The sequence below is a fragment of the Lissotriton vulgaris genome, chromosome 12 (genome assembly GCF_964263255.1).
Source record: "Lissotriton vulgaris chromosome 12, aLisVul1.2, whole genome shotgun sequence".
Lineage (NCBI taxonomy): Eukaryota > Metazoa > Chordata > Amphibia > Caudata > Salamandridae > Lissotriton > Lissotriton vulgaris.
This window is the reverse complement of record NC_141700.1, coordinates 91,580,725-91,724,903: the sequence shown is the minus strand read 5'-3', so window position 1 is coordinate 91,724,903 and position 144,179 is coordinate 91,580,725. Positions and strand designations below refer to the sequence as shown.

Here is a 144,179-nt window from a genome sequence, read left to right as displayed (position 1 = left end):
AGGGACTACATTACCCAGCAGGCGCTGGGACTCATCTGAGTAGCCCATTTGAGGGTGTGTATTTAAATAAAGTCTGGTGGTAAAGCAACTGTTTTGAGTCAAGCCTATGATTAAGGGATACATTCCCGAAATGCGTCAGGCTGCTGAAGTGCTCGTTCCTACCTGTGCATGATTTCTTGTCTCACGAGTGCGCCCTTGCTGCAGAAGCAACGGTTCCCCTTGATATATATATATAATATATATATATATACATATATATACATATATATATACATACACACACACACACATACACACACACACATACATATATGTTGAGAGACAGATAAAAATATTACAGATTAAGCAAAAGAAACTCAGTAATTATGGTTAGGTCTGAGTTTCTGTAGGAGGCTGGCTTAGTATATGGTGCTCACTTACGCAACCACAATTAGCTGTGCTTCACATTTGCCGGACAATGAAACAACAACCAAAGCCACAATCAATGTTTACAGGATCTGTCTGACAACTGAAGACCATGGTGATTGTGATTGGCAGACCATGGACGCATATAAAGAACTTTACTGCATACAGCGGAAGTCTGTGCTTGTGAAATGTCCACCACGGACAGCAACAGTCCATGCTTGCTTGTGCAGCCGGCCCTATACTTGCACTATCTCATGTTGCCTCCATCTCTGCCTAGTCCTATAAGGGGGTACAGTATTGGCAAGTATCAGTTATCTGCATATGCCAGGTGGATTTACCGGTAAAGGGTTCTGGCTGTAGAAGGCCAGATTCCACATTCTCTGGCATGCCCCTCAACACTTTGAGTCGCCAAGGAGGGGAATTTCAAGTGGTTTTAGAAAGTGAACCCAATTAAATCAATGGGGTTGACCTATCTTGTAAGAACTGTAAAGATTTTCAGTCATCACATCCACGTCTTAGGGTGGCATTTTCTTTTTGGAGGGTACAGATGAGTCCAAAGAGGGTGCCACCCTCCATATGAGAATGAGCTAAAGTTATTGTACTGCAATCACATTTGAATATCGCTTCAAAGCCGGTGACGGCTGATGCATAATAAAAGTGGTAGGGCAAGTGGAGGGTGTGCGGTGGTGGGTGAGCATTTGGAGGAGCGCGTCAGAGGAATACAAAAATAAAAAGAGAACTTACCTCATGCTACTTCTGCCACCTCTCGCCTCGGAGCTCCTTGGCTTCCTGGTCCCGGCAGACACTGGGACAGCGGCAGGCTCCCGGTGCAATCATGTTCTGAGCTCAGAGCTTGGATTGGTCTGAGCGGGCTGGTTTGACGCTCCGCTAAGGCACAGGGAGTCTGTGCTGTTTCTCCAACCCCGCTGTACAATACATCCGGGTTGGAGAAACCTAAATGAACATGTCTACTTGGCCGGCCCCAGACAGCCGACCAAACAGACATGCACAGTTAGTGGTGCACATCACTCCGCCTCCCTCACATGGCCCGGCCCCACCCATCCCCACACGCTGGCTCAGCCAGCAGCTGAAAAATAAAACGATATTGTTTGATTTTTCAGCTGCTGGCTGAGCCAGTGGGGCGACATTCCTGAGGCATAGTGGAGGAGTCGCTCCATTGTCCGGTGCAGAGGTGCATTATGGGATAGGTAGCATCTACACCGTGAAAGATTGCTAGGTTGGAATAGTGGCTGGTGCACTGGCTGGGGGTCTATATTTACTTGTTGGTCTTGTCCACAAACATAACCATATTTTGCTACTGCCATAATTTTGTGCACCAATCTATCAAAAAGGCCTTGAGGATAGAGGTTCCTGATAATGTCAGAGCGGAGGCCGCTAGTACTTTTTAGAGGGTATATATTTTCCCAAATTGAGGCCCTTGTTTGAAAAGCGACACTTTCAAGTAGGCCTCTCCTCGCAGCACACAAAAAGAAACGGTAGCAAAGGCAGGCTTTATATTCCAGAAGTAGCCGAGCAGACGCCCCCCTCCTCCCCTCCTCGAAGACAAACAGAAGGCTTTGTGCATCCGGCCTGATTCATCCGGCAGAAGTTCTCTCAGCTCTTCTGAATTTAAAATGCGTTAGTGTCACTGGAGAGATTTACGCGATGACCTCATCCCGGAGACGTCCGCGCGCGCCGATTCCAGTCACTGCGGCCGGTGCCTTCACTGGGGAAGAATGCAGCGTTTCTGCTGCATGCAAGGGTCACGACAGCCGAGGAAACCTTTTGTCTGAATAGGTTTTCTAAGCTCACAAAAATATTCGCCATCTTGGCACATTGTCAACCATCGTGTACAGCAATTGGACGTAGATGCATTTTCGTTCCATAAATGCCATCATTTTAGAACAATAACAAAAAAATCCATAGAATGTATTTTCCCCATTGACTTCTATTGAGGCTGAGGCAATTTCAGGTGGGAGCAGGGGTGTAGCTGCTAAGGAGACGGGGGTGTTTGGGGTGTTATATCCCCCCCCTCCCAATAAATGTATATCCAGGTAAATAGTTGGGGACAGGTGCTTTCCGTCGGGTATGGTGAGGTATCTCTCGGATTTCACCAAGAATTTGTACATACAGACAAAAACACACACACTCCCTCTGTTTTAAAATTCCTCCAAAATGTTGGTTATTTTACAAAATATTGTATTTTCTTTCACTTAGTGCCACTACCAATCCACATTCCTTTCCCTTTCCACTGCCCTTAAGGTCCCTCTCATCCACCCTGCTTATCGTATAATGTCGTTTAACCCTTTGTATGCTGATGACGGAACCGCTCCCTCATCAGCTGCGGTGGCGCTGTTCTTCAGAAAAATACGACTCAGGTGGTTCTTTAAGGACTCCACTAGGCAACCACAAATTGAGGTATCCGGTCTCAGGAACAAATCCTCCTTCTGTCCTCCCAGTAACAATATGGCGAGGAACATCATCACCTTCGAACAAAAGGTTCTATCTTCACTCAACGTGTTGGAGAAGAAGAGACGATTTATACCAGCAAATCTCTCAAAAGATCAAAGACAAGCCATTGATTCACTAAAAAAACAGCAGGAAGCGGTCATCAGACCGGCGGACAAAGGAGGGGCAGTGGTTCTGTGGTCCAAAGACTTGTACAAAGCCGAAGGAAGGAGTCATGTGTACAATGCCAACTGGTACCGCCGCATCACACAGGATCCCACAGCCGAGATCACTCATGAAATCTCCCGGATGGCGAAAGAAGCTCGAGAAAATGGGATAATCGGTCCCAAAGAAGCAGAATTTCTAGTTAAGCGCTTCCCCCGCACCCCACACCTGTACTTTCTTCCCAAAGTACATAAAGATCCAAATGTACCACCAGGACGTCCAATAGTGTTGGGATGCGACTCAGTATTAGAGCCGATTTCAAAATTTGTGGATGTGTTTTTGAAGGAATTTACCACCGAAGTCCCATCCTTTCTCCGGGACACCATGGATTTTCTAAATAAGGTAGAAGGAGTGGAATTCGACCCAAGTACCCAGCTACTAGTGACAATGGACGTCTCGTCCCTTTACACTCAAATACCACAGCAGGATGGAGTAGATGTCATTGAAATATATCTCGATTCCAGACCTCGCCCCCACAGAGTGCCGACTGAGTTGATCGTTAACTTTGCATCCCTTGCCCTCAAGAAGAATTTCTTTGTATTTGAAGATGAAATGTACTTGCAAATCAAGGGATCTGCTATGGGGTGTCCATTTGCCCCGGAGATGGCTATACTCTACATGGCCCAATATGAGGAGAAATTTGTATATAATAACAACCCAAGAGCCCATATTGGGCAGTGGTTAAGATATATAGATGACGTGTGGTGTATCTGGAATGGTACACCACAGTCTCTAGAAGACTTCCATAGGTGGCTGAATAACCGCAGTCCTGATATTAAATTCAGCCTTGCGTATGATTGCAGAACGATGCCATTTCTAGATGTGGAGATCAAATATACACCTGAAGGTCTAAAGTCCACACTCTTCCAGAAAAAAACCGACAAGAACAATTCCTTGCACTATGCAAGTTTCCACCCCAAAAGTTTAAAGAACAATCTCCCCTATGGGCAATATCTTAGGGTGAGACGGAACTGTTCCAGAACGGAAGATTTCATCACCCATGGAGAAGCACTAACCAACAAACTGAAGGCGAGAGGCTATCCAGCCAAACTCTTGAAGCACTCCATGCAGAGGGCAAGATGGACACCCCGGGAACATCTCTTGCAGAAGCGAGAAAAATCACAAGTTGAAAGGATGGTATGTGTGTCCACCTTCGGACCCCACACTACCCCGGTACAGAAAATCATCCGGAGTAACTGGCACCTGGTCGAAGAAATTCTACCTGACATTGGCAAGCCTTTGTTCGCACTCAAAAAGAACCGAAGTATTGGTCAGCAGATCTCGTCCACTCGGGGGAAAACCAGAAGAGAAGTACAGGGCACTCTTTTCAATATGGGCCCAGTTAAAGGACATCACAAGTGTGGTACATGTTCTGTGTGTAATTTGACGACCGAAGGTACCCTCTTTACAGATGGCAAAAAACACTGGCGACATGATGACTTTACAAATTGTAAGACAAAATATGCAGTATATGCCATCACGTGCCCGTGTGGACAGGTCTATATAGGCAAAACCACCCAAGAAGTGCGCCAACGCATCATCCAGCATAGATCCAGGATCAACAACAAAGTCTTGACTGCACCTTTGGTGTCCCATTTTCTGAGGAAGGAACATTCAGCCAATGACATTAAATGGACCATCCTTGCAAGTATTAAGAATATCCCAGGGGCAGGTGGGGACCCGGACATGCGTTTGGCGCAAAAAGAGGCCTACCTCATTCTAAGATTCAATACTGCCATGTCTGGACTGAACGATCTAAATGAATTCAGTAATTTATAAACAGTTTGTCCGTGGCGACTTTCTGCTTTCGCTTGCTGCAGCTCATGTGTCCGCAGTGCACACCACCTAACACTGCGAGGGAACAAGCTCCCTATGGTGTACACATTTTCAGTAAAAGACCCCTTCTGCACTCTATTCTCGCATTCTCATTGTGAAACAGAACTACATATCCCAGGATACAACAGGATTTGGCCGAAGGTAAATATATGCGGACACGCCCCCAAGGCCCCGAGTTGTTTCTCAGAATCGTCTGGGTGCCGGCTGCTACGCTTCAGTTCATCCCCAGAGAAGTAAGTTTCATGTTTAGCCTTGCTTGCAAGCGAGCGAGCGTACAACGATAATTTTCTAAAACGCTCGTTCTGTATATTTTTCTAGCTGTCTGAGCAGCGCGGCAGTCGCCGCTTTTCTCACTCGCGTAGCAAAGACCAACAAACAGAAAAACGAAGGTAGGATCCCACACGCCTTACAAATTTCACATCTAACGCAAAAATGTGTAGGGCGGTATTGAGAAGTCTCCTTACTTCTTTTAGGTGGTCTAACTTAAATACAGTATAATTCAGGCGCGCCGGCACCCCCATCAATTACGAGTGTTTCCAACATCGAGGTATGTGCCTTTTCTTTTTTTTAAAATCCAACAGTGCAGTCGAGCGGTTCTGTAATAGACTGATTGTAATTGGGGTTTCTTTACCATCTACCTTACAGGGAGTGACCTAACCCCCCGGAAAACAGGTACCTTCATATTGTTAGAGTGGTTGTGAATCAGTGAGGAGTGGATGTCAGATAGCTTACCATTGACACCCCCCCTTTTTTTAATTAATTCACAGTGACAACGACCCCCCAGTCCATGTCCTGAGGAGAACCCGTTAACCGTCACTGGGTTCGAAACGCGTCGACGTCAAGCACCACCAAGATACCAAATAACTAGGGCGTAATAGGAATACATTTCACACACTTCTACACTGCTGTTTAGTCTTTGTGTGTCTCCTATTTACAGCACCGTATAACATATTGTCTGTGTATCTTGAGGTGGTTGAATCAAGTAGGCTAGTATTTTACCTGTTAGTCCACTTGTACTATTTTCATTCAGGATTGGTGCCCCAATGATAGATTTAGTTGAGGCATTGTACAGTTGTCCAAACTTAATGTTTATCACAATCGTTTATGTGCTGTATATTTGATTTGATTTGTTGTTTTTTGATGTATTCAATGTATTTGTGAATCTTTGCAAATGTTGTGGTGTATCTTTTGATGCTAAAAATTTCTTGCTCATAATCTTTTATAAAATACAAAAAGTGAATCAACAAGAATCGTTGTCCAGCCTAGCAATTGTTTATACTAGGTTGTGCATTATTTCACGAAAACGTTAACTGCCCGGCTCTTTTTTCTTTTTTGTTTATTGTGCTGATGATGGAGCGGTTCCGTCATGGCCCTGCCGCCGCGCCTGCGCGGCGCTGAATTCGCTCCTGCGCGGCGCGTTCTATTGAGCGGGCCGGGCCATGACGGAACTGCTCCGTCATGAGTACAGCTCAACCGCGGCTGATGACGGAGCGGTTCCGTCACCAGCATGCGGCTGCCGCCCCGCCCCCTTAGCACTGCGGCGGAATAGCCGTCGCAGTGAAGGGGTTAACATTATATGCCAGAGACATTGTTGGAAAATCTGAAGCTCACCCCCCTCCCCCACCCAATCTTACTGACCAAGCTAAGCCCCTGGGTGGGTGACAGCTACATAAAGCCATTTTTGCTTCAAAAATCAGGAGTCTCCTGCCTGAATCAGATCTATCGGCATGTATGTTGTACATGCTTTTTTTGTAACACGTAGGCTCGTGATAGATTCCCACTTTGTTCTGCTGATGACTATGTTGTTGGCAGTTTATGGCTTAAGCAGTGTGCCAGTGTTGGGCATCGAACAGTATATGTGCTTCATTTCTGCCAGTGATTGCTGGTAGGGAACGCCACATCTATGCCATCAGACTCGATTCAGGTGAGAAACTCCAGATTTTCGAAGCTAAAAATTACATTATTTTAGCTGCCACTCTCCAAAATTTGCATCTGCTTCAATATTCGTCAATGGGGAAAATTAAGACCCCAGATTTTTTGTGTGAAAATCTCCATCTTTCCAGTTGCAAAACATTGGCATGAGTGGCAACAGCACTCAATTTTGGGGTCTTGATTTACTTATCATCCTCTGACTTTGATGTAGAGCAACAGAGAGGAGGATGGAAATGAGGGAAAGAAAAAAAGTGGAAAAAAGGGAATCAACTGCAATAAAAAATGCAGGGTTTAAAAAAATATGAAAGAGTGAGGTAAAGAGGTAGACACTGCAGGTGACAGAAGAACCAGGCGTGAGGTGGCATCAAGACTAGGCAGCCTTGGCATTCAGCAGCCCTGGCACTTGGCATCTGTTGCAACATGCTCTTAAGAAAATCTTTGGACCTCTGCACTTATTTTGATAGAGATGGACAAGCCATGAAATTCATATGGAGAGCTGAGCCAAAACCAGGCTAGTGGTCTGGCTGGCCTCTAGGGCATACATGCAGCTCTGTGGGGGATATTTCAGGACATTATAGCCTGCAAAGCAACAATCACTCTAGCTGGAGACTCCCAGTATTTTTAACCTAAAAATTGCAAGCACCGATGAGATGCTAATTATTTGTGCTAATTTAAAACACAGAAATTGACATGAATTCTAAGGAGCGTATCTTTTTCTAAGGAGGGTATCTTTTTTTTTTAGGGTTTGAGGTGTGGTGCAGCGGCCAGGACGGCTGAGTATGGAACATGGAGGCTCACAGTTCGATCCCCGGGGGCAGGTTAGCCCAGCACCTTGTGACTCTGGGCAATAGCTCGCTTAATCTTCCCGACGGCCCCCAGTGCCGGGACACCTCTCCGGAGGTAGCTGTGCGCTTTACAAATGCTGGTATTTCATATTTCAAAGAAGCATTGGTTTGAGGGGGAGTACTTTTCAATAGCAGTAATCTCAGAATGCAGGCTGGTCAGAGCACTCTGTCCAGTGTCAGAGCATCAGAACTGAAGAGGCACACACCTTTGAATATAGAAGGAAGGCGGAGCAGTGGGTGAAGAAGAGAGGCTGCGGAGATGGGCACATGGAGGCCCTCCCCTTCCGAGGGTTAGAGGGCTGGTATTACAAACAGGCCTCATCTTTCCTGTTTGTGCCAGGGTGCACCTTTAAATTGGTGTATCAATCACAAACGGACAGTTCACAGTATTTTGATGAATACGCTGCACTCAGGCCAGCGAGAACTCACGCTGCCCTGGGGGGCAGCACATTCTAGTCAAATACAGAGCGGCTACTTTAAAGCCGCTATATGTTTCTCTGTGCAGGCGGAAACCTTCTGCACGTTGAAAAGGGATTTGAGATCCCCTTGCAGGTGGGTGCAGAGAGTGACTGTATCCACCTGTAGAGGGATGTCTGAGGGGTCAATGGGACCCCATTTCACTCCTCAAGGATGCTGTCTATATGGGGCTCAATCACGGCGCCCCATCTTTTGGTGGCGCACTGTCAGTGCACCTCCTAAGGACATGTTTGCCTCCGCACCCACGTATAATGGCAGAGGCAAATTGATTCCCTCATTTGAATGGGGCCACGCCCCCATGAAAATGGTGGCACACCCTCTCACAATAGCCTTGGGCTACATGTGCGCCAACGCTATCAGTATATGGAAGGGGCCGCACAAGCGTCCGTGACCCCTTCTGTATTACCAAAGTGCCCCAGAGGCGCACACAGCGGATGCACACGCATGGGACATTTTCCATAATACAGCCCCAGGTCTCCATGTTCCCCATTCTACCTGTCGTTCTGTCTCTCCTCCCAATCTCCATCCCTCTCTTATCTTCTCCCTCACTACCCTTCATGCCCTCATCCCTATCCCTTCCCGTCTCTCTCTTCTTCTTTCTCTCTCCCCTCTGCTCTCTCCTCTTCTGTCTCTCACTCGTCCTAAGCTGCTTCCTCCCTTCTCTCCTGATATCCTTGTTTCTAACCCCTTGGTTTTCCTCTTCCCTTGCCCCTTTTGCTCTCATTTCTGCCTGATCCTCAACTACTCTTACCTCTCTGCCACTTTATCCCCCTCTCTTCTTTCACCCTCTCCTTTTCTTTCATTCCTTTCCTGGCCTCCATTTCTTCCTTATCGTCTATCCCTCCTCCCACCACCTCCAAAAAGTAAGCACTAAGCCAGGACCCAGAAAGGCTCTGTGTATGGAAAAATCTAAAAGGACACCCTCAAAACTACCTGCATTTGGCGCAGGGCACACTGGGTCCATTCCCACCTCTAGGCCCCGGTGCCACTGCACCGGCTGCACCACTGCTAGCCAAATGAGAGCCAATTGAGATGTGGGCCTGCTTTCTGCCTTTTTGTTTATGAAATGCTGGAATCGGAGCATGACGCCTGCTTGGCATAAACAGTATATGCATACTAGTCTTTTGTGCCTATTACATACTTTTAGCTACATTTCGTGCTTTTCCTACTATTTGGTTTCCTTGTAATCTCCCTGCAGAGAAAACAATTACACGAAATTCACGCAATAAAGATGGAAACTTTCTCCTAAATACAGGCACAGCCATTCAGAAGGTGAATCACACCCGGTAATGAATAATAGTATTAAACACAGACCAGATTAGGTTTTGGCACCTAAAAACTGGAAGTCCAGTTCACAAAGATTTTGCTATGAGTAGATGTGACTTACTCTCTTAATACTCCTGGCTTACTCCTGCGTTCTAGCTGGGATCCAAAGTGAGGCGGCATGGTGGGCAAAAAACAATGGATTTGGGATGCGGCCCAGAGCAATCGACAGTGGCTGAGATTAATTCAAGCATTCCAACCATCACTTTGTTTATTGATTCCCTGAGTGTGCGGTAATCCAGGAATAGATTGCGAGGCCCTTCATCTGGACTTTCAGTTGGCAGCGGTTGCTGGCGTGCCCAATGACCAGTCAGTACAGTAGTTGATGTGTATGTGCTTGTTTGTATTATGAGTGCTTTGAATGTGCCGATACTGTCAGGTAGTCAGTACCTTCAGTAGTTTAGTTTGAGAGCAAGTGTTTTTGCACTTCTCAGAAGAGGTACAACACTTTTAATTGGAATAGCGGCACTTCTCAGAAGCAAGTAAGTCCTCTGCTTTAGGGTGCCTGCACTTCCATTTCTTGCAATCCAGGCCCTGTATGTTGTTGATGGGCGCAATGCTGCTCGTGTAATAACCTCTAATATAATATATTCTGGACATAGTTTCAGTATTTTTTATTAATATCATCCATTTGCTCAAATCGCTTAGACCAGTGGTGGCTGGCACAGGTAAGAGCGGTGAGGCGGGGGTGATCGGCTGGGGGAAGTCAACAGACGACTGGATAGATAAAATTAAATAAAATAAGAAAAAAAGCTTACCTTGGGCTTACCTCACCGCTGAGTCGGTGAAGCGGCGAGCGCAAGTGGTCTTCTTTATTTTTTTATTTAATTTTGCCTATCCCGTCGTCTGTCAACTTCCCCCCTGCTCTCATCTGTGCCAGCCGCCACTAGCCTATACCCTGTCCTCACGGGCACAACGCAAAAGGACCCTTATCGCAAGAATATTCATAGGCCTTACGCTAAACTGGGGTACCCCTGAAGGGTGGGTGCCCCCACAACATTGCTGGGTCTGCAGGGACCTTTGTTACGCCCCTGTGTGACCTTGCATTTCAATTCCGTTATTCGTGTTTGCCTTGTCACTGGGAGAACCGTCTGAGAGCTTCAAATACATCGGGAGTCGCCCTATGGTAAAAATACGATGGAGATTTCAGCCCCTTGCATCAGTTGAGGCCACGTGGCCCAGTCCTGGCGCGCGCGCCATCAGGCATCCCTCTTCCTCTCTCTCTCTTAAAATAAAAGTCACAGGGCGCAAATGGCCATTTCTTTCTGCCGCATCACGGCTAAACATACTTTGTCACGCGTCCTTTCGGCGGATCCCTCGGATTCCGCCGCCCTCGCGCCCTCCACGCCCTCAGATCCGGTTTCGCGCGCTCCGGTCACGCGGCCGTCCGCGGATGGGACCAGGCCCGGCCGGCTGCTGGGGCTGCAAGTGGGGTCGCTATGGAAACCTCATCATCCGGGAATTCAGGCGGACACATGGCCTAAGCTGTCGACTTATGGTGCCTGTCTTCTCTGGTCAGCTGCTTGAAGCCCAAAGAAACAACTGCCCCAAGAGGAAGTCACTGCCCCACGTTCTCCAGATGAAAGAGCCTTTTAAAATTCATATGTGGGTTAGTGTTTCTGCCACACCCTGCTAAGCAGGGTTGAATTGTGAAGCAAAATATAGGCCTGGGCACCCTAAAAAAATTAAAAAATTAAAAAAGGGCCACATTTGCGGATTGCGCCTTTTCGCAATACATTGCTTCGGTGTTATTATAAAATGGGCGTGGGGGTCTATAAAAGAGGCATGTTTTCTTAACTTTGCTGAGATTAAAAAAAATACAAATATTGCCAGGACTCTTTGTTTACGGATTAGTTTCTAATGGTTACCTACGCCTGAATGTAAGGTCGGTCACCCCTGCTCAGCTGCCCACCCCAGTCCATGCTTAATCTCTATACATTCATGGACCAGCCCAGCCAGAGACTGGGAAGGACACCTCTGCCCCATTGGTAAAAGGGATGTAATAGAGGCTATCTGCCCCGGGAAAGGCCACTCGGTCCCCCACTGGGCCACCACCCGCATCTGAACAGCACAGACACAGCTTAAATCAGCCACCATGCTGCCCAGAAAAGCGGCCCACAGCTTCAACTCAGATACCCGCCATTGTCTGAGTGCCCACCTTACCAATCAGACCTTGCTGCTTAGACGCACTAAAAGAGCATACTAGAGGGTGGACACATTTTCCTATTAAAACTCTTAATTTGTGCTGGTGGTTGCAGGTGGCGGGCACCAACACAAATTTTTTGGGACTTGGACTCTTTTTTTCTTCATCAGACTATGGCCCAGAAACTAAACAGAAACATTGGGTGGAAAATATAGGAAAACAGCAAGAAAGGGAGAACATAAGGGTAAAAAATAAACCTTCAAGAGCGAGATAAAAAGGCAGGAAGTGTAAAATGGTGGACGAGAGAGGCCTGGGGTGGATTCACAAGTAGGTAGTCTTGATAGCTGGTCGCCTCGATTGGCATTTACAAGTGCTGCCAGCAAGTTCCTAAGAACACCTTTGGACCCATGCACTTATTTATTAATTAATTTATTTGACAAATTAAGCCCAGCTTTACCCTGAGTATGCTGCCCACAAGCTACTCTAAAATGAGGCTGAAACTTAGAGAAAGCAATAGCAAAGGTGGGCCGGTATAAAGCACCTGTCTAGGTACATGGTTTATTATTTACAAAATCTAGCTAAAGTTGTTTCCAGCCCAGGTCTCAAAATGGGACCTTGCGTAGATCATGGAGATAGACATGAACAGATACACCCACCCACAACAGACGTCAGTAGTTCCCAAATTCCTTATTGTACCCTCAAAGAGGAAAGTACGTAAGACTTAACCCATCTTCTTAAAGTTTCATCTCACAATACCGTACTGCTATGTATGTGACGCCCCGGACGAAGTTATGAAATACAAAGGACCCTGGCCCTCTTTTATGAAAAGTGATGCATCGCTGCGAGAAAACAGGGATGCCACTTTTCATTGCGCACTTCTTGCGACACCAATGATGTGTCCTATTTACAGTAAGACGCATCATGTCACAAGCAGTTACAGATACGTCAGTATTTCTGACGTATTTGTAGGTGCAAAATTGACGCATTGCTGGAGTGTGTCACAAAAGTGCCGCAACTCCAGCAATGGGTCATTACACATGGGCAAGTCCCATGTTAAATTTGCCTGTGTCAGTGTTACGTCTGCCATGAGGTAGGCATAAGATAGTGACGTATTTGTCTCCTAGATGTGGCGCAGTGAAATCTCATAGATTTCACTGCATCACGTCTACGACCGTTTATTGCATCTGAACGTCCCCCCCACATACATTATACCTGGTGCAGGTATAATTTGGCATAGGGGTTTACAAAGTGACGCCTCTACCTCCATTGTCGTCATTCACAAAGATGGAAAGCCTCGTGATCAATGTTCATCATATAGGCCGATCTCGCTTTTGAACGTCGAGCCCAAAATTTTGGCGAAACGTTTGGCGAATCGTTTGATTACGGTGATCAGTGATTTGATACACCCTGATCAGTCCGGGTTCATTCCTCATCGGAATACGGCTCTCAATCTTCGCCGCCTTCACGGTGTACTGGCAAGGGAGGGGTCACTTCGTGAGCCGGCCATCTTGGTCTCTTTGGATGCCTCGATGGCCTTCGACACGATAGAATGGCCGTATTTGTGGGCGGCCCTCTCAAAATTCGGTTTTGGTCCTAACTTTATTGGCTGGGTCAGACTTCTTTATGAACAACCACTGGCCCAAGTGGTGGTCAATGGTAGGGCCTCGGAGCCTTCCGTCCTAGGAAGAGGCACACGACAGGGCTGCCCGTTATCGCCGCTCCTCTTCGCTCTTGCTCTTGAGCCCCTTGCCGCGTGGCTTAGGTGGGAGCCATCGCTTAAAGGCATTAGTTGGTCCTCTGACTTTGAGGACCGTATATCTTTGTACGCCGATGATATTCTGTTATATCTTACTTCCCCTCGTAAGTCACTAGGAGTGTTGTTTGACGTGTTACGCTCCTTTGGGAGGAACTCGGGTTTGACCATCAATTGGGCTAAGTCTTGCATTTACCCGCTCACTGAAGAACTGCCCCTGTTGCCCCGTGTCTGTCCAATACCGGTATCGCGCGACGGCTTTAAATACTTGGGGATTTATATTTCCTTGGACTCGGCCGTACGGTATGAGAGGAATCTGCTCCCGCTACGCCGCCGGCTTTGGTCGGACGTTACAGCGTGGTGCGGTTTGCCGCTGTCCTCATTTGGGAGAGCGGCCCTATTTAAAATGATGTCCCTCCCTCAATTTCTGTACGCCCCCCAAAACACGATTGACTTGGTGCCTGCTAGTTATTTCCGGGAGATCAAGGGCCTCAAGAGGAAGCTGGTATGGGGCGGGCGACCTCGCATTGCACTGGCGAAATTGACTTTGCCCTGGTACGACGGTGGTATAGCATTGCCCGATATAAAACGGTACTACTGGGCATCGCAACTGAGTGCGGTCAACCACGCAATGTATGGTCCGGTTGCGAATCCGGCATTCGAGATGGATAAATGGCAGCTGCCGGGAGGAGACTATAATAGGGCGCTCTACTCTAGATCGGCGGGGAAAAATCTCACCGGTCCCACTGGGGTTGCGGTACGAGTGTGGGGCGCTGCGACTGCTGCCACGGGATGGACAGACAGGCTGACCAGAGCCACTCCGCTTTATGCGGCAGAGAGACTGGGCTGTCTTTGGACGACAAAGGGATTTGACAAATGGGATCTTATTGGCATTAGTAGGGTAGGTGACCTCTAGGTCAAGGATAGGATCAAACCCTTCGTGGAACTTCAGCAAGAGTATAAACTGGGCGATAGAGAGCACTTCCGGTATATGCAGGTTCGTCATGAACTTGAATCCGTCTTCCCGGCCGGTACTGCTATCCCAGAGTCCTCTCCCCTGGAAGACAGAGTGCTTGACGGGTATGTCCCTGATAGTACCATCTCCCTAATTTAAAAAAAGCTTATCAATGACCGCTCGGATCTTCTTGTACAGCTTTGTGGGGCCTGGACTGGTGACGGGCTGGAGCTGGATGACGAAGATTGGCAGGCCGCGATATCATCCCCTAAGGAAGTCGCGATTCCGGCGCGTCTCCGGCTGGTGCAATTGAAGATTTTACACTGCGTGTATGTCACGGGTCCACGCCTGATGCGTATGGGTTACTCTATGGATGGGTTGTGTAGGCGCGGCTGCGGTATGCTTGCTACTTTTCTTCATATTTTGTGGGAATGTCCGGACGTAGTGGTGTACTGGAGACGAGTGCATGAGGTTATGGAAGAGGTTACAGGTGTTTCGTTATTGCCTGAAGCCAGAAGGTGCCTGTTGAACGTGTGGGAGCCGAATGATTACAGAGTAGCACAGACTCAATGGGCCACCCTCGGCAACATGATAGCGAAAAAAGACATAGCCCAGCTGTGGGGGTCTCAAAGGGCACCTCTGGTTTCAACCTGGAAGGAAAACATGGATTGGTGCATGTTCAGAGAAAAAACTGTGTACATCGCCCGTGGAAGACCTGAGAAATGGGGGACGATATGGAGTCAATGGATCTCATATCGTGGAAAGATTTGCACCCCCCCCTGTTTGTAGAAACCAATGATATTCCTCTCTCCCCATGACCGGGCATTCCATACGTCTATATCCTATTCTACTTTACTTGCTTGTTCACTCCCGACCCCTTCCTTCCCTCCTCGTGTTTCCATATCCTTTTCTCACATCAGCCTTTAGCTGGGTCGCTCCCCCTGCTATTTGAGACAGCCACATACATTATAAATGTCACCTCGGACTTTTGTTGTTATGTTTGTTTTAAAAAAATATAAAATGTGAAACCTTTCATTTATCCTCCTATCATCATAAGAATATCGTATGGACATATTATATCGCTGCCGAACCCCGGGTTGTCCGCTGATGAGCTGTGTACTGTTTTTTATTTCGATATTTACTGCTACTGGCCAGCCCCTGTGGTTGTAGGTCTGTATTTGTACTACTTTTACGAAATAAAGGTTTAAAAAAAAAAAAATACAATGGGGTTGGAAATTTCCGAGATTTGACCACGCCTTTGCCAATCTTTGTCCACCTTCATATTGCTAAAGTATTCGTGAATCTTCTGCTCCTGCTACGTTAAAAGGACACACGCACAGTGCTTGCTGCACAGTACCAGTGTTAATGGGATAAAGATACACCCAAATTCACAATTACTGTAAAACATCTACATTGTAGATGTCCCTACTGGCTCCTGCAACCCCAACAGCATCCAGCTGCAACAACCCTACATCAGCTGAGGAAATGTGGACCAAACACAAGTCATGTGGAAACATACATTGTTTCCTAACAAAGAACACTAGGTACCACCTCATACATAGGAAATTGGAATATACATACAAATGCACGCACAGACACATAAACGCCATGGACATGGGCACATGCTAATGATTGTACCCAAAGAACTTCAGAGTTGTGGCACACTAACCTCTTAAACTGTCTCCCTCAAAGGTCATAACAACACCCTAATAAACAGTTACATCTGCATGGGCTACCAAAACCACATAACATCCCAGAGCTAGAATAATCTCAGGACAACTACACTCCGGACAAGACCAGAAATAGATGTTCAAAGCTGTCAAAGAAGAAAGAAGCATCTGCCAGACCCTGGTAGACGGCTAGGTTGGAATCCTATAACATTTAACAGCCCTGTAGATCTGCATGCCAATTGGTCACATACTTCAAGCAGCGGCGGCTCCTCCACTATGGCGGAGGAGAGTCAACACCCCCCACCAGCAGTCACAAAAATCAAAAAAGAAAACAGGTTAATTATCAATTTCTTTTTAACACGAACAAGTCTTCGGGATGGGGCCAGATGATGACTGGCCAGAGAAGGAGTGTTGGGCACTGCTGTCAATGCACATGTCGGGATGGTCGGCCATCTTAGGACGGCCAAACAGACATGCGCACTGTGATGTCTCCAACCCAAGCTGCATTGCTGAGTTGGAGAGAGCAGGCAAAGGCTCCCAGTCTCTCTGGGGGTGCAAATCGAGGGTGCCTGGGGCAACCCTGATGCTGCTCTCATGCATGAAAGCAGCATCAGGATTGACCGCAGGGGAGTCTGGGAGCCTGTGCAGTGCAGCTGAAGAGCACAGAGTCAGCGATGCAGCGAGCGGCAGGTAAGTGGTTTTATTTGTCTATTTTTTCATTGTCATTCTCTCCCTCTCTGCCTGCCACATTGCCCTGATACCAGCCACCACTGCATTAAAGAAACATTCAGGATATGATCCTTACCACGCATGTCTATCAAGTAGTGGAAATGGAAAAAACACTGCCACAACCCATCATGCCCTTGACTAGCAACTAAACATCAGGACAACAGCAAGACCCAAGCCATTGGCTGTACGGCACAACACATCAAACTCGGTTCAAATACTCCTTGTGGATGAAGACCAAGATGTGAGTAAAACAAGTTGCAAAAGATGTTTCCCAAGAGGTCAATGCACTCGAGAAGACCAAAAGAGGGTAGATACTACATCCATCAGCGCACACGTAAATGGTCATTCTTTTAGAAATATTAAAGGAAATTCAGGAAGACGCAAAATACCTGCTATCAGTAAGAAGCAATTCTTCCTGAGACCACATCAATAAACCACATCATGGATTGCTTTGCGGATCGTAATAGCAGACACCTGTGACAGTATCCCATTAACACACACATGACCAATGAAAGAAGTATGCTAAAAGTAGTGCACAAACTGGTGCAAGCCAGTCAGCACCAATTACGAAATGAGCAATGTTGAGATGATGGATGCATTACAGACAAGCACTAGCAAAACCAACAGCTCTGGCTTACATTTTGAGTTCTGCCTAAAATATTAAAGAAAAGCCTGCTGCAGTGAAAAACAAAACAAAAACATTGCTTTTGGTATTCAATTCGTATATGAGATAAAGAATATAATGTGTGATTATGCAGTCTACTGTTGAGATGTAAAATAGTCCCCCGCACATTGCAATGCAAGTACTCCATAAGAGGTTAAATGATACACCAAACAGCTAATAGCATGAGTTACAATATACTGGGTGAAGCCAAAGCCCAATCTTTGAATATTTTATGGTTTAAATGTATTTTATTATTTTGTTGGAACAAGATACACACATACACTCTGGTGGAAGGTTTGTTTAGTAGATAGTTTAAGAATCATATGTGAAGGTAATCTTTGGAACAAGGTTTGAAACATTTTGTCTATAGAATTCAGCACTTACTCCCAGTATGTACAAAGCTGAATAAAGTGGATCAAGGTGCCCTCACCATCACAGCGTCACCAATACTAGTTAATAATGTGTTTGCCGCACTCCTTATTTTCTCCAGGGTGATATACCAGTGTATAGCGGTTTTGATAAGAGTCTCATTGGCTGTAGAGGCCCTTGGTTTGTTGTTTGTTCTGGTAAATATTTCTCTCCATTCTTATTCAGGTAATGTTCTCCTTATCTCTTTTTCCAATGGACGGATAAGGAATTTATTAAGTTTTGCTATTAGTTTTCTGTCATTCTCTTTTTAGAGGAGACATCTTTGATCTGAGTTTAAGGTCTACAAACTTTAGTTTTATTTTGGGTTTTCAGTACTCAATGTCTTATCTAGGTTTATCTAATTGTTCAGCCTCAGGGATATTATACTAGCGATTTAACATCTGACAACGATGCTTTGACGCATCATATGGAGTACCAAGCACTACATAAATGCAAACCCTTCACTTTTCTATCCCTCCGCTATTCTTTGTCAATCCAAATAACAGACTCACATGTCCGCCTCTTAAATTAATGTCATTTTTCCATATACTAATTCACCACTAATCTTTTTGGGTTTCGGAATAGCATGGTACCCGCTGAAAGGCGCTTTGACACCTCCTCAGGGATTGTAAGCACTATATAAATGCAATTACAATTACATTTTACAATCTTATCTCTCTCTTCTCAACTAAGGGCCCCTTCTTCTTACATCATTTCTGTCTCCATATTTTCCATTTTTGGTTTTCTACTACTGAAGGGAGTCACGGTCACCAGAAAGGACATGACATCCTTTCCAATTGCAACTTAGTCCCATGCTCTCTGGGTAACTCTCGTTACTAGAGAAAAGTATATAAATCCCCATGCTGTTTTTCTCGTATTTTCCCGTCACTTGAAACGTACACAAGTTGAAAGAATAGATAAGTATTTGTGATAAATAATAAATTGGAAGAAGCAGAGTAATTAATTGTACTCTGACTCAAAATAAATGTGTTTTGATTAATCCCTTAAATACCGTTTCTCTTTTGATTCTACATCGTTGATGTTTTGTGCTCAGGTATTTGAGGGTTAGCTGGGCATGACCCCTGTTGTATATATATATATATATATATATATATACCTGTGTTTCCCAAGGAGTCATGGAGCCTGACCTACATAAGCTCTGCTATTAACTAATCCATTAAGTTCCAGAGGTTCCTGTTCAAGGATGCATCTACTCTATATAATCGTGCAGCTTGGTAGTATATCACTAAACTGGGGACCATCAACCTCCCTTCCCTGGTATCCTTTTTTTTGCATCTTGCATCTGGATAACCTGTGTCTCAACCCAGCCCAATACAATCGTTGAATTGTTTCTGTACTTTGTGTCCCACAGTATTTGACATTGGGAGCAGAAGAGTCTAACAAAGGTAAAGAAAGCACTTAAGCGTAGTCATTTCTATTGTCACAATTCTCCCGCATCAGGATAGCTCCACTATGTGCCACAGTTTCAATTTTCAAAGAATTTATATCCGTGAATAACAATTTTTTTGACAGTTTTGGTCCTGTGTGGGGCCATCTTGGTACTTAAGTAAGTGATTGCTGTATTGGACAATTTCAGTGTTTGCTTTTCTTTAGGTTTTTCCGGCTTGGCGGAATCCAGATGTTTAATATTTGTGATCTAACAAAATTTACTTTAAAGCCCGAGGCCCTTCCGTAGCAGTCTTGTTCCACCATAAGCGCTGGCATGGTGCCCGGTGGATTTGTCTTTGTTATCAAAATGTAATTCACTAACTTGTGAGTGTACTTTCCTAGTTTTACCCCTTGGAGGTTTTCATTACAACTGGTTCTTTCCACTCGGAAGCTTGTTTCCAGTCCAGGGAAGGCATGGCTTGGCAGTTCGGGCTGGACTGTTCCCATGAGGCACAGGGTCAGACTGATTTGCATATGGCCATGTCTGAACTGGGGTGGTGTGGAGTGCAAAAAAACGATGGATTAGGGCACAGATCTCTGTACTGGTGTGAATGTATGACATTGTTCTGCATTCTGTCCATCACCTGTGGTTTTTGCATTTGTCACCTCGAGTGGGATGGGTATGCTCAGACTTGAGTCCCATGCACTCCACACCACTGGATTCAAGCAAGCTGGGCTGAAGATGGCTGGAATGCCAGAAACCGGTCCTCGGAAGCTTGTTTCCGGTCCAGGGAAGGCATGGCTTGGCAGTTCAGGCTGGACTGTTCCCATGATGCACAGGGTCAGACTGATTTGCATACGGCCATGTCTGAACTGGGGTGGTGTGGAGTGCAAAAGATGGATTTATGCCCAGATCTCTGTACTGGGGTGAATGTATGACATTGTTCTGCAATCTGTCCATCATCTGTGGTTTTGTGCCTGTGCACGCGCTTCTTTGCATTCTGAACTCTATCTTGGATTTCACACACAGTCCATAGCGCTTCCTTCTACCTTTCACCAAGCACACACACACACCACCAGCCATCAGTGCACGCTTTCACTAGGCACACACACACACCACCAGCCGTTAGTGCACGCTTTCACCAGGCACACACACACACCACCAGCCATCAGTGCACGCTTTCACCAGGCATACACACCACCGGCCTTCAGTGCACACTTTCACCAGACACACACACACACCACCAGCCATCAGTGCACGCTTTCACCAGGCATACACACCACCGGCCGTCAGTGCACACTCTCACCAGGCACAGACACCATCAGTCATCAGTGCACGCTTTCACCGGGCACAAACACACCAGCCGTCAGTGCACGCTTCCACCAGGCACACACCAGCAAACGGCAGTGCACGCTTTCACCAGGCACACACCAGCCGTCAGTGCACGCTTTCACCAGGCACACACCACAAGCTATCAGTGCACGCTTTCACCAGAGACACACACTACCAGCCATCAGTGCACGCTTCCACCAGGCACACACACCACAAGCCGGACAGGCACACACACACCACCAGCCATCATTGCATGCTTTCAACCGGCACACACACACCACCAGCCATCATTGCACGCTTTCACCAGGCATACACTCCACCGGCTGTCAGTGCACACTTTCACCGAGCACAGACACCATCAGTCGTGGGTGCACGCTTCCACCAGGCACACACCACCAGCCGTCAGTGCACACTTTCACCAGGCACACACACATCGCCAGCCATCACTGCACGCTTTCACCAGGCATACACACCACCGGCCATCAGTGCACACTTTCACCAGGCACACACACACCACCAGCCATCAGTGCACGCTTATACCAGGCATACACACCACCGGCCATCAGTGCATGCTTTCACCAGGCACACACACACACCACCAGCCATCAGTGCACGCTTTCACCAGGCATACACACCACCGGCCGTCAGTGCACGCGTTCACCAGGCACACACACACACCACCCGCCATCAGTGCACGCTTTCACCAGGCATACACATCACTGGCCGTCAGTGCACACTCTCACCAGGCACAGACACCATCAGCCATCAATGCACGCTTTCACCAGGCATACACACCACCGGCCGTCAGTGCACGCTTTCACCAGGCACACACACACACCACCAGCCATCAGTGCACGCTTATGCCAGGCATACACACCACCGGCTGTCAGTGCACGCTTTCTCCAGGCACACACACACACACCACCAGCCATCAGTGCATGCTTTCACCAGGCATACACACCACTGGCTGTCAGTGCACACTCTCACCAGGCACAGACATCATCAGCCATCAGTGCACGCATTCACCAGGCATACACACCACCAGCCGTCAGTGCACAGTTTCACCAGGCACACACACACACCACCAGCCATCAGTGCACGCTTTCACCAGGCATACACACCACTGGCCGTCAGTGCACACATTCACCAGGCACACACACACACCACCAGCAATCAGTGCATACTTTCACCAGGCATACACACCACCGGCCATCAGTGAACACTCTCACCAGGCACAGACACCATCAGTCATCAGTGCACGTTTTCACCGGGCACAAACACCAGCAGCCATCAGGGCACGCTTTCACCAGGCACACACCACCAAACAGCAGTGCACGCTTTCACCAGGCACACACACCACCAGCCGTCAGTGCACGCTTTCACCAGGCACACACCACCAGCTGTCAGTGCACGCTTTCACCAGAAACACACACTACCAGCCATCGGTGCACGCTTCCACCAGGCAAACACACCACCGGCCATCAATGCACACTTTCACCGGGCACAGACACCATCAGTCATCAGTGCACGCTTCCACCAGGCACACACAACCAGCCGTCAGTGCACGCTTTCACAAGGCACACACACACACCACCAGCCATCAGTGCACGCTTTCACCAGGCATACATATCACCAGCCCTCAGTTCACGCTTTCACCAGGCACATGCACACACCACCAGGCATCAGTGCACGCTTTCACCAGGCATACACACCACCGGCCATCAGTGCACACTGCCACCAGGCACAGATACCATCAGCCATCAGTGCACGCTTTCACCAGGCACACACCACCAGCTGTCAGTGCACGCTTTCACTGGGCACACACACACACACACACACCGCCAGCCATCAGTGCACTCTTTCACCAGGCACACACCACCAGCCATCAGTGCACGCTTTCACCAGGCACACACACCACCAGCCATCAGTGCACGCTTCCACCAGGCACACACACCACCAGCCGCCCAGGCACACACACACCACCAGCCGTCAGTGCACGCTTTCACCAGGCACACACACCACCAGCCATCAGTGCACCATTTCTACAGGCACACACACCACCAGGCATCAGTGCACACATCAATTGTTAACGCATCCACAATTAACTATTGTAGCAATCACAGTATGGCACACTTTACTTTTAAACATATTCATCTAAAGCGCAGCATGCCACCATTCCCTCACACTCAGCACCCTCACACACTCTGCAATGGAACATACACTCCAAATACCACTCAGTGCCACATAATTACACTGCGCTCAATGCAACATACACTTCAAATACCACTCAGTGCCACATAATTTCACTCCACATAATTACACTGCACTCAATGCAACATACATTCCAAATACCACTCAGTGCCACATAATTACACGCCACATAATTACACTGCACTCAATGCAACATACATTCCAATACCACTCAGTGCCACATAGTTATATGCAACATAATTACACTGCACACAATGCAACATACACTCCAAATACTACTCAGTGCCCCATAATTACACACCACATAATTACACTCTACTGAATGCAACAGACACTCCACACAATGCCACTCAGTGCTACATAATTATATGCTGCATAATTACACTGCACACATGCAACATACACTCCAAACAATACCACTCAGTGCCACATAATTACACTCCACACAATTACACTCTACTGAATACAACATACACTCCCCACACAATACCACTCAGTGCCACATAATTATATGCTTCATAATTACACTGCACTCAATGCAACATACACTCCAAATAACACTCAGTGCCACATAGTTACACGCCACATAATTACACTGCACTCAATGCAACATACACTCCAAATACCACTCAGTACTACATAATTACATGCCACATAATTACACCCTACTGAATGCAACACACACGCCACACAATACCACTCAGTGCCACATAATTATATGCTACATAATCACACTGCACTCAATGCAACATACACTCCAAATTCCACTCAGTGCCACATAATTAAACACCATATAATTACACTCTACTGAATGCAACACACACTCCACACAATACCACTCAGTGCCACATAATTATAGGCTCCATAATTACACAGCACTCAATGCAAAATACACTCCAATTACCTCTCAGTGTCACATAGTTATATGCAACATAATTACACTGCACACAATGCAACATACACTCCAAATACCACTCAGTGCCACATAATTACACACCACATAATTACACTCTACTGAATACAACATACACTCCACACAATACCACTCAGTGCCACATAATTATATGCTACATAATTAGACTGCACTCAACGCAACATACACTCCAAATACCACTCAGTGCCACATAATTACAAGCCACATAATTACACTGCACTCAATGCAACATACACTCCAAATACCACTCAGTGTCACATAATTAAACTCCACATAATTACTCTGCACTCAATGCAACGTACATTCCAAATACCACTCAGAGCTACATAATTACACACCACATATTTACAGTGCACTCAATGCAACATACACTCCAAATACCACTCAGTGCCACATAATTACACGCCACATAATTACACTGCACTCAATGCAACAGACACTCCACACAATACCACTCAGTGCCACATAATTATATGATTCATAATTACACTGCGCTCAACGCAACATACACTCCAAATACCACTCAGTGCCACATAATTACAAGCCACATAATTACACTGCACTCAATGCAACATACACTCCAAATACCACTCAGTGTCACATAATTAAACTCCACATAATTACTCTGCACTCAATGCAACGTACATTCCAAATACCACTCAGAGCTACATAATTACACACCACATATTTACAGTGCACTCAATGCAACATACACTCCAAATACCACTCAGTGCCACATAATTACACGCCACATAATTACACTGCACTCAATGCAACAGACACTCCACACAATACCACTCAGTGCCACATAATTATATGATTCATAATTACACTGCGCTCAACGCAACATACACTCCAAATAACACTCAGTGCCTCATAGTTACGCGCCACATAATTACACTGCACTCAATGCAACATACACTCCAAATACCACTCAGTACCACATAATTACACGCCACATAATTACACTCTACTGAATGCAACACACACTCCACACAATACCACTCAGTGCCACATAATTATATGCTACATAATTACACTGCACTCAATGCAACATACACTCCTAATTCCACTCAGAGCCACATAATTAAACACCACATAATTACACTGTACTGAATGCAACACACACTCCACACAATACCACTCAGTGCCACATAATTATATGCTACATAATTACACAGCACTCAATGCAACATACACTCCAATTACCTCTCAGTGTCACATAGTTATATGCAACATAATTACACTGCACACAATGCAACATAATTACACACCACATATTTACAGTGCACTCAATGCAACATACACTCCAAATACCACTCAGTGCCACATAATTACACGCCACATAATTACACTGCACTCAATGCAACAGACACTCCACACAATACCACTCAGTGCCACATAATTATATGATTCATAATTACACTGCGCTCAACGCAACATACACTCCAAATAACACTCAGTGCCACATAGTTACACGCCACATAATTACACTGCACTCAATGCAACAGACACTCCAAATACCACTCAGTACTACATAATTACATGCCACATAATTACACCCTACTGAATGCAACACACACTCCACACAATACCACTCAGTGCCACATAATTATATGCTACATAATCACACTGCACTCAATGCAACATACAATCCAAATTCCACTCAGTGCCACATAATTAAACACCATATAATTACACCCTACTGAATGCAACACACACTCCACACAATACCACTCAGTGCCACATAATTATATGATTCATAATTACACTGCGCTCAACGCAACATACACTCCAAATACCACTCAGTGCCACATAATTACACTGCACTCAATGCAACATACACTCCAAATAACACTCAGTGCCACATAGTTACACGCCACATAATTACACTGCACTCAATGCAACAGACACTCCAAATACCACGCAGTACTACATAATTACATGCCACATAATTACACCCTACTGAATGCAACACACACTCCACACAATACCACTCAGTGCCACATAATTATATGCTACATAATCACACTGCACTCAATGCAACATACACTCCAAATTCCACTCAGTGCCACATAATTAAACACCATATAATTACACTCTACTGAATGCAACACACACTCCACACAATACCACTCAGTGCCACATAATTAAAGGCTACATAATTACACAGCACTCAATGCAACATACACTCCAATTACCTCTCAGTGTCACATAGTTATATGCAACATAATTACACTGCACACAATGCAACATACACTCCAAATACCACTCAGTGCCACATAATTACACACCACATAATTACACTCTACTGAATACAACATACACTCCACACAATACCACTCAGTGCCATATAATTATATGCTACATAATTACACTGCACTCAACGCAACATACACTCCAAATACCACTCAGTGCCACATAATTACACGCCACATAATTACACTGCACTCAATGCAACATACACTCCAAATACCACTCAGTACCACATAATTAAACTCCACATAATTACTCTGCACTCAATGCAACGTACATTCCAAATACCACTCAGAGCCACATAATTACACACCACATATTTACAGTGCGCTCAATGCAACATACACTCCAAATACCAGTCAGTGCCACATAATTACACGCCACATAATTACACTGCACTCAATGCAACAGACACTCCACACAATACCACTCAGTGCCACATAATTATATGATTCATAATTACACTGCGCTCAACGCAACATACACTCCAAATACCACTCAGTGCCACATAATTACACTGCACTCAATGCAAAATACACTCCAAATAACACTCAGTGCCACATAGTTACGCGCCACATAATTACACTGCACTCAATGCAACATACACTCCAAATACCACTGAGTACCACATAATTACACGCCACATAATTACACTCTACTGAATGCAACACAAACTCCACACAATACCACTCAGTGCCACATAATTATATGCTACATAATTACACTGCACTCAATGCAACATACACTCCAAATTCCACTCAGAGCCACATAATTAAACACCACATAATTACACTCTACTGAATGCAACACACACTCCACACAATACCACTCAGTGCCACATAATTATATGCTACATAATTACACAGCACTCAATGCAACATACACTCCAAATACCTCTCAGTACCACATAGTTATATGCAACATCATTACACTGCACACAATGCAACATACACTCCAAATACCACTCAGTGCCACATAATTACACACCACATATTTACACTCTACTGAATACAACATACACTCCACACAATACCACTCAGTGCCACATAATTATATGCTACATAATTACACTGCGCTCAATGCAACATACACTCCAAATACCACTCAGTGCCACATAATTACACGCCACATAATTACACTGCACTGAATGCAACATACACTTCAAATACCACTCAGTGCCACATAATTAAACTCCACATAATTACTCTGCACTCAATGCAACGTACATTCCAAATGCCACTCAGTGCCACATAATTACACGCCACATATTTACACTGCACTCAATGCAACATACTTTCCAAATGTTGTATATTGTTTTGAAACTCAGATTGCAGAAATTGTGTAGGCCTGGGTTCCAAGCTTTCAATAATGACTCGGTGAGGGTCTCTAGATTCCATTAATGATGAACTGATGGCCCTTAAAATCCATTAATGATTCAGAGATGGTCCCCAGAAGTGAGAAGGTTAAGAACTACTGCTCTAGATTACTGGACAAAACAAAACGTTCTCACTGATGCATGAAGGATAAAGACGAAGATGAAGTTCAGTGGCTGACACCTCTATCTGGACAATGTTTATGAAATGTACAACTACCTTCCAAGCAAGAAGAACATTGTGAGTTAAAGAGGAAATGAAAGGGTTCAAAACATGCTTTAAGTGTCATCCCTACGCCGTCTCCCTATTAAACACTGATTATATATGAGATAAAGTACTGCCTGATCTACATTATAAGGTTATTGCAAGTCACCGAGGAGTTCCAAGACGATATAGAGGAAAGATGCGGAAGGCTGACTTCCTTCATAAGGTTATGGAACTCCGAGGTCACTTGCAATATCCTTATCATTTACAACAGAGGTACTTTATTCTTTTTAATACATTGCCACACCATCACTGTAGGACTTGGCCTTTTTGGCTAAAGTTCCCTACCCTTTTTGCTTTCCCCCTTAGACCTTTTTCCTAACATAGAGATGCCAATTTAGAAGTTTTGGGTACAGTGCCACTGCTGATCAGTGCCAAAGTACAAGTGTTCTCTATGTAAAGTGTAATGGTAATTGATTGGCCATGATTGGTATGTTTGCCTTACTAGTAAAGTCCCTAGTGATGTGCACTGTATATGCCAGGGCTAATAATGCAAAGGCACGCGGAGAAGGGAACTCAGGCCTGCAGTGTAGGGCCTGCATGCAGTTTGCTAAGCTAGCATGTTGTTCTGACAAGTGCAACCACTTATCAGGCCTTACTTTCCCTTTTGCACACACATTGGGCACTCCTGTGGTAGATCCTGGGTAACCCCTGGGCAGGGTGCAGTGTAAGTAAAAGGCAGGACATATACTAAGGTGTGTGTTATGTCCTGACAGTGAAAAACACTCTATTTCGTTTTTCACTGCTGAAAAGTCATCCTGCCCATAGGACAGAATTGGGGAGGCTGGGTGTTGTGTTTTTTAGCCTAGTTTCCTATATGTTTAAAATGGAGAGGTGAAGTTTAGTATGTATGAACTCACAGTGTCATAACACATCTTTCTGTGAAAGTGGTTTTGTCACTGTGTGTTCAGAAACCACTCTTTTAGAAAGTGGCTGAGTTTTGAGCTTTAAACATTTCTGTGTGTCTCTGCTGAATGTGGATTGACTGTCTGGATCTGGGAAGTGAGAGGAGCTGGGAGAGGTCTTGACCCAGGGAGCAGTTGAGATGGCACCAGGCTGCCCTGCATCTGGAGAGTAGGGGGAGGAAAAGCCCGGGAGGTGAAAAGACCTGGGCTGGCGCTATAAACCAATTGACCCATCTCCTGCTGAGTGATTAAGGATCCAGACCCCCAGTATCAAAGGGAGAGAAGTGACACTGAGAGGGAGACACCCAGAACTGATTTAGGGAGGGCTCAGGGACCCCTGAGCACAACAAACTTCAAAGAGATTAAGGGTTATAACTATGAGAGCTGAAACCCCTGAGTGTTGGAATAAAACAGAAATGGATTGAGACTGAAAAGGCTTGGACCCATTTAGTGGTCAAGAGGAACCTCTGCTAAGGAAGGAAAGACCAACTCTAGCTTGATCTGGGGCTGGTCTGCAGTTTGCTGTTCTAACCAAGGAAGAGGCTGTTGGGACTGTGCTTAGAGGCTCTGGGTCCCCCCTGCTTTCCGAAGTCTGTGCTTGGTGCTGTGTCTTGACCCCTAAGGGCCCAAAGTGAGCTGGCTCCCTGTTTGGAAACACAGGAACATAAAAGTTTCTGGAGAAGCCCCAGGCAACGTGGGGTGCGCGGGCTTTTGCAGCTTGAGACCCTCAGAAGTTGTGCCTTGTGATCGTGGGCACGCAGGAGTAAGCTGAGTCTTGGACACGCATGGTGCGTGTCGAGGTGCAGCCAAGGCATTGGTGAAGAGCGCCTGGTCGTTGTGTGCACCGGGAGAAGAGGTGAGACTCGGAAGCGCAGGGTGCGTGTCGAGGTGCAAGCTGAGGCATTGGTGAAGAGCGCCTGGTCATCGTGTGCACCAGAGAAGAGTTGAGTCTCGGACGCGCAGAGTGCGTGTCGAGGTGCAAACAGAGGCGCTGGTGAGGGTTGCCTGGGTAGTGTGTGCGCCGAATTCAAAGTAAGTCTCCATAGCGCTGAGGATGGGTCTCGCTGTCCACTGAGCCCGCCGGATGGGGGGGCCAGGTCATTGGGCCCTCGGAGTGCAACAGCAGCGGCCCGGACCGGCAGCCCCGGAGGAGATGAGCTGCCGGCCCGAGCTCGCCGTGCCCATTGACGGAGTTCTGGATCAGGACCCAAGTCGCTGAAGGAGGAGAGCAGAGTGGGGTCGTGCCCCCCCTAGGTAATGTGGATCACCACCTGGGGGTGGGATGGGGTGATGGCCTGGAGGGACACTCTCTCGGCCTCTCGCTTCTGTCAGCTGTGCAAGCCTGTTGCTCCGGCTCGGATCTAGGCCTGTGATGGCCCAAGGAGGGGCAGTACTGGGGCCGGAGTGAGAAGCAGTACTTTTGTGTTATCATTTATTCATGTTGGGGGCAACTGTTAACGGAGCACCTAAACTGTCGTATTACACTTTGCATTATTGCTGCTAAAGAGCTATTGAACTGTCGTATGACGCCTGACCTTATTTGTGCCTGACAAACTACATACTTGGTGCGCTACGCATTGCGTTATTTTTCCCTTGCAGAGTACATGATTGTAACATGGCGCATTGCATTATTTCTTCATGGCACAGTACCTGATTATAACGTGGCGCAGTGCATTATTTCTTCATTGCACAGTACATGATTGTAGCTTGATGCATTGCTTTGTTTCTTCCTTACACAGGGCATGCTAGTAGTGATACGCATTGCATTATTCCTTCTATTGCAAAGTACATGACTGTGGCGCTACGTATGGCATTGTTTCTCTATTGCACAGTACAGGAGTTTATCGTTACGCATGGCAGTATTTCTTTTCTTTTGCAACATGTCTGATTCTAGCAATACGTCATGCCTAACCTTTTGGAAACGGTTAGAAGTAAGCTTAAATGTTGGTTAGAAGCGGTGGTTGGGATTAGTACCTACCAATCCACCGGAAGGAATACTACCCGTTATTATATGTTGGTTTTGTATCATGTGATTATATTGTAAATTTTCTTATATAAAGATTATACTCGTTTTATAAAAACTTGTGTGGAGTCTATTTGTGGTGACATCATTGGGTTGCTGTGAGTGTGGTTACAAAACTGTACACTTGTGCCTTGGAGATAAGCCTGGCTGCTCGTGCCAAGCTACTAAGGGGGTGAGCAGGGCTACCTCAGATGGTGTCCTTACTTAGCCTTACGTTGAAACGAGGGATCCAGATCTCATGCCAAGCTACTAAGGGGGTGAGCAGGGCTACCTCAGATGGTGTCCTTACTTAGCCTAACGTTGAAATGAGGGATCCGGATCTCGTGCCAAGCTACTAAGGGGGTGAGCAGGGCTACCTCAGATGGTGTCCTTACTTAGCCTAACGTTGAAATGAGGGATCCGGATCTCGTGCCAAGCTACTAAGGGGGTGAGCAGGGCTCCCTCAGATGGTGTCCTTACTTAGCATAACGTTGAAACGAGGTATCCGGATCTCGCACTTGGCAACAGCGTTCGGGGACAGGGACTCCTGCTTCCAGCATTTGGTGGCGGAGGTCAGGGATACAATCATATTTCCCACAAACAACTTAAATCCTTGGTGCCTAGCTTTTTCATATGTAAGAGAGAGCATGTTTGCAAACACAAAGTGTAAAAATAGAATTTCTAGTGCAAAATGAAACACATCAAAAAGTTGTTTGTTGTTGCAAAAAGACATTAGAAGCAGTTTCATGCAAGTCCGTTTTTTAAAGAAAGGCACAGTAGAAACATGCCAAAAGATTTTACGTTTTCTATAATTACCCAAGGAGGGCAAAAATAAACATGTTGCCATAAATATCTGCTTCCTGCTTGTCAATGTACAGTTAGAAAAAAAACAATGCTTCATCTTATTTCTTTAAACTGCTGCTTTAATTATGCTCTGTGACCTGGCCCGCCTTTCCCCTCAGCGTCTGGCAGCATGCATGATGACATCAGAACTTAAATGTAATAAGTAATTACAACTGCGTTCATAGCCGTTTCTTTATAATTGGCGAAAGGGTCCGTCACAAGTCACTGATTATGAAGAAATTAGAAACAGGTTTCATACAGGGATTGCAGAATTCCATGTATTATAAGATTATAATGAAATGAATTGGTAAACCTCAGTACCAGACAAGCTTTATAGAAATGACAATGGGCTGGAATAACCTCAGGCCTCTTCTGACAGTGCAGGAGGCCCGCCTACATAGCGAAGGCGAAGAAGTAAGGATGGTCGTCATCGCGGAAACCAGCTGGTAAGCCCACGACATGGCTCTGCATACAAGAGATGGTGAAAAAGATGGGGTTCCCACTGCAGTTGTGTCATTTCCCTAAGAATTTACACATCTCCCCATTGTCTCATGTGAGGGTAAACAGAGCGCTGTCAGGGGTGTATCCATCTGAGGTGCAGCCGGAGCATTAGCACTGGGGCACAGAGGTCAGTGGGGTCCTAGTGTACCCTGCACCAGTTGCACTTATTTTCGAGGTTGCCTTGTCAGCACCCAGGGACCTGGCTTTGTGTTTATATAGAGGATAGAGTTCTCCCAATTTATTTTAGGTCCAGAGGGGGGGGAGAAAGGAATAAGCTAAGCATAAGAAGTACCTCTAATGAGACCTATATTGCTTTATCACAAGGAGTTATCCAAAAACATTTTCATAAGGGAGGATGCTATAGACAGAGAAAAAGAACATAAGAACATAATCACAAGTAATAGCCTTTCAAAAGAGATTTTCTTAATTTCATAAAGTACAGTTGAAACAAAATGCCCCTAACAATTTCTTATATCCTACTATCATACATTCTCTCATGCATACCTTACATACCTCTCATTCACTATTTTTTATAAAAACACATAAACACGTAAACATAACTTAACATAGAAATAACCCAAAAGTATCTCTGGTAGCCCGCTATAGATGTAAGAGATAGGGGTCCCACCAGTTAGTCATTAGCCGATCTATACATTGTTCTCCAATCAGCAGAATATTGTCCAGGTCTTTAGAATGTACGGCCTACGTACGTTTCGGTGATGATAAATAGTTGAATCACCTTCTTCAGGGCCAAAAGCAAAGGGACTAACATATACTACTAACTTGTGATTATGTTCTTATGTGATAAAATAAATTGTATGTATGTATAAATATCTAAAATGAAAAAACAAAAAAGATAAAAGAAAGAAAATAAAATAATGTCTTTGAAATAACTAAAAGTCTTTTTCTCTGTCTATAGCATCCTCCCTTATGAAAATGTTTTTGGATAACTCCTTGTGATAAAGCAATATAGGTCTCATTAGAGGTACTTCTTATGCTTAGCCTGGCTTTGTGTTTACTCTTTGAGGAGGGATAGGGGTACAGAGGGAGATGAAGATGAAGTAAGAGGAAGAGGATAAAGAGGAGTGTGTGAAAGGGAGGAATGAGAAGGGGGTGGAGGTAAGCAAAGGCAGGTAGCATGGGTCCATAGAGGTCCATGAGTACGGGTGCTGATTTTATGGGTACATCATGTGCAGTGACGCCGTGGTCCAGGGATGAGATGACTCACTGCACCCAAATCATACATTTCGTTTAAACTCACCTGGGGGCCCATTATCCTTGCTTGCATTAAGGCCCACAACATCTAGGCTTGGTAACTGGCTGCTTTGAGGAGGTGGAGCAACAGGGATGCACGCTCTCGACGGTTCTATATGCAATGACTACATGTTCAATGTAATTTTAAAACGATTGATACTAGCGCTTAAGACATTGGGTTCCTGTTGCCTTTGGTGTGTGTATGTGTAGACACCATCTTAAGCAGGTACGAGAAAGAGGATTGCAAAATTCATGGAAATGTGGGATTGACCTGTTGTAACAGAAATTTTGCCCAAGCCTAGCTTTGAAATGGGAAGGCAAATTGTCACACTTGTTTCAGAACATATGAGACCATATTTTCGATTGACAAACAAAATAAACGTTTCAGAGGTGAGAACTGGGGCATATTACCAAGCCCGCGATAAATGCGTTAGCGTCTTTTTAAAGTCGGTAACGCATTTTTTTATCGCACTGTTCCAATACGTCTCTAACCTGAGTTAGAGAGGTATTTTTGACGTCATCTATCGCCCCGCGCTGGGGCGATAGATAACGCAAATGGGATGCAGGGTGGGCGTTCCCACGTCCAACCACATGTAATATGTGGTTGGAGGTGTTAACACCCTATTATCAAGGCAGGCGTTGGGAGAAGGAGACCTGCGATAAACTGGTTTATCGCAGGTGTCCCAACGCCTGCTTTGATCAGGCGTTAGGCATTGATAACATGGGGGTGTGGATCATAAAGCTGAATCCACCCCCCCATATTATCAAGGCACACATTAGCACGTGAAAACAACGCTTGTTTTCATGCGCTAATGTTCCCTATTGCCGACTATCGCCGGATTTAATTTCGCCTACTTGTTGCTCATTGATAATTACGCGCTATCACGGTGATTCAATCTGGCGATAGCCGGCGATATGGAAATGTGCAATATGCTTTTATTAACGCACATCTTGTTAATATGCCCCTCTATTCCTGCCCTAGATGTAGAGCAAATATTTCGATGACTTTAACCACCATGAGCACTAAGCTCATGCAGGCATACCAACTACCACGACATTAGGAAGGCAGCAATTTTGCTGGTCAGGGTGAATAGCTCATGTGAACAACTTTATGGATACGAATCGCTTGCTTGGAAGTAGTGTGAGGATTTAAAGATAATGATACTGATAGTTAATTCGTTTTTTAAAATGGCCACAATGGTTGCATTTTGGAAAGTACTATAAAAACTGTTGAGTATCCTAAAGAGGTGTAATTTCATGAAGGATTTCCTGAAGCTCCCGTCACTGACAACGCAGTGCAATTACAAAGGGAATAATGGCCATTTTGGAAAAGTATTAGGTAATGCACCATAACCCTGCATTGTATCACCCATAATGCAACAGGCAAGTTGAACGTTTAAACAATGTTATGCAGTATAGGGTAAAAAAAACTTTATCCAGATGGAAATCATGGGTGATCGTGTTGTAAAACAGATTCTGGGCTTATCATATCATGCCTCCATCAGTCAGTGGAGTAATTTATTGTCAACAGCAAAAAAGGTGGTGAAGAAGATCTGGCTTTGGTGGCTAAATACAATCGATTGGTGGGATGATATGGCCATGACATTGAAACGACTGAAGGTGTAGAGTGGTCATTGTTAGAGTTAGAAGTGGAACAATGCATATAGATTAAAAGCAAAACATGTGTCATTGTTTCCAATCAACTGTGTAATGTAATTGCTGCAAAACACACGAGGCCCGAAGAGGAAACTGGTCCTCCAATACCCTCTGCAAGGCTCTGTGGAAGCATTAGTGTCTGCTGTAAGTCATTCTGATATTCTTTTGGTTATGAGGGCCTTTTGTTAGACCTGGGTTTTAATGAGAGAAAAACACTGAAATGATAAAACATCTCGCCACACATTCATATACATACAACAGCACTGTCTCTCTTGTATGTGGTGTGAGTGGGAGATCCAAATCTGAGACGGTCCACAGCTCACATCCACTCTGCTCTCTTGAAATTTGCCAAGGGGTCCGTAGTCCACTTTGGGACCCAGTATGGCGAGCATGATTGCCAATACGTTTGGCTACTACAGTCATCTGATACACGACAACTGTAATGCCTGGAGCACACTACACAAAACATTCCTTAATGATTTGGAGGATCAGTTTTCGCTACTGACTATTGTAATGCTTGCATTTGTGATCAAATGTGGCTGCTGATCACAGCAGTGATTTTGTCCAGGGTGCAAATTCAGAGCTGGAAGTCACAGGTGTTACGGATTCACAGTGCAAACAAGGATTGGCAAAGCGAAAATGTTTGGTCATGGCAAGCAAGCAACAGTTTTTATACTTTATTTTGCAAGCATGTGAAACATCCAAAGCAACTGGCAAAAATTTATAAAGATAAAGGAGAGGCGAAAGGAAGTGCACTTCTTTCTATGGTGGCCTTGCACCTGTGATCAGGTTGAATGTGGTCACAGTGCAAAAGAGCCAATGAATGAAGTGGGCTAATCCTTGTGTCCCAGAATCCTCTGGGCACATTACACTCCGGGCGCCATTGAAGGAAACCGCTCCTCGCTGGGCTGGATCTTTATATATTCTTTTACTTATCTTAGTTACGAGTCATACATTGATACTTTCTTATGCCCTGACAGTGATATGACATAGTACGTTTTGGCTGGAGAGTGAGCATTGATTGGAAGTCTATAAAAGAAGACTGCTGAAGTTTTATATATGGATCTGCACATAACGCGGGTAATAAGAAAGTAAGTCACTAATTCTTACTGTGACAATATTTCTGCATTCTCGAAGGCCTGATAACCAATCCATATGTGTCTTGATTTAATCCACTTAGATTTTAATAACGTTTATGCTGCTCCCGGGGAAGAAGGAAAGCCTGCAGTTGACTAGATTAACTTCTGACATTAGGTGAGTTAGATCAATACGGGATTATAGTAAACATAATCCAAACCAGGAGCTATGAGGATCCAGTATGGGTGTTTCTTGGTTAGTTGTTTTGACCACTAATTAAAATATGTTTGCATGTGGTCCTAATTAGGTGCCAACCAGTCTTTGGTATTCCTCACAGCGATTTCCGAAATAGATTCCCCATCATAGCGAGGGGTTCATGAGTAAGCTTGCTCCTATATTGGCATCAAAGTAGGTTTGCAACCTGTAGCAAAGTTTGAGTTGGGTGGATCCTTGATTTTCCTGACCACTAACTAAATTATATATGTGGTTTTATACTAGGTGCGAATCAATCCATGGTATTTTCCAATTGTGAATTGGATCAATATAGCAATTTCCCCTGATAGTTTTTCCACCATTGGGAGTGGTTTAAACCCTTCCGTGCTCATGACGAGCTCAGCTCGTCATGAGTCACGGTGCCACTGTGCTCATGACGAGCTGAGCTCGTCATGACACGCGCTGCTCTCACACGCGGGCTAATTCCCCCACTGTGCTTAGCGTTCTATAGAAATGGGCGTGGTCATGACGAGCTCAGCTCGTTCTGAGCACAGCGCCACCGTGCTGCGTGACGAGCTGAGATCGTCACGAGCACCGCGGCGCTGCAAGCGCCCCCCCCCCCAGCACAGCGGGGGAATTAGCCCCGCAGGGAAGGGGTTATTAGTAAGTAAGCTTTTACCTATATAGGGGTATCAAAGTATGTTTACATTCGGTGGGTGAATGTCACTATGAGAGTGGGATTGGTTATTTTTTCTGAACAGTTTGCCATACAGGCGTGTGGGGTGCTGCTGGGACCAAGCTGACTGTTGTGTTGTTATCAAAAAATACAGATTTCCCCTTTTTTCTTTTTAAACTATGAAGTAGTTGGTTAAAGTTGTATATATGTTTTTTATAATATATTTTCGTTGTTTAATACATGTGTTTATGTTGTAGATGTTTTTATTCAACGAGAGTACCCTCACCTGTAGACTTGAGAAAGATGGTTCAACCAGATAAACCATCGAAACGCGTCAACGTCAGTTTACCATAAATTCATCAATCTTTTGTTACCCTAGATATTGATGGAATGCAGCATGTCAAGGTTCATTTGAACAATTTGTAAAGACGGTTATGGTTCTTTATGACAAAGCTTAATGTCTGTTTTACCTCTCGTGTTGTGTTTTTAATATTGTCTTATATTGTGTACGTTATTGTTGAATTCAAGACAAAAAAATCTTTTCTTGTTATATGTGTGAAATGATCTTTTAACTTTGTGAAATATTTTTTATAAATTGGACTTCTAGACGTAGGATCTGTAGATTTTTGTGCCAATTCATCGTGACAAATGATTTGAGCAGTGACCCTCATGGTTGGATGTGGGGCGATTGAGTTTTGTGTTTGGTGAAGTGTTTATGAGTAGCGCTTAATAAGTACACCCAGAGGACACCTCCTTGTGTTTTTCAATTATCATTATTCCAGAATTTTGGCTCAATTAAGCATTCTGTCACTGATCAAAGGGAGTGTCCAACTAAAAAAACTTGAAATCACATCTGGGATCCTAGTTCAACGAAACATGTCCACACTTGGTGTACAGACAATCGATATGAAGCCGGCTGGCTTTGAAACATGGACATTTTAGCAGAAGAGAAAATGATTAAAATGATCCCTGGGACCCGCTAAATTCAGGTCTTGCAATCCACTGTAGTTCTCAATACACCGTTGTTCATGTTTGCACCTACCTCTAAGGCCAAACTGGAAACCCAAACCAGCCCTGGCCAAAATATTCGAACCAGACCCACAATGCTGGAGGTGGTGCCTAGACTGGTACGTGTTGGCTTTCACCGGATCATGTCAGTCCATCCAGCTCTGAATGCCCTACATTTCAGCCTACCAGGAAAATGCTGGTGTGGCAGAATGGCACATTCAACCCTGCAAACCCCCCTTATATTGCTGCCCGTCACTTAGCCATCTTTTGCCTCTTTCTGCCCTTTGCTATCATGACCAACAATTTGCGCAAGCATCCGCTTAAAAAAAATAACAACGTACTTTCTTTGCATTTTACCCGAAGCTGTGACCGGTCTCGTGTGTTTAATCGCTCTATAATCCATCGCTACTCATTTATTTTGTTGTTGTTGCAGTTTTATATAGCGCAAACTCGACCTGAAGGTATCAGAGCGCTTTATATGAGCACCAGTTGCATTACAGACGGACACATTCATTTTAAGCACAGGGAGATTAAGTGATTTGCCCAGAATCGAAGGATGTTTGAGCCTCCCGCCTGACTTGAACCTGCTTTCCCAGCTTCAAAGTCAGCCACCCTAGCCGTTAAGCAACATCCTCATTCATGTTAGGTATATGATAACATTCATGTAAAATCTATTTAAGAACTTTAATGTTTCTTGGAAAATGTTGCATCTGTCAGTAATGCAAAAACAAAATGCCCAAGGCAGATCAAACACATTCTAAATGATCGGTAAATCTAAAAGTTGGATGCAAAAAAGGGAAAGCATTGGCAGACACAAGTATATATTAAGAATTATTACCTTTTTGAAAAAATAAAGGTGTTTTATAAAGGGAACTTCACTGGATTTTATTCAATAAAAGCTCTAGGTCACTGACTAACCTGGCTAGCAATTTTGGAAGAGTAGCTATCTGTGTTTGATCACCTGCGTGATGGTAGAGCATACACAGCTCATTATATGATATGTTGTGTAGCGGTATTTACCAGCATTCTATCAATTTAGAGTATCTCCTAAATTGATGAAGGACCATCAAAGTTAGCATTTGTAAGTATTTTATTATAAGTCATAGTAGTGAGGCTAAAAAAGAAAAGGGAGAGGGAGCAAAATAAGTCTGCCAACTGCTAGGAATGGTCTGACTCACCAGAAATGATCTGCGGACCATCTATGGAAAAGCATTGCTTTAAATTTATCACCTCAATCAATACTCATCCACATACATGAGTATTTAATTTTCAATTTTTTCACAAAGCCATTATTCCCATCAAAAGTGTTACTTTTTTTGTTTTAAATGGATGTTGATCACTTTCAAGACAGAAGAGTAAAAAAACAAAGAAATGTGAAGCACAAAATGTTGATTGATTTAATATTCTATAATCAAGGCACAGAATAAGCAGATCACTGTATATGCTCTGACTAGGTCTTTGTCAGTCATAAGGCCAGGAGAATGTAGCATTCCACAATATGGTGAAGATGTGGTTGGAATCAAAGAAATGTTTCTGCAAAATGAGCATTGCAAGAGTGCAGTTGTGTCCATAATTTGTCCACATAGGCGTGAGCCAACAGGATTTTCAGGATAATCACTGTCTATGCAGCCATTTACCATTTGGATGATTCATTCCATGTAAATACACCTGATGCTGATATCTTGAATATCTAACATTACTACAGGCCTTGTGGATAAAAACTGGATATCCTCATATAAACAGTAATCACCACAAATGCGCATGGGCCCATTAGTCTTTGGAATAAGCACTGTATGTCATTCTGGCAAACTTCCTGTTGCCACTATTACCAGTCCATGAACTAAAAATGACCAAACAGATTTATATCCATGATTAAGATGCAATAAATAAAATAAGTAGTTTCCAAATTTTGCAGCAAACCATTGGTTTCAATGAAGAAGTGTAGAGTTGTTCTCAAAGCAGGAAACGCCCAGGCAGCTTATAAATACTTCAGTGTTGATACATTAAACAGAGTTTGGTAGAACGTTCACTCTATTCTGTGAAAGAAGGTTGGTGAAGCAAGAAAATCAGTGTGCAACATTATATCATAGCTTTCTTCAAACAGAAAAATGAGCTACGAAAACATAATGTACAATTATGCTCAGATTTTGCATTTCTCGTACTGGAATTAAAAACAAAAATGCGTAAGTTATAAGAAAGACAAAAAACTCATGAAACTGACACAGGAATATTATAATCAATAGTGAAAGAATAAAAAAGATTTATCATTGTAAAATTGAAATAACATTTCCATAAAAAATAAATAAACATCAAATAAACATAACCCTGCAATATCACCATGATATTTCAATAAATCACAGGGATCTGAACTATTATTTTGAATTGATCTTTTAGTTTTGATCCAATAAAAGATGTTAGTCAAGACATTCAAATAAAAAATAGCAACTGCAGTACCGTCAAAATTATGGGTGTCTCTCTAGAAATTATAGTTTTTATGTGAAAGTAAGCGGCAAGCAAAAGAAATAAGATGGAGTTTGTTCCGTTGACGATAAAAACATATCACATAATGACAAATGATGTAGGGAGACCATTGACTGTTTAGGTCTCTGATTCAGAAGGTTTAATTTAGAGTGTATTAATCTGGAAAGGTTCAGACCCATCTTAAACGTCATTGAAACAATCAATCAGATTTCAAAAAATCTTCTAGATTTGGATCGTATTTAATATTTGGAATTATTTCTAAAGATGTCTATACCTATGATTCACATTTCTAATCCCCTAATGTTTTCTTTCCTCCTCCATTATGAATCTTTCTTTCTTTTCCAGAACCCAAAGTGGATCACCGTTTCACTGATGTTTTCTTTCTGGATCCTGTTTCTTTTTGATTGCTAGTGCAAATTCATTTTATGTCAAACAGGATAAGTGTGAATGTTTTTCATGAGCAAATACAGATTCCAAGTATTAGTTATTTTATCAGTTTACAAAATATCTCTCTTTCACTCAACAAAAAATGGACTCAATGTTCACATCTGTATAAGTTGATTGAATGAGGTGCAAATTTCTTGGTTAAAAATGAATGTTGAAAACTGATAAAAAAGATAGTTTTCTCTAGTATGTAAATATTTGGACTGTATTTCAGATTGTCATTACACTCAGTGAATGTTGGATTGATTATTCAAGGAATAATATTGTGTCCTTTATCTTACCCACATATCAAAATGCAGTATGATTGGATGAACGTTTTAATCGTCATCTGAAGACCATGCTTCAACATTATGTTTTAAACCTTTTACATCTGATATTTTTTCAAATGTGTCTTTTTGTTGCTGATCTGCTGCTATGTGAAGCTGTCCATCCTCAAAAGATAGCGTGTTGGAGATGGTTTGAAAAAAGTCATCCATGTCCTTCTCTTTAGCGGAATTGGCATTTCCATTTCGATCTTCTACAGGCGTTGGACCTTCCTCTGAGGACATCATGTGTTCCTCTTTCAGTCTTGCATTTTCTTTTTCATTTGATGGTCCAAGTAGTTGCTGAAAAAGACTCTGGCTCATAGCTGACTTGGAAAAGGAAATCTCCTTTTCATCAGATTCCTGTATTAACTTGTTCTGCTCTAATAAGTCACTGTCAGGTTGAATTTGTATGCCACTTTCAATGTTTTCTTCACTTTCTTGATTAATGAAGTCTACGTCTTGACAATCATCTATGCTCGAGTGGCCATTTTGCATTTCTCTCTTAATCTCCGGTAGGTCATTTATGTCGGTCACACTGAATAATCCGTTGGAATCATTACTGCTTTCTTCCAAGAAGGGAGATTTTTCCATGAAACGTAAGGGGTTCAACAAGAAGTGTTCAGGATTTATGGGAAACAACTCTTTCATTTGATCTCTCATGGGTTCATCACTTACAACATATGGTGAGCCAATGCTCTGCTCACTTGTTTCTGTGTGTGTCTCAGAAGACCAGTCTTCAGCTTGTGATGGATGTTCAACATGTTTAGGGAGGTCTGCAATGTCAGCAACATATTGTATTTCTTCTTGGGTGGATATCACTTGTTCTGGCTCCTTCATTGGCACAGAGTCTTCCCCGAATCCATATTCTAGTGAGTCTGTCAAGGCATGCACTGCTAGGCTCTCATTAGTTTCACAAGCAACTCTTTCTATTTCTGAGCCACAGCTACTAAGGACTTCATCCTCAGAACCGTATGCTGCTTTTGTCACATTTGGGGATTCTTCGTCAGAGGAAACAGAGTCGTCACTCTCTATATTTCTAATTTCTGGATTTTGGCTGAAACCAAGGGGTTGGTCATCTTCTAAACTTCTGATCTCCTCAGTGAAACACATAGAAATGTCCTTGGAATCTACAGTTGCAACACTACTAGCATTGCTAAGTCCAAGCTCGCTCCCAGTCACACCTTCTAAGACATATAAAGAATCTGAGGGGAGGATGGTATTTTCTTCAGAGTTTGGGATACATTCTGCATCCTCATAATCAAACCTTTGTTTGTATATGTCTCTCATTTCACTTGCTTCAATTACTTGTTCAATACGTTCATGTGATTCAAATTCACTTCCTTCAATAACTTGCTTGTCTTCTTCTTGTGATACATCCTCACTCTCGATAGTTATTTTTTGGGTGTTTTCAAGTGATCCTTGTTCACTTTTTTCAATTACTTTGTGGACATGTTCTTTTAGTTCATCTTCACTTCCTTCAATAACTTGCTGTTCATTTTCTTGTGACTCATCCTCGCTTTTGTTAGTTACTTGTTGGACATGTTCAAGTGATTCAAGTTCATTTTCTTCAATCAACTGTTCAACATGCTTATGTGATTCAAATTCCCTTCCTTCATTAAATTGTTGATCATGTTCACCCGAATCTTCCTTGCTCTCTTTAGTTATTTGTTGAATTGCGTCATTTAATACCTGTTCACTTCCTTCAATTACTTGCTCGATGTATACATGTGATTCATCCTCACTGTCTTTAAATACTTGATTGATATGTTCAGGTGGTCCATCTTCACTTTCTTTAATTACATGCTCAACATGGTCATAGGATTCAACTTTACTTTCTTCAATTACTTTTTTAATATGGTCATGTGGTTCAAATTCATTTTCATTAATTGCTTTGTTAATTTCTTCATCTAATTGAGCTTGAGTCACCTCTTTAATTACCTGTTCAACGTGTTCATGTGATTCCAAATCTACATTCTCAACCTGATGATCATCCTGTTCTGATGGTGTGAATTCATTTATTGGTGTTTGAGTTAAAGGTTCTGTATCCTCTCTGTCATCACTTTCAAACTTTTCTTGGTACTTTCTTGGTTCTACGCTTTCTACAATGGCAATTTCAGATGCTACAGCGATATCATCAAGACTTTCTTCTTCTTGCTTTGACATTGCAACTGAACTTGTTATCATTTCTAATCCAAACTCTTCAGTTTCTGTTTCACTACTTTTAAAAGTTTCCTGGTCTGTAGCTTCCATCTCATTGTCTATAACAGCATGACATCCTTCATTGACCTCTTTGGCATTCTCAAGTGATTCAATAACTACACCTTCAGCATTCCCCTTAGATGACTCCAATAATGTGTTCGCATTTAAAGATATTTCCGATGTAAGTTTTTCATGCTCTGTTTCTTCAGAGTAAAGGCTGTCTTGTACCTCTGTCAGATTAACTTTTTTAAGAGATTCACTTTCTTCACTTATGTCTTCATCTTCCTCATTTGGTTCAATAGCTACATTCTCAAAGTGTTTAACATCCTGGTTTGATATTGTACCTATATGTGATGGTGAGTCTCGTTCCATTTGTTCCTCGCATTCAAATTGTTGCTGATCCACTTTGTTCATATCTTGCGTTGTTAGGGTTTCACTTTTATCATATTCTTCAACTAAATGCTCAGGTAAATCATCAGCTAGGTCCTCAAAGTACTCCTCACTCTGCTTTGTTTCAGTGACAGCAAGTCCTGATTCAAGGACTTGTGTCTTTGCTTCACCATATCCAAACTTTTCTTGATGCATCTCCTCCATTTCGCTAACTAGGATAGCTTCACTTTCTTCCATTGCCTCTTTAGCATAAGTCAGTGATTCTGCAGCTACTTCTTCAAAGTGCTCCTCAACTTGCTTTAACATTGTGTCTGCTTTTGTAGGGGATTCGGTGTTATAAGTAGTTATTTCTGTAGGCTCACATTCATCCAATATTTCTTGGTCATTTTGAACTTGTGCTGAGAGAGCACTTTCCTGAAAATCATCTATCAACTCTTTGTCTTCTGAATCAATAACTTGTTGGTTGTAAATAGTCAACATACTTGCTTCTAGACTTTCTAAACTTTTCTCCAAAAGAATGTCCACCTTCTGTGTGTCATTTTCTGTTTCTATGGTTGTTTGGTTTAAGTTGGCCTCTTCTGACTGTGGCGTGCCTGTCAAGGAAAATGAAAGCTCGTTTTCAGATGGAACGCATTTGATGCTAGTTTCTTCATCATGGCAAGCATCTCCTTCTTTGTGAATGTGTGACAATACTTCTGGGAAATCCTGTACATCCAAATTCAGGATCCTCGTTTCATCAACTTGATTGGGAGCTGGTGTAGTTTCTGGTAACGGTTCCTCCAAACCATATAATTTGTCATTTTCTATTTTGTTTGTGTCTACGTTGCATGTTTCACTTTGGGACAAATCCTGTAAAAACACATTCTGTGAGTCAACTGAATTGTCTGAATATTGAGTATGCAAGTGATAAGCTTCTGGTTCACTGTTAAACCTTTCCAACATTTCCTGTTCTTCATCAGGCTCCTGCTGTTCAACACCATGGCCTCCAACCTCATGAGGATCAGGGTAGACTCTTGTCTCATCCTCAAAGACACTGTGATTTGAGATTTCTTCAGATTCAGTGGCAAATATATGTGCTTCTTCATTCTGCTCTTCACCTGTACCCAAAGATTGATCTGGTGCAACTTGGTCTTTGTTAAAGTCCATATCTTGCCCACTCAAATCCATTGCCTGGTCCACATTCAAGAAATCTGTTTTCTTTTCAACTTGAGGCAATGTTTCTAAAGATTCCTGTGTCTCTAAATCTAGCACTTCTGTATCTTCATCGTAGGTGGGCAGCGGTGTAGTGTCTTCTATGGTATCCTCCAACAGACATTCTTTGTTCTCCGCACCTAATTTGTATATATCACTTGTTTCACTATCAAATATTTTCTGTGATATCTCATGCTCTGTGTCAATATAATCTCCAGAAGATGTACATTCACTTTGTGTTTGATATACCCCAGGTGACTTCTCCCAGCTTTCTAACCTTATTTGTTCTTCTGCTGTCTCCAGGCCTTCACTACCTGAGGGAAGTTCTTCGATCTGCTCATCGAAAGGTTCAGCAATTGCGCCATCTCTGGTTTCGCTGTATGATGTTTCTTGACATAGTAGGTTTCTGTCTTCCAGTTCCAATTCATTTGTATCCAATAATTTATCTGATGCATCTTTTTGAACAAGAGCGTTTTCAAATTTCATGTCTTGGCTGAGTGGGCTCTGCTCATTTGGATTTTGAATCTTTAAGTCTGCTTCATCGTTTGTGGTAAGGTCAGGCAGATCCGAATCTAATCTGCTTTCCAAATCAGCAATACATTCTTTCATTTCAGTACTTGCAATAATGTCATCGCTCCCTGTTGGTCCTTCAGATATATCATCATTAAGAGTTTCTGTCATGAAATGCTCTGGTTCACTTTCAATCTTGCTGGTGAAGTTGCTTTCTTTCGGGTAGGACTCTCCTTGACTGATAAATTCGTCTTCTTGTTCCACCCCCATGGCTGGCAGGAAAGAGATACTTTCCTTGACTTCCAGATCCTCAAGACTGATATTATCCTGCTCAAAAGTACTTTTGATCACAACTTCAGTTTCTTTTTCTAAATCACTCACTCTTGCATTTAGGTTCTCTTCTTGCATAGCATTTTCAGTTGCTGTAAGGGTTTCGTGCTTCCACAAACCATGCTCACTGTCTCTGGTCACCTCCGCTTCAGTTCCACATTCACCCATGTCTGTGTTTTCAATTTGTGCAACATTTTCTTTCAAAGCTAAATTCTCATTAACTCTCACACTAAGAATCTCATACTCTGTAACCATGTCCATCCCTTCATCATTTTCTTGATCTTCAGTCAAGTCTTCTGTATCAGTTACCATGTCTTCCTCTCTTTCTCCATGCTCAAACATTAGCTGGTCTGCCACTTGCCCCTGGGTGTCACTAGGAATGATTTCTGTAAGTTCTGCATCTTCAGTAGATAGTGATTCAGTCTTAAAAAACATACTCTCCTGTACATCAGACACAACGTCGTAATCTTCTGTGTCCTCTGCGGCACTGGCAAGGTCTCGCAGGTTCTCCTCCTCAGTCATTTGTAAAATTCTTGTTTCTGTAGCCATGGTATCTGGTCCTACACTATCAAATTCTTCAGCTTTATGGGTTGGCTGATCAAAAAGGTTTTGCTGAATAGTCATGTTAATATCCTCACTATTTTCTTGGGTCGGTGATCGCAATAGTTCCTCCTCATGCATTTCTTCTTCCGCACAAGGGATTTTGACTGTACTTGGAATGTCAGAGGCTTGGATCTCTCCCCCTAATCTCAGTTCATCCAGATCATCCTCTGTACCTATAAAAAGAGTACTTGTGACATCAGTCTGCTTCACAGTGTCTTTATCATCAGTTACTTCTTCTAGATATAGTGCTTGCTCAGAGGACAGATAAATCGGGGCTTTGTTCTCTACCTCTTCACAAGGTTCAGATGTCTCCTCTTTTTCCTCTTCCTTTATTCGGGTATCCATGTGGGGAGGCCCATGACTATCAGATTCCAATGGATGAGAGTCAACAGAAGGGATGTCGAAAGTGGCACCCATGGCTTTTAGAAGACTGGGTTCAGTTTTATTCACGTATATTTTACCTGCATCAATATCTGCAACTTCAATTTTTTCTTCTGTCTCTTCTAATGTTTCTGTAAGTAACTCATGTGTGAAGTCTAGTTCTGAGATTGTAGGTTCTTCATTTTTGTGATGTTCCTCAGCAATTAAATCATTATCTGTTTGTTTCTTATGTAGTTCCTCTCTGACTATCTCCTCTGATTCTTTCTTATCAAGTATTTTCTCATTGTCCTGTTCCTTTCTCTTGATATCGGAATCGGAAACTTTATTGGTGTGTACGGAGATGTCAGACTTCAGTTCTTCAGAAGGACGGTCAATGGATTTAGATAAACCTGATGATATTGATTTTGACAAAGTTTCCACTTTGATGTCTTCAGAAGGCTTAATGTTTCTCAGTTTGGACTCTGTTGGAAGCTTTGCGGGACCAGCAGCATTGGTATATGAGAGGTTTTGAGACTGGACAAGGTTGCCTCTTGGAACCTCAACACTGATCGGATGTGGGCTTTTTGATAGTGTGGTCTTTTTCACATTTAAGAAACTGGACTTATTCTTCTGTAGGAATGCTTTATTTTCACTGTGTAGCACTGGTGAGCTGTACCGTGAATCCCTGGCGGTATATTTCCGGACATCAGGGGTCATTTCAAGGAATGGACTGCTACTATAATCCGATTTGGAATCTGAAAAACAAAATGTATAATGAAACAGTGTTTGTACTGAACTTCTAAATCACATTTCATTGTCACATGCTTCCCATTTTACTGAAAATCACAAAACAAACAACTGGAGACACTACAACAGTATCAGCTTGTCACTTTTGGCAAATTCAGAGCACTGTGAGGCAATGGCAAGTGTGGCATAGATTGCTGAAGCGAATATTGAGGAAACAAAAAAGCAGAGAGGAAGATATGAAAGTAAATATGAAGGCAGCTGGGACAGGGCAAAAGTGGAAATATGAAGAAAGAGAAACAGTGTGTGATGAAGAAGCACAAGGGGTAAATGGAAATTGAGGTTATGAGAATGGTTTGAGAAGGTCGCAGAAAGCTGAGGAATGCAAGGAAATGGAGAAGTTTGGGTAGCCGGAGAATGTAAGTAAGGAAGAAGTATAACATAAGAGTCAGCATGTGGGGAAAGAGAAGGAAATGTGGGGAAAGAGAAGGAAATGTGTTGAAAGTAGAATAACTATCTATATGTAAAGAAATATAAGGGAGCGGCCTCGGGTGGAAGATTCAAAATTATTTTAATGTCAAGAAAAGCAGAAATAATAGGAAATAAAGGATAAATGCAAGTACAATTTGGGAGAAGCAGTTAAGAGAATACACAGAATTTATGCTAATATTGTGGTGAGTGGGTGGAAAGGATTTGGTGCAGGGAGGGGAGTATGCATTAGGTGAACAGTTGTAAGTCAGAATATCTTAAACAGGAGAAAGGGAAGCACAAATTGGGAAAGGAAACTAAGGGACTATACAAATGTTATGCTAATGTAATAGGGAGAGTGGTTGGAGAACATACAGTGAACGAATTGAAGTACAAATTAAAGAACAGTTCAACGTTGGAATATCTTTATCAATATTGTTGACAGAAATATCACTCAATTTAGTGTAATTTTTCTCTAAGTAGCTACAATAGGGTGATATTTTTGGAAATTATACTAAGGCCATCATATTTTTGTTAGATTATGTTTTGGTTGTGATATTATGTATGGCCCCACACTTAGGAGTGTAAGATGAAAATAAAATGGGGCAAAATGTGTTAGACTAGGAGAGTAGGACATGGCATGGTGAGAATAGAAATAAAGAAGGCAAGTGAAACATAAGTTGGAATACACAGAATATGCAGAAAAGTTTACAGATAACAGAATCTTTCCTTAAAGCACCAGATACATTGCTGATGATAGTCTCCAATATAAATGAATATGTAGAAAAATGTTAAATACATTTCGAGGAAGCTTAACTTCCAAAGGGGTTTGCAGCCTTTTCATAAACTACTAGCGTAAACTACTGGCCTCCTTGAATGCACCACATCTTACTAGGAAGAGCAAAAGGGAGGATATTGAAACTCCCTTAAGTGAATATAAAATATTGTTTCACCATGAAACAAGACAATGGGCCTCATTATGATGTCGGTGAATCTGCATCCTCCGGGCCGGCGGAAGCCACCGCCGGCCCGGAGAATGCGGATTCACCGTCGCAGCCACAGGAAACACCCACTGCCAGATTAGGATGGCGGTGGGATGGTCGTGGGAACAGCGGTGGACGGCAGGTCCGTACGCCACAGATTCGCGGGTTGATGGGCGCTATTTGGTGGCCAAATTAGGATGTGTGTTGGAACATGCTTTTCCGCGGCGGCTTTTCCGCCGTGGAAAAGCATGTGGAACGTTGCTCCTGGGGGGCCCTTGCGGGCCCCCAGGGTGAAGGGGGGTGGGTGTGCACATGGGGGGTCCCTATGGTACCCCCCAGCATTTACATTCACAAAGCGGCAGGCACCGCGCGGTGCCTGCCGCTTTGTGCATGTAAATGTAAAACATGCATTTTTAACCTTGCAGTGGGTGCTGCTTCAAGCAGCACCCGCCGCAAGGTTAAAGATACAGGATGTGACCGCCAGGGTGGCGGTCACATCCTAATTGCACCGGAGGGACCGCCGCTGCCCCAGCGGACGGTCCCTCCACCTCAGGGATGACGGACGGACGCAAGTCCGTCCGCCATCCTAATAACCCCCTAAGTTTGTTGCTTGCCCTCAATGAATTATCTGTCTTTACAAGGTTGAAAACAACCGTGGTGGACATTCACCCATCAGCAGGAGTTTGTACTCTTAGTTCCAGAACTAAAACACATCTTCATTGGGTAGCAGGACCCAAAGACTGTGATAGTATTGACTGAGAAGGCAGTAAAGGGAGCACAAAGGTATGGCGCCTTCTTGATGGGTCTACATCACAGAGAATAAGGGCCCTCTTGGGTCTGTCATTAGCTTTCCTGAAGGACACTTGATAAATATAAGACAAATTTCCAGAAACATTCCTGTGAAAGTTTCAATGTCAAGTTCCTCTACTCATTCAAGAATCAGGAATCATTAGCAGTTGTTTTTCTCTATGAAGCCATAGGAGGTGAAAACAGTGAGCGCTATGAATATTATTCAATAGTATTACAAGGCTTGGTTACGCAAATAAACATTTTCCAAAAGATAGACTTGCATGATGTACTTTTAGAGACTGCAAAAATCAATTTCCTGATCAATCACATTTGTGTATTTGTGAAAGATCTCCAATGATGTGAGAACTTTTGAGGGCCTTCCAATGGACGGAAGTGTTCACCTCCGCGTAATGAGCGGAGTTCATGCGGGGTCCATAGGACAAGTGAATTGAAGACAAAAAGAAGACTGAATAAGTGAACAAACTGCTGAAGAAGCAGCCGTCTCAAGAAGAATAAGGACAGTTAAGTAGCGTAGTTTTAAAGCCTGGACTTTTTCTCAAGAGGATGTCAGAGCACAAAACCTGTTGTCGATCCCATCCATGGAGATAGAGCGACTTTAGAAGGCCCTCATTGATGCGAACTGCAGTGTCAGCAAATGAGCCGAAACATGTTGCGTGCACCATGAAGAACAAAGGATCCAAACACCCTTTTTTACTATAAAAATGTAAAGAAAAAAATGTAACGTTTAATCTGAAAAAAACAAGGCTGGCAAAACATGGGGCGTGGAAGTCGATGGTCGAGGTACATAGGAAAGGCGATACCACGCCTAGTCTCAGATGGCATCTAGCCTTTATTCAACATGTATTCGATATAGGAGGAGTGGTCCCAGTATCAGATTCCCTTTACGTGGTGCTCTCTATAGATTAATTTAAAAAGACTCGTACCCACTAGATTTGGATTTTCTTCAGCTAATGGCTATTGTGTAAGAGCATTAAATATGATTAATAGGAATATTATATTTGTTAAGGTTACTGCATCTGCACCATGAAAGGTTCAGAGTTGGTGGAGGCAGAAGGGCCTTATTGTAGGATGGATGAATGATTTGGAGAATTATGGCTTTCATATAGATATGAAATCAGGGGTAGGCCATTCAGCCCACCCAGGGGCATGCACGGCGAACAGATTTGGCTGAGACAGCTCAAAGTCCAGTCACTGGATGGAAACTGCACTAACATAGCGCCTGCTTGAGTGCTGATCTATTGTGAAATACTCCATTGACCAATTTCTGACTATACCATTTTTGTATGAACATTTTCACCAAATTGATGAAATACAAATGTTGGTGAACCTCTATGGTCACTTAGGTGTTAGAAACTGCTAGGAAATCCATCTGCATAGTGACTTCCAAAGATGTTTAAATTGTTACTTACAACTTTTGAGCCCACTGAAGACATGACTCCTTTTAGAAAGAGATTCCGGCTTATTCCATTTTATGTAAGGGACATCCATAAGACAGAAATAACGCAGTTCAGAGGTAGCGTTAACCTACTTTTTTGACTTAGTTATGCTTTCCTACGTTGATTTCTTCGACTGAAGAACGTTCTCCCATGATTTAATTAAGTATTTCGAAATGGTCTGTTTTTTGTGCACCTTCCAGTCGCAGTGGTAGAGGGGCGTGTAAGGTTCACATCCCAAAATGGAGCCAGCATTTTGCATGCATGTCAAGGTATGCGTTCACAGGGAGAGGGTTTAGAGAGCATGAGAAATACTTTAGCTCTGGAAAGCCACTGGGGCAAGCTTTCTTCTTTATCTTCCCCTGTTCCCTATATTTGCATACATGGGTGAGATCATACATTTTGAGATTGGTGTGTGTCTCAGTTAGTTTATCCTAGACCGAAATGCTCTCCAAAATGTCACGTCCAATAGTTCTCACAGGGAGCAACCGCCTTTGTTGAACCACCTGGAACAAAAACATCTTAATAATTCCCAATCTACCTAAGCCAGGTTTTCATAATTTCATTTTGTATATTACATAAGTGTCCCTGGTGCTTGCTGGGTAATGCACTGGCAGCTGAATCTTGAGGTCTATGTTTTATTCTACTTTCCACTATTGACCATTGTGCCTCAGTGTCCTTGATTTATCCTTAAATTGTACAACTGATCGTGCTATCAATGCACTAAACACTGGGATAAAACTCTACACAAATAATATTTTAGGTAATGTTTTTGGCAACAGCACTAAAATGGCTACACCTAGAATATGTCACATAAACCTCTTGCAAATTATTTGGGTGATTACAAGTGGTCCACACAGGTAGAACACCGCCGACCATTAATATTCCCCACTGCCCTGTAGGAATCTTTAAGCTTTCAGAGCAACCGTTCACATGCAACAGAATTCTCCATCTAAAATAACCTTTTGTGAGGGGTTTCCCCTCTTTTAAAAATATGTGTACTCGCACTATTTCTATTTTTTAGTTGCAAACTTGGAAAGAATCTGGAAATTACTAATTGACAACAAAATTCACAAATCAGAGAAAGAAATTCATCAGATACAGCCTCTTCATCAAGAACAGGGGGTCATCTTACCTCTGAAGGGAGAGGCCTGTTTGCTGTCGCTGAAGGGCATTAGCAGCCTGGTGCTCTCAGCTTCCAGAAGTGTCCTGTGAGACAGAAACAGGGGAAGGATTAGGAAGGACAGAGGAGAAAGTGCATCTTCCTTCTTTGATCATGCCTATTCTCAAATCTCAGCAAGTCAGTCAACACTCTACAGTTGTAATTTATTTTCCACTTTGCTGTCAGATGAATGCATTTGGTGAAACCATTTTTTGTAGGATAAGAGACCTCTTTAGCACTTAATTAACTGCTTGAATTCAGCTGTAAAGAAAATAAATGTGGAATTTCTCAGAGATGCTCTTTCAGCAGAAAGATACGATTAGCGGAAGTGACAACCATCAGATTCTATGACTACCTGATGGCATCAGGGACAACTCCTTGCATGACGTTTGACATGGGGGACAACATGTGACATCCAGGAGCCTGGAACCCTGATGACATCACGACAAATGACACAACTGAAGTCGATGAGAAATCCTACATTGAGAATAACATTGACATGATAACAACAAAGCTTCATGTCAACTACAGTTTATTTTGGTTACCGACCGTTCTTGTACGATGATATTGCCATTATATCATGGATCTGCTTTCACATGTCAAGAGCTTTGCCGTTCCACAACAGGACGGAAGCCATCTTATACCCAGATAATGCCTGCATATGCTTGGGCGCGCTTATTTTACTAAACTAGGTCAGTGGTCGCCCCATCCTACCTTTGACCTATTGACATATTATGCAAGGATTAAGATCACTTTAAGGCATGTGTGCTACAATTATTTGCCAAGGTGTCATGTCTCATCAGTGCAAATACTCCATGGGATAAGCATGTTAGAATGATAGGTCTGATGGTCTCTGCCATTTTGTACCAAGGTGCAGAAATGATGTGGTACCCGGGCTAGTGTTGTCATCTGCCTCCGCCTGACCCACTTGTGTTATTAGGGTTTCCAGTTTGGTGGCAAGAAAGACTAGGGCCTGACCAGACCGGTTGAGAGCAAGAAGTCTTGACTCTCTGGATTTCTACCTTCTGTCCGGTGAAAGAATGGTAAAGATGTATGGGCAGATGAAAAACCTTTATTGCTTGTCTCCCAGCAGAACTGGAGGCTATGAGTGAGAGGAACATAACGCAAATATTTCTAACCTACATACCCCTCAGGAGCGGCCCATGCAGGTAACAGCAGTGGGGCGGGTGGGGGATTCGACATACGATGACAAGGGAATTTTTTTAATTTCTTTATTTTTCCCACGTTGTCTTATGTCGAATTCCCCCCCTACCCCGCCCCACCGCTCTTACCTGCACATGCCACTCCTGATAGACCTACATTCATGGCTCTTCATTGGCTGCAGATGCTTCTCAGCAGCAAACCACTGAAAATTGTGCGATTACAAAAAAGGAATAAACAATTGAAGATATCAGATGATTATTAAATACCCCCAGCTACCCTCTCCAGCATCACCTCCCCTTTAAGAAAAAGTCCCAGGGGTAGCCACAAAAATAGCAAAAGCAGTCCCAAAGATTGCAATTGAAACCTCAAGGAGCCTCCATTTGATGTTTATTTATCTTGCTGCTTGTAAGAGGCTCATGTGAACATTAGCTCCTCCCCCCCAAAAAATGTCCTGGCTGCAATCTTGCATTAGTATTGACTATTGCCTTTTACATATTTCACATAATTTCGTTTTTTTATGATCTTAATGTACTTTTTGCATGTGGGAGACTGGTTTGAATAGCAGCTATGTCAAGTTGTATACACAAGTTTATTCAATTTTGTCTACCATACAATGTTGGTAATTGACCAGATTGCAAATATGCATATATAGACTTTTTAGAACGTGTAGTCAATTTTGTTGAGACTTGCTATGTGACATTACATAATTAATTGATCAGAGAACCATCCACAGTGCCTTCAATCTATTTGCTTGAGTTCTGTGTGAAAATCCATATCTCTTTAAACATATTTGGTTTTAGGAAGGGTTTTACTTCCAGCTGCTTACTGCCTTTTGCTATTAATGAAAAACACTACAAGGTATGTGCTTTTCTTAATACAAAAAAATCATATTACACAATTGTCTTATGCAGGTCAAATGATCAACACAATCTGAACGATCTTTAGTGAGCAGCTGAAAAAAAATGAATACTGCATACTAGGCCTGGGCGGTAAATTCCGTTCCAATGAAAGCGGAATTGCCAAAAATTGCGTGTTCGCAAGATATTTCTCTCCGAGCATGAAAACAGCGTTCGCGAATAGTAAAAAAGCATTGCGAACGGGCGTAACAAGCAATTCCGCGTCCTTGCGGAACTTTTGCGTGCCTGCAGCGATTATTTACCATTTCGCAAAGCTTTGCGTAGCGCGACTACGCAAATTCCGCCCACCCCTACTGCATACACGTAATATTAAACAAAACATATACCCAATTTTTATAGTGTTTCTAGTTTTCCATATGTAGCACATACACATGTATAAAGCAAGTCCTGTTTTCTATAATCAAGTTAAGCCAATGATGACTTAACACCTCCTGTATTCTGGGGTTTGCATCTCTTGTTTTCCTATGAAGCTCTGCCAGAAATGTTACATCAGATATCAAGAATCTTGATTCAATGAGAAAGATTAAAAACACACTTTAGCAGCATGTTGTAATACTTAATCAATATCATTAACTCCAAATGATTCCAGGTTGGAACTAACAAAAGACAAAATCCTGAGTTCTGTAGACAATGAGGGTAATATTGAACAAGCTTTCATAAGATGTTTTACTTTATTTAGAGATTGCTAGTAAAAGGGCATTCAGCTTAAATTCCTGAATGCCACATATGTCAAATTCATAGGCTTCCACTATTTTAAATGTGGGTCTACTGCTGAGTTTTTGGCATCAGAGCCCCAACTGGGTCCACTATCAGAAGCATCATGCTAGGTTCTCAACCACTGCTTGTCCACAATCTCTAACAGGTTTGTAAGATCTTTACGTGTTGAGGCAGGACTTCCAAAGCTGTTGGGAACATAAAATAAATAAAATGTCCCACATGTGTTAGAAAGCCCTGCCGGCACATAAGTGATATTCCTTTTTCGTTTTTCAGAAGAAAAAAACAGAAAATTCAGGCTTTATTTATGAAAAATTGCCAATAGGCAGCAATGTGACATTGCCGGGTGACCGAGGTACTCTCACACACTTGTTGAGAGCTCTTTCAATAACAATTCCCCACTCTTACAGCAGGGTATTTTCAAAAGAGTTTCCAGCTGAGCTCTAAATGAGACCCATAATTCAGTAGATGTGGAAATTGGTTATTGAGAAGGCAAAGCCAAAACAGACGTTGAGGATACTCATACCAATTTATCGGACATCACGGAACTCAAGAACCCGAAACAAGTGGCAAACATAATAGAAAAGAAGTTAGATAGCTACAAAGCAAAACTGGTGGCCTGCGTAAAACTAATGGAACATACCACTGAAGCTTATTATAAAGACATTACACTCTGCCTTAGAGCAATTAATTAATCAATTGCAGGATTAGTACATTTGGAGTGGGGATTGGGAATATCCTGTCCCAAACTTTTATCTGTGTCCTTCTTTAGATGCGTCACAGGTTCATTGGGTAGTTGAAGTCTGTGTATTTAATTTGTCCAGTGTTTGCAGGTGGTGGATATACCCGCACCTTTTTGGCAAACCAGGACTTATTATTTTTCACCAGACTTTAATCCAAAGCAAGATAGAAAGAAACAACATGGACAAAGGAGGTGACAAAGGGAGATAGCAAAACAGTGAAAAGGGAGAAAGCGGAGCTGAAAATTGATGTGCGAGAGCATGATAAAGAGTGGTGGTGGCAATAAGAGGCAAGAGATGGGATCCAGACGAGGGAACCTTTGTATTCACCAAGTACAGCATTTAGCCATGCTGGTGGTGGGTCCTAATATAAACATCTTTAAGATCATAATTTACTAAATTCCTTGAAATCCTGAGGTGACCATACTAATAGGATATACAGTTTGCAAGCCATGTGCACCCCAGCACCATCATTTTCACACCAATTGTGACACATGAAAACTAAGTATGGGGATCGAGTGTCAGTACTATCACTGCTTTGCATATCAGTACTCCTAATAATAATGCACTCGTAAGACTCTGGATATGAGCTGAGCCGACCCTATTTAAATAATTGCCATGCGTAGGCTTCCAAAATGAACTCACATGGAAATCTTTAGTCTTCCAACTAAGAGAACTGATCAAACGTTGTGACAGTGGAAATATGGAACTCGCTAGATTGAGAAGTATGTTTCATCAAGATTAAATTTACGGCACGAAGACCAAAATCGTGACAAATTCCTCTACTATAGGTTTCTGACCTGGTACCATTTTTCATTTAGTAGATCATGTCACAGGCTGAGTGCAGACAAGTTTTACTAAATTTTTAATCATGAGTCTCTACAACTCTTATGTCTTTTTTCTTTCTGATAGAGACGTCCATTTTTTTGACAAAATTTGAACTAATAGATTTCTGGCTTTTTCTATTATATTATTATTTTTCTTAATAATGTTAACAGATGCATTCCTACTGTTATTAGTGATAACATTATTAGTAATATTATGAAATCAGTTGAAATGTGAGAGCTGTGGTGTAAAAGAATGGTATCCTTTTTACTCTCATGACTAAATATATCTATATACTTCTTTATGCAGCTAATTATTGATAGATGCTTTTTGAATTAATATTGACATATTAAGAGGGGATGTGGCCTAACGGCTAGAGTGGTCAACCTCGGAGCTGGGGAAACGGGTTTGAGCCTCGGCAGGGACGCTCAACATCCTGTGATTCTGGGCAAATCACTTAGTCTCCCGATGCCTAACAAAAATTAATGTGTCCATCTGTAACACAATTGGTGCTCATGTAAAGCGCTTTGATACTTTCGGGTCTATTTGGCGCTATATAAAACATGAAGAAAAAAACATGTCTATAAAGAAAATTGAATAACTGCAAGCAAAACACTGATAGGAAAATAGGGTTCAGTTGGCCTACTACCAGGTAGTGACTATTTACTAGCAAAGATCATGAAAACATTGTTGCATTGCGGGTTTCCGGAAGGGATCATAAGTCATTTCAAACCAAAACTTATACTTCAAAGGAAAAGCTTGCTGTGTCTGCACCCAACACTAGGTGGCAGGAGTGTGCACAAGCATATGATGTACAGTTGCAAATGCTACAAACATCTGTACTTGAAGAACAGCCTTTACACAGGTCACAGCAGCAAAGGGCTTGACTGCAGACAAGTAGTCACCAAGAAGCTTCTACGCTAAGCAATATGATCACTACACACTACAACCGGAGCAGCATTGAGTGACACTTCATCCGGCAAGGCAATGGGGCACCACGACCACCTCAGTGGCAGACGCAGTAGCGTATGAAAGAGGATGAGACGGAGCGTTCACACTTATCCATTAACTATAACACCAGAACGGATGTGTCAACAATGTTGGCTTGTGGACCCCTTTGCTCTTGGTGGTCTGAGGTTGTTGTTCTCTTACGGGCACATGCATCATTGTCAATTGCATTCGCAAACGATGCGAATCACAATTTTCAGCCGTTTGCGAATGCAATTGACAAAATTGGGATGCATCATGTTTTTCGCAATTTTAGAAATCGCAATCATGTTGCGCTTTCTAAAATTGCGATTGCATTTAAGAAATCGCAATTTGAGATTTCTTAAATGCAATGCATGAACATTTTAAATTTGCGAATTCGCAAATAGGGAGAGGTAAATTACCATGAAGTTGACCTTCATGGTAATTTGCGAAAACTTTCAAAAATGCACAAAAGTGCATTTTTGAAAGTTTCATTTTACACACACACATGCCCTTGGGGCATGTGTGTGAAAAATGCACTTAAAGTTATATTTCAGGGGTGCAGGGGGGGGGTCCTTTGGGCCCCCCCTGCACCCTTGAAATTGCATTCTCAATTTGCGATTCGCAAATTGGTAATCGCAAATTGAGAATGACTTCCAATTGATTCCTATGGGCCTCTTGGCCCATAGTAATCAATGGGAAGGGATTCCTTAATTGTGATTGGCAAATTGTGAATCGCAATTAAGGAATTTTTAGAAATCACAAAAAAATTGTGATTTCTTGATGCATAGCCTTTTGCCATTTCTTAATTGCCATTCCTTAATTTTCGCAATTAAGAAATCGCAAACGGCAACAATGATGCATGTGGCCATTAGCCCAGGATCAACTCTGCCTTACTTAACCTCTTTATTATTTTTTTTATTTTTTGCTACAAAGGAACTGTTATTGAATTCAATGGCTTTTCTTGCCAGAAAGTCTTACTTCTGCAATGGAGAAATGTAGGATTAGAAAAATATGCATATACTGACTTATTTGCATTGACCCGTCTGAGAGACCACAGACCTCTGTAAACTACCTCTGATCCTATTCCTATTGGGGTCAGGACTAGTCCTACTGATAATACATCACCCTTGTGGGTCTTTCCTTGTGCGGATGTTTCGGCTTTAACCGTTACTGTTTTAGAACTTCATCTTTTTTTACTGCTCTTTCTATGCTCAAAGAAATTGGGGCTCATGTAGAAATTGGTGACAGGCCATCAAACAACCATTCGGGTGGAAGGAGCACCTCCCTCTTGCCAGCACCACCACCTTGTCACGGCTTCCAAACTTAAACTTGGACGCCATGCAGGCATACAAGCCGTCCCCGCCACACACTGCTCCCTAAAACCTTTGCCAGGGCTCCCTGTAGGGGGTCTGGGTAAACTTTGACCATTGACTATGTCCTCTGGCCTGGCAGATCTTCCCAGACATTGAATTCAGTGTCAAAGGGCAGGATCTCATTGCCCAGGTATCAAAGCTCAGTGTCAGAGCCCAAAACCTCACTAAATGGATACAGGCTTTCAACACTTACAGTCTGATCGATGGTAGTGACAGAAGAAGACGTTAGGTATGCGCGCCAAGGTCAAAGACAAGAATAAGCAGATAAACCATGACAGAGCGATCCAGAAAAAAAATCACCTCATGGACTGTAAGGAGTTTGCGGACCACTGGGGTGGACTTCCATCCCAACACAAAATGGCTACCTGAATACCATAAAAGAGGACCACTGCCTGCCAGAAACTAAATGTGCTTCCTGCCAACTTACCAATCAAAAGATGAGGTTGCCATAGTGTGTGGGCTGCCTGCCACCACACGCAGGCTGTTGATGAAAGGATTTGGCTTTGCATCAATAAAAGCAGCTGGCCATAGAAGTTCTCGGCTCATCAAAATGGGCACGGGGCTCAGCGAAAGGGGGCTTTGCTGCCTTCCAACAGGGCTCGATGGTCACTAAAAAGTAGGTTTCGTGTCCCATGAGAGACCAGTTAACGTATAGGAGGTGGTTGCAGGCTCTCAAGTGGGGCTTCTGCTCACCAAAAGGAATTTTTTTGGTTTTTTTTTTCTTTTACCAAATAGATCATGTTGGTCACCAAAACAGTATCTACTGCTCACCAAATGGGACTTGCTGCCAATGGAACGGAGTTCCCTGCTCAGATGCGAATTTTGCAAGTTTTCCTCATGGAGATTAGCGAGTAAAGGTAATGTGGAGAGCAAACAAACCCTTAGGTCAAGGAAAAGGGATAAATAAGCAGATCACCAGTGCACCCTTAAAGCACCACCTACTCTAAGGCCCAATCCTGGGGCGTAGACCCAGAACGAGTGGGGCTGTCCCTTGGAGGGCAATGAGTCAAGATGCCCACTTGACCATAATCAGGACCACTGGAATTATGTGGCAGGATGGATGGCAAAATATGCAGCCATGTCCACTTGACCATAATGAGGACCACTGGAATTATGTGGCAGGATGGATGGCAAAATATGCAGCCATGTCCACTTGGCCATAATCAGGACCACATGAATTATGTGGCAGGATGGTTGGTGAAATAAGCAGCCATATCCACTTGACCATAATCAGGACCACTGGAATTATGTGGCAGGATGGTTGGTGAAATAAGCAGCCATGTCCACTTGACCATAATCAGGACCACTGGAATTATGTGGCAGGATGGTTGGTGAAATAAGCAGACATGTCCACTTGACCATAATCAGGACCACTGGAATTATGCGGCAGGATGGTTGGTAAAATAAGCAGCCATGTCCACTTGACCATAATCAGGACCACTGGAATTATGTGGCAGGATGGCAGGTGAAATAAGCAGCCATGTCCACTTGACCATAATCAGGACCACTGGAATTATGTGGCAGGATGGTTGGTGAAATAAGCAGCCATGTCCATTTTACCATAATCAGGACCACTGGAATTATGTGGCAGGGTGGATTGTACAAATAATCAGCCATGTCCACTTGACCATAATCAGGACCAATGGAATTATGCGGCAGGATGATGGTAAAATAAGCAGCCAGGAAGAAAGAAATGTACATTGACCTTGATGCACAACTTTGTTTTTCCAGTGATCCTGACCAGGATGCAGAATCGAAGTGGCCTTCTTGGACAGAATGTCATCTTTGGAGTGTGAATCTTCAATAAAAGGGCTGAGCAAAATGTCTCCTCTTAATGACACGGCAAGCACAGCAGGGGAGAAGATATCATCACCGCAGCTGGGGGTGGCCTGCTGGACCCCAACAGAGGCTTTCTTTTAGCACCCAACCAATGGGACAGCAGGAGTGCAATTACCACACTTGCATTAGGGTCAAGGCACCCTTTCTGCCCAGAGCCTTCAAGGCTTCCTTCTTGTGAATGGAACTCACACGCAGTGCCGGCCTTGGGGCGGTGCGACCGGTGCCACAGCACTGGGCGTCAAGATATGGGGGCGCCATGTGCACTATTACCAAAATGAGTGCCTTTCATTTCTACAACGTCAATCAATCAATCAATCAAAGACATTTATAGAGCGCGCTACCTACCCGTAGGGTCTCGAGGCGCTTTGGGGGGGGGGGGGTGCCGCTACTGCTCGAACAGCCAGGTCTTGAGCTGCTTCCTGAAGGAGAGGTGGTCTTGGGTCAGGCGCAGGTCGGCCGGGAGGGAGTTCCAGGTCTTGGCGGCCAGGTAGGAGAAGGACCTTCCTCCTGTAGTGGCTCTGCGGATGCGTGGGACGGCGGCGAGGGCGTGGCTGGCGGATCGGAGGTGGCGTTTGGGAGCGTAGAAGTTGATTTGGTTGTTGAGGTAGCTCGGGCCTTGGTCGTGGAGAGCTTTGTGTGCGTGGGTAAGGAGGCGGAAGGTGATTCTCTTGTTGACCGGGAGCCAGTGCAGGTCTCTTAGGTGTCCGGAGATGTGGCTGTGTCGTGTGATGTTGAGGATGAGTCTGGCTGAGGCGTTCTGGATGCGCTGGAGCCTCTTCTGGATCTTGGCGGTGGTTCCGGCATAGAGTGCGTTGCCGTAGTCCAGTTGGCTGGTGACGAAGGCCTGGGTGACGGTCTTCCTGGTCTCTGTGGGGATCCACCGGAAGATCTTCCGCAGCATGCGCAGGATGTTGAAGCATGACGAGGAGATGGCGTTGACTTGCCTGGTCATGGAGAGGGAGGAGTCCAAGATGAAACCCAGGTTGCGTGCGTGGTCCGTCGGTTTGGGTGCGGTGCCCAGGGCGGGGGGCCACCAGGAGTCGTCCCAGGCGGAGGGCGAGGAGCCCAGGATGAGGACCTCCGTCTTATCTGTGTTCAGCTTCAGGCGGCTCGTCGTCATCCACTCGGCTACCTCTCTCATCCCTTCGTGCAGGTTGGCTCTGGCGGTGGCGGGGTCGTTGGTCAGGGAGAGGATCAGCTGGGTGTTGTCGGCGTAGGAGATTATGTTGAGGTTGTGTTGGCGTGCGATGGCCGCGAGGGGTCTCATGTAGACGTTGAAGAGAGTCGGGCTCAGTGAGGATCCTTGAGGGACGCCGCAGATGACTTTGGTGGCCTCTGACTTGTACGGTGGTAGGCGGACTCTTTGTGTTCTTCCGTCGAGAAAGGAGACGATCCATTGCAGTGCCTTCTCCTGGATTCCGACGTTGCTGAGGCGCTGCACTAGGGTGCGGTGGCAGACCGTGTCGAAAGCCGCGGAGAGGTCTAGGAGGATGAGGGCCGCTGTTTCCCCGCTGTCCATCAGGGCTCGGATGTCGTCGGTGGCGGCGATGAGGGCGGTCTCGGTGCTGTGGTTGGTACGGAAACCGGACTGCGATGGGTCGAGGGATCCATTCGTCTCGAGGAAGGCGGCCAGCTGTTTGTTGACGGTCTTCTCGATGACTTTGGCTGGAAACGGGAGGAGTGAGATGGGGCGGTAATTCTTGAGTTCGGTGGGATCTGCTATAGGTTTCTTCAGTAGAGCGCTGAGTTCGGCGTGCTTCCAGCTCTCGGGGAAGGTGGCGTGTCGAATGAGGTGTTGATGATGTCCCGCAGGTGGGGTGCGATGACAACGTCGGCTTTGTTGAAGACGTGGTGCGGGCAGGGGTCGGTAGGAGATCCGGAGTGGACGGAGTTCATCGTGTGGACGGTGTCTTCGGTGTTGACCGGGGTCCAGGCACGGAGGGTGGTGGTGGGTGGAGGTCCTGCGGTCGTGGCGTGCGTCGGTTGAGTGCTGAAGCTGTCGTGTATGTCCGCGATCTTGTTGTGGAAGTAGGAAGCGAGGGAGTTGCAGAGGTCTTGCGAAGGGGTGATGTCGTTGTTTCCGGCGTTGGGGTTGGAGAGCTCTTTCACGATGTTGAAGAGTTCCTTGCAGTTGTGTGCGTTGTTGTCTAGTCGGTTTTTGAAGGCCGTTTTCTTGGCGATGCGGATCAGTTGGTGGTGTTTCCGGGTGGCGAGCTTGAGGGTGGTCCTGTTGTCCGGCGTGGGTTCCCTTCTCCAGGCTTTCTCGAGGGCTCGGCAGTTCTTCTTGGAGCTCATGAGTTCGTCGGTGAACCATGGGGCTCTCTTACTGCCGGGTCTGCTGGGCGGGGTCCTCAGTGGGGCGAGTTCGTCATAGAAGTAAACGACGGACAACAGCGCTCACACTGTTCTGAACCAACTTTTAAAGAGCTGTACGCAAAACACATTTGGAGCTCGGGTTGAGACCTCACTCATAACAGGCTATGGGGCAGATTTACAAGAAAGTGACGCATCTGTAGAGATGCGTTAATTTCCCTGCGCCACTCTGAGAAACCCTTGCGCCACCATGGATGCGCCATATTTACAATATGGTGTACCATGGCGCAAGGAATGACAGATGCGTCAGAAATTCTGACGCATCTTTTGGGGCAAAAGTCACACATTGCTGGAGTCCTGTCACAAGCACGACGCAACTCCAGCAATTCATTTTGAGGCCTATTACCACAACACTGCGTCACTCCTTACGCCTGTTTCAAGCAGGCGTAAGGTTTTGATGCAGTGGCTTCCTATAAGTGACGCAGTGAAATCTTGTAGATCTCACAGCGTCACTTCTTCAAGGCTTTTTTGCGTGGGAACGCCCACCCTGCATACATTATAACTGACATAGGTATAATGTGACGCAGGGCTTTACTACGTGAAGCATCTCCCTAGATGCGTCACGTTGTAAATGGTCCGCTTTTTTTACGGCGCCACTGCGTCTCAAAAAATGACGCAACGGTGGCGCAAAAATGACAAAAGGGGCTTGTAAATCTGCCCCTTTCAATGTGAATCCAGTCAGAGCACTTCCAGGGAATTCTAGAGTGTTCGGGGAACAATCTCACAAAAGATCCCCCCTCACTTGCAGTATTATGGTTAACAGCGCGGCGGTCTTTCCAAAACTCTTGCACCTGGCCAATTTGGAAGGTTTCAAGTTATTGTCTTCAAAAAGATGAAAGTCTGAGTTGACCTGGCCACAATTCAAACCGGAGACCTAAAGTCAAAGTGCGGATGGAAGTTGGGACCGGTGCTTAACTCAACAAGCCTCGGGGCTGGAAAAATTAGGGGACACGTTCTCGCTATTTTTATAGTAGCCATATTTTGATATTTTATGGCATCTGGAAAAGATGGCATTTCTGCACTAGGGAACAGCTGTAAAAGGGATCTGTGCAGCTCTCTACAGAAGTCTAAAACGCTATTTGGAAAGTCCCAAGCACTTTCAGCTTTTTTCCACAGGCCTATCCTTTTCATTTTTTTTCTTTTTTTTTGCAGACAATCCATTCCCTGGCTCACCTCCCCCGCATGACTCATTCACACACCGCCCCTGCTTGTGCTCCCAGGCCCTTGAGATGTGTCACTCTCCCCCATAATGGGATTAATGCCCGGTGACACCAAAGGCCGGCTGACATAATGACCAGTCCTGGCGCGGGCCTTTCCCAAAACCCTTCCTCAAACCCGGCGCCATTCTCATGCAAATCAGCCAACGTCCTGCCATTGTGCGGCGCCATCTGGAGGGCCGCGGCCGGCGGAACGTGTGTGTTTTAATAAAAAAGAGGCGGAGGGGAGGCAAAGTTTGAAGAAAGTTCCCATGGAGAGGAAGGAATGAAGGATGAAGAAAGGGGTGGGGGACGAGCGCGAAGTGTGGGGACACACAAGGCATGGGGCTGTGCCTGCAGAAAGAGTTCAGACTTTTCTTTTTTTAAATCCCTTTAAATCGTTTCTCTTTCTTTCTCTCCCCCACACGGAGAAAACTTTTTAAACTGATTTGTTTCCTGAATGTCCTGATCCTGTACGCAGGGCATACTTCCCCCTGTGTGCCGCTTCGTCGCCTTTGATGCTTTGGTTTCACTAATCATATTTAAACACACACATTCATCACCAACATCACAAAAAGAACATAAATCCCGTTTTCTCCCATGTAACCAAGAGAATATGCCAGTTAGATAGCTCAGTATGTTAGCGTGCCTACTTCAGAGGTCTGCACGGAGCTCTAAGTATTGTACCCTGGTCGTTCTCCCGAAAGAGAGAATATTCAAAAATGCCCGTTACTTACGGGTAATCTTCATTACTCCGAGCATTGACTTCCTCGCAACATGAGTTACGACGTAACTCTGGTGACGAGGAAGACTTACGAGGAGCTAATGCCCTGGTTACTTACCGGTAATCTTCATTACTCCGAGCATTGACTTCCCCGGTTACTGAGCGGTAATATTAATTACTCCGAGCATTGTCATCCTCGCCACATGAGTTACGAAGTGAGCTTTAGCTCACTTCATAACTCTGGTGGCGAGGAAGATTTACGAGGAGGTAAGGCCCCGGTTACTGACCGGTAATCTTCATTACTCCGAGTATTGACTTCCTCGCCACATGATTTACGACGTAACTCTGGTGGAGAGGAAGACTTACGAGGAGGTAATGCCCCGGATACTTACGGGTAATCTTCATTACTCCGAGCATTGACTTCCTCGCCACATGAGTTACGACGTAACTCTGGTGGTGAGGAAGATTTACGAGGAGGTAATGCCCCGGTTACTTACAGGTAATCTTTATTACTACGAGTATTGACTTCCTCACCACATGAGTTATGTAGTGAGCTTCAGCTCACTTCATAACTCTGGTGGTGAGGAAGGTTTACGAGGAGGTAAGGCCCCGGTTACTGACCTGTAATCTTCATTACTCCGAGTATTGACTTCCTCGCCACATGATTTACGACGTAACTCTGGTGGCAAGGAAGATTTACGAGGAGGTAAGGCCCCGGTTACTGACCAGTAATCTTTATTAATCCGAGTAATGACTTCCTCGCCACATGAGTTACGACGTAACTCTGGAGGCGGGGAAGACTTACGAGGAGGTAATGCCCCGGTGACTTACCGGTAATCTTCATTACTCCGAGCATTGACTTCCTCGCCATATGAGTTACGACTTAACTCTGGTGGCGAGGAAGATTTACGAGGAGGTAATGCCCCGGTTACTTTTCCAGTAATCTTCATTACTCCGAGCATTGACTTCCTCGCCACATGAGTTACAAAGTGAGCCTTAGTTCACTTCGTAACTCTGGTGGCGAAGAAGACTTACGAGGAAGTAATGCCCCAGTTACTGACCGGTAATATTAATTACTCCGAGCATTGTCTTCCTCGCCATATGAGTTAAGATGGCGAGGAAGACTTACGAGGAGGTAATGCCCCGGTTACTTACAGGTAATCTTAATTACTCAGGGTATTGACTTCCTCGCCACATGAGTTACGAAGTGAGCTAAGCTCACTTGTTAACTCTGGTGGCGAGGCACACTTACAAGGAGGTAATTCCCCGGTTAGTGACCGGTAATATTTATTACTCCAAGCATTGTCTTCCTCGCCACATAAGTTACGAAGTGAGCTTTAGCTCACTTCATAACTCTGGTGGCGAGGAAGACTTACAAGGAGGTAAGGCCCCGGTTACTGACCGGTAATCTTCATTACTCGGAGTACTGACTTCCTCGCCACATGAGTTACGAAGTGAGCTAAGCTTACTTCGTAACTCTGGTGACGAGGAAGACTTACGAGGAGGTAAGAGCCCGGTTACTGACCGGTAATATTCATTACTCCAAGCATTGTCTTCCTCGCCACATGAGTTACGAAGTGAGCTTTAGGTCACAACTCTGGTGGCGAGGAAGACCTATGAGGAGGTAAGGCCCTGGTTACTGACCAGTAATCTTCATTACTCCGAGCATTGACTTCCTCGCCACATGAGTTACGACATTTCTCTGGTGGCGAGGAAGACTTACGAGGAGGTAAGGCCCCGGTTACTGACCGGTAATATTCATTACTCCGAGCATTTTCGTCCTCGCCACATGAGTTACAAAGTGAGCTTTAGCTCACTTCATAACTCTGGTGGCGAGGAAGACTTACGAGGAGGTAATGCCCCAGTTACTGACCGGTAATCTTCATTAGTCCGAGTATTGTCTTCCTCGCCACATGACTTCCCATCACTCCCTCCCTGGTGTGCTATCGGCTTCAAGTGGTTCTTGGGGCTTGGTAGTTCGACAGGAAGAGGGGTGGGTCTACCCTCCCCTTATAATGTGTCAGGGGTGACGGGGTCGGACATGTCGACGAGGCATGGGATGCTAATTTGCTTTTGAGGGTTCTGGTGTGGAGCTAAAGCTCACTTCACAACTCTGGTGGTGAGGAAGATTTACGAGGAGGCAATGGCACCCATCATCACCGCTCACGATAATAAAACATCAACATTGAGGAGTCAGCCTGGATAAAGTGCTTCCTCTGGAAGTCATCGTTTAATGTAAAGAAGCCTGCATAACCCTTAACCGCTTCGCCGCGGCGGCTTTTCCCGCTGTGCGCGGCAATTTCAAATTTACTGCGTTACGTGACGAGCTGGCCTTGTCATCCGCGCAGGACAGGTAAGCGCGATGACGAGCCCAGCTCGTCAATAGCCCCGAAGGGGTTAAAACCAGATACCCTGGCCTCCCTTCGTAATCATGGCATACATTGCACACTTTTGGAAGCTACGGTCAACAAGGAATTAAGAACTATACTAAATACTGGAGATACCCCAGCTAAGATGGATGTATGGATGGATATATTGTGTCAAACGCACCTATGTTCGGTGCCCAGACGGAGGAATAAGATCATAGCAGGTTGAACCCAAGCCTTCTGGCATTCAGAAAGTACCTACCCCCCCCGCCCCTTTCAGGCTGTAACCCTTAGAGCAACTATTCTATAATTCCTTTCCTTGTATATCCCACAATATCAAGTTTATTGTTCCTCAGATGATGCCGTTTGTAATTATACCCTCTGTTAATTATACATAGTGTTAGTGTAGTTATTGTATACCCCAGTGCTGGCACTGTGACTATCTCCATGCTACATAAGTTCTACACCTGAATAAAAAATAAAAAAATACAGAGAAGGCAATTCGGTTAAATTTCCAAGCAGTGCACTACGATAACCTCTTTCATCTCTAGTTTTTCATACTTAACATTATTATGCAAAGCTGGCCCAAGTAAATGTATGTCTTCTAGCCTACAGATGGTTTAAGCTGCCTGGGCAGCCTTAAATCTTCCAAAAGATTTATAATAAAATATGTAGAGGTTGCATGCATATGGGGGCTTTCTGTCACCTTTATCATCCATTGGTCTGTTCCGGTGTCAGTCACTTTGCTTCCATCTGCCTCAGCATACAGCATAGAGGCCAGTTCATTCACTGGCCCTCCTCACAACAGTTTATCACATTACAGGTCGACTGCCACCTGAAGAGGAGTGGATTTCATTACCAGGGCTGGTTTGTTTGGGCTGCTGGGACAGGCATTCTTTAATTTTTGTGTGAGTGTATATATATATATATATATATATATATATATATATATATATATATATATATATATATGCAAACCCAGCCCGTCTCCGATGTGCTTGCCGCACAGAAAGGCACGCAGACAACAGAATTAGCACTCCAAGGCGAGGTATATTTCCACCTGCTAAATTTATTTGTGCAACATGTGGGTAAAAGCTGCCATCAGACGCGTTTCGGGCACGTCCGTGCCCTTGCTCACTGACGCTGTGCAGTATGGTACTTGTTGTTTCCACATCAATACGATAATCCTTTAGTAGGTATACAATGCCGTTTTTCCTCCCAACAGATTAAATCCCTCAATAGGGTAGCTCGGGATATTCAAGGATGTTGACTGTGCTTATCTTCGCTGTGGGCAGCAACACGCTCTTCCATAAGTGTCATTGAGAGTAATGACACCGGATCCGCTCTTCCGCGGCGGGGGCTCTCCGTATTGATGTGGAAACAACAAGTACCATACTGCACAGCGGCGAAATGTGAACGCAGCACTGTCTTTTCCCATTGGCCAATTTCCTGGATAAAGGGCGTGGTGACGCCCGAAACGCATCGGAACTATAATGGTGACTTTTCTGCTCGAGCTAACCAAGGCTGTGAAGGTGCTGCTGTGGAACTGAAATAAATACACGCTTTGAAAGGGCCTCCAAGCGCTTGGTGCTTCTTTGTCTAGATATATATATATATATATATATATATATATATATATATATATATATATATATATATATATAATATATATATTACCACAGCTTCTTCTTTCCACATTCAGCAGACCAAAGAACACGGCACAGCAACAGATGGTTTTAGCGTTCTTTTTATTTACACACCAGTGCAAATGTAACGTGCATCAAAAAGGACGGTCTACGCGTTTCGGCTCCTGCCTTCCACTGGACCATAGAGTCCCTAGGTCTAGACCTTGTTTAAATAGTGTGAATAGTGTAAGTACCCTCTACCATTTCCATGGTCATCCAGACCAACCCACCCAGCATTGTATATACATGGCCAGTACATGTTTAAAGGTGTATACACTAATATATACAATTAACGTAAAGTACTCTGGTGGTAATCAGGAACTATACATTCAAAAATAAAGTATTTACACTAGTGTTCTGTTCCATTATACATATCAGTGTTCAAAATTAATGTGAAGTATCATTAATCAACCGAACCGATAATTATAAATAAAGTATTAACAACAATTCTTTACAGTCAGATCCGTCTAAGCATTTATGGTATTAAGTCATACCTTTCCAGTGAATTACTCAAAATGAGGACTGAATTAAATCAGGGTGGGTGATGGCCTGACATCATATGACATTCCGTTCACAAAAACTTATGAGGGAACAACCTTTTGAATTTTTAAAGGTTGGGAGATTGCTGCGATATTCTAAATAAAGTATCATATGAACATAGAGAAAAGTCTAAGTAATGCATAGTGTCATTCTCTAGGTATATCACATCCTCTCATCTATACTTACATGCATTATTTCGACAATTCCTCCCCATGCAGCTACCCAAAATTATTGTAAAGTATTGTATATATATATATATATATATATATATATATATATATATATATATATATATATATATATATATATATATATATATATATATATATATATTCCACAAGAAAATGTATGTAACTTCAGAACGTGAAGATCGAGACCTACAAACAAAATGCGGGTAAAGCAGCTCTTTTAATTTAAGTTCCAGTGATAAAGCATTATGCATTTCAAACCCCCGGGCTCTTAATCATATGCACAAATGAGGGTCAGTTACTCATGGTTTTAAAGACTCTGTGATCTTAAACAGTGAAGAAGGACTTCGAGTACAAAAGCTGTGTGAGTTAAAATGTCACTCTTAGCAGGAGTAACAATGTTTACCAGAGAGCCATCCAATGTATCTGGGAGGAGGCTGATAAACAAGTGGAAGAAAGAGGACCCCATCACCATGGAGGCCACAAGTGGGGTGGACAAAGGGAGTGCTGCTGCCGGGGTGATTGATGGGCGCTTTAATGAACAGAGACCTGCTGGCACTTGTGGGTCCCAGAACTCATTAACTCCGAGAAGGGCCTGAACCTAGACTACTCTGACTCCCACATTTGCACTTTTTCATCCCTGCTTGGTCTCTTTGTTACTCTTCTCCCATTTTTCACTTCTTTCTCCTTTCTTCGTTTGCTCCATTTCTCTCTCTTGCTCTGGATCAAAGTCTGATGGTGAAAAAAAACTGGTTCCCAAAATTCAATGACCACCTGCAGTCACCACTGTCACAAATAAAGCACACACAAAAGTCTAATTGATAACAAATCTTCTGGCCCCACATCCACCAACCACTCACCCCAACAGACTACAGCATTTTATACAGCGAATAACGCTGCATCGGGACAGGAGGAAAGCTACCAGGCAACAATGCACTAGGTCTTGATATACTGAGACATCAGGTAAATATGCACTCTGAGCAAAGAGCAAGCAAAACCTTTCTTTCACCACATGATATCCACCGTCTAAAACACAAACAACTCACTCCCTGAGCCCATTCCCCAGCGTGCCCAACATGTGGTATCTTGGTGCTTCTTTAGATCAACTTCTCCTTGTATTTAATGTCTTGTAGTCACCCTTAATTTTTGTGATCAACCAAAAAGATGGTCATGCCAGAGAGGATTTGCTTTTGATTGCCTGAAAAACTGGGCCTAGATACCGATAGCAAAAAGAATATACCCTGTGATAAAAACAAGCATTGGCAAAAAACCAATAGGCCAATGGTGCCAGCCTTCTGGCATTGGCAATGCTTGTTTTTTTCATAGTTTTTGCAAAACTCTATTTTGGGGGATTCTGCTAGGCTCTCATCAATCTAAAAAAATATTGGCTAAAACTATCAAATTTTTTTTTTTTGTCTAAAAAACCACACGTTGTCATTGTAGTCATTGGCAGTGAATAGGTGTATTTTGTGAGTGTATGTGCTCCTTTTAAAAAGGTAAGATTCCTTCACTCACAGTGGGTGGGCTGACCCATTTGGTATGCTGCAGCGGGCAAAAGAGTAATGTGACCAATGGATTAAAGGTTAGGCACTAAGGGTATTTAGCAGCCGCAGCCCATGCAGGTAAGAGGGATGTATGACGTTACAACGCATACATTCACAACACATACCATTACATCGAAACTTTTAAAACCCAGGATCCATTATAACGCATGCCATTACAACGCATGCCATTACAACGCAGCTGCTATTACAACGCATGTCATTACAACGTTAGTAAGGGTAAGTATTTTTTTTTTTATTAATGGGAATGTAATAGTAGTGTAAGTGTTGGATAGTGTAGGGGTTAAAATTACTATTCTAACTCCAGGGGGGTGTAATAGTAGGGTAAGTGTTGAATAGTGTAGAGGTTAAAATTACTATTCTAACTCCAGGGGGGTGCAATAGTAGGGTAAGTGTTGGATGGTGTAGGGGTTCAAATTTAATTAACTACTTACCCATACTTACGTTGTAATGGCATGCGTTGTAATAGCAGCTGCGTTGTAATGGCATGCGTTGTAATGGACCCTGCGCCGTAAAAGTTTTGTTGTAATGGTAGTGCGTTGTTTTAGTTGCGTTGTAATGGCTGTTTCCCAGGTAAGAGCAGTGGGACTGAGTGAGAGGGAGGATTTCGACAGATGACAACGAGGGAAAATTAAATGAATAATTAATTTTCTTTCGTCACCTATTGATATCCCCGCCCCCAACCCAGCCCCACTACCCCATCGCTCTTACCTGCACGGGCCGTGGCTGGTACTTAGACACAATATCGAAAACACTAATATTGTGGGACAAAATATTATGTCAAAAATCTAGAGGGCAAAAATTTTCGGGAAGGTAAGTACTATAAGTAAGTAAAGTTTTACTATATATAACTCCACATATGTGTACCTTGATGATATAGTGGCAAGTTACATAGATGCAGAGCTAAGAATAGTAAATTTATACCTAACTATTTGTACTTACCCACTCAATATTTTGGCACTCAATGTTTTTGACACAATATTCTGTCGACACTGTTTTTGTGTTTTCGATATTCTGTCAGTGATCTGACTGAAAGGCCCTAATCATAAGTATGTGATACATATAATATTAGTTAAATCAAAAGCTCTAAGCTAGCATCAGACCTAATCTATATCATATCTGGTTCATTTATCTTTTGATGGTGTCCTTTTCTGAAGAACATTCACCCTGACACTCACAATTACTGATGGAGAGATGGCTATAGACACAACATTGGAGTTCACATTTTCTTGGCTAATTGTGTGATGAAATATAAGGATGCCCTTCTTTTAACACGAAATCCAGGGTAGTGTACTTTGGGTACCTTTAGAGAGAATTTCCTATCTGTTTTTATTGGAGTTGGCTAGGAAGGTTGTGGAATTACCCTCTTGACTTTTCTTCACACTCACCCATAAATAATTTACCCTCCTAAGTCATCTACTTTGACTACCACAGGCCCAGAACAAGAACCATTGAATCCTTAATTATGATGCTCGTGTGACCTCAATTGTGTTGCAGAACTCTTTAAGAGAGTGGTGTGTTCTTGGCTAGCTTCATCGATGCACGGGTTTCACGATATGAGATAAAACTCCATACAATTAATTTTAATGGATATCATACACATATTCAGTGGCTACTCTGAAAATTTGGTATGGTCTCAGCCCTCCAGGAGTAAAGTTTGACACCCCGACCAGCAACTTCGGAGCAGTGGATTCTTCTCAGCAGCAACAGGGTCTTCCCATCACTACTTTCCACTGTTCAACCTCCAATCAGACCTATAACCCCCTTCACTAAAGGTAAATCCTGAAATTCAGATACCTCGGCCTTCCAGCATCCTTGTGTTCTTTTCTCTCCTCCGATTAACAGCCAGTTGGTTAAACATAGTTCAAGTAACCCCAGTGGTGGCTCCTCCGCTATGGGGGAGGATCATCGCCCCACTGCTTTTTATCAGAGCGAAGAAGAAACATAAAATGATAAATTTGAGTTATTATCATTATATGCTTCGTGCTGCTTCGCGGGCAGGCGGGCAGGTGGGTGGGGCTGCTCTGCACTCGGAGCAGGGGAGGAGAGGTTTGCCCACTCCTAAGTGTGCAATGACTGTTTGGTCAGCCCAAAAACTGACATGTACACTTTCCCTGTTCTCCATGCAGGCTGCATTACAGCCTGTGTGGAGAACACGCCCATGCCCCAATACCCTAGCTAAGCGTCCGGCCGGGACGCTCAAACCAATCACAATGCTCCACTGCAGCATTGTGATTGGTCGGGGGAGCCTGGGTGCCTACCAATCACAACGCTGCATTGCAGAGTTGTTATTGGTCAGTTGGGCCTGCTTCCTGTTCCTCGAGTTCCACAAGGCGAGCAGGAGCAGAGACGCGGCACCCGGCGGCAAGTTACGTTTATTTTTAATGTTTTTTTATATGCGCGACCACCCCCCGCCCTCCACGCGACCCCCCATCCCCACGCGACGCTCCACCCCCGCAACGCAGCCCACTGAGTACCCTGCATCATCCACATGCTTGATCTGTCATCATGGAGAAGAGCAATGGGCTTTCCTCCTTCAGACATTACAATGAGGCATTCATAAAAACATCCAGAAAGTGGACATGTAAAATTTGTATGAAGTATTTTTTAGATAGATAGATGCTGTGTAATACAATTTGACGCCATTTTGAAATAGTGCATTATTCTTTAAATTGGCTTCAACAGGGGAGAGTGCAAATGAAAATTGTGAATTAGTTTTTGTTTAATCTGTTTAATTGATTATTAAATAACTTTTTCTTTATGTTGCAGGGGGCACAAAAAAAGAAAATGTTAATGATTTAAAAAGATTTTCTCCAAACTAGAAGTGCTATTTGTCAGATGGAATTACACTGCATATCCAATTCCCATTGGCTCGACTATGTATCGAATGTGCATTTCTGAAATCTTCCCACCATTCATTCTATTGTGGACTTTCTTCTCCTTTGTCTGCAGGTGAGGGAGCAGACTCAGGTGGTTAAGTGTGTTGGTAGGTGGCGAGATCCCAGTTTTAAGAGTTTCGTGGCAATGGAAGGCGATGGGGAGGTAGTGACGGAATGCGTGAGTTCGCAAAGCATGGATTAGGGGATCTTGCGATAAAACTTGAAGGATCCAGGGTAGAAGACGAGAAGAAGAATCATCTGGATGTGTCATCTGGTTGCACCAGGTACAATATTGTTTCATGGGGGTGATCAAATGACATGAGATGTGGTGTGGCGACTAGACTTGTGGTCTGCTCTGATGTTGGCACTTTCAGTGCCGCACGACTGGATTGATGGCTGTGGTTGGAGACTGGTAGGTGGGGTTCTGGTGCAACCAAATGGCTCAGGGTGCAATATAATGGACAGTGGTGTAATCTGACAGCAGGACTAGTTGACTGATGTCATGAGAGAAAAGTTACAGGCAGGACCAATAAATAAAAGACATTAAGGGGGTCTGGATTCTAGAGGTGCTGTGTGTTGATGAGTGGCTGGTGGTAAAATCCGGTGGAATAAAACACCAGCAGGTCTAGTAGCCTGATCACTTAAGATACGTTTCTGGTGTGTGTAGGTTCATGAGGCTGGAGGAGAGCTCAGGTGGATGGAGATGAGTTTTGATGGCTGGAGGCCTAGTCTGGCAGCTGGGGGACAGTCTAATGAAAGTATGAAGGGCTAAGAAACGTGAGGTCTGGTTTTGTAGCAGGAGAAGAGACCCACTGGCTGTTGGCTGATTGTGTTGTCTGGTGGCTAGAAGTGGGGTTTGGTACCAGAATCCAAGGATGGGATGGTGCATGGCCACGCTGGTGGCTGAATTGGGGATTTGGTGGCTTGGGCACAACCTGAAGCTTTCATTGCAGTCTAAAGATTGAAAGCATGACCGGGGGGCTCATTTGTTCGGAAAAAATAGCACAGGATTCCTTTCGGTGGTACTTAGGCTCGCATTCTGACTCGACAGGGGTCAGTAATTCAAAGACGCAGAATAGTTCAGCATTCCAAGTTGTATCCTGAAAAGGTTCTTAGCAATGGAGAATTACCAGGTGAAATCAGTGTTTGTGAACCTGATATGTGCAATTATTCCTAAAAATTTGAAGACCAAGGCATGACTCAAAGGACTCTTACCTGTAAGTGGCCACCTCCAGGCTGAGGGACATTTTCAAGTGCATGAGCTGCTGTCGGTCTTCGAGGACGTGTGCGATCTGAACCCTCAAACCCTGCTTCTCCTTCTCCAAGGATTCAATGTCCAACTAGGAGTGAACGAAACAAGACAAAAAGAAGCGACTGCATGAGACTTCTGGATATAAAACATATGTCTACTTTGATTTTGAGGTACCCGGAGTGTTCTCGATAAGGAGACACAGCTTGCAAACATGGCAAGATAAAGCATTTGAGGAGAGAGGGAATATACATAAAAGATTATCCCAAATACACAATAGAATCAACGTGTTTTTAGTTAGATTCTACAACACATTTTGAGGAGACATTTAAAATGCAGCCGCATTTGGCCAATGGTCAATTACAGGGAAACTTCCAGCAAACATAAAGTTCCATCACCCTTTCCAGAATACCCAGGATTTTGTTTCCATCTTCTAAAGTACAAGGGGAGAGAGAACTGACATTTAAAGATCATGCGTACCACGGCTGCTGACCATCTGAGCAAGCCACCAGTTTTACTGTATCTGTATTTCCTGATGGTGGCCAGAGCTCACGCAAAGCCACTGGGCCTAGGGATTGAAGAGTCTGATGGGTTTCATTTTGGCGTGGAGATAGCACCACAAAAACTGGTGGTGATCCCACCAACCACACCTGATTGTCCACCGCCTCTTTTAAAGTAAGGGAACATCTGGGTTTCCTATGAAGGAGTCTTAGTTGGCTCAGCCACCTGAAACCATTGACCTGGCAACCCTTCCCTTACAGAACCAGTGATTCATAGAGGCTGTTCCACTGCCCTGTATGGGGCATAGGCACTGCCACTGGGAAACTAAACCACAGGGGAAACAAATATTATCGGTGACCCGCAGAGAGACAACTTCCTGAGTATCACGGCCACTGTTGGTTTTTTTCTCTAACATTTTCTAACTTGGGGAGTTTGTTTGAGAAAACCATAAAACACTCACAGAAGGTCAACAATGTGGTGTCCAGTAAGCATTCAGCAATCAAATACAAGAGCTCTAGCCATAGAGGAAGAAGTTAGCAAAACCAGTGTCTAGCTAGTATATACCATCGCTTGTTTCCCAGGTGTGAACTCCAATGCCTGACTTAATATAATGTTAGTTAAACAGAGATAAGGGGGAAAGGTCATGGATAGGAATAATAAAGGAATAAAGGTGAAAGATAGAAAGAAGACATGTCTACAATAGTGGAGCCTCTTTTCAAGTGCGACCATTGACTCTATTGACCACACTTTTTAGGATAGTTCAACATGTTTCAACATTTGCGTTTCTTTTCCTGGTGTTAAGAAAAAACGTATTTTGGAAAAGTCCTGTAAAAGCCACGAATGGTGAGATGAATTACTTTTTTGTTTCAAAAAAGGTTTCCCAGGGAACATTTTTGAAAATATAAAAAATAATTACAAAAACACAAATTAAAATATTGTAAATATCCTTTAAAGTTTCCAGAACATATCCTTAAGAGAGTCACTAATCCCTACAGATTCTCCTCTAAACCTTGAATCTTTGAAAATTCCAAATCAGGCTGGCGATGCTACATCAAGATGGAATTTTCCAGGTTTTTGGACATTTCAGGACACCGAATGATCGATACCCAAAATGTCTAGTTTTTTGAAAATCACAGGGTCTGCAAATAATTTTAAATTAATTTACTCACTTCCTATAGGGTTAGGGTCCATTGTATTATTTTCAAATCCGTCTAGATTATCCTCATTATAGCCTTTAAGAAAACTTAAATTATGCTTTTTAGCTCATACATTTGAAGTGCCCTGAAAAGAGTTATCCTTTAGTGTTAACTTTTCATAGGAATTATGGACAAACAGAAAATGAACTCTCATTAGCCTGATCCAAAACTCTAAAATGGTCAAGTGCCAGAAATAGAGTTTGTGGTCAGACTGGCCCAAGGGTCTTCAGGGATGCTCTCTCCCAGTTCTTTGAGTAAGAATGGGTCGCATTGAGAACGGCCTTTGTAGTCGAGGCCGCTAATGTCTTGAATGCCGCTCTCAGTGGCGTCAACGCAGTGCCTATTTCTGGCCCATGATTCCTTTGGAGTGCCGGAGGCCAACAGATTAGGCCGAGACTGATGACAAGCCGAGGATGTGTTAGTAGCCAAGCGCCTAGGTCATAACTGCTTTGAGTGGCTTCTATCCAAGGGATCAGTGTTGTGTCAGATATACAATGGGTCTCTGAGCCTCCGGGCGCCAGCCCGATAAAGACTGAGACAATGATCTCAAAATAACCACAATCAAGTGTGAGTTGGGATCTGCTACACTGAGTAACTTGTTGTCAGAAATTAGAGTCAGTTAAGCAACATAAATGTAAGACATAGTTAAGAGATTATTTTAATTCATTTGTAAAACCTAACAAGTTCAAAAATTGTTAAAAAAAGAAAAGGGGAAGAAAAGTCTACATTAATGTGAAGTGGAAAGGTCTAGTCTATTGGTGTCCAAGATAGGTCCAGGTGGGCTGGAATCCTGGCAGACACTCAGAATGTTCATGTAGTTTAAGTTATTTACAATTACTTTAGATGGAACTCACATACATTGTTAGTGGTGACCCTGAAAAGCTGGCACGGATCTGACACTCTTAGGTCTACGTGGATGCCTTCTTTCGAGTTGCCTGGCTCTGAAAGCATATCAACTACTTAACCCTGACATGCCCTAAACCGGTCAAAACATGTCTGTGATGGTTCAATAACTCTGAGGGATGATGTCTGTTTGTCAAATTTAGAGTGACACTGCCTTTAGATTGAAATGTTATTATGAGCTTTGATTTGGAAAGGTTGAATGTAAATTGTGGATAATTTGCAATTTTGTGTTTGTATTTTAATGGATTTGTGAAGCGCTTTTGAAAAAGTTAAATACCTAAGTTACATAAACGGGGCAATTAATTGCAGATAAAATGACAGACAGGTGGGTAGCACCCTTTAACGGGTAGAGTCACAGAGGGGTGAGAAACGCTATATAAATAAATTACAAAATAATATTGTATGATAGAGTTAATGCAGAGCATCAGAGAGGAGAAGCATGAAAGTGTTAATTGAAAAGGCTGTGTGAAGGGAAAAGAGTCAGAGTGGACTGACTGGTCAGAGAAGGAGAGAGTGGCGAGATGGGAAAAAAGTGAAAACTAGATTGGGCGTCAGAAAAGCAAGGACTAGCACTTTAATTTAGAAGCAGATGGAGATTAAAGGAAGAGGTATGCATTTTGAAAAGTGAGGCTGGATGTGTAATTAGATAATGGTCACACTAAGAGGTACAAAGGGGACCTTAAGACACGGGGGACACCAGAGAGATGCTATTTCATGCGCTCGGTGTAGGGAAGTCTGAAAAGAGCTCAGTAAAAGACAGACAAGAGGAGGCGAAGATTATCCCATTCAGGAAAACCAATAAATAGGGAGAAAATGCAACCAACGTGAGACAAATTTGGAAGGAATAAGAATTTGGGTGTTTTGAAAAATAATAATGATGCATTTTTTTCAAAATGTTGAATAATTCATATTTACAAGCCTTTTCTGGCGCATTGTTTGGTTGAATGTTTATGGTATTAAATGGGATTCCTCTTTTCCACTGAATTATATTTTTAGAAAATATTATTATCAGCTCTCTATGACTATTTGTTCATCTATTCCACTGCCGGATGCAGGACAAAGGGTTTCTGTCGTGTAACTGCCCTAAAAGGCACTCTGATTAATTTTACAATGTGGCCTGCCGATCTCTGACCTTTCATGGCCTCATATGCCCTCCAGGCCCTATGAAACAGGCGCCATTAGCTAATGCATTTGCTGATTTACTCCCACGGGCTCCCCTTACAATGGCGAGCCAGTAAATGGCATTTACAAAAATTGAGAAAACCGTAAGTACTTTTTTTGCTGACCTGCTTTGTTTCAGACCCTAATCAGCCCTCGTGAGCGCCTAATTGCAATTAAGCAGGTGACGTATGTTGGTCTCGGGTGCTCAGCAGTCAGCACGCCTGGGTTCCAGACACTTAGCACGTGAAGGGTTAAACATGTGCCTCGTTATCCACGTGGAGGCGATCGAACCGCTGTGAGGCTGCCTCGGTGGTACCCAGCTGCAGCATCACTGGTGGGCGGAGAACAGATGCGCCCGGAGAATTGAATTAGGAGCCATAACCGAATTAGCCATGGAAGGAAGTAGCAGGCTGTGATGGATTGCACTGTCTGTGGTCGCAGAAGGGAGCGAGCTAGAGTTTATTTATTTACTTCCCTCTTGCCTAGCGCCAAGCATCTCTGCCCGAAGCCACTTCACTGAGCTATCTTTTAAATTTGAGTGGATATTTGTCCTAAAAGTTAATGAGATGGCAGAGTGGGGAAAGGAGTCTATTCGTCCCACTGCTGGTCTCATGAATATTAATTTAAAAAAAGGAGCCGGATGCACCCTTTGACCCGTGATGTCATCGCAGGATTGACCTCTTGTCGGATCCTATATCCATCAGCAGCCAATTCACATCTAAGGGGCTAGGAAATGCACAAGGAGCGGTCACCACAGACCATGAATATTGGGTTTAATAGAATGCTGCTGATGCCTACTCGACCCCTGAGCCCAGTGGGAGCCCGGCCTGTGCCACGGTACTCTAGGGCACGCATCACATACCCTTCGTTGATGTTCTTGCTTGGTCTTTCCTAGAGGTATGGCGCTTCCTCTCAGGAGGCTTTTGAAGGGAAGGTTGTCGGGTTGGGCTAAGAGCACTCGAGAGTCGTGGTCCTTGAGCTCCAAAGACAGCTGCTCCAACTTGTAACCACAGATTACATGCACCAGTGCTTAATTTGAGCAGGTGGTTTCCGGTGCTCGGCACCAGCACTTAGGGGCAGATTTACAATAACTGGCACATCCCTGCATATCAGCAGGGATGCGCCAGTTATTGTGCGCCGCAGCTCTGCCACCCTGGATGCGCCGCATTTACAATGTGGCGCACCATGGGGCAAAAACGGCACAGATGCGTCACGCATCTGTGCCGTAAAAGCGGTGCATTGCTGGAGTTGCGTCTCAAGTGCGACACAGCTCCAGCAATGCTCTGGGGGGCCCTAACTCCACAATGCTGCCTCAATCCTTACGCCTGCTTCAAGCAGGCGCAGGGTTTTGACGCAGCATGGGCCCAAAAGTGACTGATTAAAAACGTGTAGATTTCACTCAGCCACTTTTGGGAGGCGTTCCTGCACCGGAACGCCCCCCCCCCCCCCGCGATAGAACGCCTCCTTTTGGCGCAGGGCTTTACAACGTGACGCATCTAGGAGATGCGTCACATTGTAAATACCCCGCACCATGGTGCATCTTTTGCGCCGCCGCTGCACAAAAGTGACGCAACGGCGGGGTAAAAGAGGCGCAGGAGGCTTGTAAATCTGCCCCTTAATTTGCAACACCAGGACTCATGACAGTCTGCCACATGGTGGCACTGTATAGCTAATTTAGGGATGAAGACGCCAAAATGTGTTTATTTGTTCAATATTCAGCAAACACAACTCATACCTGCAGCCCAAGCCATTCTTATAGGATTCGCCGGGGCGTGGAATACTCTGATTTGTCACACTCTTAGGAGTGTGATGGTTAGTGGTTGTGTTGGGACAGTCACTGGCAGTGCAAGCATGCGCAATAGGTGTTCCAAGCTTCAGTTGCCTCCTGACGAGGGTCCTGGCACTTATCTTTTTTTACAAATTAAGCACTGATGTGGATCAACTTGAAGGTCCCTGGTGGTGAATGATTTGGGAGCAGACTTAGGGCTCGATTAGGATTGCGGTAAATCCGCATCCTCCGGGCCGGCGGAAGCCACCGCCGGCCCGGAGGATGTGGATTCACCGCTCCGGTGCCTTCAAAAACCCCGCCACATTAGGATGGCTGGTGGGTCAGCGGCGGACGGGAAGACCGTCCGCCGCTTTTCCTCCACGGTTGCCTTCCGACCGTGGCGGAAAAGCTCTTATATGGTGGCGGTGTCTATCAGACACCGCCAGCCATATTAGGATGGGGCTGAAAACATGCTTTTCCGCGGCTGCTTTTCCGCTGTGGAAAAGCATGTGGTCCTTCGTGTTTGGGAGCCCGTTGCAGGCCCCCAGGGTGTTGGGGGGTGGGGGGTGCACATGGGAGGTACCTATGGTACCCCCCTGCTTTGGCATGCACAGGGTGGCAGGCACCACGTGGTGCCTGCCAAGTTGTGCATGCCAAGGCTACACATGCATATTTTACATTGCGGCGGGTGCTGCTTAAAGCAGCACCGCCGCAATGTAAAATATATGGGATGTGACCGCTAGGGTGGCGGTCACATCCTAATTCGCACGGAGGGACTGCCACTGCCCCTGCGGACGGTCCCTCCACCTCGGGGTGGCAGACGGGCGCAGGTCCATCCGCCATCCTAATAGGCGCCCTAGTGTATACCACCCGCATCTCGATAACTAAAATATCACTCGACGTAAATACTTGACCTAAATATCAGGCACCATGATATCATGAAGGTCACTACATATAAGTGACTATAGGTTTACTATTCTCAACTCCACATCAATCCACGTTGATAATCTTCTAGGCACACAGACGTGGAGGTATGGAAAAAATCAATCTTTTTGTTGTCGATATCCTTACAACTCAGACTTGGCAGGTATCCAACACACATTGCTCATTCTGTGAAGGATTGTGAAACGTGATCCTGTCTCCACGGGTTTTAATGACCTTAATGTGGCGTCTTGTGTTCTGCTTGTCCATCAACTCTCAAGGTGAGGAAAGTGGATATTCAATGTCTGATGCCAATCTTTAACAATGACGAAGAGTGATTTTGAAGATGATATTTATCGTTGACCCTTACTTCGCGGTTTTTCTATGTAAACTGATCATAACAAGGACAAGGTGTACCCATATGGAGTAGATATAGTTAAATAGGAGAGCTGTGGTACATGAAAGCAGAGAAGAGAGAAAGCTTAGATTCTATCTGGCACCATGGTCACGACTACATGTTCTCGCCCTGGTCAAACCCCATCATCTTTCTGTGTCTTAGTTCCATCATCTGTAGTTGTAAATGAAAAGTGCAAATTTGCATTAATGCATATGCTTATGGATCACTGTCAAGTGCATTCCTCTCTAACAAAAGTTGGATATATGTGTCTCTATCATGAAAAAAGTCTTAGGTAAAAGTCAAGGTGGACATTATCGGGTTGAAGGAGACATCAGCATAGGACGGATTGGATCCATCTGAAGTTGGCTATTTGAAGAGCCCAACTTAGGCTATAGTATATTACTTTGAGCTAAAATCGCAGAACGATGAGGGAGAGATGCTGTCAAGTGTCAGAGTGTCGGATGAAGAAAAAAGAGATCCCAATCCTACTTTAGACATCTCAACTGAAGTACATTGTTTGCTTCCAGATAAATCATTCAAAGGGTGAATCCCTCAGTTGAGTACTTTCAGTCGCAAACAGTATTACCGGATATTGCGTTGCTTCTTACTCGTTATCTGGGGTTGTCCCATCCCGTTCAATCAGTTTAGGCATCCACACAGGTTCCGTATTGATGAGTACTCAATTTCTTTTTTACTGGCTCATGAAAGACTCATCCTAAAATATGTTTAGCTAAGTCCACAAAGTCTGCTTGAAAGCCGGAACCACAGTTCTGTGGCGTTCCGGGCATTGGCTCCTATTTGTCAAGGTCTGAGTTTTCCGTAGTTACACATAGGCTGAAGTAATCGTTTAGGTTCCCCTGGTAGGAAACATTTCTCAGATCCACTTTACATTTTTCTGCAAACTGTCTCTTCACTTTTAGTCTACTTAATATGAACCGCAATAACACTGCTACCCGCTAAATTGCGGTGACAGTGATCCCCAGTTGGCTTAAGGGAGGAACTGTCTTCTGGCCAAAGATGGGCTTGGAACCCTTGGTAAACAACTTGGCATGACCAACCTACCTCATCGAAACATCTGCCACGCCATGTGCATCAAAAGGTGTGCAGACCTCTAGCGTTGACAGATAGCTGGGGAGAGAGAGGCAGGGAGTCTGGAGACCTGAATACAGGTCGATCACTAAATTCCAAAATGGGTGTCGCAGTGGGTATCGCAGTGGGTAATAGTAATGTTTTATTAACAGTACTTTGAAACAGCAGAAGTGTAGTATGAAGCTAAACAAGTTATTAGCATATGCTAGCAAAAAGCGCGTTTGACCTGCCTGCATTGAGTGGGGACTTCATTAATTGCAGGTGAGTCGGCGGTGTTTGAATTTATTTGAATTTGAATTTAAAAACATTTGTACAGCGCTCGCATACCCAGCGGTTTCATGGCACGGTGTTATTGTCGCCAACCACCTGATGAGGTCTCTTTGAGCCTAGCAACCCAGGTGAAGACTCATTGGACGATGCCCCAAGAAGGGCTTATCAACTGTGTCAGAGCAACCATCTTCTTATGAATGCCTGGAACCTTGATGATGGTCTAAGCCTCAGGAATACCTGATCTATTCAGAGATGAAGTGCTGATGTCATGAAGTAGTCTCATCCGGACCTATTGTTTTTAACCGAAACATGGTATAGGTCTGACTCCCTACCAAGCATCCTGGCAGCCCTCCCGCCTCACTACTCCATGCTCCGCGCAGATCGTTCGGAGGAGAGAGCAGGCGGCGGAGTAGCCTTGATTGCCCGCAAGGGACTCCATTTTCAGACACTCGCATCGCCCACGATACCAGCAGCCGATTGCCTTGTAGTCCGCTCTACCTCTTTCAAGATCCCAATTACCTGCGTATTAACATATCGGCCACCTCAACCATCCCCAGGTTTTCTCTCTGCCTTCCAGGACTTATTGGCCACCTTAGCAGTTAATAGTGCCTCTGTTCTCGTTCTGGGAGACTTTAATTTCTGGCCCACTGACCCCGCTGAGGATACCAAATCCAAGGATTTTACACAACTGCTTCTTAGCCTCAACTTTACCCAGCATGTTCAAGGTCCGACCCATATCTGGGGCCACATTCTTGATCAGATATGGACACTAAACATCCCGACTTCTGCTCCAACTATCTTGCCCTGTCCATGGTCCGATCACTCTATGCTCGCTTTTTCCTTGGATTTGAGCCAAAAAACAACACCTTCCTGCCCTAAAAACACCCAGGCAAGGAATTGGAATCGAGTCGACATTCCATCCTTGTGCAACTCGTTAGCTGCCACATGCCCGGTTCTATCGGGCCTGACCCCACACTCCCAGGCTACCATCCTGGATCGCTGGCTTACCAAAGCCTGCGACCCAGTGGCCCCCCTGAAGCGGATTACCATCAATCGCACTCACAATGCCAACAAGTGGTTCAGCCCTGGCCTCAAAGCCAAGAAACTGGAGTTACGGCAGGCTGAACGAGCTTGGAGAAGAGCATATTGCCCAACCCGGAAACAATACTATACTACTACTCTTAGCGAATACAAACAAGCATCCTGGCAGCTAAGACAGAATATTTCTCGGAGAGTATTCTAGCTGCAGAAAGCCAGCCGCGTGAGATCTTTGCCACCGTCCACGAACTGGCATCCTCAGACAGAACTCAGCCCAAGATCCCCCCCTCTCAGGCCCTATGCGACTCGCTCAATGAATTTTTCATTGATAAAATAGCTTGTATGAATGAATAGAAGCTTTATTCGATTTTTTTCTTAAAATCATAAAAGCATACAAAAATAACAGTAATTAAAAATAAGTATATACATTCAACACAAACATAACTTCACATTCAAAAAAAGGCATAGCCCTAACCTCAGCAATCGGCGGTAAGACATATTTTCAGGGGGTTTATCCCTATCTTGAATAAAAGGTACACAAGTTTGTCCTTTAAAGTGAGTGAGCTCAAAAGTTGCGACAATTGTGCAATGAAACCCATCTGTTGGCGACACGGAAACTAGTATCACTAGGTACCTGGACTTCCCCATCCAACGGGTGGTGGTAGGCTGTTGTTCCTAATCGGGGGATATTTGGCGTACAGGGATAGAAATCATGTAAGTCCCAAGTCTGTATTGGACCATCCCCCTCTAGGGCTGGACAAGATCTTAAATATGGTACAATGTACTGATTCCTGAATCTGACCAGAACCAAATCCCCTGAAATGTTTTTTGGTAGACGGCCCAACCAGCCCACCCTTCTCACAGACAGGATTCCGCCATCTTTGTCCGGTGGTAGGGGTCTATTCCTTCCCAACCAGAATATAACTTTGTTCATTAGATCCAGCTGGCTCTCAGTTTTTCCCAGCGCAAGTGGTGGCACTCCAGTGAGGACGGACACATATGGCGCTGCTTGTGGCGGAAGGTGTATATTTGGTGCAATGCGTACTGACTTGACCTCTGGGGGCCTTAATATAACAGGTTTGGAAGGAGCTTTAAAAGTAGTTGAATCTGGGATTATAGGAAATAATGGAGTGGCTTGCTTACTTTTAAGGGTGGCAGAGAGCTTAGCTGGTGGATAAGTGATGGTTGGCTGGGATCGGTTCGAGTTTACAGGATTATCAGTGGGTTTCAAGATGGCCGTGATTTTGTTCTCGAGACCCAGAAGCCTTTCCCCTATAACGTTGATTTGTTCTGTTAGTGGGGAAATGATAGTTTTCACAAGTTGTTCAATCTGAGTCAAAAGAAAGATCTGGGAGTAAGATATTTGTTCGTCCAGTTTGACATCAGTCTCCTTGATGGTAGGGGGATGATGAACGGGCATCACGGGAGTTACAGTTGGTGTATGAGGTTTTAATTGAGTCCTTTCGACCTTGTCCTCAGTGTTATCTCTGTTGACAGGTAGTAACCATGAAAATACGGAGGCTTGTGTATTGACTTTGTTCGATAACGAGGGTGTTTCCTGTACACTGCCTTTAGTATTTGTAATGCGGGTACTGGTGGCCAAGAAGGGTGAGTCTACACTGACATATTTTGTATTACATAGTCTATTTAGCTCTCCCCATGGCGAGAAATTCTGCATTCTTGGGGAATTTAGTGGGGGAGATAGTGTACTAGATGGGGAGTAACAGGGGCAGATTATGTCTGTGACATGCGCAGTTGGCCGGGAGCTTGTGGTAAGTATTTGGTGCATTTGCCCCGCATGACACCCTTGCGCATCTGGGCTTGTTCCCCCCTTACAAGGCATGATCACAATGGCAGTAATGATGTTACTATCAAAGTTAAGTTATAGTATGTGCACTATACCTCCTTTTGCAGTAATTACAGGGGGGGTGGCCCGTCCCGTCCTAGTCGGTCCACGGAGGGCCACAGAGGGCCCGCCCTTTGCCCGGGCTTAGCCCCGGGCGCTCCCGCGCGCGACTCGCGGGGCGAGAGGTGCTCCTTCCACTTTATGCGCCTCCGGGCGCGTCAATTCCCTCCCTTAGGCAGGCGGGCAGCTGGGACTTGTGGTTTCTCGCCGGCCTCCGCGCTAGACTGCGCGGCCCGGCAAACAGGGTCCCAGGGTGCAGGGTGAAGGGTTAAGGCCGTTGCCCTCACGGCGCGGTGATCAGCTGAGCTGATGTGAATAGCTTGTATTAAAGCCAACATTCCCTCCTTTTCGCCCACTTTCTCCTACCCCCAACCTCCTGGCAATATTCTGTCCCTTACCTCCATTCCCGCACTTACTAGAGAATCCCTGCCCCCCTTACTTAGCCGTGTCAAGTCGGGCTCTCCAGCTGACATCTGCCCGGCACGCATTCTCCGTCAGATTTTTGTCGAATGCCCATCCCCTGTTCTTACCCTTCTTAATGATTGCCTCACGTATGGCTCCGTCCCTGCCCCTTTCAAGACTGCTATAATCATCCCCATACTAAAAAAAACGGGGGCGGATCCTTCCTCCCCGGCAAACTATCGCCCGATATCCCTTCTCCCCTACCTGGGTAAGGTAGCTGAGTCCCATGTCACCCAGGCACTCAGCGCCTTCATCGAGGACAGTAACTACCTTGCACCCTGCCAGGTGGGCTTTCGCCCCCGCCAGTCCACTGAGAAGGTGGTCATTTCGGTCATGGACCAACTTAGGGAGGGGCTCGACACCAACACCCCTCAGGCCCTGGTCCTCCTGGATTTGTCCGCCGCTTTTGACACCGTGGACCACTCCATTATCTTGTCCCGTGTCGAGGCGGCGGGCATAGGAGGACAAGCATTGGCCTGGATAGCCTCCTTCCTAGCTGACCGTACCCAGGCCGTCCACTTGGCCGAATTCTCTGCCCCGCCTCGCAGGGTGCAATGCCGTGTCCCTCAAGGCTCCTCTCTCTCTCCCCTTTTATTTAACCTTTACATTTTCCCTCTTATTTTTGCATTGCAACAAATGGAGGTCACAGTTTACAACTACGCTGATGACCTCCAACTTATTTTTAATTTCTCCTCCCCCTCATCAGGTGTCACTGCCTTCCAGTCTGTCATGCTGTTTATACGGGATTGGATGAATGCTAACTATCTCAAACTCAACCCGGATAAAACAGAGCTGATTCTGACTGGTGGCAGTGGCAACCCCTGGTCTTCTTCATTTTGGCCCCCCTCTCTTGGTCCACCTCCCACTCCCTCTCATTCAGTTAAGACCCTTGGTATCACACTTAATCATCATTTGACTCTTCACTCCCACATTAGTTCTGTAGTTTCCTCCTGTTTCTTCACCCTGCGTATTATTAGGAAAGTATCCTGGTTTTTCTCTCCCTCTGCACTCAAACTGATCGTAATGGCCATGGTCTTATCTAAGATCGACTATGGGAACATTATCTATAATGGTGCTCCCGCTTATGCACTTCAACGCCTTCAGCTGGCGCAGAACCAGGCAGCCCGCCTGGTACATGGCCTATCTAAATTTCACCACTCGTCAACCCTCCTCATCGCTCTTCATTGGCTCCCCATCAAGCAACGTGCCCTTTTCAAACTTGGCTGCCTTACTTTTCAAGCCCGGGCAGGCACGGCTCCTGCCTTTATCAACTCTGCCATTACCAACTACTGCCCTTCTAGAGATCTTCGCTCATCCACCAAATCCCTACTAGTCATTCCCCGCTTCAAGAAATTAGGATCGGGAGGCCAGAAATTCGCGGTCCTTGCGCCCACCTTCTGGAACACCCTCCCGCCCCACATCAGACTCTCCCCCTCCTACATTGAGTTCCGTAAGGCCCTTAAGACTTTCTTGTTCCAACAGGCTTTTAGTCTATAGTCCTCTGTATTCTTTCTTGCCCAGGAATCCCTCTAGCGCCATGAAACTGCATTGTGAACGTGCGCTCTATAAATCTTTAAAAATTCAAATTCAAATCCAGTTGCCCACCAAGCCGAAACATCAATAGTATTGGGCTGCTTCACTTGATGGGTTCTTGCAATCATTCAAATCCTCTTTTCTTCCCTCTAGCTTCTGATATCACTTTCTCAGCAGATCAGCATTTTCACACCTCAAGATGTCTACTTCATACAAAACAAACTATAACCTGATTATATTCCCCATAGGCCAAGTCTATGTCGCTCTAACAAAACCTATGTTCTGCGCTTTCAGGTTTTCCAGGTTCAGCGATGAGTTCCTCATACAATACATATTTCTTGATGTGCATGTTGGTACTTGCTGTCCGGTATTGAGAATAGAAATAACCACATTCCCGTACCAAAATGCAAAGAGAAAATCCCACGCCGGATGTGGACATGTGGAACTTGAGATCTCTTTAAGGTACTCATGCTATGACCTCCGCATATAGGTTTAACCCCTTTGCTGCTGCGGCTATTCCGCTGCAGCGCTGAGTGGGAGGCGGGACCGCGCAGCGCTCCCGTGCTCGTGACGGAACCGCTCCATCACGGCCCGCGGGTGAGCTGTGCTTGTGACGGAACGGTTCCGTCACGGTCCCACCCGCCTAATAGAACGCTCAGCGCAGGCGCGGAATTCGCACCGCACAGGCACGGCGAGTGGGCCGTGACGGAACCGTTCCGTCACCAGCACAGCCCACCCGAGGCTCGTGACGGAACGGTTCCGTCACGAGCATGGGAGGGGTTAAGTCATGGGAGCTTTATTCAAGCAAGCATACTATGGGGGGAGATTTCCACAGTTTGACACACAGAGAGACCTGACTGAAGGGTCCAAGATGGCTGAGTGCATGGCATCATGACCATCGCCGGCACCTCCTCCAGAGCAGAGGAGCGTCACCCCGCCTGCTGCGAGTGCAGCAGACACACACAAATAAATACAGTGGCACGGCAATGCCATTTTATTGCCATGACATTTTATTTCTCCGCCTGCTCCAATGAGTGAGGGCAGGGGGCTGGGCTGAATCTTGCGGTAGCAGGATTACAGGTGCCCCTGAAGTGCGCATGTTAGGTTGACCGGCTGACTTGCTACGGCCAGTCCGACATGTGCACTGTAGACCCAGCCACCCCTGGCTGTGAAACAGGCAGCGGATTTCTGGTACAGGCACCCAGCCTCAAAATGAGCAATAGGTTAGCTTGCTCCCACCAATCCTGGAGCCTCTCTCATGCTGATGAGAGCAGCTCCAGGATTGGATGGATTGGTGTTCCACTGGGTAGAAAGGAAGTCCTTGCACTCCTGCTTGTGGATGCCAAGAGTGAAGGGCCACACCAGGGGAGCCGCATCAGGGAAACCACATGTGTGATGAGTTTGGCGCCATCGCACCTCACCATATGTTAATATAGCTATCCGCCCCTGATCATGACGCTGCCAATGTCCAGGCTTGACCTCCGTGGGACCTCCGTTTTCTGGTGCTGTATGTGCTTTGACTGAGCTCACAGAACCAAAACAAAGAGGATCAGGGAACAGGAGATCACTAGAAGACAGACCAGAAGCAAAGGTTGGATTGTAATTGAGATATTTCAGGACTGTAATGGGGGAAAAAGAAGAGCCCGGATTGGATTGCACGCTTCACGATTTTTCATTGTTGGGAATTTTTGTGGCTTGTATAGGGGTCTTAGATGTGTTTTTTCCGTCAGGTTTCCTAGACCTGGAGCACCAGTTCAGATTCTTTCACTTGACTGTACTGAGGTATATCATGGTTTATTTTTCCATAATCGTGTGCCCCATAGGTTATTTTGGACAAAGAAATGTTCAATGTTCATGACCAAAGAACATTGTAATCTGGGTTTTCGCGAGATTTTTGTTTTTTAAAGTCACTGGATTTGGTTTCTTAATATTCTCTGCTGGTCAAAATTGAGGAAACCCTAAGAAACATATGACCATCGGTCGTTTAAGACACCAGAGCTACTAGGACAGCACATTAGGTCTGGTAACCAGGTAAACTCCCCTAACCCTTGGGGTTCAATAGGAAATCCATCTATTGGATGACAAGGAGCAGGTGGCCAAGTGTGCTAGGTGGGTGACATGGAAGAAAGGATGCATAGTTCTAGCTTCATACCTCCAAGTTTACATGACTGACCAATCCAGTAGGTGCCGCTAACATGCCTACTAGATTTAATATCTTAATATGCAAGAGTGACCGAAAGGTCTGGTCCCAAAGGATCTACCAGGATGTTTAGTTTCACCAAGTCACAAGGTTACTCTCAGGGTCTGTCAGGGACACTGGGCCGCTATGACACCAAGGGCATGCTGAGAGTCAGATGCCAAGAAGGAAACCTACAATAGACCTTTTTCTGGCCTCGCCCCTCGAATTTGGAACTCTCTCCCGCCTGAAATAAGAATGATCCCTTCAACTACGTCTTTCAAGAAAGAAGCCAAAAATGTTATTCATGGACACATTTCTAGAAAAGTCCTTCAGAAGTCCTTTCTACGAGCATACTGTTCTCTTATCCTGTATGCATATAGACTGTTTCTTGTTTTGTATGTTTTTGCCTTTGTTCGCTTGTAAAGCGCTCTGATACCCGCGAGGGTCATGTTCGGCCTCTATAAACAATGTGAAAGAAGTAAGTATAGGTTCTTGTGCGAAGAAGGACATGTGACCATTAACATTGAACATTCTGAGGCCGGGTCGAGTAGTGGTAGGTTACCTTGGGTACCACTCGGCCACCAGAGTATACGGAAGGTTCTGTTGCATAGATGCTGATACCATGCATAGCAGGTGCTCAGTACTATAAAAGTGATATCTTGACATTTTTAATCCGCTCTGATCTCCAACCCTGATGACCTGAAGACACCATTGGGCAGAAATAGAGTTTCTACCTACTTGCCTCCATTGACACAGGCTGCATAGAAAGGAGAGCGTTATAGACTGAAACACAACAAAGGAGAAAGTGAGATAATGAACAGAAGGTGGGGAAGTGAGAGGGAGGGACAGGGTGGGGCACGGGATGAGAGTTGTTGGGAAGAGGCAGGCGCGGCCCAAGGGTGTTTGTTTGGAGGCATGATCCGAAGCCATTCCGTTCTGACGTGCCATGTGTTCCACTAATCAAGGCTTATCGCCATCCGGCAGTCATCAGGATAATGCTGTGTTAATATTTATTCGACGCGACTGCTCTTGTCACTGCATTGCTGCTGCATTGGTATTCTCCGACTGTTGAAGCAGTGCATCTTCCAGACCTGAAACAGGAGCAGAGATTCTCCAACATCCTAGGCTTAGTCCAAGTCTTGAGTGGAACAGGAACTAGTCAGACTCCTCCTCCGAGCTGAGATGCAGAGCAGGACAAAGAGAAGGAGCCGGTTGAGTAATGACAGCCCTATCCAGTGAGTGACAGCAACTATGTGAGACTGGACGGACGACGGAGTCGACACCTAGGCGTTCAACAGGATCCAGTCACAGGTAAAAGGACAGTGGCCCTGAATATGACATTAGCTCGCACCAATCACCACCCTTGAGTGTAGAGCGGTCCTATTGAACCATGGGTGGAAAAAGGGAAGAATCCCTCTTTACTCTGGGCCACAAGACCATTGTGAGGACAAATCAGTGACAAGCAAGAAAACAAAGAATGGATGTGGGATGCCACAGAAGACCATACGAAAAGGACTTCAACCTCAACAGAGAATCTATAGATATTTTGGTCCCACTCTAGGTGGAGTGTCTTCTGGACCTGCTAGCATCCTCCATGCTAGGCTCTAAGCAGATGTGCAATATTCAAGCCTAGCATCCTCCATGTTAGGTTCTAAGCAGCTGTGCATTAACCATAGGCTAGCATCATCCATGTTAGGTTCTAAGCATCTGTGCATTAACCATAGGCTAGCATCCTCCATGATAGGCCCTAAGCAGCTGTGCATTAACCATAGGCTACCTCCTCCATGCTAGGCTCTAAGCAGCTGTGCATTAACCATAGGCTAGCATCCTCCATGATAGGCCCTAAGCAGCTGTGCATTAACCATAGGCTAGCATCCTCAATGCTAGGCTCTAACCAGCTGTGCATTAACCATAGGCTAGCATCCTCCATGCTAGGCTCCAAACATCTTTGCATTATCCATAGGCTAGCATCCTCCATGCTAGGCTCTAAGCAGTTGTGCATGAACCGTAGGCTAGCATCCTCCATATTAGGTTCTAAGCATCTGTGCATTAACCCTAGGCTAGCATCATCCATGTTAGGTTCTAAGCATCTGTGCATTAACCATAGGCTAGCATCCTCTATGCTCGGCTACAAGCAGCTGTGCATTAACCGTAGGCTAGCATCCTCCAAGCTAGGCTCTAAGCAGCTGTGCATTAGCCATAGGCTAGCATCCTCCATGCTAGGCTCTAAGCAGCTGTGCATTAACCATAGGCTAGCATCCTCCATGCTATGCTCTAAGCAGCTGTGCATTAACCATAGGCTAGCATCCTCCATATTAGGCTCTAAGCAGCTGTGCATTAACCATAGGCTAGCATCCTCTATGCTCGGCTACAAGCAGCTGTGCATTAACCATAGGCTAGCATCCTCCAAGCTAGGCTCTAAGCAGCTGTGCATTAGCCATAGGCTAGCATCCTCCATGCTAGGCTCTAAGCAGCTGTGCATTAACCATAGGCTAGCATCCTCCATGCTATGCTCTAAGCAGCTGTGCATTAATCATAGCCTAGCATCTTCCATGGTAGGTTCTAGGCGGCTGTGCATTAGACGTAGGCTAGCATCCTCCATGTTAGGTTCTAAGCAGCTGTGCATTAGACGTAGGCTAGCATCCTCCATGTTAGGTTCTAAGCAGCTGTGCATTAGACGTAGGCTAGCATCCTTCATGCTAGGTCCTAAGCAGCTGTGCATTAACCATAGGTTAGCATCCTTCATGTTAGGCCCTAAGCAGCTGTGCATGAACCATAGGCTAGCATCCTTCATGCTAGGCCCTAAGCAGTTGTGCATGAACCGTAGGCTAGCATCCTCCATATTAGGTTCTAAGCATCTGTGCATTAACCCTAGGCTAGCATCCTCCATGCTAGGCTCTAAGCAGCTGTGCATTAACCGTAGGCTAACATCCTCTATGCTGGGCTACAAGCAGCTGTGCATTAACCATAGGCTAGCATCCTCCAAGCTAGGCTCTAAGCAGCTGTGCATTAACCATAGGCTAGCATCCTCCATGCTATGCTCTAAGCAGCTGTGCATTAATCATAGGCTAGCATCTTCCATGTTAGGTTCTAGGCGGCTGTGCATTAGACGTAGGCTAGCATCCTCCATGCTAGGCTCTAAGCAGTTGTGCATGAACCGTAGGCTAGCATCCTCCATATTAGGTTCTAAGCATCTGTGCATTAACCCTAGGCTAGCATCCTTCATGCTAGGCTCTAAGCAGCTGTGCATTAACCACAGGCTAGCTTCCTCCACGTTAGGTTATAAGCATCTGTGCATTAACTATAAGCTAGTGTCCTCCATGCTAGGCTCTAGGCAGTTGTGTAATGACCATAGGCTAGCATCCTCCATGCTGGGCTCTAAGCAGCTGTGCATTAACCATAGGCTAGTATCCTCCATGCTAGGCCCTGAGCAGCTGTGCATTAACCATAGGTTAGCATCTTCCATGCTCGGCCCTAAGCAGCTGTGCATTAACCATAGGCTAGCATCCTCCATGCTAGGCCCTGAGCAGCTGTGCATTAACCATAGGTTAGCATCTTCCATGCTCGGCTCTAAGCAGCTGTGCATTAATCATAGGCTAGCATCCTTCATGTTAGGTTCTAGGCGGCTGTGCATTAATCATAGGCTAGCATCCTCCATGCTAGGCTCTAAGCAGCTGTGCATTAACCATAGGCTAGCATCCTCCATGCTAGGCTCTAAGCAGCTGTGCATTAACCATAGGCTAGTATCCTCCATGCTAGGCTCTAAGCAACTTTGCATTAACCATAGGCTAGCATCTTCCATGTTAGGTTCTAGGCGGCTGTGCATTAGACGTAGGCTAGCATCCTCCATGTTAGGTTCTAAGCAGCTGTGCATTAGACGAAGGCTAGCATCCTTCATGCTAGGTCCTAAGCAGCTGTGCATTAACCATAGGTTAGCATCCTTCATGTTAGGCCCTAAGCAGCTGTGCATGAACCATAGGCTAGCATCCTCCATGCTAGGCCCTAAGCAGTTGTGCATGAACCGTAGGCTAGCATCCTCCATATTAGGTTCTAAGCATCTGTGCATTAACCCTAGGCTAGCATCCTTCCTGCTAGGCTCTAAGCAGCTGTGCATTAACCATAGGCTAGCATCCTCTATGCTCGGCTACAAGCAGCTGTGCATTAACCATAGGCTAGCATCCTCCAAGCTAGGCTCTAAGCAGCTGTGCATTAACCATAGGCTAGCATCCTCCAAGCTAGGCTCTAAGCAGCTGTGCATTAACCATAGGCTAGCATCCTCCAAGCTAGGCTCTAAGCAGCTGTGCATTAACCGTAGGCTAACATCCTCTATGCTGGGCTACAAGCAGCTGTGCATTAACCATAGGCTAGCATCCTCCAAGCTAGGCTCTAAGCAGCTGTGCATTAACCATAGGCTAGCATCCTCCATGCTATGCTCTAAGCAGCTGTGCATTAATCATAGGCTAGCATCTTCCATGTTAGGTTCTAGGCGGCTGTGCATTAGACGTAGGCTAGCATCCTCCATGCTAGGTTCTAAGCATCTGTGAATTAATCATAGGCTAGCATCCTCCATGCTAGGCTCTGAGCAGCTGTGCATTAACCATAGGCTAGCATCCTCCATGTTAGGTTCTAAGCAGCTGTGCATTAACCATAGGCTAGCATCCTCCAAGCTAGGCTCTAAGCAGCTGTGCATTAACCATAGGCTAGCATCCTTCATGTTAGGCCCTAAGCAGCTGTGCATGAACCATAGGCTAGCATCCTCCATGCTAGGCCCTAAGCAGCTGTGCATGAACCATAGGTCAACATCCTCCATGCTAGGCCCTAAGCAGTTGTGCATGAACCGTAGGCTAGCATCCTCCATATTAGGTTCTAAGCATCTGTGCATTAACCCTAGGCTAGCATCCTCCATGCTAGGCTCTAAGCAGCTGTGCATTAACCGTAGGCTAACATCCTCCAAGCTAGGCTCAAAGCAGCTGTGCATTAGCCATAGGCTAGCATCCTCCATGCTAGGCCCTAAGCAGCTGTGCATTAACCATAGGCTAGCATCCTCCATGCTATGCTCTAAGCAGCTGTGCATTAATCATAGGCTAGCATCTTCCATGTTAGGTTCTAGGCGGCTGTGCATTAGACGTAGGCTAGCATCCTCCATGCTAGGTTCTAAGCATCTGTGCATTAATCATAGGCTAGCATCCTCCATGCTAGGCTCTAAGCAGCTGTGCATTAACCATAGGCTAGCATCCTCCATGTTAGGTTCTATGCAGCTGTGCATTAACCATAGGCTAGCATCCTCCAAGCTAGGCTCTAAGCAGCTGTGCATTAACCATAGGCTAGCATCCTTCATGTTAGGCCCTAAGCAGCTGTGCATTAGCCATAGGCTAGCATCCTCCATGCTAGGCTCTAAGCAGCTGTGCATTAACCATAGGCTAGCATCCTCCATGCTATGCTCTAAGCAGCTGTGCATTAATCATAGGCTAGCATCTTCCATGTTATGTTCTAGGCGGCAGTGCATTAGACGTAGGCTAGCATCCTCCATGCTAGGTTCTAAGCATCTGTGCATTAATCATAGGCTAGCATCCTCCATGCTAGGCTCTGAGCAGCTGTGCATTAATCATAGGCTAGCATCCTCCATGCTAGGCTCTGAGCAGCTGTGCATTAACCATAGGCTAGCATCCTCCAAGCTAGGCTCTAAGCAGCTGTGCATTAACCATAGGCTAGCATCCTTCATGTTAGGCCCTAAGCAGCTGTGCATGAACCATAGGCTAGCATCCTCCATGCTAGGCCCTAAGCAGTTGTGCATGAACCGTAGGCTAGCATCCTCCATATTAGGTTCTAAGCATCTGTGCATTAACCCTAGGCTAGCATCCTCCATGCTAGGCTCTAAGCAGCTGTGCATTACCCGTAGGCTAACATCCTCTATGCTCGGCTACAAGCAGCTGTGCATTAACCATAGGCTAGCATCCTCCAAGCTAGGCTCAAAGCAGCTGTGCATTAGCCATAAGCTAGCATCCTCCATGCTAGGCCCTAAGCAGCTGTGCATGAACCATAGGCTAGCATCCTTCATCCTAGGCCCTAAGCAGCTGTGCCATATTCAAAGCCTAGCATCCTCGATGTTGGGTTCTAAGCATCTGTGCATCCGCTCCATACAATCCTGGAGCTGCTCTCATGCAGATGAGAATAGCGCCAGGATTGGTTAGTGGAACTTCCTGGAGTCTGGAGCCCACGGAGCCGACAGAGGAGGGACCGGAGAGGACGTTGGACATGCAGCAGGCAAGGTAACTGGCTTCAGTTTTTGGGTCTCGCGCCTAGCGTTGCAGTGCGCAGCACTGAACGCGCAGCGCGAGACCTCTTTCTGCTCTCTCCGTTTGATGCAATGCAGCGCTGCAACTCCCCTTGCTGCGCTGCATTGCAATAAAGTTTTGTAAATCTGCCCCGCCGTGTTTGCCACCTGATGAGCAATTGCGCCACACAGGGAGAGCATCTTGAAATTGTTGACAATGTTATTTTAGGACAGAGAATCGCCCCATAAAATGGGGCTCTTTCTGTTCCTGCCTATCTTCAGTTTTAGCTTTCTGTTCCAAGCGCTTATGTGATCCCTACATGGCAACAGCACTTTGCAGATGATTACACTGTGCTGCTAACTTTAGGTAAGTAGTTCCTTGCTGCATACGTCACAACCACACATTTGTCAGCAGCAGAAGTAACTTGTCGGTCCTGGCAGGAGCATCGCACCAGAGGCTTGTAGTCGCCAAGCTCCATTCCAGTGGCGGTAGCTCTCCCAGTGGCGTAACACAGGCCCCTGTGATGTGCGGGGCTCCGAGCTGCAGGGGGCCCCCCTCAGCACTGTTCTCTGGACGGAGAGCTCCCGATTTAGTCCGGCGAATGGGCCCTCCACCTACCTTGCAGGGGCCCCCCTCAAGTTTTATTACCCCAGTGAGCTCTCCCCATGTGACACTCCTCACAACGCACAAGAAAACATGTTGGCTTTGCCAATACTGTTACCTAGTGTGTCTGGTAGGCAGGGCCACGTCGGGTGGTCATTGAAATGAATACTGCTTCTGTGCCACTGCACGCTAATGAATGGACCCTCATGCCCCACTGACGCCTCAGTGGAGGTGTGAACGGATATAACTATCCTCTTGTGGATGTTTTTGTGACGGCTCAGTTTTCCGTTCAAGACGAGCGGTGACCGCTTCACAATGGGAGAGGTCAGGCCCCAGCCTTATGGCACAGCACCACCACTACGCGAAGCCAAATACAAAAGCAAAGCCCTAAAAATTAATTTTATTAGTAGACTGGGAGCGCTCCAGCAGAAAAATGCTATTTTCCTGGACTGTCGAGCGGTATAAATTACAATACGTTTTGTTGTCACTTTCTTTTTCATCAAGGGTGGGGCAGACACGACACACCCTCTAATACTCCTCTACCTTCTATTTGATTTTACCATCTTGTTTTTTGCAGTTTTATATAGTTCGAACTCGACCCGAAGGTATTTGAGCGCTTTACATGAGCACCAGTTTTGTTACACATGGATACATTCATTTGTGATAGGCAAGGGGAGATTACGTGATTTGCCCAGAATCACAGGATGCTGAGCCAACGCCAGACTCGAACCTGGTACCCCTGCTTCAAAGTCGGCAGCTCTGGCCCTTACGCCACATCCTCGCGTCAGTTTATCGGTAGGGGTCACACGAAAGGCAGCTCCCTTCTCACACTGGCCTTGATCATGATGGGTCGGTTGACCCTCTCCCGCCAGTATATATCAGTCTGAGGCAGTGTAATATTCTACGTGAGTGAACAAAATGCAATATTTACATTGCTTACAGTAGGTAATGCACACAGGCATTGCGGATTTAAATACTAAGATATTACACAGTAGCAGACTACATCCGCCAAATGTGGGGGTGAAGACAAGGAGGGGAGACTGTGGGGACGAAGGGAGGAACAGAGGTGGAAATTATGTTGTTACTGCTCTATATTATAGTGTTTTAAAAGCAAAAGTTTTACTATCTAATCATTTTAAATTCAATAATAACAATTTAATCTTTGTATTTGTTGATCACAGTTGAGGTCTGAATCAAATAAAAAATTACTGAATTACTGAGGTGGAATAGAACCTGCAGAACTGAGGCAGAGACAGGAAGTGGAGGGAGATGGAAGACAGGGGCGTGAGGTGTACGCCCGCATCCTTGGCTCGCTTAACACTGACAATGGCTGGTCTTGATTCCACCGCAGGCCGCTTTCCAGCACCAATCCTGGCTTCCTATCTCTTTAACGACCCCCACAAACTGGCAGCGTAGCATGGACCCCAAACTTACCCTACTACGCATAACTTCAAGTCCAGGTGCTAGTATTCACAAATTATCGTCGATCAATATTGGACTGGCCGCTGGAATTATGCGGCAGGGGAGCACCAAATTATGCGGCAGGATTGACTAAATTATGCGGCAAGGGAAAACAAATTATGCGGCATAATGCTGCACAGTTTTTTTAAACTATTGCTTCAGCCAGCGTGCTGCTGTGTTCCTTAATCACTGTAAGTGCTTAAAGCCATTTGGCTGTGGCAATTCAAGATGCTATGACACGTTTTAATTAAATGTAGTTTATTGTAAGAGCAGCTGATGTGCACCAGACGGTGGCTAGACAAGGAGCGTAACTAATAGGACATGTGTGGAAATTGGACAAAAAAATCCATGCGAAGCTATTTCTTCCTCCTTTGATGCAAATGACACGTGGGCCAGTATAGTGCCAAAACCACCTGGACATCTAAGCACTGAGATAGCATCTGTCTGATCAATGGCACTTAAAGGGCCAGCATTCAAAGGAATAAAGTGATATTCTACACTGCTAGGACAGGTCAGTGTCCAAATCAAGTTAAATGTCAAAAGAGCTGTACATCATACATAGTAGGAGTTGGTTTTGCCCTGTTTATCTATTGGTCTCTTAAACTGACACTCACATTTTGATACCGCCCACCCCAGCTTTCAGTTTAACTATGTATTCAGGGGAGAGGAAATAAAAGTCAACAGTACCTTTTCTTTGTGGCAGCAGTGTTTAATTTGAGCCGGTGGCTTCCTGTGCTGGGCACCAGCACTAATTTGTTAACACTGACACTTGTGACAGTCTGCCATAAGGTGGCGCTGTCTAATTTAGAGAGCACAACAACAGTTAATTATTAAATCAAAATACATTAAAAATTACAATAACCTGCTACCCAAGCCATTCTTATAGTTTTGGGGGCCTGGAATAGTTGGTTAGTCAGGGCTTAAAGTGGGCCAGGTCTCACCGGTGCTGAGCACCGGCAGTTTTTCTAAGGGGGCCTCGAAACAGGTGTCTATCTGGCTCTGTTTTGTGCCCTGGCACAAGCGGTTCATTTTTTTCCAGACTGCAGTGACAGCAGGCACATCGATGTGCGCTGATCCCTCTGCTCACTTCTCACTAGTTGAGAAGTTACGTCATGACGTCATGCCAGGTGCGCGTGGTAGGGGAAGGGAAATCCTTTAAAGAGTCATTTTCTCTCTTGATTTCCCCTCTATTTTTGAAACCCAGGAGCAGCAACATTTTGGCGGTGTCACCAGGGCTTTAAGTGGAAGCTTTTTCAATATTGTATAGGAGCCATAGTTGATGCTTATTTATCTAATGCAACTAACAACCATTGACAAAGCCAATAGTCCTGACTTGTAGGTGTGATGTCACTTTGACCATATATCTGGATGCAATGACAGAAACCCCAAAATGCTATGCTAAGCACCGATTTTTAGTTTATGTGTTTTAAACCACGCCCTTAAATACATTAGCCACGCCCCTTTGAGAGACACCCCAGTTTTTCGTCCCACCTAAAGCCCTGTGGTTAGTTGTTGTATTTTTACTATCATTGGCAGCAGTGGCAGAAGCAATGGGTTTTGCAAGCTGCAGTGGCCTCACAACGAGAGCCCTGGCACTTTTTTTTATTACAAATTAAGCACTGTGGCAGTAAGAATCCTATTTTTCTGTGATGAGCATTCACACTAAAAAGGATTGCAGTGCTTATTGAAATTACACCCACCTTCCAGGAATCACTGGCACTATTTTATTAACATAATAGGGAAGGTTTTTTCCACATTTTATTGCAAGCATTGGCTACCACACAGTTTGCCTTGTTTACCAGTCAAAGGCTTGATTTAGGTCTTGGCCGACAGGTTACCCGCTCACAACCGAGACGGGTATCCTGGCAGCCGCATATAAATCCCATAGGATATAATGGGATTTATATTTCGGGGGACGGGATATCCGTCACCTTTGCGACAGAGTAGCCGTCCACCAAGATCTAAATAAGACCCTAAGTTATCGTGTGGTACAGGAGGGCCCCTGACCTCTCAACCAACCCCCTTCATCTCAAGGTCAATACATGTCTGAGAGGGTTCATCCTCAGGGGGGTGGTGGGCCCTGCCCAGAGTTTGCTGGGAGGGTCCTTGATTTGCATTCGGACACCACAACTTTGAGAAGCGCCTCCTTGAATGTGGCCTCCTCCAGCGCTACCCATCACCATAAAGTTCATCTGTGCCTGTCCCGTTCCCTGGCGGAGGCACCAAAAGTGCAGTGCATGTACAGGCTGCGCCCTCATCATGGCTGTCGCGTCCTACCTCATTGGGGCTAGGAGGGCCCATTTCCTTCCTGCACCAAAGCACCAAAAGAAGAGTGCCTGGGCTTGTGCTATCATTAGTGCAGCAGGTGCAGTGGCACCATGTCCTAGCAGTTCAAGAACCCACCTCTCCCTGACTGTGGATGTCTTTCCCTATCCCATCGGAGTCAGGAAGTCTCTTTTCCTGCTTTCACCATGGCCCACGTCACTTTCACATATTTTTAATTTGTGAGTGAAAGCCACAAAACTAACAAAAAAAAGAAAACATGCAGCTGCATAAGTGTGGTCCACACTTATGCAGCTGCATGTCTTCTTTTTTTTAGTTAGTTTTGTGGCTTTCACTCACAAATTAAAAACATGAACCATCACACCAACATGCCAGGCCAGGCATAAGTGCTTCTTTTGCAGCTGTTTCGAGGTCCATATTTGGAAACACTGCCAAGCATCTGGCATCAAGGACGTCCTTCCACGCCCTCCACTCACTGGGCACCACACCCACTCCTGGCTGGGGCAGGCAGAGTGCTGCCTATGCATCATTGCAAATCTATAGGCACTGCATAGGAGCGGAGAAACACACTCACTCTGAGAACTCAATGGAAAGGAGGAAATCCACAGGATTGATAGGGCGCGTGTGGGGGCAGAGGTCGGGGGTTGGCATGACCGAATCTAAAGGGAAGCCAACATCTACTCTGGAAAATTGCACAGAGGCTGGGTCACTATTACTCTCGCCTGGAGGTCTAGTGAAAGTGACGTGGGCCATGGTGCAAAAAGAAAAGGCTCGGATTGGGTAGGGAAAGACATCCACAATCAGGGAGAGGTGGGTTCTTGAACTGCTTAGACCTGGTGCCATTGCACCTGCTGCACTAATGATAGCACAAGCCCAGGCACTCTTCGTTTGGTGCTTTGGTGCAGGAAGGAAATGGGCCCTCCTAGCCCCAATGAGGTAGGACGCGACAGCCATGATGAGGGCGCAGCGGGCCCTCAGACTGCTAGGACCAGGTGCTAGTGCACCTGCTGCACTGCTGATAGCCCTGCCCATGCACTGCACTTTTGGTGCCTCCGCCAGGGAACGGGACAGGCACAGACGATCTTTATGGTGATGGGTAGCGCTGGAGGAGGCCATATTCAAGGAGGCGCTTCTCAAAGTTGTGGTGTCCGAATTCAAATCTTGGACCCTCCCAGCAAACTCTGGGCAGGGCCCACCACCCCCCTGAGGATAAACCCTCTCAGACATGTATTGACCTTGAGACGAAGGGGGTTGGTTGAGAGGTCAGGGGCCCTCCTGTACCACACGATAACTTAGGGTTTTATTTAGATCTTGGTGGACGGGTTACTCTTTCACAACGGTGAAGGATATCCCGTCCCCCGAAATATAAATCTCATTCTATCCTATGAGCATTATATTTCGGCTGCCAGGAATGGATACCCGTCTCCGTTGTGAGCGAGTAACCTGTCGGCCAAGACCTAAATCAGGCCTTTGACTGGTAAACAAGGCAAAAATCCAAAATGCTAAATGGGCTTTCTGAATACTTGTGAGTGGTGGTCAGTGCTGTAGTGTGATTCCATTTGCATAGCGCTTCGTGGCGTTGATAAGCCGCTGACGCTTGTTAGCGGTGCGCTTCACACTGGGCAGTGCCTGCTTGGAAGGGTGTGGTTCTGGCAGCGTGGTCTGCGTGGGAATTGATTTTGTGTCGTGCGTGTGTCTCCAGAGTGGTGGTCTTGTGTTGTCTTGAGTAGGGTGACCAACCGTCCGTAAATTTCACGGACAGTCCGTAATTTCGGCCGTCTGTCCGTTGTCCGTGAAGGAGTCTCTAACGGACGCAATTTGTCCGTAATTTTAACCTCGGGCACTCGTCGCACTACCCTAAAGCCGTTACAGCTTCCACCCTCCTCCCTTCTTGACTCTGATGCAAAGCTCACATACCCCGCAGCATTGGCGAGGCACAGCGGGATGGCAACTCTCGCACCTCCAGCCCTTGATGAGCTGTTAAGAGGTGCTTGAAGGTGAGAGAGGGAGGGGCGGCAGCTTCAGGAGCAGGGGCATCTATTGAGATGCAAACAGCCCTGAATGCACCATGTCTCTGCGATTTAGGAGGGCTTCACACATTTAATTTCTGCCGAGGGTCCCAAACATCCTAGAGCCGGCCCTGATTACACTGAGCAGAGCTGTCACTGTCACTAAATTGTAAACAAACCTCGGTTCTTCTAACATGCAGTCTTAATGTAATAAAATTAAGAAATGACACAATCGCACCCACACTGATTAACAAAGTATGGAGGACAATCGGTTTAATCAGTTCTCTTGGAGCATCTCCTGTAAGTACTGTACATCACAGCAGGGGGCTGGCAAAACTAATATTTTGAACTGAGAGCCTGTCTTCTCGTTGTCTTGTCCAGGAGGGGGTGAGGAGCCCTACCCCACCCTGGAAGAGGCCAAGATGATACTAGAAAACTGCATGCCCACCCTTGTGCCCACCCTGATGGATCCTGTTCCCCCTCCTGTGATGGCTCCTGCCCCGCCCCAGTGATAGCTCCTGTCCCCCCCACCTGCCCCCTGCCTGTGATGGCTCCTGTGCCCCCCTGTGGTGGCTCCTGTCTCTGCCCTGGGTGGGTTCTGCCCCAGTCCTGGAATGGCCCCTGCAGCGAGGGTGAAGTTCTTGATGGGCCTCTTGTCAAAAAGGCTCAGCTCAAAATTAATATGGAAAGGTGGGCGAGTAAGTAAGTGAAGGGATGAATGGATGGCTGGATGAATTAGTGAAAGGGTGAATGGATGAATGAAAGATTAAATAGATGGATAATGAGAGATGATGGATGGATTGATGAGTGAGTGGAAGGATGGAAGAGAGAAAAGGTAAATGGCTGGATGTATGGGTGGAAGGGTAGCTGGATGAGTGAACGGGTGGATGGATGAGTGGAAGGATAGATGAGTGAAAAGGTGGATGATGAGTGAGTGGGTGGGTTGATGGATAAGTGAAATGATGGATGGATTGATGAATTGATAAATGCAAGGTTGAATGGATGGACGAATGAGTGAAAGGGTGGATGTAAGGATGGATGAGTGAGTGAAAAGGATGGTAGATGAACAAAAGGATGAATAGATGAGTGAAGGAGTGAAAGGATAAATGGATGAGAGAAAGGATGGATGAGTGATAGGGTCAATGGATGGATTCATGAGTGGATTAGTAGATGGATGGGTGGGTGGATGGATGGAAGGAAGGATTGCTAAGTGAAAGGGTCGATGGAGAGAGAAAGGGAGGATGGATGGATGACTGATAGAGTGGAAGGGTGGAAGGATGAGTGACTGGGTGGATGGGTGAGTAAGTGAAAGGATGGCTGGATGGGTGAAAGGGCATATGGCTCGATGAGTGAATGGAGGGATGGGTAGAAGAGTGGATGGATGAGTGTACAGATGGATAGAGTGGATGGATGAGTGTACAGATGGATAGGGTGGATGGATGAGTGTACAGATGGATAGGGTGAAAGGGTGGATGGATGGATAATGGATGGATGAGTGAAAGGATGGATGAGTGAAATGATAGATGGAAGGATACATGATGGATAGGTTTGCAAATTGTTGAATATGTTTGGATATGGCTGGGCTTACTTCTATACTATTGCGCGACCTCTGATGTGTCTGTAAAACCTAACCAATTGTCCTGAAGCTTTGTCCTGAATTTTGACCTCCTGTCCTGAATTTGTGTCCTGAATTTCGACCCTTTGTCCTGAATTTTTACACTCCCCGTCCTGAATTTGAACCAATGCCAGTTGGTCACCCTAGTCTTGAGGCGCAGCGCATAATTTATATTGCTGTAACTTGTGACTGTCAGTGGGCCAGAAGTGTGACCTTGCAATGCAGGGCATCTGTCCTTTGCCAGGCATTCGAGAAACGGATTTGTGACTCTACAAAATGTGTGAGCTGAGGCAGGGTAGGCTCTATAGAAAATACAGAGCTGGGTCAAGTGTTCTTCCTCCGGAAATGTGGGGGTCCTCCTCTGCGCCCTCATCGCTTCGAGGCGCGTCACATAGCTAGCTCAAGGTTCCCAGTGGGTGTATGATGCAAATCCTGCTTCGCTGTGGGAGTGCTGTTAGTATAGCGCCTACTGCTAAGTGAACTGCCACTACTGGGAGCTTTACAGAGTGACTTGATTACACGTCATAGATGCTTTGATGTCCTCAAAAGCAGCTTCAACTTCTGAATTTCATGGAGATGACTCCTTGGGGCTTATTTACAAGCCACTGCGCCGCCGGTGCATCATCATTATAGCTGGCATGCGCCTGACTTTGACCCAGCCCCACCGCCAGTTTAAAGACACCAGACAGAAAGGAAATCAGCCATTTTACAAATAATGAAGTGGCACGCTCTGGCCTCCACTCTTATGTCGACCACCTATAAACTGTGTAGGCCTAAAAGGAGGATGCCCAGCGCATGCCCTGCCCACCACCCTGGGGAGGGCAGGATTTGGCACAGATACCCTTACCCAGTATATGCAGCATGTGCCATGCAGGGGGTGAGGTATGGTGGTTAAAGTTCATAATGTGAACCGACTGGAAAAGCTGACTTCTAAACTTGCTGCCCAACGGCAACACAGCTGTGTGATCCTGGGCACATCCCTCTATTGCCCCAACCCCTCGTGGGCCATAATCTGAAGCTCATAAACGCAGGCTAAGTGGGATCTACAGCAACAAGGCGCATTTCCGCTGAACGAAGCAGCTGTGTCCAATATTCTGACGTGGCCTTTTGGGTCCTGTGAGACTGGGGCCGGCTTACATTAAGTCCCCTCCTCCCGTGCATTTCACAGCCAGCACCAATTTCAGAAGCATGCTCCCTCGGAGAGCAGGGGTGGATTCATTAGGGAGACAGAGGCAGGAAGTGCACAGGCAGGGGAGCCAGATGGGCCCTCAGCTCCATCAGGGCATGTCAGAGGTCAGGGGAGCATTCTCAGGGGGTCATGCCCATTAGGGAAACTAAATATTTTAATATTTAACTGAGCATGGGAAGCAAGCATTGGCTCGTGGGCAGGAAGGGACTGTTTCTTCCTGCGGGACAATAACATATGTTTTTTGTGGTCACTGTAGCCCCATGTTCCTAGTACTGGACTTTCAATGAACAAGATAATGCATTCTGGGAGTTGTAGTCTTTTATCGGCTGCTTCTGCTCTAGTGCACTAAACTACCCGTGTGATAATTTGAAATCGTGTTACATAAATATTGGACTTAACTCTAACTTTGTTTAAGACTATTTAGTCTTACACTACAAACAGAACAATCTCTTTGGTAGGCCAACTCCCAGGAAATCACAGCGTGGCGGATGTGGTATGGAAGTAGAGGCAGTTTATTTGACAGAAGCGCTGGGACACCCCCGTGGTAGCAAACATGCGCTTTATAAATTGTTTATTTATAAATTGTATGTTCTTAATGCATTATACTTCTGTTAAAATTGTAGATAGTCGTCTTTTTTAAAAAAGGTAAACACTAATCTAATGTATTGTCAAGTGCACCATTTGATGAACTTTGTGGATAATGTTTTAAGAAGAAATTTTTTATAATTTATTTACATTGCTTTAGAATATGTAAAAAATGTTTGCTATTGAATAGAATTGTTCGTGCCTTTTTTAACGCATATAATCGACCTTGTATATATATATATATATATATAACTTTTAAAAAACAATAATTTGCGAAGAGCGTGTTCGGGTCTGAAAACATGGAGCTGTGTGTCGAATGCCCTTTAAACGTGGACACGCGGCAACAGCTGTGCAGATCTTTCTAACGCAGTGCTCTCGGCTAGGCACCTCGGCAGTAGAGCACAGAAGCCACACCCTGAATCCGCCTGCAGGCAGCCTCTATCTCAAGGGCGATGCACGCGGCGGGTACCGCTGTCCAAGAAACACCCGCACAATGGGGCGACGCTGGGATCTCACTCCTGGAGCCTTGATCCTCGCGCAGGAGGCGGATGTATTGGCGAGAAGAGGGGAGTATGGAGCAAAAACACCGCTAGGAAAGAGATCAGGCATTAAAGAAGAGCGGAAGAGGTGATTTCACATGGGCGGGGTCGCTATGCGACTCTTGAGGAGAGATGCCACGGAACGAGAGCTGACAGATCCAAATTCCAAGTCCTACCGGACCCAAATGTGTGATCTTGAGCCAGTCACAGAAGTTCCTGATACTCGGCTCCCTACCTGATAACATATGTAGCGCCCCGCTATAAGCTATCAGCAGCACTTTATTGAAGCACTTTATCCGAAAGGGGGGTATAGAAGTATGATTTCACCAAGGTTTCATTACTCAGATGTTCATCATCAGCTACTCTGCCTGAAGGCAACGAGAAAACCAACTAGAAAACCACATTCTCTCTCTCTCTCTCTCTCTCTCTCTCTCTCTCTCTCGCTCTCTCGCTCTCTCTCTATATATATATATATATATATATATATATATATATATATATATATATATATATATATATATATATATATATATATATATATATATATATATATATATATATATATATATATATATATATATATATCCTGTCCATAACATTGGTCGTTAGCCTTTTTCGAACAGCTCATAATGTGCCCAGGATCACACATTGTGGTTAGCGGCGCATGCAGGATGAGAGCCCAGTTCGGCACATCTGCCCGCCGGTGGTGTATCCGGGGGCTCACCCCTCCACCCCCCGCCGGCGAGGAGCTGAAAGTGCCCGCACCCACCTGGCACTGCTCGAGGTCCCCCTGCTGGTCCTGCCACTGCCTGGCGAGGCGCTGCTCCAATAGCTCCTTGCGCGTCTTCAGGCCGGCCAGCTCCTTCTCCAGCCCCTGCAGCTGCGCCTGGCTCTGGCGGGTCTCCTCGGTCGCCTTCCAGAGCCTGTCCTTGGACTCGGCCAGGGTGGCCTCCAGGTCGGAGGCCCGGCTCTTGTAGCTCTCCACGGCCCCCTTCCAGACCTCGGAGAGCCGCTGGGAGTAGTCCTCCAGCTCCAGGGGCGCCAGGGCCACCGGGGCCACCCTGAAGCTGTCCATGCTCTGGGACAGGCTGGCCATCTCCAGCTCGAGTTCCGCCCTATCCGCCTCGTGCGCCTCGACTAGCGCCTCGAGTTCGCCCTCCAGCTGGGCGGCCTTCTCCTTCAGCCATATCTGGGCCCTGCGTTCCTCCTCTAGCGCCTTCTTGTTCTCGGCCAGCTCCTTCTTGGCGTCTTCCTGCGCCTCCCTCTCCCTCTGGCATCTCCTCTTCACCAGCTCCACCTCATCGGCCAGGCTGTCCCGCTCCAGCTCCACCTCATACTTATCTCGGAAGCTAGCGTCCAGCTCGTCCCTCAAGGCGCTAACCTCGTCCTCGAACTGGCTCCTCCACGACCTCTCGGCCCGAGACCCCTTCAGGCTCTCGATCTCGCTTCTGAGGAGCTCGTTCTCCTCCTCCAGCGCCTTGACGCGGCAGAGGTAGGCTTCCAGGCGCTTGTTGAGGCCCCACATCTGCTGGGACTCCTGGCCGGCGGCCGGGCTGCGCAGGTAGCTCGCCATCCTCAGGGCAGCAGCGGCGGGTCTGGTCCTTGTAGACACTCGGCGAGAGAGAGCCCCTGAGGCGGAGGAGGGGAGGACAGGGATGCCCGAGTGTGAGAGAGCAGAGCTGAGAGAGGCCGGGAGACAGCAGGGCAGAGCTATTCATACCCGGCGGCTCGGCTGCGAGGGGCAGGCCCTCCCAGACAAGGGAAAGTGTTAACCCTTTGGGGCGTGCGTCACGGGAGCTCTGTGACAGGACTGGCCGGACACCCTCGCGAGGGGCTGCCGAAGAGGGCTTGTGAGGGATTAGAAAGTATGAGCGAAACCACAGGCTGAGTCATTGTAAATTGTATTTATGTAGCGCCCACTGCTCCTGGCCAGTCATTAAAGCGCTTTCAGCTGTTTGAGTAACTGAAGCAAACTAGAGCATCCCGACTCTGCGAGCTGTTTTAAGGTTAATGCCACTGGAAAGTTTTAGGACTTGGACAAAGAAGTGCACAATGGTCCATGGGCTCTACCTCACAACCCCGCCCCTCCAAAGTTATCTTTCTGTCTCCTTATCGCATCTCTGTCTGTTGCTTTATATCAATCCTCTCCTTGGTAGGTCAAAGCCCATAGACATCTTGGGGACATTATTGCAGACATCACTGGCAAGGCATTCCGCCCATTGCTGACCATTGGCTTTGTGGTTTGTGACTCACATTTCCTTGCTTTCCATTTACTGGCTTTATTTGCTTTCAGCTGTCCAGCTTGAGTTCATCCCTTCCCTTGCCCAAACCTTATTTACTGTATCCTTCAGCAATCAAAATTTCTGTAAACAGGCCCTTAAATAATGTTCCTAGCTTGTCACATATGCTGTGAATTTAAACAGAAATGAAAAATGTCAGGCTCCTTGTTCCAAGGGAGCTATGTGTTTACTTTACTTTCTGTGACTTCACGGTGAGAGCATTTAACCCCTTCGCTGCGGCGACTATTCCGCCGCAGCGCTAAGGGGGTGGGGCAGCCGCGCGGCGGTACCGTGCTTGTAACGGAACCGCTCCGTCACGGCTCGCGTGTGACGGAACGGTTCCGTCACGAACCCGCCCGCCCATTAATTCGTCAGCGCAGGCGCGGAATTCGCGCCGTGCAGGCGCGGCGAGCGGCCCGTGACGGAACCGTTCCGTCACAAGCACAGCTCACCCGAGGCTTGTGACGGAACGGTTCCGTCACAAGCATGCAAGGGGTTAAAGGAAAGCAAGAGGAACGCAGATTACTCTCGCCATGGAGCCCGCTCACGCTCCTCATGTGCTCCAGGTTACAAGGCCGCAATATATCCCTTAAATCAGGCCCGCAGGGAGGAGGTTCACACACATTCTGTGGCAACACATTTTACAGTCAGTGAGTCCACATATCAAACTCTTTTAATAATAACACGCCTTGGCAAGCAAAAAGATGTAGCTGACACCACAACACTTAACGAGCTACAGCCTCAGTATGTGCAGCACGTGCAGAAGCACTGTGCTAAAACAAGCATAGACAACACAGATTACTGTTTTCCAGAAAACTACAAACAGGAGCCCAGAAACCAACTACATTATTTACACTACAGCCTTAAGCATCCTGCCTATGTCAAAACATAGTTTTTGTACTATTTGGGGCCTGATTCTGATGCGGTTAGGAAATCTTCCCGATCTAATCAGTTTGGAAATGCTTCCCGACCGGCTCGGATCGGGAGAGTCCGACCGACCGAGTATGATGCATCCGGTTGCTTCCAGATACGATTTGGTCGGACTCCCAATGACTTCTAAGGAAGCCTATGTTCCTAACCGCGGTACAAAAGGGGGTGGTAATGGACGGAGCATCTGAACCAATCAAACACTCACACCCAGTCAAAAGATCTGGGTTTAATCCATCACCGTTCTTTAGCCCACTCTACCACCCCAGTTAAGACATGGCTATATGCAAATCAGTCTGACCCTGTGCCTCATGGGAACAGTCCAGCCCGAACTGCCAAGCCATGCCTTCCCTGGACCGGAAATAAGCTTCCGAGGACCGGTTTCTGGCATTCCAGCCGTCTTCAGCCCGGCTTGCTTGAATCCAGTGGCAAAGTGAGCAAGGGACACACGTCTGAGCATACCCTCCCACACTTATGGCGGCCATAAGTGGTACAAAAAGGGGTGGTAATGGACGGAGCATCTGAACCAATCAAACACTCACACCCAGTCAAAAGATCTGGGTTTAATCCATCACCGTTCTTTAGCTAACTCTGCCACCCCAGTTCAGACATGGCTATATGCAAATCAATCTGACACTGTGCCTCATGGGAACAGTCCAGCCCGAACTGCCAAGCCATGCCTTCCCTGGACCGGAAATAAGCTTCAGAGGACTGGTTTCTGGCATTCCAGCCGTCTTCAGCCCGGCTTGCTTGAATCCAGTGGCAAAGTGAGCAAGGGACACACGTCTGAGCATACCCTGCCACACTTATGGCGGCCATAAGTGGTACAAAAAGGGGTGCTAATGGACGGAGCATCTGAACCAATCAAACACTCACACCCAGTCAAAAGATCTGGGTTTAATCCATCACCGCTCTTTAGCCAACTCTGCCACCCCAGTTCAGACATGGCTATATGCAAATCAGTCTGACCCTGTGCCTCATGGGAACAGTCCAGCCCAAACTGCCAAGCCATGCCTTCCCTGGACCGGAAACAAGCTTCCGAGGACCGGTTTCTGGCATTCCAGCCGTCTTCAGCCGGCTTGCTTGAATCCAGTGGCAAAGTGAGCAAGGGACTCACGTCTGAGCATACCCTGCCACACTTATGGCGGCCAAAAGCAGTACAAAAGGGTGGTAATGGATGGAGCATCTGAACCAATCAAACACTCACTCCCAGTCAAAAGATCTGGGTTTAATCCATCACCGTTCTTTAGCCTACTCTGCCACCCCAGTTCAGACATGGCTATATGCAAATCAGTCTGACCCTGTGCCTCATGGGAACAGTCCAGCCCGAACTGCCAAGCCATGCCTTCCCTGGAACGGAAACAAGCTTCCGAGGACCGGTTTCTGGCATTCCAGCCGTCTTCAGCCCGGCTTGCTTGAATCCAGTGGCAAAGTGAGCAAGGGACTCACGTCTGAGCACACCCTGCCACACTTATGGCGGACAAAAGCGGTACAAAAGGGGGTGGTAATGTACGGAACATCTGAACCAATCAAACACTCACAACATGCATCCCATTTTACAGTCAGTGAGTCCACATATCAAACTCTTTTAATAATAACATGCCTTGGCAAGCAAAAAGATGTAGCTGACACCACAACACTTAACGAGCTACAGCCTCAGTATGTGCAACACGTGCAGAAGCACTGTGCTAAAACAAACATAGACAACACAGATTACTGTTTTCCAGAAAACTACAAACAGGAGCCCAGAAACCAACTACATTATTTACACTACAGCCTTAAGCTTCCTGCCTATGTCAAAACATAGTTTTCGTACTATTTTGGGCCTGATTCTGATGCAGTTTTGAAATCTTCCTGATCTAATCAGTTTGGAAATGCTTCCCGACCGGCTCGGATCGGGAGAGTCCGACCGACCGAGTATGATGCATCCGGTTGCTTCCAGATACGATTTGGTTGGACTCCCAATGACTTCTAAGGAAGCCTATGTTCCTAACCGCATCATAAGCTTTCCCTCGGTCGGGAAGACACATTCCCGATCCTATTTGGAAGGAGCAAATGCTGTAGGAGGTCTTTCCTAAACGCATCGTAATCGGGCCCTAACTGGGAATGCTTTCCTTACCGGATCGGAATCAGGCCCTTGGTGTATGTGCGTGTTGTCAACAATGAAATAGGTGAACATGTGCCACTGAAATATCAACGGCCTACCACCAGGGCCGGCTTTAACACTGCTGATGTCTGGTACAACACTCTATGCCACTTCACTTTATGCATCTCTATTCTACTCTGCACCACTCTACTCTATGCCCCTGCACTCTTCACCACACCACTGTACACCAGTCCAGTCTAGGCCACGCCGCTTTACTCTGCACCACTCCATTCTATGCCACTCTACTCTGCAACACTGCACTCTATGTCACAGAACTCTATGGGCCCCATTAGGATGTCGGGTGGATCGCCACCTCCATGCAGGTGGTGGCGATCCGCCCGACATACTTCCCCACCCGCCACCCATTTCCCCTGCCAAATTACTATGGCGGGGGGACCGCGGCGGACGGAAAGACCATCCGCCGCTTTTCCGCCCGGTCAAGGAGTTGATGGGCGGAAAAGGGTTTCATATCTTGGCGGTGTCTTTTAGACACCACCATCCATATTAGGGTGAAGGCGGAGACATGCTTTTTTGAGGCGGCAACACCGCCACAGAAAGGCATGCAGGAATGTCCTCTGGGGGCCCGTTGCGGGCCCCCAGGGACTCCGGAGGGGTGGGGGGTGCACATGGGGGGGGTACCTATGGTCTCCCCCTGCACTTCACTGTACAACATGACAGGCACCGCACGGTGCCTGTCACGTTGTGCATTGAAGTGCACAATGTGCATTTTTAGCATTGTGGCGGGTGGTGCTTTCAGCACCGCCCGCCGCAATGTTAAAAATGCGGGATGTGCCCGCCAGGGTGGTGGGCGCATCCTAATGACCCCCACGGGACCGCCGCCCTTATGGCAGGTGGTCCCGTTTTACGTCAAGAGAGGGGCCCATTACCCAATGGGCTCCTATGTGTCTGCACCCTATGCCACTATTCTATGCCACTGCACTCTATCCTACTCCATTCTGCCCTGCACCACACCATTCTACGCACTTCACTCTGCTCTGAAACAATCTACTCTAAACCATTTCACTCTATGCCACACTACTCCACTCTGCACCCTCTACACCATGCCCCTCCACTCTGCATCATTCTGCTCTATGCCACTGCCCTCTACACCATTGCCTTCTACACCACTGCCCTCTATGCCACTACTCTATGTCACTGCACTCTATCCTACATTGCTCCACTTTACCCTGCACCACTCCCCTCTACGCCACTTCACTCTACTCTGAAACAATCTACTCTATGCCACTTAACTCTACTCTGAAACAATCTACTCTATGCCACTAAATCTACTCTACGTCACTCTACTCTACACCACTCTATTCTACGCCATTGCACTCTAAGTCAATGCACTATCCACCACTTTACTTCTGTGCCACTGCACTCTACACAAATCTACTCTTCACCAGTGTACAGTTCACTGATAGAATATCAATGACAAAAACATTGATGTTCAAAATATCAAAAACAAAATAAAGAGTACAAAAATATCGACTCCCATACCTACACAGGTATGTACAAAAATATTGAAGCAAAAATATAATTGTAAAAAACATAGATGTAAAAAATATTGATTTAAATATATATAAAATACAATACTATATTAAATATTAATATTAATTTCAACACAATAAATTACATGTAATACACATTTTGACAAAATACAACAAAGAAACTTAATTTAAAAAAGATAAACACACAAACATAATAATTTAAACATATATATATATATTTACTTTAAAATAATTGATAAACTATTATCTTTAATTTGTTTTAAAACTTTAAAATTATATAAAAATAATATAGATATATATCAATAATGTAAAATATAAAAACAGTCTATAATAAATTAAAACATTAAACTATTGAAAATATTTAATCCTACATTTCCAAAATACAATCAATGCAGCAGTAGGGAAAGTGTTGGATAGCAAAATAATTACACTTACTAATCCAACTCCAGTGAGTGCAACAGTAGGGAGAGTGTTGGATAGCACAGGGGAAAAAATTACTATTACCATTCCAATGAAAGCAACAAGCACTGAATGCAACTGTTGGATAGCGGAGCGGTAAACTATCTATTCACACTACAGTGAATTCAACTGTAGGGAAAGTGTTGGATAGCAGAGGGGTAAAAATTACTATTTCAACTCCAGCGAGTGCAACAGTAGGGAAAGTGTTGGATAACGGAGGGGTAAAAATTACTATTCCCACACCAATGAGTGCAACAGTAGGGAAAATGTTGGATAGTGGAGGGGTAAAAATTACTATTCCCACTCCAGTGAGTGCAACAGTAGGGAAAGTGTTGGATAGCAGAGAGGTACAAATAACTATTCCCACGCCACTGAGGGCAACAATAGGAAGAGTGTTGGATAGCGGAGGGGTAAAATGACTATTCCTATCTAAGCAGTGCAACAGTAGGGAAAGTGTTGGATAGTGGAGGGGAAAAATTGCTATTTCCACTCCAGTGAGAGCAACAGTAGGGAAAGTGTTGAATAGCAAAGGGGAAAACATTGTTACTCCCACTCCAGTCAGTGATGTAAATGTAAATGTACAGGAATTTATATAGCGCAAATCACCACTGGTTTCTAAGCACTTGCTTAGGGAACCCGTCCTGGTATTCCCCTGTGAGATAACCCCGGCAGGGTATCCACAAGGTGAAAGCCAGGCATCCTGTCGCGAGGGGCCGTTGTGGAGATTAAGCAAGCTATTGACCAGAGTGGCAGAGTGTGAACCCATGAATGGAGTAGGCACCGGAGCGAGAATTGTCGAGTCCATGGACATTTTAGGACTCAAGACCCGCCGAGCCGGGAATTGAACCCTGGTCCCGGGCTGACCTCTGCTTCCAGGTCTGCCTGCTCTAACCAGTGAGCCACACTTCTGCAGTGCAACAGTAGGGAAAGTATTGGATAGCGGAGAGGTAAAAATAACTATTCCCACTCTAGAGAGTGCAACAATAGAGAAAGTATTGAATAGCCGAAGGGTAAAAATTACTATTCACATCCAAACAGTGCAACAGTAGGGAAAGTGTTGGATAGTGGAGGGGTAAAAATTACTATTCCCACCCCAGTGAGAGCAACAGTAGGGAAAGTGTTAGATAGCAGAGGGGAAAACATTATTACTCCCACTTCAGTCAGTGCAACAGTAGGGAAAGTGTTGGATAGCAAGGTGACAAAAATTACTATTCACACTCAAACAGTTAAAACAAAAATAAAAAAACATAAAAAAATTATAAAAGTCATAAAAATAAAAAAATTATATTTAGAAATGAAAATTCTAATATATTACATATATAAAAAGGAAAAATATTATAATATTAATTACATATAAAAAACCTACAAATAATATATAATATAAAATAATAAATACATTTATTTAAAAAATCGTTTAACCTAGAAAATATTTACAAACAAATAAATGAATTTATGCATACATGTATTTGTTGTATTTCCTACCCTATAACACCACATCAATAACAAAACATTTCAGCAATTTTAATTAAATTACCCCCCAAAATTAACATAATTAATAATCAATGTAAAAAATATTATTAATACAATATGATATCCACAACACACAACTAAATTAAACTCTAAAATAATAAAACAAACTGAAAACCTATTTATAAATTAAAAACTATTACTATTAACAACTAATATTAAAGTACTTAAAATGTATTTAATACCCACCCTTTACCCCTTTAAAAGTAAAAACAGCAGACAAAATATTAAACAATTACCCAAAATACATATCCAATCATTAACATCAATTAACAACTATATATTAATTAATTAAATACAAATTACTTCCCACACTTAGAAACACCAAAACACACGCCTAAAATTAATTACACAATTACCATTATTAATTACCAATTCATTAATTACAATTAATTTCCATCCAATTATTAATTCTTCAAATAAAATAAATTACTTTCCTCCCTTAACACCTATAAACACCACAACACACACCTAAAATAACTACACAGTTACCATAGTTAATTACCATTTAATTAATTAAAATGGATTAACAGCCAATTATTAATTTATCAATGAAAAATAAATTACTGCCCACTCTTTACCCCTTTAAATGTAAAAAAAAACAGAAAAAATTAAACAATTACCCAAAATATATATCAAATAATTAACATTATTTAACAACTATATATTAATTAATTAAACACAAATGACTTCCCACCCTTTACACATATAAACACCAAAACACACACCTAAAATTAATTACACAATTACCATCATTAATTAGCAATTGATTAATTAAAATTAACTTCCATCCAAATATTAATTCATCAATTAAAAAAAATTACTTCCCACCCTTAACACCTATAAGCACCACAACACACAGCTAAAATTAATTACACAATACCATAATTAATCACCAATTAATGCATTTACATTAATTAACAACAAATAATTAATTAATAATAAATTACTTTTACACATTTAACACTATAACATCTCAATTAAACAAATATTAATAAATAAATAAATCTATAAATGTAATATAATTAAATTACTTCCCACCCTATTCCCCTATAAACCCACAACCTGCTACGGAACTAAAAACGCAAAATTCTACAGCAACAAAAATTAAGAACTACAAAAAATGTAACACATATTAAAAATACAAACAGTTCTTATACAAAAAACATACAACACAGACATATAACATATATACTAAAATATATAACATTAATAAACAATATTTTAACAACTATATTTTTGCAAACTATATTAAACACTTTGATATTTTTAAAATCGCTATTACTTACCTTAAGTCGATATTCTTGACCACCAGAATCTTGCTGTCAATATTTCTGATGCAGAGAAATGTTGGTTCTGTCGGGTATAGAATTGATTTTTTTCTTGTTAAATAAGAAACATGAGTGAAAGATGCAGGTATTCCAACATTTGTGTCCTACCAGTTAATGTGAAAAATAGGGAAGAAAACAACACAGAGACACACCAATCATAAATAAATCAAAGAATTATATTAAAGAAAAGAATCTTTTTTACATTGTATAAATGACACAAAGGGGCTGTCACAAGTAAGAAACAAAAACAAAAACAGCGCAGGTGCTGGAGTGACAAAGTGCAAACAAGTGCTGGTTGTGAATAAGATATATACAGTGTAGTATTGCTGGTTTAAAAGATCATTCAAATGTCATCCATCCCTAGATACATGAATCTCTGTTCTGCTGGGGAGTTGAATTTCCATTTGACGTAGAGCACAGAGAGTAGGGTCAGGATTGTGACTAGCGCGTCGACGTTTCGACCCAAAAGTGTGCAGAATGCTAGTAGTCATGGAAGGTCTTCCGCAGGATGAAGGGAACACAGGGACAGCCCGGTAAAAGGATAATTGTAACTTCATCAGCGTATGATCCACTGTGAGTCAGATTCATGAAGGTAATGAATCATGTAGGGTCCTGAAGTTGGTGATTAACAACCAAGACAGGTTTGTCTATGACTGTGATGAATCACATCAAAGGGCGGCACGGTAGGCAAGTTCTCCCGTCGCTGCTCGACAACTGAAATGTCGATATTTCTGACCCAGGATATTTGTAACTCGATATTTGTGCAACTCAATATTTTTCATTCAATATCTGTCCCTGCACCCCAGTGTACTTCACTCCACTTCACTCTAGGCCACTCCACTCTATGATGCTCTAATCCACTAAACTCCACTCCACTTTTTGATACTGTACTCCACCCAATGCCACTCTACAACACTACTCCACTCTATGACGTTCTATGAAACTCCCTCTATGCCACTCCATGCCACTTTGCTCCACTCTCTTCCATGACACACTGCTCCAGTCTATGCCAATCCTCTCCACGCCACTCCACACTGCTCTATGCCACTCAACTCCACTATCTATCCCACTCCACTCTGCCCTATGCCACTCTACTCTACAACACTCTAAGCAATACCCTCTGTGCCATTCCACTCTGCTCTACACCACTCCATGGCACTCTATGCCACTCAACAACACTCTACTTCACTCTGACACTCTAGGTCACTCAACTCCACTCCATTCTACACCTTTCCACTCTACGACATTCTGCTCCACCCATGACACTCCACTCCATGCCACTCCATGCATGATGCCCACTTCACACCACTCTATGCCACTCCACATCACTCCACATTACACTCCGCTCTACTCCACTTTACACCACTCCATTCCATGTCACTCTTCTTTATCCCACTAACTTTTGGCCTGGCTGAACAGCAGCCACGCTGGTGTGCAACATGGCTAAAACATGTGGGCAAAGACAATAGCTCTTGCATAGGCGAGACCTATTGGCTTTGCCAATGCTTGTCACTATGTCTCTCACCCAGTGTCATCCTAAGGATTTTTTGGGGATCCCAGAGCAAGACATATTTCAGCCATTTTTTGTGTGCGCCCCCCTCCTTTCTGAAAGTTTGAGTATAATTCAGTATTGTTTGGCATCATGATAGCTTAAATAAACAGAAAATGTGTAATAAAATGCAAAGTATTTCCGACCAAGGGGCCCCAAAATAGGTCTTGCCCTGGGTCCCAAATTCCTTTAGATTACACTACCAACTGTAAAGTTCATGGCTGCCGAATGGCCTCACACCATGTGTAACACTTTCAGTCAATTTTGTTTTTTTGAAATACAGTTTTTTCTGAGCCTATAAACCAGCTTCACTAACCAACCCAGAACCTCCCATGAACCTCGCTACCACTCGCACACGCACCCTACATTCGCAGAAGCATGACATGAGGCCACCCGTTATCCTTCCTCACAGCAAAGACCTGGAACGCCTTTCCCTAACATCAAAGCAGCCACCAAGCTCACAATATTCCGCAAGAAACTGAAGACCTGGCTCTTTGACTGATGCTCCTGACCACCCACACCTACTCAGTGCCTGGATTCCCTCGTGGGTGATTAGTTTGTGCTTTACAAATCCTTTTACATTACATAACATTACACAGAACTACAAGTCCCAGAATTCAGAGCGCTGTTGGAGAAAAAGTCATAATTTCTTCTGAGGGGGTGACACAAATAGAACCAGTTGGCAGCTAGGGCAGTGCTTAATTTGAGCCGGACTTACTGTGCCTTAACGGACATTCCCTGAGAGCAAGAGAGGGGAAAACACACAAATGGGAAAGAAGAATGAAGAGAAGGCAGAAAAAACAGTCAACAAAGGAGAAAGCAGGAACCAGCACAAGTGAGATAAAGGGCCAGGGAGTGTCTGACAGTGCATTAATGAGGCATGCAGCAGATTCAGGACTGTACAGCGTTGGGATCCGGCATGGAGACATTTAATAGCACCAACCGCTATATTTTGAACAGTACTTTGGGCACCAGTGCTCATTATGTTACAAATTAAGCACGGACTATGGAAGTTTTTATAATGAAACTAGATGAAAAAGCTTTTCAAGTGCAAAATATTCAACACACTCCAAAGAGGTGTGTAGAAAGAAATTCAGTCCAGAGCACACTTCCTTCCAGAGCAGGCCAGTGCTTCATTTGTACACGTGATTGTGCTTGTCCCTCCACTGGAGCACAGTCTTCTTACCTTACGTTTGACTAGATGCTTTGTATCCTTCCACCAGCACTCCTTTTTAGGGACTGGGACTTATTTTTTATACTTAGACTTAGAACAGAGCAAGAGAAATGCTGAAGAGAGCACAAGATGCAGCATGGTAAAGACAAGAAAACACTGAGCTATCAATAGTGCATCTTTTTTTTGTTGAAAATTTTTATTAGCAACACGAGAAAAAAGAGAGAAGAAAATAAGTTTAAAAGTATACACAATAATTGAGAAATAAACAATAAGGAAGTGAGAAATCCATACAAAAGATATAGTTTTAACCAGATCAAAAGAAAAAAAAATACATTTACAGCAATCATAATTCAATAGGCTTTAACATGAAAGAAAAGCTCCCCAGATTCTATCCAATTTCATCATTGATCGAACTCCTCTTATTTTAGCTAGTGCGGACTCCATAGTATGAATTTCATTAACTAAAGACCACTATTCCATAATGTCCGGTGGTTTCGGAGAGATCCATGCCCTAGCACACGAAAATAAAATAGTTAATAAATCTTTTTGTGGGTTATTTAGCGGTTGTATTCCTAATAATACAGTCATTACAGAAAAAGGAGACAAAATAACTTGTTTTTGGTTCAGAATATTTTCCACTCCGGACCAGAACTCAGACAAAGCCGGGCATAGAAGAAACATATGATTCAGATCCGCCGCCGCTAGATCACATTTGGGACATTTGGAGCGATCACTTAGTGGGCTATTTTGAGACCATTTTGATATTCTTTGCGGAGTATAGTATAAAATACATATTGTTTTATATAATTGAAGCCTTAGACTAGAGGACTGTACTACATTGTTAATGTTACAAAGTGAAGCAGAGATCTTATTAGCTGTAATGTTAGTACCTAATCTTATGGTCCATTTTGTAGCAGGTTTCAAGCAATCATCAGCCTTGTAGTGGTTAAGGCATTTGTAACTTTCACTAATTAGTGATTTCATCTTTTCGGAGTAAAGACATGTCCAAATATCAGAATCAGAAACCTCACTCAGTTTTAATTTACGTGTGAGAAAATCCTGAATTTGCATATACTTGAACCGCATAGATTCAGTCAGTTTGTAAAGAAGTTTAAGTGTGGAAAAATCCAAAAAACCCTCATGGCCAAAGAGGTCCCCTAAAGTGTTTACACCTAATTTAGCCCATGCACTCCCTGCTCCATCACTAAAAATTCCGGGTAATCCCAGATTGCCCCAAAGCGGTAACTTGGAGTGAAAAAAAGATGTCCTACAAATGATCATTATCGAATTCCAGATTCTAACCATCTCCCTCGCCGTCTTTTACTTAACCCTTTTAAAATAATTGGGATCATTTACTCTTGCTAAAAACTGATTGGAGTCTATACCCAACATGAACTGATGAAAATAGAATTGACTGTTAGGATTGAGCAAGCTACGAAGGTGACCAAAGAAAGTTGCAAAAAAATATAATCTGAAGTCAGGGAAATTAAGCATGCCTTTATTAACTGGAAGCTTCAGTAGGGCGATCGATCTTCGGGCTTTTTTATAACCCCAAATAAAACTACTAAAAATCCCATCTAATTTTTTAAAGAAAGAATTAGTAATGCACAAAGGAATTGATCTAAATAACTAAAGAAATTTAGGCAATATCTTCATTTTAATAAAATTAATCCGACCAACAAGACTAAGGGGGACCTTGCGCCATTTTTTAACCAAAACGGACACTTCCTTTAATAAAACATCATAGTTAAGTGCATTTATTTCCCCTATTTTGGATGAGATTTTAACACCCAAATATGTAGCGGCTTTACAAATACCTAGAACAGGAACCTGTGGTTTGTAATTTATTATGACCTGAGTTTTATTTAAATTTAATTTGTATCCAGAGATCGTCCCAAAACTATTTGCTTCTTTGGTTATCCCTATTAAAGCTGCTACTACATCTGTTGAGTATATGGCGATATCGTCGGCGTAAGCTGTGATTTTAAGAGAATTAGGGCCAAATTCGAAAGGGGCAATAAGAGGTTTGGTCTGCAGCGCGTTTATGAATGGCTCCATGGAGAGTGCAAACAGCAAGGGTGACAGAGGGCACCCTTGCCGAGTGCCCCTAGATATTGAGAAATTAGAAGATGTCATACCAGCATAGCTAATTTTTGCAGTAGGATGATCATATAAAGCCTGTATCCATCTTAGATACTTTCCCTTAAAGCCATATGCAGTCATTATAGCCCAGAGATAATCCCACCCCACTCGGTCAAAAGCTTTCTCAGCATTCAGTAACACCATGCTGAGTGGAGTGGAATTAGTCGCTGCTACATCAAAGGCAGTTATTGCCATATTTACATGGGCTGTTGTGTCTCTGCCCATTACAAAACCATGTTGTTGTGGGTTAACTAGCTTTGGCATAAGGGGAGCCAGTCGCATGGCAAGAATTTTCGCAAATGCTTTTGCATCCGCGTTGATGAGTGAAATGGGTCTATATGACCCACACTCATTAGCAGGTTTATTTTTCTTCAAAAAAACACTATCTTCACTGTATTCCATGATTTAGGAGCCATTCCACTTTCCCCTATCGAATTAATTACTAAACAAAAAAGAGGGAGCAGTTCTTCAAAGCAAATTTTATAAAGTTTTATCAGGAGCATGTCCTCCCCTGCAGCCTTACCCGAAGGAAGAGAGGCGATCGCAAGTTTAAGCTCTGTGATATTGATATTCTCGACCAATTGCCTCATTCCTTCTGTTTCTCTGTTATTTATCATGTTGTTATGAATATACGTTTGTACACTATTCCTGGTAGGATAATTTTCAGGGGTATACAAGTTTCTATAATATTTAACAAACTGATCCATTATCTGTATAGGTTGATTATATATAACGTTATTAGACCCGTTGATTGACTTGAATAATGTATTGGCCTTGTCGTCAGCAACTTTGTATGCAAGGATTTTGCCAATTTTGTCTCCACTCTCATACTGAGACAGTTGATATTTATGAAGTTTGAAACTACTTTTCTCTTTAAAAGAGTTTTACGTGGCAGACCGGAGACTCACTAATTTAAGTTTTAATTCAGCTATATTTTGCGAACCTTGTCGAAGAGCTTCCGCCAAATGGTTTTCAAGTAATAATATATTGGACGTCTTAATTTTAATCTGTTTTCTGCACTCTGAATTTTGTCTAAAGACGAACTGTTGAACAAAACCCCTTATACTAGCCTTGCAGGCATCCCAAACAAAAATAGGTAGGGTAGAATTAAGATTGATTTCTATAAATTCTTTAATGTGTTTTTTAAGTTGTGAGACAAATATTGAGTCTAATAGTAGATATCTGGGAAATGAAAATAGCCTTGGTCCCAGTTTCCTTGACGAAATGTTGAAGACAAGTAAAATATGATTGTGATCAGATGTGACCCTGGGGCAGATCTCTATGGTACTAGAATCTAACATCTTGACAGATACCCAGGCCATATCAATGCGCGAGCATAATTTATGGGGTGCAGAATAATAGGTATACCCTGCTCAGGTAGGATGTATAGTTCGCCAAGCATCCTTAATGTTATGTATGCGGGCTAATTCTAATATAGCGGCTCGTGTCTTACGCATCCGTTGGGAAGCCCCCCGCCTGGTAGTATCCATCTCATAGTTCATTATACAATTAAAATCTCCCATAATTATAAGTTCTCCTTCCCAGTCCAACAATTTAATATTTAACCAATCAAAAAGAAATGGATCAATATTATGTCCATACACAACACAAAATAGATATTTACAATTTTCCAGGTCTATTTGAGCGATTGCCCATCTACCTCCCTTATCCACAGCAGTGTTTATGACTTCTAATCTTAATTGCTTTTGTTTCATAATGGCAACCCCTCTAATAGAGACATTTAATGTTGAACAAGCTATAGCCTCAAAGCCCAATTGCTCTAGTAGCTTCCTATCTTTATAGCAGATATGAGTCTCTGTTAATAACACTAAATGGGGGTTATACATTTTAAGCTCCTCATAGACTAATCACCTCTTATTCTTATTGTTAAGGCCTGCAACATTCCAAGCTAAACATCTAAATCAATACATTTCATTCATATATAGCCCTCTTCTGATCTGAACATAAGTATTAACATTTCCCTATGATTATCATCAACAGCTCTCATTCTCGTGTTGTCATTTTTAACATTTTTACCCTCCGCCCAAAACCACCCACCCCTACTCCTAGCCATCCTACCCCTGACCCACTTGTCCCTTAGAGGAAAGCCCCCTCTATTTCCTGCTGCCGCTGTTGGGGCAGCCTTGCAGAGAGGCAGCAACCCTCTACTAACTTAAAAAAAAAGAATATACATGAAAGTACATGAGAAAAAAGAGAACATTTTCTCTAGCGACTTCATTCAGTCATATTTTATTCTGATCAAAAATACTATAGGCAGAAAGAGGAATACAAAAACAAACCAAAAAAAAAGACAAAATCCCCGGAAAAACAAAGTATAATACAATAAAGTACAGGCCCTCCCTGACTAGAGGTGCCTGACCAGATTAGGAAAAAAGCCTAATGTCTTAGGCACTATCGCCTCCTTTCAATTGAACCACATAGTGTGTGAAAAAAATCTTATTCTTAGCCAAAATTAGAAAGCACTAGCTTAGCTTCCTTAAAATCAGTGAAAAAGTATGTGTGACCACCCTTGATAACTTTAAGACGAGCCGGTTCCTGGAGGCACACCTGCCCCCCCAGAGACTTGAAAGGGTCGATAAGCTGGCGTAGCTTCCAGCTTTTCTCCATTGTGGTCTTACTCAGGTCAGATCTAGCAAAAAATGAAACATTCTTTATTATGACAAGGGAATTAGGCATAGTCTTAAGAGATACTGCCTGCCTAAGTAAAAAATTCCCAAAATAAATCATAAAAGGACGGGGAAATTTGCTCTCTCTCTTATTCTGTTGATTAATGGTAGTCTGTGTACTCTTTGAAGCTGTGACTCCCAATCCCAGTCGGACAAATCTGGGAAAGCCTGCTGAAATAATTTGATCACATATGCCCGCAGATCAGATCCTTCTGATCCTTCTGGTATACCAAAAAGTCTGAGATTTTGCCTTCTTTGATGGTTCTCTATGTCTTCCAGCTTGTTCTGAAGACTCTCGATCTGTTTGACATGTTGATGGGTTAAAACCTCAGTATGAGCCGATGATTCTTCAACACCCACCACCCTTTGTTGAAGTTCTTCAATTTCTTGTGTGATCCCTCCTAATTTGTTAGTCACCTCTAGTAAAGAGCTCTGCATTTTACTGTTATTCTCCCTCAGCTGTAGGAAGTGTTGTTGTGCTTCCTGTCGGTGATCAATTAGATTCTTTAAGATCAAATCAAAGGAGGAGAGATTGACCTCTGGATCTCCTAGAGCAATTGGAGCCGGTATATCGGGTATGTTAATAGTCTTATCTCCAGCTGTGGTTAGAATTATGGGTGAGATGAGAGAGCCTGTATCAGATGCTGTGGCGTTGTCGAGATCCACTATAGATTTAGTCTCAGCTGATGGAATTGACTGACCACCTGGTTGTGCTACAGAAGCTGCAGGTAAAACTGGTGGGTGTATATTGCGGCCAACAGTCATAGAACAGTCTTTTGTGTGTTCCCCATCCGTGGGGCTAGTACCCGATAGACGCAATGCCATGCTCTTGACCCCCCCTTTTGCCTGGTTCCATTTTTGAATAGGGCTCTCATCGCTGATAGGTTTTCCTCGTGTATTCGAGATCAATGCTGAAATAGAGACAGAAGAAGCATTAGCATTCTTCACTTTCTTTTATTTGTTTTTCGCCTTAGATCTCCCCCTTTTGAGGCCCGATTACTTGGCCGCATCTGCAGGTGTGCTGGTTAAATCCTCTTCTTCTTCTGCGAGCTCTTCATATTCATCGTTATTACATTCCTCAGCCCCATCAATAATAGCGACATCGCTATTCTTCATACCCTCCACACCATCCAGTACCTTTTCAACCATAACACTCCTTGCCAATTAAATCATTTCAATATCCGCAATGGCAGTCCCACTAGGATTCTCTAAGCTTGAGTTAGAAATTATAAGGATTTCTCCTTGGTCAGTTCTTTGTGAGAGCTCAAGCGCTGAATTGGCATGCTCTCCCGGTATAATTATATTCTCGGGAGTGTCGAGATCACAAACAGTCACTCAACCGGTAGTTTCAGAGTTTTCTAGATTTTCCTCCGTGACCAAGTTATCTTCATGTTCCAGATATTCCGTCTCACAGTCTCTAGGCATCCCATTATTAACAATATCAATAATGTCAGTAGTATTATGATGTGCTCCACCTGTGCTAGAAGACGGTGCAACACTGTTGACAGGATTCTTAACAAGGGCAACTGTGTTTCCAGTAACTGAATTAACTGAATTACTCCCAGTGCTGGGCTTGGTGTTTGGCTTAGCGCTCGAGATATTGTCTGCTATAACAAACAATGGGGCTCAAATTATCTGCTTACCCAGCTGTGAGTCCGACTTCTCAGGCTTCTCGCAGACCGCAGATGGTAGAAAGATATTTGCTGCCCCCACCGCCGGTGTTGTTCCTGTGCCGATGCCTGTTGCGTCTATGGCAGCTGAGATCTCTGTTGGATTTACCCTTCCAGCTTGGGTGGATCTGGTAACGGTTTTTGGCACCATATCGAGCACTACAGGATGAGTCCGCATTCCCCCGGTCGTCAGGGTACTCAGTACTCCCAGAACTGCAGAGAGCCGAGGTGCGAGACCCGAGCAGCCGAGCCACGATCCCGCAGACAGCGGTGTAACTGAAAGTCGGGCGGCCAACAGCCTCCACCCATACCGTCCTCAAAAAAGATGCAGCATTAGCAGGGTATGGTAGGTGAATAGTATTTATGCCTGCCAGTTTCCCGAGGTTTTTGTTCCTTCAGACTCGTTCTCGTTCCATCTCTAGTCGCTTTGCCATCGATTTTCAAAATCGCCAGAAGACTTAGATTCTTCAAAAGCTTCATGTATTTTCTTTCAGTAGAAGTAAGGGAGCAGGTCGTGGTCACCGACTGCCAGGGATATAGTCGGGATCTGGACAAAAATATTAGCATTTTGCAAGACTTCTTTCTATCACCCGAAATTGCAGCTGTGGGGTAACCCGGGTCTTCCGGGGATCTTTAATGATAGTATGGCCCTAAGATGGACTAGGCAGGGAATCAATGTTTTGGGAAACCAGTATGGCACATAAGGGTTTTTTAATTTTCATACACTTAAAACGCTATACAATCTACCCGAAACAATGAGATTCAAATATCTACAAATACATGATTTCTTGATCAGGAAAAAGCAAATTTATGATATCTCTGATTGTGATATTTGGAATTGTCTATACTCAACTATAAACAAATCAGTTATAAGCGAAGCTTACAGGCATTTTTGTGCTTTTAAAACTGATGACTGTTCAAAACTAGCTGAGAAATGGAGCAACAAGATGGGCTTAAACATAACACCTAAACAGATAACAAGCTCTTTATCTAACATTAATAACTTGGTACGATCATCTAGTTTAAGGCTGCAACAATTTAGAACTACTTGCATGTTGTACTACACACCGAAAAAGATTTCCAAATGGTCCCCTAACAACATTTACAGTGAACGAACAAAGTGCCCTAAATGCTCAGCAGAAGCAGCAGATTTGGAACATATGCTGTTTTCTTGTCCCAGCCTTAGGGACTTTTGGGGTGAAGTACACAAAGTCATTAAAATTAAGAAGATCCAGCTGCCTTCTATTACCGCTTTAACAGTACTACTTGACATTCATCCTGTCTTTCTACCTCGGCCTGCGCTGGTGACGATTCTTATATCTTGCGCTAAATTAATACTGGCTAGAGCTTGGATTTGTCCTAACCCGCCTAATATCTGGGAATGGTGGACATTAGTAATTGAGATTCATTCTATGGAGCTAGCCCTGGCAAAACTCAGAGGAGCACGCTCATTAAGGAAATTTGAGAAAATTTGGGGTAACTTTATATTTTTTTTTCTCAAGACGCTCTGCTTTTGGGTAGAAATTGAATCACGCTACAATGTGTTCCAAATGAAAATCATTGAAATAAGCTTTGTTTTGAGAATGATCTAATTTTTACTTGAAAAAAAAATACATTCTTGTATCATTATGTGTATATATGTATGTTTTCCTCATCAGTTTGTCAATAAAAAATAAAAATACAAAAAAAGAAGTAAGGGAGCAGGGAGCCTCTGACAGAGCCACCGCTCCGTGGCGTCTTCAACCCACCATCTTGGATCCCCTCTATCAATAGTGCATCATGTGCAGTGGCACCTGTTCGCTAGGGTGTCAGGGGACTACTGAGTCCCAACTACAGCTGTCTTTTACAACTCAACCTCAGGGTAGGGAGGCGATATTTTCTTGCTATGCCTTAGTAAAGAGATAGGAAGTGTAGTGTGGTGAAGAAAGAGAGTTGTGGTTGAATCAAGAGAAGGCAGCCTTGGCATACGTCAACCAGACATTAGGCACCACAGGAAGTTGGCGCGTAAGGAAAACCTTAGACCCTGGCACTTGTGTTTTTTTTGTTTACAAAGTGAGAATATTTCCTAGAATGTAGGGTGGCACAAAAGCCTATACAAGCAATATGTTACTTTGCATTGCAACTGCATTTATACAGTGCTCCTGACACTGACGAGGCTGTACTTTCAGTGGACTACTCTACTACTACAGTGCTACTCTGTAGGTTTGGACAATCAGTGCAAGCTCAGTGGGATGAATATGGACCTTAAATGCTCCGCCCCAGGTGAATAACAAAAATGCCACTGTGGGTTTATCCCTGCCCAGTGATGGGGGATGTATCTGAGATGCTATGATGAATGTAAAGGTATTGTTTCACTACTGGGAAAAAGTACATTCACACATATGAAAGTAGATGCATTTAAAATGTTGTAATTGTGGTAATTGTAAAGCACACACACATATTGTTTGTTAAATGTTACGTACATAATAATATCTGTACAAAGCAAATCTCGCATATGTATCAGAGAGCGATCAAAATAAGCAAACACATTCATGTTCACTAGAAGAAAATAGGTATATATGCATTACTAAAAGCCAAAGACTAATATATTGCTCTAAGATATATATATATCCCAAACAAAGAGAAAGTAAAACAAATAAAACGTTTAATAAGGTGTATGCTGTAGTGTTGCAACGTGCTGTGTATGTAATGCCTTCCCAGCTCCGCCCAGCCAAGCATTAAGAGATCATGGGAAGTTGGTGAGTGATAGAGAGGCAGGACAGTTAGAGAAAGTGTGCTAATCAGAGAGGAAGCTCCTACTGGTGAGGTATTCTGCTAAGTAACCCATAACCTATTTCTATTATCATTACCTGTTAATCTTTGTGAACCGGTTATTAAATAATGCTTTCAAAGTGATATCATCAATTATAACACATTGGCGACGAGGATGGAATGAAGTGTCACCCTTGTTCTCTACCTTGTCCTGTGTTCATGTGTAAGTACACAGTAAAGGGTGGTTGCAAGTATATATCCCTGATCTGGTGAAAACGTGCATTATACGGTTTGTGCAGTATGTGCCCATGTTCTTACAGATCTATGCAGCAGACGTTGGATGCATACTATATGTCTGTGGTCCTGGTAGAGTCACAGTACAGGGTGAGTGTGCACCATAATTTGATTTTGATTTTAAATGTATAAAGCGCAACGAATGCCCGGAGGCGTCTTGGCTCTAACAGCTAAAAGGTCGAATCAAGATGGAAGCGGGCACATTAGAGGTCTTCTCGGAAAAGCCAGGTTTTTAGAGATCATTCTCTGACCTGCAAGAGTGCAGTAGGGGGTGAATGTGAGTAATACCCCAGGTACCGCAAGGATGTACAGTAGAGGTTCCTGGTACTGCATGAGTGCTCAGCCAAGCGTATGAGGTCATAGAATTTTGGTGAGTGACTGTGAGGGTGGGCAGGCAGTTGGAGAGTCTGGGTTGAGTAGAGAGGAAGTTACTCCTGGCAGTGGATTCCACTAAGTAATCCAAACAAATAGCCTCATGCCATGGGTAACACTTTCAGACAATTTTATGTTTTTAGCATGCTGGTGTTCCTGAGCCTATATTTACCATCTTAAAATCAGAACTATAAGTTCCAGAATGCAAAGTGCTATTGGGGCAAAGGTCAGCACTTGGTTGAAGGAGTCACTCCAACAGGACCACCTGACATCTATTGAAGTGCTTATAAGAAAAGTGGTTGATAAAGTTTGTAAAGTGTGAAATATTCAACACACTGCAAAAGGGTGTGCAGAATGAAATTGAGTCCAGAGCACACATCCTTCCTTGAGTTGCTCAGTACCTAATTTGTACAGGTGGGTGTGTTTATCCCTCCCACGGAGCACAGTGTCCGTAGCTTTCTTTTGTCTAAATGATTTGTATCCTTACACCAGCCTTCACTTTTGGGGACAGGGACTTATTGTTCATCAGTGGAAAGAAGAAAGATGATAAAGATAGGAAAATATTGACAATGGGTAAAGAAGGGATGAAAAAACCTTGCAAGCATTAGCTACAGAGACAGTGGCATAGCTACCAACATAGCAACATGTGTAGTGGCATGGGGCATGAGGGGCCACTGCCTCTCACAGCAACTTTGTTTTACTACCCAACCTGGAGGATATTTTTCTGGTTTACATTAGGGCCCATAATACTCGTGCTAAACCTCTGTAAGAAGACAGCAAGTGCATGGGGGTGGAAGGAAGAGTGTAGGAAATCCGCCTTTTATGCATGGTCACCCCAGATTTTTCACCTCTTGCTGGACTGTATATTTTTTGCTGGCTTACGAACTTAGTGTATTTTACCCTTGGTTATTTTTAGTAACATGTCCGCGTTTCCCCTTTTAACATGGCTGAATGGGCATACTCCGAACCATATATTTAACTTGTCTATAAGTCCCTAGTATGTGATGCAAATGGACCCCGGACCTGAAAGTTAAATGTCACCAGTGTACTCTAGCACCTAATCTCCTATACTCTTTAATATTTTCCTGGAACCACTAGTGAATGTTCTATCTTCCATGAACATTTTTTTAAAACACGCAACTTTATCTGAAAATCAACTCTTCTGAAGACTTCATCTCATGCAACTCCTCCTTGACGATTACCTAAAACTGGCTAACTGAAAACCATCTCCTGCTGAACACCGCCAAAAATAAATTCCTTCTCATTTCCCCTCCCAAGCACACACTCAAGATTGGCCTATGGATGAAACACCTCACTACCTTCAACTGCTCCCCCGTTCTCACTGACTCAGCTAAATCTCCTGGAATCACCCTAGACTCACACTTACATATGAAGAAAAATATTAGTAAGATGTACAAGGGTGCAAATCACCAAATAAGGATTCTTAAAAACCTAAAACCGTTCCTCCATCAAGAGGACTTCAAGCAGGTGGTACAAGAACTTGTCTTACTGATGCTAGACTATGGGAGTGCCACGCTCTGGGGCATCCCCAAACATACCTTGGCCCCACTCAGGGCTTCATTGAATGCCGCAGCCAGACTGATCATGGACACAAAAAGAAATGAGCATGTTTCCCCAGCCTCAAGATCTCTAAAGTGGTTACCCTACGAAGCAAGAATATATTGAAAGATTACTTGTTTGACGCACAAAGCCCTCCATTTCAAAACCCCTGGATACCTGGCTCAAAAACTGGAATTATCAGGAGGGGGCAGACCTTCCAGGAGGGCAAATAAATTCTTTACTGCTGAAACCTCAGAGTTTTCGCAAAAAGAAAACAAGCATTTGCAATGCAATACGTCTCGCATCAGGAAAGTCTAAGCTATTGGTATTGTAAATGACATTTTTTACTTATGTGTTGGTTTTGAACATAGCGAAATTAATAGCTTTGTCATTTACAATGCCAATAGTTTTAACTTTCGCAAATGTGACACCTATAGCATTTGTACTGCAATATGTGTTGTATTTACTTGACTTCGATGTATTGATATTACAAATAGCAATGGCTTTTAATTTTTTAAATAATTAATACTTAAATAAAAGGTATTGTAATTTATAATGGCAATAGCTTAATAGCTTAAACTTTTGTAAATAACTTTTGTGAAGATTATGTTCAGTGTATTTTATTGTGACAAAATCCAAGAACAGAAGTGAAATATCAACATCTTTTTGTGACATTTGTAATAAAGCTTGAAACATTGAGAGAACATATTTGAATCAGTTGTTTTTGAATGGTTGCACAGATTGATAATGTGGTGGCTCTGAATGATGTTGTGGCGGCGACGAGTGATGCTGTGGCGTTCAGTGATCCTGTGGTAGCGCATAGTGATGTTGTGGTACCCCTGAGTGATGATGTGGTGGTGCCGAGTGATGCTGTGGTGATGCAATAGATAGTGAGGGCAATAGATAGATAGAGGGAGGGCGAAAGATAGATAGAGGGAGGGCGAAAGATAGAGGTAGGGCGAGACATAGATAGAGGGGGAGAGAGAGATAGAGGGAGGGCGAGGGATAGAGGGAGGGCGAGGGATAGAGGGAGGGCGAGGGATAGATGGAGGGCGAGGGATGGAGTGTGGGGCGGGGGAGGGATGGAGTGTGGGGCGGGGGAGGGATGGAGTGTGGGGCAGGGAAGGAATGGAGTGTTGGGCAGGGGAGGGATGGAGTGTGGGGCGGGGGAGGGATGGAGTGTGGGGCGGGGGAGGGATGGAGTGTGGGGCGTGGGAGGGATGGAGTGTGGGGCGGGGAGGGATGGAGTGTGGGGTGTGGGAGGGATGTAATGTGGGAGTGATGTAGTGTGGGGCAGGGCGGGGGAGGGATGTAGTGTGGGGGGGAGGGATGGAGTGTGGGGCGGGGGAGGGATGGAGTGTGGGGCGGAGGAGGGATGGAGTGTGGGGCAGGGGAGGGATGGAGTGTGGGGCGGGGAGGGATGGATGGATGGAGTCAGGGGAATGGATGGATGGATGGAGTTGGGGGATGGATGGATGGCGTGGGGGGGATGGATGGATGAGTGGGGGGATGGATGGATGGATTGAGTGGGGGATGGATGGATGGATGAGTGGGGGAATGATGGATGGAGTGGGGGAATGATGAATGGAGTGGGGGGATGGATGGAAGGAGTGGGGGATGGATGGATGGAAGGAGTGGGGGATGGATGGATGGATGGAGTGGGGGGCTGGATGGATGTATTGGGGGATGGATGGATGGAGTGGGGGGATGGATGGATGGAGTGGTAGCTGGATGGAGTGGTAGCTGGATGGAGTGGGATAGATGGAGTGGGGGGCATAAATGGATGGATGGAGTGGGGGGGTGGATGAAGTGGGATGGATGGAGTGGGGGGATGGAGTGGGGGGATGGAGTGTGGGAATGGAGTGGGGGGAATGGATGGATGAGTGGGGGGATGGATGGATGGAGTGGGGGGGTGGTAAGATGGAGTGGGGGGATGGTTGGATGGAGTGGGGGGATGGTTGGATGGAGTGGGGGGATGGATGGAGTGGGGGGAATGGATGGATGGATGGATGGAGTGGGATGGATGGAGTGGGGGGATGGATGGATGGATGGATGGAGTGGGGGGGTGGAGTGGGGGGGATGGATGGCTGGATGTAGTGGATGTGATGGAGCAAGGATTCGCACGTATAGCGCCTTGCTCGTATGCAAAACCCTTGTCTAAATGGAATAATAATATTAACACCTTTGTTCGTCATTTGTAACGTGTTTTCCCCTACACGCGGGTGTCCCTAGGATGCTTGCTTGTTCGTCTTTTCAAGTACTAACGAAGCTTGCACTGAATATGGCTGCTTTGCCGCAATTCAGTCTGCGCATGCGTCGGTCATACCCATGTGATGTGACGCACTCGCATTCTGGAGGGATTCTGTGCTCATGCGCATTGATGCTAAATATGGCCGCTTGTCTCTCACCACGCTCTCTGCTTACTGCAGCAGCTTTTAGCCTATCTATTCTTTCGCATTAATCCCTAATGCTATAGTTATTATAAAAGTAAGGGTTGGTTATCTCTTATCGTGGTATACAGTGCGATCATTTTTATGTATGATTCTAATTTGTTTTCGCTTACTTTTCATGTACCGCGTCTTTGTGGGCTGGGTAATCATGAGCGGAGCCATGCTTGAAGCTCTGCTGGGCACTGTCACGTGACCGGAGAAAGTTCCAACTGCGCAGAAGCTAAGCCTAGCCAGCTGGCACCTGAAGCACAATGCGCCTGGGAACATCACTGGGAATACGGCGCCTCACCTTGAGAGATGCAACACTGTTGCTACCTATTGCAAAGACTGTCCTGTATTACTGTATTCTGTGCATGAGAACGTGAACCTGGGGGGCGGGTATGAAAACTGAATATTAATCGTGCGAAAGTTGAATTCTAGGAGGTGGTAAAGACCACACCACCTCTCCTGACCAATCACAATATGGGAAACTGTCACTTGCAACATTAGGGGGTGGTCTGAGGGTCCCCAAAATTGTATAATTACCCTAGTTTAGCTTAGGAAAATTGTCCGACTTGTCCGAGTAGCAGACCTGTCACTGACCCTACGATCTCAATAGGTGCTCATTCTGAAAGTGCTGCGGAGCACTTTGTCCATACTTTCCACAAACTCCCAAGGGGTGGAAAATCCTAAGTGCTGGCGAAGCACTTTGCTGGGGAATTCGAAATCCAATCAGGGTCTCTGGCGGATTACTTGCAGGAGGGGGTAACGCAGGCGTTGCTGTCCGAAGCTGTGGGTGTTGGTCGTACCCTGGGAGGCCCAGTCCTTGATCCGAACCTGAGGGGTATCCTGTCCTTATTCTCCGTGAGCTGTACCTGCTCGCAATCTGGCATTCCTTTTCTGAGGGTCCCTGTCCCCGTCTTCCCAACTGACCCGTGGCCAGGGTTGGTCTTCAATCTGAATTAGGTAAATATAGATTGTGGGTTTGCGTATCTTTTTATGTCTTTTCTCTCTCTCTCTCTCTGATCTGATAAAGCATTCGTACCTGTGTTATTGCCTTATTGCCATTGAACCTATATGTGCCTGAATTTTAGTTGGTTCCTTCTCTCCCCCTCTCCTTTAGAAATTCATCGATGTTATAAAACCATAGCATGTTCCCGTTTTTCCCTTTCCTTTAGTGGATTGCAGTGAAAGTAGCAAGAATAGTTCAATACTTAGGTTAAGTACATGTTCTAGGTCCCAGCCCATTCCTGTGTTCTAGTATAAAGTTGCAGTGGATAGTATGTGCTAAACTTCTCCCGGTAGTTTCCCATATATTCTAAATGGTTATATTGTTTGTGCAAAGTTATCTTTTGGTATTGATTTTGATATTTGATATATTACTCTGTGTATCGCTTATTATTCTGGCTTCTTCACTTTGAATTCTTATATAAAAACTCGAACTTAATCAGGTGTCTGTGGTCATTTTACAAAACTGTGGAAAGTATATTGTGGATTTTAAGGTGTATTGGATGTTAGGCCTGTCTACTTTTCCTTAACAGCTCCAGGTCCGTCAAAGAATTGCGCCTGTGGTAAGTCGGGTGCATGGTAAGCAGAGGTAAATCCAAACTTGATTACTCCTAGCAGCGTGCAGGAGGACAAATCCTCACCCAGTTTTCACCCAAACGAAATTAATGTGTTCTTCACGCCAAGGGCCCAGTGCGTGTTAGAGAATTGGTATCCCGGGTGACCTGGGGAAAACTGCGCGCTCTAGCAGTAATTTCTGGCTAGCAGAGGATGGTTTGGACTAGTTAGATTAGGTAGACAGGATAGTCATAAACAAACCGTGAATACAAAAACGTGCTGTTGATTGTTACTGTATTTTTACAATAATTTTGAAATGTGTTTTTATATGTAAATGTTCATGAATTTGCATTGCTGTTATAAATACTGCATGTTGAATTAACCCAGAATTGTTTGTAAATGTTCAGTGTAGTCTGAATCCCCGGGGAAGTATTTTAGCTAACGGTGAGTAGAATCCGGTTAGCTGTTGAAGTCACTAAGTTTGAATAATTAGTGCAGGGTTAAGGATAACTGGAAGCACTAATTAGGACCTTTGTTTCTGGAGTGAATGATAGCTACGAGTCCGTTATAAAACTTTCATTGCGATATCACCTAGTAAGGGTCGCATACGGAAGGAGTAGTAGGGTCTCCGAGGCTTGTCTGGTAAGTAAAATAGTTCGCTGGTGAAATCCTGGCTCAGTACATATCCCCGACTAAGGTGGATGAGCCAGAAGAATAACGGGTTCTATGTTACTAGTGTGAAGGGACAGGCAAAGAAGTCTATCCAGAGTGAATGAAAAGTAGACAGAAGTGGTTTACTAGTAGCGAAAGAAAAGTCTTTTCTCTTTTTAGAACACTCAGACATAGTGGCAAACGTTGCGTATTGTTAACTAAAACTTGCACTTGCACTTTAGAGAGAGTAAAAAGTTTCCGTTACCTTGTGAAGGCGGGAGTCAGTCGGAGAGCTGCTCTGACGTCACTCCGTGCCGCGCTGGTATTGGTCAGGACAGCGGGCGTGTAGCGGAGCTGAAATTGTGAAGGAGGGGTGAGTGCCGAAACGGGAGACTCTGTCTTGCGAAAAGGCCGCGCACCCATTGGTTGACCGTAGTTGTATTCTCTGACCTGATTGGGTGGCGCGAAATAAAAGTCGCGCTAGCATTGGAAGTACAAAAGTAAACAAAATTGATCAAGCCGAGTTCAAAGAAAGTCCCGAAGATTATATGTGGTATCCAGACTTCATACCGAATCCCAAATACCTAGGATTTTATAAGGATCAGCTTAGACGAGGTAGACCGCACATGATGTATGGATTAAAGAGAAAATTGTCATTTTCGGATAAAGTAAAGAATTTTTTCAAAACTGACAAGCCCATTAGAACGAGAGAAGGTGTACTCATTCCCCCGCCAAATACCCCTGCTTCTTTCATGATGTTTGATAAAGGGTATCACACTTGTGTATGGCTAGAAAATTGGGCAAAGTATACTATAGACGACGGAGTCCTGGCATTCCCTGTTGAAGGTACATTTAATGGTCGGATCCTGTTTAACTTAAGGACCCGCATGAATGAATTACACCCTAGACCTAGGTTGACCCAGTACGAGGCTTTGGAGGAATGGGAGATTGAGGCTGCAGAGCGAGATAAACCCCGGATGGATAAAGGAGTGAGTAAGTGGTATCCCAGACTTCCCACGCCGACCAAAGAGCAGAAAATGAAACAGTGGAGGCAGTCTATGTTAACTGAAGGACTGTTTCCCATGATGGGAGTATCAGAGGAGAAAAAAGGAAAGTGTAAAGCAAAAACCCATCACCTAGCACCTATGGGGGATGTAGAAGATGAACACCTGGAAGACTTGTTAATGAAGGATCCACCTCCCTATGTAGCAGAATCAGATTCGATGCATTCTCAAAGCTCTGTTACCACTTACCCCCGGAGTAGGAGGGAAAGTGATACAGACAGGATAGCTACAAGCAGTAAACCTAGTGGAAGGGATGAGTTTTGCAGACCCAAGTCCACAGTCCCGAATTATCAGCCATTCGGGGAAAGTCCCCCTCGATTGGTTACCCCGACTGCCCCGAGTATTTATCCATCCTTAGTACCCCAGGTATTACATGGCAATACTGTTGAAAGGGGGCTGCAGGAAAAAGAGAGAGAAGTCCTCTGTAAACAACGAGAGGATTTAGCCAGAACCATTGCACAGATGCATCCCCATCCTGAGGCCTTGACCATTCCGGTAACTATTGGTCCTGCTATCCCAATGTATAAAAATGACTTGATTAGTCCCCTTCCTCCTGTCATCACCCCAATACTGCCTACTCCTAGCTGCCAGACCCCGAGGAAAGAAGTATTCATAGATGAGGATCAGGAAAGTGAGTGTGAATCTGGAAGTTTAATGGATTTGCCCATAAGGGAGTCGAGGCCCAGTGTAATAGGGACAAGGAGTCAGCCCAGACAAAAGGAAGTGGTGATTGAAAGTGCATCTGGAATTAGGAACGCCTCTTTAGTTTCCCCTGAAGAATTAGACCGGTGGACAAAGGAGATAGAGAAAGAGACCACTTCTCAACCTAAAACATTGGAAATATATAAATTAAGAATAGAAATAGAAGAAATGATGGCTGGGAACGTGGGAGTTGAGCGCCTGAGCTCGTATAATGAAGAAGAGTTACTATTCATAAGTAAAAATCTTACCCGGAGTGCTAGGGTGCTCCACGAAAAGATAATGGATGCCGCTACAGAGATGGGAGTTGATGTTAGTCGCTCCAAAGTTCTTCAGAAACCTTACAGAGTAGACTTCACAGACAAAGACCTAGAAAGCCTGAATGTGATGGGGAAACAGATCCAAGTAAAGGAATTATTAAAACTCCTGCAGAAATGGGGCGAAGTGGGGAAGTGGAGAACAAGGTGGGCGAAGAAAAAGGAAGGCAGCAGGGCTGGGTCAGTAACATCAGAATTTGTATTAAAGGAAGTAACCCCAACAGAAAAGTTGTGTCCCATGAGGGAGGTCCCGGGTGGAAAGTATGTCCATGTCCCTTGGTCCAGACAAGACATTGTGTCATTTACGAATGACTTCCCGAAATTACGTGAGAAACCAGTTGACTGGTACCGACAGGTAGAGCGGTTCATAAAGGTTCAGAAATGCCTGTTGAAAGACCTGGATGGGTTTTTCGACATTGTGGTCCCTGTAGATCTGTGGACCGACTGTAAAATTGAAATTGATTGGCCCAGTGAGGAATTTCCAAGAGATGAGAAAACAGGTGCGCCTGCACCTGAAGTAATGAGGAAATATGATCAAGTCATACAATATCTCAAGAAAAAGGTTCCCGCAAAAGAGACAGATTGGACCCGAATAGATAGAACAACCCAAGAACGTGATGAGACAGTGCATTCATTTTATGAAAGGTTACTACAGGTATTCAAAACTTACAGTGGTATTGATAATGTGGACATGAAAGACATGACCCATTTCAGTTACAGATTTGTGCTAGGATTAAGGCCTGAAATATCACAGTGGATTCGAGATAACAAAATCAGTTGGCAGGGAAAGCCCATAGATGATGTCCTGAAATATGCAAAATACTGCGAAGATGAGATCGAAAATAAAAAGAAAGCCCTCAAGGAGAAAGTGATGTGGGCACAGGTGAAATTAGCTGAACAGCAAGAAAAACAGTTAAGTAAAATGACTTCTGATAATAATGTTCAGAATACCAATTCTGGGGGGGGAGGAAAGCCCAGACCTAAAATGAGTCGTGAGGAAGCCATGAAAAAGTTTCCGTGCCATGGGTGCGGCCAGATGGGGCATTGGAGAGACGAGTGTCCACACCTACAGGCTGGTAATGCCCCTGTAAATGGTTTAAATCCACAGGTGCCGAAAGAGGGGACAAGGAAAACACAGCAACAGGTAAAATTACCTCCAGTACCTCGCGCTCCTAGACAGAATTTTAAGAGTCAGGATCAGCAGAATGAGAGGGCGGAAGTATGGGAGGTTGAGAGTGAAAGAAATGCGGTCATTCCACAGTACCTGCTAAGTGATACCTTCCTTTGTGAAGATCAAGATTGACGGGGCCTGAGAGGGGAGGATGAGGAGTGCGTACTTGGCGCCTCCTTACCGGTAGACCAGACTGGACCATACATTGAAGGAAAGGTTGAAGGCAGAGATGTCACCTTTCTGTTGGACACTGGTGCTACCAGATCTACTGTAAGAACAGTTGATGTTCCTAACCTACCCCTCTCGGGAGAAGCGATCCAAGTAGTGGGCGTATCAAATCAGATAATAAGTACCCCTGTAACTGAACCAATGGAAATTTCTATAGGGAATTTCAAGGAAATGCACAGATTTGTGGTCTGTGATTCCAGTCCTGTAAACCTACTAGGACGTGATTTGTTGTGCAAGATGCGTTGTACCATTTACTGCACACCAAATGGCGTTGAAATTCAGACCCCCGATGAAGATGGCCTGTACAAACTAATGTTAGTCAGACAAGATGCTGATATCAAGCCTTTGACAATTGAGGATTTACCTGAGGAACTCCAGCTAAGAGTAGTACCCGAAGTGTGGGATTTCACGGGAAAGGATGTAGGCCTGATGGCAAATGTGGACCCGGTTAAAATAACAATCAAAACAAATGCTGTATACCCCAAAACAAGACAGTACAAAATGAGTGCAGAAGTGAAGGCAGGAGTAGCGACTGAAATAACGAGGCTGCTAGAAGCAGAAATAATTGAAGAAGTGTTGAGCAGCCCCTGTAATTCGCCTATCATTGGGATCAAGAAGCCTAGTGGGAAGTACAGGGTAGTGCAAGATCTGCGCAAGGTAAACCAAATTGTCGTACCTTGCTGTCCTATTGTACCCAACCCTGCAGTCATTCTCTACCAGATTCCCTGGAATGCAGAATGGTTCACTGTCATTGATCTGTGCCACGCGTTCTTTTCCATCCCATTGCACCCTGAAAGCAAGTTCCTTTTCAGTTTTGAATTCGACAGCCATATCTATGTCTGGAATCGTGTCCCTCAGGGGTACACTGAAAGTCCATCGATTTTCAACCAGATATTGAAAAAGTGCCTTGAATCCCTAGTGCTGCCAAGAGAGTCTGTTTTGGTGCAGTACATAGATGACCTGTTAGTGGCATCTAAAACCCAGTCTGACTGTGTCACTGACACAATTGCCTTGCTGAATCACCTAGGAAAGGGAGGACATAAAGTGTCGCCTGACAAATTGCAGTTTTGTAAAAACTCAGTGAAGTATCTGGGGCACCAGATAGAAAAAGGAATCAGGAAAGTAACTACCGAAAGAATCAAAATAATTAGAGCAATGGAACTGCCCAAAACTCAGAAGGAGGTGAGAATGTTCTTGAGAGTTGTGGGTTACTGCAGACAATGGATTGCAGGATTTGCGGCTCTAGCCCGACCCCTGATAAATATGACAAAGAAAGGAGTGGAGGACCCCGTCCAGTGGGACAGTGAAAGTATGAATGCTTGGGTAACTCTGAGAAACTGTCTGTGTACCGCACCTGCATTGGGTATGCCTGAGTACAATAGACCATTTGAACTGTTCTGTGACACTAGAGAAAATTGTGCTCTTTCAGTCCTAACCCAGGAGCACGGATCAGTCAGAAGGCCGGTCGCCTACTTTTCGGCCACCCTAGATCCAGTGGCGGCTGGACTGCCTGGCTGCCTAAAAGCCGTTGCTGCTACTTGCGTCAGTCTGGAACAGAGCGAGAGCATTGTCATGGGACATCCCGTCACTGTCTATGTTCCTCACTCTGTTGTCATCCTACTGACTAGAACTAGGACCCAGTACCTCACACCTAGTCGGCTGACTAAGTATGAGAGAATTTTGATTGGTGCTGAAAATATAACTATCTCCCGGTGCAATGTCCTAAATCCTGCGACACTGTTACCTGTCCCTCTGGATGCAGAATCGGATGAGGGTGGAGAACATAATTGCATTGATCTGACTGAATATAGCACCAAGCCCCGTCCTGACATTCGTGAAATAGCACTACGGGACGGGGATAAAACAATGTTTGTGGATGGCTCGTGTTTGAGACATGAGAGTGGGAGTCTGAGTGCTGCCTATGCTGTGGTTACTCTGACAGGAGTCATCGAGGCATCTTACATGCGCGAGGTGAAATCTGCACAGGTGGCGGAGCTTATAGCGTTGACTCGAGCATGCAAGAGGGGAAAAAACAAAAGAATTACTGTTTACACCGACAGTCAGTACTGTTTCGGGGTTGTTCATGACTTCGGCCAATTGTGGTTGCAAAGAGAATTCATGACTTCCTCTGGCACACCTATCCGAAATGGGAAAGTAGTGCATAACTTACTGGAAGCTATCCAATTGCCCAAAGAATTGGCTGTGGTCAAGTGTGCGGCTCACAGGTCTGGAAATGACGACGTGACTGCCGGTAATAGGTACGCTGACAAAATTGCACAGTTTTGTGCCCGACACCAGATGTCCCTACAAATTGCCCGGTGGGATGGAACCAGCTGCCAACTTATGTTGTTTGATAATGTGTCAACGTGGGAAGAATTAAGAGAGATACAACAAGCCACAGACAGGCAAGAAAAAGGCAGGTGGGCCGCAAAGGAATGCGAGTTGCGAGAAGATGGTGTGGTGGTAAATCCGGATGGGGTGCCTGTACTGCCTGATAGCTTGATCGACCCCATGGTCAGAATGATACATGAGCCAACACATATGGGAAGAGATGCGATGTGTCGGGTGTTTGAACAAGTGTTCTGCAATTCAGGGTTCAGGGACCAGGCGGAAAGGTTTTGCCAGAGGTGCCTAGTGTGTCAGCAATTCAATGCAGGAAAGAAGACTGTAGTGAAACAGAGTACTATTGGAAAGGCAGTAGGTCCCTTCGTAAGAATACAGGCAGACTTCATAACCATGCCCAGATGCAACGGATACAGATATGTTTTAGTCATAGTTTGTCTATTCTCTAGGTGGGTGGAAGCATATCCAGCTAAGAAAAATGACGCTATCACCACAGCCAAGCTATTGCTCAGGGAGTTGATACCTAGGTATGGGATCCCAGAGACAATCGAAACGGACCAAGGTGGGCATTTTGCCAACGATGTCCTATTGGAACTCTGTAGAGCATTCAAAATGAAGCAAAGATTGCACTGCGCCTACCACCCAGAGGCTTCTGGGGTAGTGGAACAAATAAATGGCACTCTGAAGTCCAGACTGGGAAAAATGTGTGATTCCACAAAAATGAACTGGATAGAAGCTTTACCCCTGGTACTGATGAGTTTGAGAAGTATCCCAAATCGAAAGACTGGCCTGAGTCCCCATGAAGTGTTGATGGGAAGAGTGATGCGCCAGGCATGGGTACCCGGAAACAAACTGCTAAGCATTTCTGATGATATGGTGCTAGAATACTGCAAGCAGTTGGGTGACCAAGTGCGTTCTCTCTCTCAGCAGATTGGAGAGACTGAAGACGAGTGGCCAAAGACTCCAGCACACAACCTACAGCCAGGAGACTGGGTGGTGTTAAAGAAACACACCCGGAGCAGCTGCTTGAAGCCAAGGTGGGGAAAGCGACGACAAGTGATCCTCGTCACTACCACTGCTGTGAAGTGCGCTGGTGTACCGAAGTGGATCCACGCCAGCCACACAAAGCGGGTATCTGGAGAAAACGCGACTGGAGCTGAAGGCAGCACAGCTGAAGAGACCTCCGAGGAAGAGAGTCCGGAGCTAGCTGACATCGAACTGCCGAGCACAAGTCAAGACGTTGATTGGTATCCCGCCGACGAACCGGTTCATGATCCAATACGAACCCGGAAATATTCTTACTTAGATAGTGAGTGGGATAGTCCAGGTGAGTCAGAAATAGAAGAAGCAGGTCAGGTCAACGAAAGCCATAACCCACCTGATCAGGAAGTAGGCCAAGTAGGGTCAGATCAGGACATCGACACTCCTCCTGTAACTCCCGAGAAGGGAGAGGGACAGTTAGAAATTAGGGCTGACGTTCATGCAGAAGAAAACGAAGAGATCGAAGAGCATGAACAGGAACAGATAGAACTAGATCAAAGTGCTCAGACAACGGAAACAACAGTAACAAAAAGTAAAAAGAAAGTGCGATTTGAATCTGAGCAGGAACAGATTAGCGACCAGGCAGAAGAAATAGACGAAAGACCTGGAACTAGTCAGACAGGCAGGACAACAGAAGTGCCACAACAAAAGGTGAAAAGAGTGCACGGAGAAGGAGAAGTCTCCTCAACCACTGGGAGGCACGGAGGAAGAAATACACCTCGATACGTCAAGAGACTAAGGCTCAGACTAAAGACAGTCGACGAAAACGATAAAGACCGAAAAAGGGCTTTAAGTGAAAGGAGTGCAGCCCAAGGCAAATCGCTGAGAAAGAGCGACAGAATAAAGAAACAGAACCGACTGTATCGGAGCCCTGAGTGGACGTACTTTGTGTTGGAAGAGATTGACGAGCCTCACCACAGTGGCAACAGTGACCACGAGTCCATTGCGGATCGGAGTTCGGACGAAGACCCTCCTTAAGAGAGC

At 44.7% G+C, this 144,179-nt stretch overlaps 1 protein-coding gene across 1 annotated transcript; it reads right to left on the bottom strand.

Moving 5' to 3' along the window:
- Nucleotides 1-39,082: 39,082 nt before the first annotated feature.
- Nucleotides 39,083-108,995, bottom strand: NES (nestin). Its single transcript, XM_086947319.1, has 4 exons — nt 108,080-108,995; nt 75,394-75,518; nt 52,095-52,168; nt 39,083-47,276 (listed from the first exon to the last, which is right to left on the bottom strand). The coding sequence occupies exons 1-4, from the start codon at nt 108,881-108,883 to the stop codon at nt 40,951-40,953; spliced, it is 7,329 nt and encodes a 2,442-aa protein (XP_086803445.1). The 5' UTR covers nt 108,884-108,995; the 3' UTR covers nt 39,083-40,950.
- Nucleotides 108,996-144,179: the final 35,184 nt, after the last annotated feature.

Coding starts and splice junctions, on each gene's coding strand:
- NES (XM_086947319.1), bottom strand. CDS start 108,883: ATGGCGAGCTACCTGCGCAGCCCGGCCGCCGGCCAGGAGTCCCAGCAG. Junction 52,169..75,393: donor CTGGAGGTGGCCACTTACAG/GTAAGAGTCCTT, acceptor TCTGTCTCACAG/GACACTTCTGGAAGCTGAGA. Junction 47,277..52,094: donor ACAGGCCTCTCCCTTCAGAG/GTAAGATGACCC, acceptor TTTGTTTTTCAG/ATTCCAAATCGGATTATAGT.